The sequence below is a fragment of the Furipterus horrens genome, unplaced genomic scaffold (assembly GCF_987537825.1).
Source record: "Furipterus horrens unplaced genomic scaffold, mFurHor1.1.pri manual_scaffold_2, whole genome shotgun sequence".
Lineage (NCBI taxonomy): Eukaryota > Metazoa > Chordata > Mammalia > Chiroptera > Furipteridae > Furipterus > Furipterus horrens.
The window spans coordinates 205,530,598-205,674,776 of NW_028327172.1; the positions used below are offsets into that span (position 1 = coordinate 205,530,598).

General features: G+C 39.8%; 1 protein-coding gene across 1 annotated transcript; it reads right to left on the reverse strand.

Annotated features, from left to right (window-relative positions):
* Positions 1-3,464: 3,464 nt before the first annotated feature.
* LOC150020308 (cytosolic beta-glucosidase) lies at positions 3,465-114,694 on the reverse strand. The gene is made up of 5 exons (XM_090268205.1): positions 114,571-114,694; positions 82,464-82,691; positions 69,115-69,911; positions 68,237-68,360; positions 3,465-4,209 (listed from the first exon to the last, which is right to left on the reverse strand). The coding sequence occupies exons 1-5, from the start codon at positions 114,626-114,628 to the stop codon at positions 4,007-4,009; spliced, it is 1,410 nt and encodes a 469-aa protein (XP_090124331.1). The 5' UTR covers positions 114,629-114,694; the 3' UTR covers positions 3,465-4,006.
* Positions 114,695-144,179: the final 29,485 nt, after the last annotated feature.

The following is a 144,179-nucleotide window of genomic DNA, read 5'->3' on the forward strand; positions in this document are numbered from 1 at the left end:
ATGTATCGCACACTTTAGTTTAATAACTATGCACTGATTAGGCTGCCGAAATGTTCAATTCCAATGATTATAAAAATAATAGTGATGCCCCATTCCTCGTCCAATATACTTGTATAAAGGAGTTTGGACGTCATTGCTCCTTTTCAAACAAGAAAAAGCAGAACAAGTGGAAAATTAACAACTCTTCTTAGATCAGTTAGATATTTGATGTCACAGGGTAAAATGGCCGCCACACAAATTGGAGAGAAAGAAAATGGGAGAGACAGTGAATTACAACTTACCAGAGCAGACACCTGTGCACGAACGGAGGCAGAAACAATTTGAACTGTAATTGATGAATTGCTGTCGGGTCACCATGGACAAGTCCAAGAGTTAAAAATAATGGCTCACACTAATCGTGCCCTTGCCGTGTTCCAGGAACTGTTTGAAGCGAATAATGACCATCAGCTTATTTAACTCTCACAGCAGCCTTATGAGGAGCCCATTTCACAGAGAGGAAAAGTGAGGCACAGGGAAGTTTAGTAAATTGCTTACATGTGAGAGCCAAGATTTAAGTCCTGGTGAATTGGCTCCAGAGCCTGCATTCATAATGATTATATTACATTTGCCCTCTACCGGATACCCATAGCCACTCAGGCAAGGTCATATTTAGCCAGTCCTGGGTCAGGTGACACCTGTAGACATCGAGAAAACCTGAGACAACAGGCCGGAGCTACGCCTACAAGCAACACTCATTAACTCCTTTAGCCTTTGGGAATTGCTCTTCCCCATGACCCTAACCCAGAGCTTCTCCACACCATCCCGGCTTCCCTACTGCCATAATTAAGAAGGTTGATTCTCCTTCATGCTGCCATAATTCTAAAGGCCATCATAAAGTGTCTCTGCATCAAAATGTCTTCTAATTTCATTCTTTAAGGCTCATCATGCTTTGCGCTCAGTACTATATCCCTCCCAGGACAACTGTAGCCTAAAATATTGTGATCAGTGATGAATATGCATTCTCCGGGTAAGGTGTATTGCTAGTAATTAAACAGTATTAATTCCATCAGCTTTGATTTATTCTGCTCTCTCAGTAATGAAGCTCAGTATTTTATTTTCTTTCTGCTTAGCACTGAGCCATAGAATTGGTGTTTAAGGATTATCATATAAATCTACTTTTTGGTCAGTCAGTGTTGGGGAATTTTTTCAATATATTACAAATGTATTCATTATTCCCTCGTTCATAAAAATAATTAAAAGCTACAGGCCAAACACAAATTCCCTGAGCACAAAAGCCTGACTGGAACTCCACTGCCAAATACCAAGGTTGCCAGCTTCTTAGTTTATGGGTTTCTTAATGAGAACTCATGGCTTCTCATTCACTAAAGGGCTTATGTGGACATTTTCTGATGGTGTTTGCAGGAATTATAAAACTAAAGCCCTACACATCAAAATGAAAATGGGCTCCTGTTATCTTCAGCAATTCCAAAGGGACTGGACCCAAAATTCAAAAAAAAACATAAACTATTTAAAAGTGATCCACAGATGTTAATGACATGTGTTTATGTTCCCTTTAAAAAAAAAAAAAAAGCAAGAAAGAAAGGTAGAGCGAAAGAAATACTAGGAGACCCAATCCATCACTGTGATATCCAAGTTTCTCCTTAGATAAAACAGACATAAAACATGTGTTTTACAAGCCTCGGATGACCTTCATGCCATCTCAGCACAGTATCTACGGATTTTTAAGTATAATTAACAACTCCTGTTTTTCCATTTAAAGAATCCAAGTTCTGTTTCCCTGGCAGGCAAAAGCCAATCAATCTCGTTTTCAAATGGTAATATAAGCAATTAAAAATAACATGAATTAAGAACTCTACAGGAGCTGTTAGGTCTGGGGCTGGTGGGTTTTGTTCTGTCCTTCTGCTTAACCTCATGGCAGTCCCAATTTACAAAACTAATTAGGGAAGCACCGTTGGTTTGCTCCAGCTCTGGGACGAAGGCTGACTTTTAGAAGCCGGCCCAGAGCTGCAGAAGGCCACCGGGCTGTGAGGAAGCTTGGGAGGGGCAGCTGCAGTGTTTATTCTACCTGGCGGACCCAGTGTGACAGATCCTTTCATGTACAGGGCAAATATTAATTTTCTGATTTTGGTATCCAGAATACAGTGCTCATTTGTATTGTTGTAAAACTTGTAAATATGCCCTGTAGGATCAGTAATATTCAAAGCAACGTCCTCGTTAACAGGAAAACTCAGTTATCTTGCAAGATAATATAAGAGGGCACATAAATTATAAATAAGATACATGGTAAAAGTGAAAAAGACAGGCTGGATAGGAGAGGAATGAAATAAGATCTGGAAATGTGCTTTTTAAATGAACACAAATTGTGAGATAATGTCTCATTGGACAATAAAAATAACAAACCAGTGTAAAAGATGTCATAGAATTTCCTATGTATACCATTTTAATCTTCATAGAATTTTCCCCAATGCATCCACGTTCATTGAACTCCTATGACATCGCTCTCTCACTCTGTCCAAAGTTACTGAGACAGTGTTCTTTGCTATAAATAATCCCCCGATTATGAACATGGAAACAATCCAGAAAAACACAGGTGTTAAAAAAAAAAAAAAGAGTGACATAGCATCTGCTGAGGGCCAAAAGCCTCGTGAGCAGTTTCTTGGAGCAAGCAGAATGAGAATTCAGAAAACCACAGTACCTGCCCATCTCCCCCCTGCAGGGGATAACTCTACCCGTTTGCTTCTTTATTTTTTTCTCTATTCAAAAGATGCAGAGCAGACTTCCACAGTACCCAACCCACGGTGTACGGGGCAGAGAGCAGCGCTAATGCAAAGAAGCTCTGGGTCCGGTGAACACGCACTAACGTGACTTCAGGAAGGTGCCCATCAGGGCATCATCCATTTCTCAGCCTGCAAAATGGGCTGAGAATAATTCCCTCTTGGTTTTAAGCCTGATATCCAAATGAATGTTTAGGATATTATTTATGTAAGGATGTGAGAGTCCCAATCCCACGTATGCGAAAGGTTTGCTGGAGTGGACACATGAAGTCCAGAGGAGCCCTACATTTATTACTGCAGAAGCTCAGAAAAACTCCAGCGCCACTCAACCCCACAGACATCTCAGACATTTCAGCTCCCACTGCAATGAAGAGTCCGCCCCTCTGCTTACGCTCCTGGTCAAGCAATTCGTGCATGTGATCATGGGTGTCATCAATGTTTGTTTGGATCTTAAATTTTGTTTAAATACTCAAAAGGAAAGACCATGCCCTGGCCATTTTGGTTTTCTCCTGGTGTCACTAGGGAGTAGGAATCCAGTTTCTGCTAAATTTCAACACTCAAATATTATTTCTGGCATTCATAGTCTAATTTGTTTTATTAATATATCATTTGCCAAAGTTCATCAGGGAAAAGAAAGATGCACTTGTTTATACATAGACAAAAATATGCCAAATTCATCAATATGTCCATTTTATTAAATAGGTTATCAATTAATCCCTTTGGTGAATAGAGTGCCTAACTATATATTGTGACTAACTTCTAATTTTGATTTTTTACATTAAATTAAATAGTATAAAAATTATGGATCTAAAAGCAAAAACATAGCTTACTAACCAGGGGGAAAAAAAGGCTTACAAACAATTATTCTTATAATAAATGGTCTGCTATTAGAGTTGCAAATCATAATAAATTTTGCATTACTTTTTCTAGAAAGATTTAAGAGTTTAAATAGAAGTCTCTAAGTCTATTTGATTTCTTAATATAAAAATCAATTTCAGTGGTTTTCTATTCTATTTTTTTTAAAGCCTCATGGATCTAAATGCACATGGAGGAGAGGCCGTCATTAACCACCTCCCAGGCATTGCATATTCAGATGTCACAATCACGGGTCAGCTGGGAGGACCTGTTGATTCCAAAGGTCACTTGAGGTGGTCTGAAGGAGCACCAAAGCAGATTTCCTTTCCAAACACAGAGGCCTCTTCTCCAGGTGATACTGCCCAGCGATTTTTTTTCTATAGATGTCCCTCTAAGCCATTGTTTCGAATGACCTTGGCATACTCCTTGGCTGACGTGTAAGGGGTTCTGTGTCTAGCCGGATCTTCAAAATCCACGTGGAAGAGACCGAACTGCATGCTGTACCCCTGGTTCCACTCAAAGTTATCCAGAAGAGACCATGCACAGTATAGTTTAAGATTGACTTTATCCAGTTGGATAGCTGAAATTTAAAAAAAAAAAGGACAGGAACAATGACCATTGCTGGGAAGGTTTAATGAGAACACACACAAAATCACTGATGACCAGTGTGGGACTCTTCCTCTGGCAGGAGATCACAATGGGAACAGGAAATCCTCTCAATCCCCTTTTCCAATTTTCTGTTTTAATCATGCAAGGGTTTCATTGAAAAAGTTAAATGACATATTATTGTAATTATTTGGTTATTTATTCATTAAGACACTTGTTGTATTCACTCATTAATTTACTCAATACATGTCTTTTCAATATACTACTTTTCAGATAGAAAGAAAACAGAGTTCCTTCCTAGTGCCTAGCATTACATTCAGTAAAGGCACTGCCCAGCATTGGATAATCCAGAAAGCCCACTGGTAAACTGAAAGAGATGATAATAACATGACTGAGGAAGCCCCAGCACTTACCTTGGCTCCCCATGACCAAATGGAGACATGTCTTATAATTCTGGAAACAGAATCTCCACAATGAAAAGAGCATAAAGCGTTGGCTGTGTCTATAGCCCAGACTGAGTGGGCACGAAAATGCTGTGGCATCTCCTTTTCCCCACATCTAAACTCAGCGGTGCTTAAATCCCTTTAAAGGAGCTAAAGCAATGGATCACCCCCCAAATATACATACGCACAACCACAACATTTTAAGTAATGTCATTCATAGATGCCCCAAAATCTATCTATGGACTCCATGTTAAAACACCAAAATGTAGAGAATTTTCTAACTAAGTTTTACATTGAGTCTATCACTCTGGTCACAGAACTGGGCTTATGTTTTTATTATTATTTTAAGTTTGGCAAAAATCTGAGGTTGTATAGATCTTTGAATTATTTTCTTTTTTAAAACAAAAATAAAAAGAAATCCCAGTCTATAGGATGCACTGATATCCATTTCTCAATTCAAAAACTAAATTTCAAATGAGGGTTCACTTTATAAGATAGACATATTCTAAAATAAGTTGGGTGAAAAATGCACACTCATTAAGAAGTCAGATTTTAATTTTGCTGGGGATTGCTTTCCACCAGAGTGATTCTTCTAGCTTCAGCAAAGTAAGATCCACCCTCCAATTTTTTCTTTCCTGTAAATTTATATTTTTTAAGGTCTCTTGTAAGCACTACATTCATATGCAACTACATATGTTTTGGTCTCCAGATTTTCTTGGAATTTTTTAAACTGCGGATACTCTATAGACAAAACGTCCCTGGGAGGTTAATGGATGCATAACCCCTCCACCTTTGTGCAGGGAGGCATGAAAAGTGCTTACCTTAGAAAGGGCCTTATGAATGGCCTCAGGGCAGAAATTAAGCCAAGCTGTATTGGCTCTTTTAAAATCAAGCATTGTTGGAAAATGAAATATGTAACATGCAAGCACATCGAGCTTTGCAGGAATTAAAACATATACTAGATATTCTGTCTTCTTCTACTTGTCCCCGTTGCCATGTAGGAGGCCCTCTCTGTCACCCATAATCTGCAAAATACCAGTTTTTACAAATAATTTTTAAAAATATCTAACAAGTTCTGGATGGCATATCTCTAAGAATTCAAACAACCAAAAGCAAATATCAGGCCAGAAACAACTACCTCCTTTGACGGCCTTGTATTTCAATCTGGGGGCACGTGAGAATCATATATTTTCTTTCTCGTTTGCAGCACTGCTGCCCAACAAGCATGCCTGCCAGGTATAAAGCCAGACCGTTTCTGAAAACATGCGCAGTCCCACTGACCATGTACAAAAGGATTGATTCGTGTGCTAAACCAGGGGGAAAAACGATGCCCTGCCAGCTTGAAAGGGGACAAAGAGGAAATCTCGACAATTTCATTGTTAACTGCCAGGAGTTCCGCAGCAGGTACTAAACTGCCCAAGTGACACCGGTGGATGTCTCTGCGTTTTCAGTGCGGGAACAATTCCAGTAGGGAATTACTTAGTCGTGGCTCAAGAGCTGGTCTGCTGGATTCCTTCACACGGTGCCCCCACTGGGAAAAATTACAAAACCGTGCTGGGACCGGCATGCCTCTCCTCTTCCAATCTCAAGAACAGAAAGAGACCGTCATCACATTTCTCGTCACCGTGATTTATGAGGTGCTAACTCTTAGGAGGGAAAAGCCACTTCTGTGGGTTCACTTTCTTTCTTTAACCAGAGTTGGAGGTGGAAGGAAACACAGACTTCCAGGAACTGCAGATGGACCCAAAGCACTCTGGGGTGAAAACGGTACTCAGCACAGCGTCAGAGGTGGTTTGGGACTAAAAGGCCATGGGAAGGGTCTCACAGCAGGTTGAATAAAAAGATGCAAAGATAAAAGTATCTAAGCCTTGCTCCTATGTTATAGCCATAGTCAGGCTGGTTTAATAATAAGAACTCTATGGCAGTGTTATAGTACACACACACATGTGTATGCACACATGTGCACATATACATACTGCCTGGTGTTAACCAAATTGAAAAGGTAGAGGGCACAGTTCTCTACGATACTGCCCTATTTCTTGACATGAATTGCAATTCAAAGGGTTCCCAAAACCACCCTCGATTTCAATAACTTGCTAGAAGGACCCACGGAACTCATGGAAACCTGTTATTCTCACAGTAAAGGCTTATTACAGGGAGGGATACAGATAAACAATAACCAGAGAAAGAGGCACACAGGACAGTGTCTGAGGGGTTCTGAACACAAAGAGTCCATTGTCTTCTCTCCCGGGCATAACTCTAAAGCTCTCAAACAAACCACTAATCCACAGAGCCAAGCCGCCATGACAAGAACAAGTGGGGAGGTTCAGGACCATGGAAAAGACAGCAGGTCTCACAGAAGAGAAATGAGAGGGAAAGCCCCAGGAATGAATGAGAAGAAAAAACAATAGCCTCCATATTTGGGGGTTCAGGTAATGGCAGGCTGCATTATTCAAGAAAACCCTTCTAATGAACACAAGTAACCACGGTGTATAAAATTTTAAAAACAAATCTTCAAAACAGTGGAGAGATGAGAATTTAGTAGGGAATTACCATGCCAAAGAGAAAAGTAGCATTGAGGTTAGTAGATCTGGCAGTTACTTTTGCCTGATGGAATTTTCTAATCTTAGGAAATCAGAATCCTTTTCTATTTTCTGGGGTAAGGATAGGGGTCAAAAGCACAGAGGCAGACCATGTCATGTCAAAACCTAGTATGAGACCTCACACACAGAAAATGAAGATCCCCAAAGACTAAACTATCAGGATAAGGGTGAGTCAAAAGCAAACCAGTCATCGGAAAGTCTCGAGTCTCCTGGTGATACAGAAACCAATAAATGCAGGATTTGGATTGAGGTGATCCCAGACAAGTAGTACCCCAAGTGCCAGAAAGATGCATATTTAAATTATTTATGAAGGGATATACCTGTATTCTAAACCTCTGATTGTTATTACAAATTTTTGAGTGTAGTTATCAGCATATAATCAAATATAGCCAGACAGGGAAAAATTATGACATTAAAAAATCACCAGAATGAACAGACAACAGAAACAAACCCACAAAGATCTCAGAATTATCAGAAAGACTATAAAATAACCACGTTCACTATCTGTGAATCACAGAGACAAACTTGAAATATCTTTGAGGTTCAGATACCCTAAAAATGACGGAGTGGATTTGGAAGAATGCTATCTACATGCTTGGGTTTGAATCCCAGTGGCTGCATCTATACGTATGAAAAGGGCCTCTGGTTTCTCTCACGTTGTAAGGTTTAAATGAGAGAGCAGGGACCATGGCACAATAGCTAGCTCATGACGAGCTTCTGCTGCTTTCCTCTCCCACTACCCCTTAGGAGAATGCAGAATCCAAAGGAAAAATATACTCTAACATGTCCTCCCCCCCATGACCCAAGCATTTTAGCAAAGTGCAAATTGGATTTACATGAAAATTTTGGACTGTGTAAAAAAGAAAACGTTCATACACAGAGAGATGAGTTTAAGGATGAAGGGACAGGTATAAACAGACTATGTAAATCTAAAGAAAGGGGTCTTTACATCAGCTGACAGACTTCTTTCTTTTCAATAGAGTGACATCTTCAAGTCATGATCTGGCTTCCCACCTCCCTGAGTCCTGAGGAGCATTCCCAAGACCCCTAAAAACACTGAGTCTCAGGTGGTCAAGCTTTCAAACCCATGTGATGTTAGCTGAGCAGGTGCATTGTGGGGGTGAGTACTTGAGCAGCAAATCCTGCCCCAGGTATGGAAGAAACTAGTAGAATGGATGTGAGTCAAAATCCATAAATAGTGTGTCTAAGTCATTGTCATAACAAGTCCAAAAGTTGAAAACAACCTCAGATTCAAAGTCATTGAAATAGAAAGGCAATATCTGAGACAAAGACACTGGAGTTTACAAGAGGTTTTGGGGAATGATTGCAAAGGGTCATGGAGTAACTTCTATTTGCATTAATTTATTGCTAATATGTGGTGTGGAAGAATCACGATGATATGAAGACATGGAGTCAAAGCAATGTCAAGAACATTTCAAAGTGTAGCCTCTGACCACCTAAACCAGTTGCAATTACCTGGGACGTAGTTTAAAAACTTCATTGGCCCCACTGTACTAAAATCAGAATCTCTTGTGTTATATTATGGGCTAAATTTGTATTTTGAAGCACCAGCCTCCAGTACCTTGGAACAGAAAATGTTCAAAGAGAGGATTAAATTAAAATGAGGTCATCAGGGTGGGCCCTAACCCAATATGACTGGTGTCCTTCTAACAAAAGAGAGAGAGAGACACCAGAGGTGTATTTTCACAAGGAAAGACCAGTGAGGACACAGCCAGAAGGTGGTTATCTGAAAGGCAAAAGGAGAGACCTCAGAAGAAATCAAAGCTGCTGCTACCTTGGTCTTGCACTTCCAGTTCCCAGAATTGTAAGAAAATTAATTTCTGTTGTTTAAGCCACCTAGTCTGTGCCATTATTGGTAGAGCAGCCCTAGTAAACTAATACAGTTGAGACCTAAGAATTCCTAAGTATAATAAACTCCCTGGGTGATTTTTATGCTTAATCCAGTCTGAGATTCATAAGTCTAGAATAAGCTCTGATAGGCTACTACAATTTCTTGAACACAGGTTCTAACCCCAGAGGCTTACATATCCAGACTTATAAATATTGGAGAACTTCCCTCAGCCCCTCTCCCTAAGAGTCGTAGCCAGAGCAGCTCTGGGCAAAGAGACACAGCTATGTGCAAGCCAGGTCAAACTACCTTCCAGAATGGGTGGATACGAAGAGCCTCAGATGGAGATGTTAAATGCTCAGGAAAAACAGGGACATACAGAATGCCTTTTCATCCTATTGCTTAGTCAAAGCCTAGCCTTCTTCCAGGGATCACAAGAAATCCTCTCAACTCATCATGTGTAATGGGTTGATTAAGTGACCACACAAAAGATTTGTCCATGCCAAGCCTGTGCATGTATCCTTATTTGAAAAAAGGGCCTTTGCAAATGTGATTAAGTTAAGGATTTCAAGGTGAGATCATTGCTGTTAATGGTGAGTCCTAAACCCAGTGACAAGTGTCTTATAAAAGAAGAAAAGGGAAGAAGGCAATGCAGAGGCAGAGATTGGAGTGATATGTCTACAAGCCAAGGGACTCCAAGGCAGCCACCAGAAGCCCACAGAGTGGCAAAGAACAGACTTTCCCTCAGTTTCCAGAAGGAATCAATCCCATGAATGCTTGAATTTCTGACTTCTGACTTCCAGAACTTTGAGGGAATACACTTCTGTTGTTTTAAACCCCCAAGTTTGTAGTAATGTGTTAAGGTGGCCATAGGAAACAAACATACCAGCAGTTGCCAACTAGACTTTGAGTCCCCAGCCATCCACCTGATTCTGCCGAGGGCTGATGAGGATCTCTCTCAAGGCCTGCCAAAGCCAGAGAGAGAAGGACTCCCCTGGGCACAGTCTGAAGCAGAGTTCCTGGCAACCGCCCCACACGGGGACTTCTAAAATGTGTTCCTGAGTTTGGTGAAAACACACAGGAGCACTAGCACTGGAGGACAGCTTTAGCCGAGCAACACTCACTGCCTGCAAGAGAACCGGCACACCAACTGTTTCCCCTTTCTTTGGAGGAAGATAAAATAAAACAACATCAGGAAGATCTAAACATAGAAAATGCACAATAAGCGCCACCCCCCAACTCCCCATGAATATCAGTGGCAGGACAGCATCTGTGAAAATGCCCAAATAATCCCAATGCAGGAAGCCTCACCTGCACATGGGAACTCTTAGTAGCGAGAACTATGACTCTGTGAAAAGAGTTTCTTTGAGAAACAAAGGCGAATTTTTAAATATTTTATAGGAAAATGCCAATTAACCAGAAACAAGTGGTACAGGTTTCTTAATTATCGGTATTGTCCCTATTACTTTAGACTTTGGGGGAAAGAAGCTGCAAATAGCAAGCAGTTGAAAGAGATCATGTAAAAATATATGAATAATAAAGTTAATCTGAGGATAGATAACATATTCAGTGTCATATTTCTCCATCGATATTACTTTTACAATTATTTCTGCTGCAGGGAAGAAGTCCTTATGGAAACTAAATTTCTCAGCAAAGGAAGCTCTCTTCCACCGGGAAAGCTTCCATCCTTTCCCCTTTTTCTTCCTTTCTCCCCCTTTTTTCCTTCCTTTCTTTCTTTTTTATTTTTCCCCTGGGACTTACTTTCCCCTTCTATAAAATGAGGGTCTTAGTATCTTCCCCCTAGGATTGCAGTGAGTATTAAATAAATTAATATGTATAAAGCTCAATGAGTAATGCCTAGTTTATAGTGAGCACTAGATATACACCACTTGCTGGTACGTTGTTGCTATTTCTCTCCAAGTCTGGGAGGCCAATGAATGAACCCTGTTTTATCTCCTCCTCCCATCTGGCTTCCAACAGCTTTCAGAGGGTGTAGAGTCAGCATAAAATGCGCAGTGCTGAGAACCAGAGAAATCAGGGTGTCAGGGGAAAGTAGAGCATCTGGGGCAGGGTTTGTGCTCTGTGGGAATGGGTCAGTTGTGGGTCATGAGAAATAAATCATTCCGGAAAAGGAACGTAGGGTGAAGTTGCCAGGAACTCAGGCCCTGCTGAAGCGCCTCAGCTCAGAGTGCTCAGTGGTGGGGACAGCATCTCCCCAGGTTTCTGACATCCTACGTAACACCCACCCTGTGTTTATCAAACAAGTCTGTATTGTGCAAGGAACTGGGAATATAATGGTGGGAAAACTAAAGAGCCCCCGTTTTATAGAGCTTAATAGCCAATGTTAAAGATATATCTTCAGCAAATGACCATCCCGTGAGCCTTTAATGACAATCTGTGCAAGGTATAATGAAAGAAAAGAAGTGGGAACTGGGAGAGAGAACATACTCATTAACATTCATTGAGCATTTGGGCACCACTTGAAGGGTTTCATGTCTGCACTCATTCATTTGATCTTGACAGCAAATCTGTGAGTTAGATAAAGGGTATCATTGTCCCCATTTTACAGAAAAGGGAATTGATGCACAGAGAGGTGAAGTAACCTTGACAAAATTCATCTGTCAAGTATGTAGAAGAGTTGAGAGGTTGGAACCCAGGCAGGTTTACAAGAGAGGCCGCAGGCCAAGCCGCACGCTGCTGAGTCTTGACAATATGCTATAGAGGAAAATGCATCCTAATCAGCAATGGCGGGAGATGGGGTGAATGGAGCAGTATCCTAGGTGAACTAGAGCTGAGAGCTCAAGAATTAGTTGGAATTCTCTACACATACCAGCCAGAGTTTTTTCTTAGTTGGAAGTAACAGAAGCTGACCTTGGCTGATGAAGCATAGAAGGGGCCAGGCTGAAGAACAGGCTCAAACAAAGCTTTTAGGAACTGTGCCCAAAAGTGCACCACAGAACTGGTGGGTGGAAGAAACGACCTTAACTGATAAAAGCCCCAATGAGCACTAGGTCCTGTAGTTCATGGTGCTGTCAACATGCACCTTTCCTGCAACCAGAGAAGCCACCAGCATCTTGGTTTCTTCTGCACCAGAAACTAGACTTTGCAACCACTATCATTTTCAAAAGCTGGATGCTCGGCCGGCCACCATGCTCACCAGCCCAATAGGTTCTGCTTTTCTCGGGCTGCTCACTTTCAGATTAAATCTTCACATGGTTAAGTCTGATTGGCAGAGATTAGCTCCCACGTCTGTATTCTTGCTCCAAAGAAACCTGGGGAAGGCCATCCTTTACCTTGCCTAGACAAATTCCTAAGTCCAGGCATTCCTCAAATGCAGCAAGTATATTCAACAAGTGCCAGACAGCTGGAAAATATGACAGATTTTTTTTTTAACCAGATGAAAAAGGGCAAGAGGATTCCAAGAAAAAGAATAGCATGTGTGAAAGATCAGACATGGAAAAGTTCAGAGCACATGTAAGGAGCTTAGAGAAGATAGTTCAATGGATCACAAAGAATTATCTGGAATCTGTGGAAACAGAGAGTAGAGTGGTGGTTACCAAGGCCTGAGGGTGGGGGACATATAGGGAGATGTTCCTCAAAGAGTGCAAACTTTCAGCTTCAGGACGAATACGTTCGGGGAAATCTAGGTGCGGGATGGTGATTATAGTTAACAATTCTGTATTATAAACGTGGGAATGGCTAAGAGACTAGGTCTTAAATGTTCTCACCATAAGAAATAAATGGTAATTATGTGAGGGGATGGAGGGTGTTAGCTAATGCTATGGTGGGAATCATTTCTCAATATGTAAGTATATCAAATCAACATATTGTACACCTTAAACTTACACAATGCTTTTTTTTATTTAGTTTTTTATTTTTATGTTTTACAGTTGTTGTTTTAATCATTTCTCCCTTTGCCCCTCCCACCCCCACCCCCACTTGTTTGAAAGAATGTGAAGGGATTAGTCAAAAAGCATATAATGAAGAACCCATGGACATGGACATGGGGTGGGGATTGCCTGTGGAATTTACACGATGCTATATGTCAATTATATCTCAAAAAATCTGGAGGAGAAAAAAATTATCAGGAGAAAGCTGCAAAGAAGGGGCTGAGACTGTAGATCCTTCTAAAAATTTTAAGGATTTTGATCTTGATCTTACCAGCAATGAAATGTCATTGAAGGAATTTAAGCAAGAGAGTGACTTTAGCTCATTTGCATTTTTTCAAGATTACTGTGACCTCTGTGGAGAATAGATTTGAGTGTAGCAAGAATGGAATCTGAGAGCACATTGAGGAGCAATTGCAGTAAATCACAAAGGAGAGGATAGGGGTTCATCTGGGGTGGCATAAGTGAAGACAAAGAGAATCAGATGGATTCAACAGATACACATAAAATCAACAGGATTGAACATTTCACTGGCAACCAGTGGTGAAGGATGATAAGGTAGCACATTTAACACAATTTAATGGACAATCCATCAGTCTCTGAGGTAGAAAACGGCATAGACAGGTTTGGGGGGAAAGGCAGGGAAGATAATAAATCAGGCTTTGGCTGTGATGATTTTTAGGCACCATTTTTGACCCCCAAATGAAGAGGTGAACAGATAGTTGAATCAATATGTAAAGAGCGCAGACTATACTCTGAGATGGAAATGTAAATTTTGGAGTTATCATGTAGAGATGGTCATTGAAATCATACTTGTTGAATAAAATTTATAGAAAACAAGCCTTTGTGTAAGTCTTAGGGTGTTCCATCATTTAAAGATAAGCTGAAAAGAGATAGTGAGGAGGAGGGACAGAAATGTTCCATGTCCTTGGCCTGATACAATCATAGGTGACTCTTTCTATGGATGTAATCTGACCAAAGTCACACACTGACAGGGGATAATAGTATTTGGAAATGACTCTTATGTCTACCTGACTCCAAAATTCATAATCTTTATATCAGAATACCATGGCAAGACTGCAAACCTAGGACTGAGCGTGACATCAAAGGGTCAAAGCCACTCTGGAAAGCACATAGCCAGACCACATGGAGGGCATAAAGTGAGCAGAGGTGAGGAAAGCACCAGTCACATCAACCCCCTAAGGCAAAATCTGGGCATTGTAATGAAGGGAAAATTCTCAAGGCTTCTCCTCGCCTTCTCTAATCCCCTTATATCCCCCCAGGAAAAATTCAGGATCAAAACCAGCAACTTGTCCCCCATGAGAAACAGTAGCACTGAATGAGAGGACAGTAATTACACCAAGTTTTTCTGGGGTGATCATTTTAAATGGGGTCAGATTATACAGTTGTAGCCTGCAGGAGTTGGGGTCTCTCTTTTAGGCAGTCCTGAGTCAGTGATAAGATGGCAGAGATTCTCTCCCCCTTGGAGCACACTAGGCCGATGCTCATACTTTGTTTAAAGTCTCTCCTTTCCTTATTTGGCAACAGACCCAAGGCCTCTTGATTTGCTTCGGCCTAGAACAGAGGCAGGCTGAGGGGGCTGCTATCTGCTGTTCTGGTTTCATTTGCTAGGACTTGATCTAGTGTTGTGGCTTTTTATTTTATTTTTAGAAAGATAAGCTCAGAGCTTCCTAAGATGAATTTAGGGGAAACTATGGCCTTTCCAGTCTGTTTTAACTCTGGGCATCAGGCTAATTCTAGCTTTCCTCTAATCTAGGCAAAATAAATAAATAAATAAAAATACAAATACCATATGGTTTAGACTAGCCCACTAAACTTCTGGAGACCATTAGGGACCAAAGGCCCAATAAATAATAAAGTTCTACTTAACTTTTTCTTTTTTTTCTGTTTGTCTAGTGTCTATATCTCCACTGGAGGGGCAGGCGGTGGAGGGGTGGGGGCGTGGGCAGGGATGTGGCTCAGCTATAGCAAAATTTGGGTCATGGGTTTTCTAGTCAAATACTCTATGATGACTCCAAAATATGGATCTTCAGTCCTGGCATTTCTCTAACCTACAGGAATCTACAAATATCTGACTATTTGACTTCTCTTTTGGGATCTAAATGACATTGAAACCTTAACATGCATATTTATATACTAATGTTCAATGCAGCATTATTCACAATTGCCAAAAGATGGCAATGACCCACAGGTCCCTCATTGGGTGAATGGAAAAACAAAATGAGGTGTATACAGAGGCAGATTTAATGGCGGGCACCCCAGGTGCATGCCCTGGGCCCCAACTTCTGAAGGGCCCCACAAAACCCCAACTTTATACTTTTTCTAGTGACACCAAGTTTGGTTTCATTATTATGCTGTATAAAATATGGTTAACATGTATTTTTATTTTCACTGTCTCTCTCTCTCTTTTTTTTTTTTTAAGGGGCTCAATATTTTCTTCTGTGCCTGGGGCCTCAACCAAACTTAATCCACCTCTGGGTGTATAGCTATAATAGAATACTTTTCAGTATTAAGGAAGAATAAAATTTTGATCATTTTAAAACATAGGTGAACCTTGAAGACATTACGCTAAGTGGAATAAGCCAAACAACATAAAAAACATTATATGGTTCCACTTATTTGCATTACCTAGAATGTCGAATTCACAGGAACAGAAAGTAGAATAATTGTTTGCAGGGATGGAGGGGGAGTGGAATGGGTACCAAGTTTCAGTCTAGGGCAGATGAAAAAGTTCTGGCTGTGGATAGGGTTTATGGCTATATCACAAGGTGAATGAACTTACGGCCACTAACTTGTACACTTGAAAATGGTTAAAATGGTAGAGTTTAAATATTTTAAAATGCATTTAAATTTTGAAATTTAAAAAATTAAATATAACACAATTTTATTTAAAAAATTTAAAATAAGTAAGTAAAATCTGTGTATAAAACAGAACTCTTGATTTTCAACCCAGTTCTCGAACCTGCCCCCATGCCAGCTTTTCTCACCCCAATAAATGGCACCATTGATTCAGCTCTTCAGGACAAATACTACAAGGCAGGCAAGGTTGATCCTCCCCTTTTCTTCTCCTGTCCCCTGCCCGCCTGTAGCGGGCTTCACCTCTATCCACTGCTCTAGCCCTCTGAGAGAGTGCAACGGCTTCCTTACGGGTCCCTCGGCCACAGCCTTTGCACACAGTGTAGCGAGAAAATGTATACCATTGAAAAACCATTTTAGCTATGCTCTTTCCCCTGTGTACCTCCCCCACTCAATGGTTTCCTGTTTCACTTCAGGCAAAGTTTAAAATCCTTGTATGACCTTTACCAGCCTATGTGATAAGGTGTCAGCCTAACTTTCTTGTCACCCACTTGCACACTGGGCTTCTTTCGCTTCTTGAATTGTTCCCTTTGATTCCCATCTGGGTATTAGAAACTTAGTAGCTCCAAGCTGAACAACCAAGATTTCAATAGTCATCAATTCCAAGTTCCCACCCAGGACATGATTCCCTGTTACTGCATTTCTGGGCTGCCCCCATTCGATGGAAAACCGGCCTCTGCTTCCAGTCCTGACCTGAGTACTCCAACTCCCCTCCCACTGAGATCTCACATTCCCCATCCCTTTCTGCTGGCCTCCCACTGTCTGACACTTCCCAAAAGCTTCTCCAGGGTCTCAGTTGCTGCTACCACTCCTTACCTCTGATTTTTGATATATCTCAAAGAACCTGTACTTGGGTCTTGGCTGTTTTTCTAGGGGAGTCCTCTTGAGTGTTAGTTACCCCTTTCCCGTGAACTCCGGAAGCTCTCAATACTATTGAGCCATGTCACTCCACTCTCCTGGACATAGTCCTAAGCTTGATCCCTTAGTCCCAAAAGTCCCTTAGCTACTACAGTATAGCTCCAGAAGAAAAACATTCCTTCATATAGCCTTATCCCTAGGTCTGAGGTACACATTTTAGAAAAGCTATCATTTTTAATGCCATAAGGATATTAATCCACTTGTATCTAGAAATAGCCAATCTCTAGCAACAATAGCCCCCTAAGAATAACCCTCAAAGAAAGTAGCTGGTGCCCCAGATGGAAATATCGGAGTCCTATATTTCTACAGGCAAAAGGCTAAGTTCTAGGTTCTATGGCTCTATCAGTGGAAACATGTGGACCATGGATGAATAAAAATTGGCATAACTACATGTGAGGGCAAAGGAAAATGTGTAGTTTTCCTCTAAGGCTTAAGAATAGTAATTAAACTAGATCCTTAACCCTTTGAGTGCCATGTGTAATTCGAAGTTTGGATCAACATGAGAAAAAATTACATCAACATGTAACCTGAGGTACAGGAAAAGAGAACAAAACATAAAATACAAATTATTGCATTATTATTTGCATTTATAGCTATCGATAAAAGAGTTGCTGGGAGCAACGCTGGCACTTTTGGGAAAATTTGTTAGCGTCACTCACAGCGATGTTGGCACTCAAAGGGTTAAATAAATGGACTATTATTACCACTTTCTTCTTAGCTTCTTTCTTTCATTCCTCCTTACAACTACAAAATACTTTATTAAGTATCTACTATACACAAGTTATTGTTTTAGGCAGAGTAATTCCCATATGGGGAGGGGATATCTAATGTAGACCTTGCCCTCAAGGTCAAGAGTCAAGTAGAAGAGCAAGGTTCCCTGTTATGTGCCTTAATCAATACCCTTCACTTTCCTTTTGTAAGATGAATAAGATGTGGAATTAACTATTTGTTCAGTGGCTGCCTTGTACTTCAGACTCTAAGCTTCATGGGGGCAAGAATCACATGATCTTATATTCCCAAAGCTTAGCATAGTGGCTGATAAAGAACAGATATTTAATGAATATTGCTTAAATAAATGAATAACTACAAATAATACAAGAAACTGAACATAATGTTAGCAATGTAAGAACAGGCACCATGGATGAAAAAATAGAGAAAGGCAGTTCTAAAGAAGGCAAGATTATTTTCTTTACCAAGCTGACAAAATTCAACTCCAAATTTCACCTTGTCCAAATAAAGAGAAAGAAATATCTTCTGCCAATCTGATCAACACATGGCTCATTTTGTATGCTAGAATATTTTTCCAGGATCAGTTGACTCCAAGATCATGTCCCTTGTCAGTTACTGATATTCCTATACATATACAATAAATGGTGAATAAATTATATTAAATGCTCCTTTAAAAGCCATTCTCAGAGGAGTCAATGACACCTTTTGTTAATGACAAAGGGAGACGAAGCAAGCATTAGCATTATCCTCACCACAATAACACCACACACACACACAAAAAAAAAAAACTTCAAATGCTTGTACACAGCAGCCACTGTAACTGCAGAGAGTCAAAAGATAGAAGAAATTGAATAATAGAGAGCTGAGAAGAAAGAACAATGACACATCTTTAAAATGCTACCGTGTAAGTTTTCATATTGCTGGCACCAAGTTCAAGCCCAAGTGGGTACACTTCACCCAGACTGCCTGTCCTGGCCTATTGTACAAGTCTCACTAGTCTGCTCTTTAAGGACAAGGAAGGACACTGCTTGGTGATATGGCCACAAGCTGTTCAGGGAAGAGACTTTGCTCAGCACATTTCAGCTACTGAGCAAGGCTGGGTTCATTTCAGAGAGCCACATAAAATAAATAATCATGCAAAAGCAGATTTGTTCTGATAGGGCTCTGACAGCTGCTCCGAGAGGTGGGTCCTTGCAAGCCCATCTTTCAACAGTGAACTGACCCAAAGATCCAGGAAAGCTCCAGACAGGACCATATGGCCTGGAATAAAAACATATTTCAAACTCTGTTTATTATGCATATCTTTCAAAGGTTCACTACTCTGTGATGAAACATTGCACCTGCAAGGCTTTAATAAGCTTCCCAAGCAAGTACAATTATAAAATTGCAGGCACCTGAAGAATTTGTCGTCTCTAACACTTAGCCATGCACTGTCCACCAATGACTGGTCTCATTCTTTTTAATTACACAGGTTTGCAGTATTTTGTAAGCTACGATCAATACTTATTCAGATAATAAAATTCCTTCTAGACCTCAGAGTGAGGGCCATGAAATATCTCTCCTCCTAAACTTTGGGGACTCCAACATTATGGCATAAAGAAAAGCAGCCATTCAATCATGCGGCTCTGCAAAGACAGGAGAGCATTTGACACGAATTTCAGATGAGCTTTATCCCTCAGCAATGGCAGAGGAGGAGGGGCATGAAATTTCCCGCTCCAAGTGAGCTCTGTGACTGCACATCCAGTTCCAGTAATTGAGAAGAAGAGTTTATTCATTATTCACTCAACAAATATCCACTAAGCAACTATTATGTGCCAGACTCCAGGTTAGGTGTGGTGCTTCACAGGTAAATAGCATGCAGTTTCTGCCCTCAGGAGCTGACTGTCTCACTAAAAAGGCAGACCCAAAAAGCACTTCTGGGGGGAAAATAAAAAGACATTGAGGGGGGTTATTTAGCTCCCCTGGGAAGTTCAAGGACAGCTTTCCAGAGGAACAGACATTTGAATCAAAACTTAAAAGATAACTAAGAGTTCACTAGCTAGTCAAGTAAAAGAAGATATGAGCCATGACAGGGTTAGAACTTTGTCCCTGTGTCAGTTTGAATGGTGTTTCCCAAGGCCATGAGCAGGGTGATTCAGTCTGAGGCTGAGTCCTATTTCTATCTCTACTTCTAATTAGCTTATGCATGAACCAGACATGTGTGTCTGAAGTTGCTCATATGATCCAATGATTGGTAAAAATGCGTGATCTTCTAGGTCTACTGGTGTTAGAATCTCTCTAGGATTCTTCCCAAACTAAGAATCTACATGAAATTTGGAACTCTTTTATTTCTGCACCCCAAAACAGTGCACAGTGGTACATCTTGGGATTTTAGAAACATACTTTGTGTAACGTGGCTTAGCTGAATCATTATACAGAGTGATGAAGTGGCTGAGTTTTGACTAATAAGATCCTATCTTATTCCTCTTGGGCCTATGGTCCCACATCAAAGAGCCACTGAATTGTGCCACGGAAGGATTATATCATACTCAACCTTCAAAATGAAGAAGGTAGAACGACCAAATGAAATAAATATTTTTACTATGAAGTTACATGATAGACCTGGAGACATGTAAAAGAAGTAACTGTGGCTTCCTACAGGTACTGATGATGCCATCAATAATATGTTAGAAGATGAGTTTCTTTGACCAGGGGTTTTTACTTGATAAGTGCATGAAGGCACAAAAGAAAGGAAGGGTATAAGGGAGGGAGAGAGATAAAAGGAAGGAAATAAAAAAGAACAGAGGCAAAGAGGAAGAGAGGAGGAAGGAGGAAATAAGACAGGGAGAAACATCTACCTGCTATAATCAATAGTATCTCTAAACTGTGTTTACCTCTAGGTTCTCAACAATGACTCACAAATATGTAGCCAGAGCATCTTTCAAGTCTTTTCAGGCTCAAGGAGAATAGCAGAGATGTCACCGAAAAATGGCACATGATACTTCCCAGGTACATAAAAAAAAAAAAAAAAAAAAAAAAAACAGCTATAAATCATTGATAAAAAATCATGTTGTTCACAACAACCCTTAAAGATTGATGGTATTATATCCATTATATGGACACAGAAAATGAAGTTCAGAGGAAGTAAATGTGTTCAAAGAGATTTTAAAATAAATAAAACAGGTAACAGAAAGAACTGAAACCCAGATGTGTGTCCCCAAAGTCCATATTCTTTTCAAGACCCTCTCATGCCCTTTCCCTGATTCGTCTGCATGAGAGTTCACACCCCTGCTTAGGAGGTAAAGAATAGCCATTTTTCTCCACTGTGTTTATCCTTTGAAAGAGCATTGATCACAGCTGGGTAGGTGGCCACGGCAGATGAGTGTCAGAGAAATTGTGGACAAGTGCCTGACACTGAGCATGTGACTGACGGGGGCATATCCAACCAGTGTCTCTTTTTATTTGACTGTGTTATCTCTCATAGAACAGTTAATATTTTCTGGTTTTGAGTATTAAAAAAACAAAAATATTTCTAAGAGGCATCCACAGAGGGAAATAGAGTAGAGAATTGCGTGGGAGTTGAAAACCTTATATTTTACTGTGAACTTGGTCAGAGAAAAACATCAAAGGTTTTTGTTTTTTTTGGCTTATGCCAGGTATACAAGTTTTAGAATTCTATTTTTTTTTTCTTGATAAATATTGGTTTTGTTAGGATTTTCATAAATCCACTTTTTATGAGCTACCTCACTGAAGTTAAGGAAACTTATGGACTACCTCCCCACTCAGTCTTTCATTGACCACCTCCAAAAGCAATGCTCCTGAAGAAAGGCCGGGGTGAATTCACTCCCATTTTGGAGCTAATAAGAGAAGACTAACTCACATTCACTGAATGTTTACTGGATACCAAGCAGTGTTTTAAGAGTTTTGTATTAATATTTCATTTGCTTTTTCTAACAATCCTATAAGGGGAAAACTCTTATTATTGACATTGTACAAGGTAAGAAAAATGAGACCTAGGGAGACTATGTCATATGCCAAGGTCATGTATTGCATATACATCTCAAGCTCAGTCTCTTCTGTAAGCCTCTTGTAGAGTGGAATGGATTAGCAACTTGGAGGTGATACTTGAAGTACGACAACATTACCTTACTTTCATTGAGTATATTTATTCTCTTATTCAATCAATATGCATTGTTTTTGTTTTAAAACACTGGGAATACAGACACAAGGAGAATATGATTCTAATCCTCAAAGGTTCCTCTGTCGTATAAGGAAGAGAGACCCACAAAAGAGTAGTTATGATACAATGTGATCAGGGCAAACACTGGGTGTCATGGGCCATAGAGGAAGACTCCAACTCAGTGAATTCTTAGGGAAAGAGGATGTCAGACAAGGCTTCTTTACATGTAGGTGATGCTAAAATAATCTTGAAGGGCAGGTAGAAGATAATGAGGAGTAAAAGGCCAGAAAGCACAGAAAAAGACAAGGACATGTTCTGGGAACTACATCTAATTTGGTGTGACACAGGCATCGATGAAGGCAAAAGGGCAAGAAAGACCCTGGGGAGGCACGTAAAAAGTGTGTAAAAAGCCATGTCATGTGAAGACCTTGCTTGTCATGCTAAGAAATTGGAATTTTATGCTGAAGGCAATGAAAACCACTAGGGACATTTAAGGAGAGGAATGAGAAGATTGAATTTGCACTTTAGAAGCATCATTCTGTCGGCTGCTTCAGACACTGGAGGCGAGGAGGCCAGTTAGGAGGCTGCTGAGGCCTGATATTTAAGGCGATTGCAGTAAGAGAGGAAGGAGGGGCCAGATACTAAAAATATTAAGTAGAAGAATCAAATCTTACAGGCCACTAATTGGAGGAGTTTATGATTATCTCAGTTTTATAGCTCTATTGACTGGTTTAATAAGAAAGAGAATTTAAGAGAAGGATCAGGTTTGAGAAATTCATGATGATCATGAACATGAGGTTTTAAAGATTATCAATGAAGTTGAAAGACATTGTTTTATTATTTCTTTAAACAACCTTATGAAGTTGGTGTTATCCTCATCTCACGTGAGACCCCTGAATAGAGAGATTCAGGGACTTTTTCAAGCCTCAAAAGTAAGAGCGGGAAGAACTTGAAGTTGAACCTGTTCTAAATCTCATTTCATTTCCACTACACAATCTGACACACATAATAAGAGCAGCAAAATAATAATAATGATGGTGAATGTGTGTTGAATGACCATGCCCTGTTTCAAGAACTTTATATTATCAATTCCATTCTCACAACACCCCTACACAGTAGATATTATTATCTCCATCTGATACCTGAGACAAATGTGCACAGAGGTGCCAGCAATACGCTCTACCAGCTGGGACAACACATGGAGCTGTCGCCGTTTCTGCTGTGGGGAGGGTCTTGTGTCATGGCAAACAGAAACACATCTCTGTGTTGGTTACCAGAGCCACATTTCTATCAGAGCTGGTGGGATAAGGAAAGAGGCAGACACAGACCCCCATTGCTTTCACCCATATATGAAAGATGGGAGCTGTTCCCCCCGCCTCACCCCAGTTCCTTCGGTGTGGAGGGTAAGTTGCTGGGGTTGCCTTCTGAAAGCCGGTGCCAGGCTCCGTTCTCCGGTTTGAGTTTCTAGTAAGGACACGTTTTCCAGCAGCCTTAGTGTGCTGGGCTGTGTCATCCCGGAGCAGGATAAACAACCACGGGCTTGACTGCCCAATGTGCCAGGCTGCGGAAACGGCCCTCCAGAGGACACTACTCAGCAACAGCCCATTAGCCAATTACTCAGGGCCCGTTTAGTAAATGAGCTCTCTGTGTACTAATTGGAGCGCTGGAAAAGGAAACGTGCAGTGAGGAGCCGGCTCTCCCCGGCCAGATGCTTTTCTCTGCGGCATCTCCGAACCGGGCGTGCCGGAAAAGGCAGGTGGGGCAGTGCGCTGGGCCTGGGCTGCCTGCATTCAGATCCCGGCCCTGGTACTTAGCAGCCATGTGGCCTCCAGCAGGTTATTCCGTCCTCGTCGGCAAAAGGAGGATCATAGGACTTGGGGGTCTCAATTAGCACATAGAAACTGTTCAATAATATTGGTTACTATTATTTACCTCCCCTGCCTATTTAGGTGCAACAAATCACCTTAGTCCAAGAATTTGATATAAAGAAAGTCCGAGGAGGGAGATTAAATTTACTCAGGTTTGAATAAACAAATGTACCCGAGGCATCTGTGATATCCACTATTCCCCTCATGTGGCAACTAATAGGTACTTTATTATTAGTTTGTATTACTGTGTTGCTAAGTGACTTATCATATACCCAAATACCAATTATATCATCAATTTAATTTTATGCTTCTTCTTTTCCTCATTAACAGAGGTTTTTGTTTGTTTGTTTTTGCCTTTTTTTAAAATTGTTGTTCTTTTATAGTTGTCCCAATTTTTCCCCTCCAAACACTCAATAGACACTTGTTTTTGGACTGATGTCCTTGAAAAAATTTCTGTCGTTTTTAATTTTATGAGGTATCACTGCACTGCTTTCCACAGTGACTGCATCAGTCTGCATTCCCACCAACAGTGCAGAAGGGTTCCCCTTTCCCCACATCCTCGCCTGCACTTGGTTGTTGATTTATTCATGATGGCCATTCTGACAGGTGTGAGATGGTACCTCATTGTGGTTTCAGTTTGCATTTCTCTGATGACTAGTGACATTGAGCATCTTTTCTTATGCCTATTGGCTATTGGTACATTCTTTTTAGAGAAATGTCTATTCAAACTATTTGCCCATTATTTAATTGAATTTTTTGTTTTATTGGTGTTAAGTTTTATATGTTCTTAGTAATTTCTGGATATTATCCTCTTATCAGATGTATCAGTGAATATGTTCTCCCATTCTGTGGGTTTTTTATTTTTTTATTTTGTTGATGTTTTCCCTTACTGTTTAAGAACTTTTTAGTTTAATGTAGTCCCATTTGTTTACCTTTTTTTTTTTGTTTGTTTGCTTGTTTGTCTCCTTTGCCTGGGGGGATATATCTGATAAAAATTTTCTACAAGCAATATCCGAGATTTTGCTGCCTATGTTTTCTTCTAGGATTTTTATGGTTTCCAGTCTAACATTTAAGTCTTTGATCCACTTAGAATTTATTCTTTTATATGGTATAAGAAGGTGATCTAGTTTCATTTTTGGTATGTATCTGTCCAATTTTCCCAACACCATTTATTAAATAAACTATCTTTAGCCCATTGTATGTGCCTGCTTTCTCTGTTAAATATTAATTGACTGCAAAGGTGTGGGTTTATTTCCGTGCTCTATATTCTGTTCCCTTGATCTCTATGTCTGTTTTTATGTCAGTACTAGGCTATTTTGATTACTATGGCCTTGTAGTATAATTTGATATTAGGTAGCATGATTCCTCCAACTTTGTTCTTCTTTCTCAGGATTGCTGTTGCTATGTGGGGCCTTTTGTGGTTCCATCTAAATTTTTGAAATATTTGTTCTAGTACTGTAAAATACATCTTGGAGTCTTGATAAGAATTGCACTGAATCTATAGATTGCTTTGGGTAGTATGGACATTTTAACGATGTTAATTCTTTCTATCCATGAATGTGGTATGTGCTCTCACTTATTTGTATCTTCAATTTCTTTCTTCAGTGTCTTATACTTTTCCATGTATGGGTCTTTTACATCCTTGGCTAGGTATATTCCTAGGTATTTTATTCTTTTGGAAGTAATTGGGAATGGAATTATTTTCTTAATTTCCCTTTTTGTTAGTTTGTTATTGGCATGTAAAAATACAACTGACTTCCGGATATTAATTTTGTATCCTGCTACATTGCTGAATTCATTTATCAGTTCTAATAGTTTCTTGGTGGAATCTTTGGGGTTCTCTATGTACAGTATCAAGTTATCTGCAAGTAAAGACAGCTTTAATTCTTCCTTTCCAATTTGGATGCCTTTTATTTCTTCTTCTTATCAGATTGCTTTGGCTGGAACTTGCAGTACAATGTTGAACAAGAGAGGTGAAAGTGGACATCCCTGTCTTGTTTCTCATCTTAAGGGGAATGCTTGTAGTTTTTGCCTGTTGAATATCATGCTGGCAGTGGGTTTGTCATTACATGGCCTTTATTATGTTGAGGTATGTTCCTTCTCTTTTCACTTTGCTGGAGGTTTTTATCATAAAAGGGTGCTGGATTTTATCAAAAGCTTTTTCTGTATCTATTGATAAGATCATATGGTTTTTATCCTTCATTTTGTTTATGTGCTCAATCACATTTATTGATTTGTGAATGTTGTACCAAACTTGCAGATCTGGAATAAATCCCACTTGATCATGTTGTATGATCTTTTTGATGCATTGCTGTTTTCAGTTTGCTAATATTTTGTTGAGGATTTTAGCATCTATGTTCATCAGGGATATTGGCCTATAATTTTCTTTCTTTGTAGGGTCTTTATCTGGTTTTGGAATTAGGATAATGCTGGCCTCATAAAATGAGTTTGGAAGCCTTTTCTTCTCTTGAATTTTATGAAATAGTTTGAGAAGGAGAGGTGTTAGTTCTTCTTGGAATGCTTGGTAAAGTTCACCTGTGAAGCCATCTGGCCTAGGGCATTTGTTTGTTGGGAGTTTTTTGATTACTGCTTCAATTTTATTAGGTTTCCATCCTCTTGAATTTCATGAAATAATTTCAGAAGGAGGGGTTTTAGTTCTTCTCAGAATGTTTGGTAAAATTCACCTGTGAGGCCATCTGGTCCAGAGCATTTGTTTGTTGGGAGTTTTTTTTTTTATTACTACTTCAATTTCATTAGGTGTAATCTGTCTATTCAGATTCTCTGATTTTTCCTGATTTATATTTGGAAGTTTGGATGTTTCTAGGAATTTATTCATTTCATCCAGGTTGTCCAGTTTGTTGGCATATAATTTTTCATAATACTTTCTTACAATCCTTTGTATTTCTTTGGTGTCAGTTGTTATTTCTCCTCCTTCATTTCTGATTATATTTATTTGGGTCCTTTCTCCTTTTTTCTTGATGAGTCTGGTTAAAGGTTTGACGATTTTGATTATCTTTTCAAAGAACCTGCTCTTGGAGTCATTCATCTTTTGTACTGTTTTTTTTTTAGACTCTATTTCATTTATTTCTGCTCTGATCTTTATTATTTTTTTTCTCCTACTCATCTTGGCTTTGTTTGTCGTTCTTTTTCAAGTCTCTTAAGTACAAAGTTAGATTGTTTATTTGGTTTTTTGTTTGTCTATCTGTTTGTTGTTGTTGCTATTGTTTTAGATAGGCCTGTAACGCTATGAATTTCCCTCATAGGACTGCTTTCCCAGTGTCCCACAGATTGTGGATTGTTGTGTCCTGATTTTCATTTGTTTCAAGGTATCTTTTGAGTTCTTCTTTGATCATGTGGTTGAGCTATTCATTGGTTAATAACATGTTATTTAGCTTCCATGTCTTTGCATATTTTTAATTGTCCTCTTGTGATTGATTCCTAGTTTCATAGCATTGTGGTCAGAGAAGATGCTTGATATAATTTCAAACTTTTTAAGTTTATTGAGACTTGTTTTGCGTCCTAACATGTGGTCTATCCTAGAAAATGTTCCATGTGCACTTGAAAAGTATGTATATTCTGCTGCTTTAGGTGAAATGCTCTGAAGATATCGATTAAATCCATTTGATCCAGTGTGTCATTTAAGGATGCTATCTCCTTGTTGGTTTTCTGTCTCAAAGATCTATCCACTGATGTCAATGGGGTGTTAAAATCCCCAGCTATGACTATTTTCTGTCCATCTCTCCTTTTATGTCCATCAAGGTTTGCTTTACATATTTAGGTACTCCTACATTGGGCGCATAACTGCTTACTAGGGTAATAGTCTCTTGTTGGATTGTTCCCTTTTATCATTATGTAGTGTCCTTCTTTGTCTCTTGCTATTTTGTCAGATATAAGTACTGCTACCTCAGCTTTTATTTTTCTTTTCCACTTGCATGAAATATCTTTTTCCAATCCTATATTTTTAGTCTGTGTGTATTTTTTGATCTTAGATGGGTCTCTTGGAGGCAGTATACCTATGGCTCTTCTTGTCTTTCCCATTCAGCTACCCTTTGTCTTTTGGTTGGAACATTTAAGCCATTTATATTTAAACTGATTATTGATAAATATGTATGTAGTGACATTTTACTGTTAGGCTGTTTTCCTATGTTTTTATTTTTCTTTCTCTTTTTCTTTTTCTTAAAGCAAGCCCTTTAACATTTGTTGCAGTACTGGTTTGGTGTTAACAAGCTCCTTTAGCTTTTTCTCGTCTGGGAAGCTCCTTATCGCTCCTTTGATTTAAATGCTAATGTCACTGGGTAAAGTAGCCTTGGGCCTTGGTTGTAGGTCCTTGCTTTTGGCCTAAAATGTTTCTGTTGATATAATCAGATGCCAAGTAATTGTTGCTCCCTTGTAGGTAATTACCTGCTTTTCTCTTGTGGCTTTTAGGATTCTCTGCTTGTCTTTAAGTCTTGTCATTTTAATTATGACAAATCTCAGCATAGGCCTCTTTGAGTTCAACTTGTTTAGGACTCTCTGAGCCTCCTTGACTCGTGTGACTTTTCCCTTTACTAGATTAGGGAAGTTTTTGGTCATTATTTCCTCAAATAGAGTCTCGATCCCTTGCTTACTCTTTTCTCCTTCTGGTATTCACATGAGGTGATGCTGTTACATTTCATGTTGCCCAAATTGTTTCTTAAGCTCTCCTCATTTTATTAAATTATTTTTTCTTTTTGCTGCTCTGCTTGTGTGTTTTTTCTACCTTGTCTCCCAAAATACTGAGTCAGTCCTCTGCTTCATCTAACCTACTATTTATTCCTTCCAGTATATTATTTATCTCAGATACTATATTTTTTATTTTCCCCTGGCTGGTTTGGCTCAGTGGATTGAGCGTCGGCCTGCGAGCTAAGTGTCGCTGGTTCGATCTTCCAGTCAGGGCACATCAGAGAAGGAAAACTCTGACTCCAAAAAACCTCCGCTGCCTTGCGGCATACCTCTTCAGGGGAAAGGCTAAGGGAGTAAACCCCGACAGAAAATCCGGAGCCGGAGTCCCTAAGGCGGTTTGACGTTGTAGTCAACACCGGCAACTCCTGCGGCGCACCTGAGGCCAAGCTGTATTGACTCCGTCTTTCCCTTGGACCCTTCAGCTGCGAAGAGAGGGGGGGTCTGCTGCATGGGCAACAGCAGACCCTCCATATCACCCTGCCCAGGCTCTGTAGCTTCAGCTCCACTGGAGAGGACACTCCAGCGTCATCGCAAGATGTCGATTCAACACGGGAGGAGACAGATACCGTGTCACTCCCGAGTCGGACTGCACAGCCATTCTCGGCGGTGCAGATAGACTCTTAAGAAGCTACACCATCGTCTCTCGAGACGGACGGCTGCCGACGATATTTTTTATTTATATGTGGTCCCTTTTTTATGGTTTCTATGTCTTTTTTCATGTTGTTGAGTATTTTTATAATCATTACTTTCAACTTCTTTCTGATAAATTACTTGCATCCATTTCATCTAGTTCGTCTGGAGAATTCTCTTGTTCTTTCATTTGGGTTTTTTTTTTTTTTCTTCGTCTTCCTATTTTGGCTGCTTCTTTGTATTTTCTGCCTTAAATGGTAAACTAATCAGCCATTAAAGCGATCAGTTATTAATCTAATCAAGCTATAATCAGCATAGAGTAGGGCAGAGTAATTTCTGCAGGGAGGGCTATCCCTCCCTCTCAGGCTGATGCCCCTTGGAGGGGGCTGTTCTACCTGAGCAAGGTGGCTCCTGCAGTATGGAGAATGACTCAGTACAGGGATCCTGGCAGCTGCTCCCTCAGTTCTTCCCCCAGAGCCACCAGCCCCAGACTTTCCTCAAGTGTCTGTAGTCCACTCTGCCCTCCCTCTGTCGGAGCCCAGGGTAGTGGCTGCAAATTAAATTTTGTGCAGTGGCCCTTTAAGACGCTTTCTGCACCTCCATCTGTCTCTGGTGGACAGAAACCCTGCTGGATGTTATCTGGGGTTCTTTCTGGCTCTGGGGCTGTAGGCAGGAGACCCCCACACTTCTCAGGGGAAACACCTGGCCACTGAAATATCAGCAGTCAGCTGTGGGAACTTAGGCTGTCATCCACGGGAGCCCAGCCAGCCCCCTCGCATCTCCGCCACACTCCCTACCAGTCACGTTGTGCTGAGGTGGTTCCTTCCATCTGACTTTCTTAAGTGTGATATTTTTCCTGATAACACAAGCAGAAGCAAATGCAATGTGACTAGCTAATTGCCAGTTACATAAAGATTTAAATCCATGTCTGAACATGGGACAATCATATTATATAGTAACACAGTAGCCAGAAATAAAACCAACACATCAGTGTGGTTTATTCAACATAATTAACACAAATAAAATTTATACCGATGGTGCTACTCATTAAAATAACGTCTCCCAAATTCAAATGGTAGTATTTTTCTATGGCAATCAAATTAAACCACCAGAAACACACAAAAAGAAATCAATTCTGTAACAAATCTTCGAAAATTATAACATTTATCATGTTCAAAACAGGTTAATTACAGTTTTAAACAAACTTTATTCTTCCAAGTAGAGACATTTTTTTCTGTTCTGCGCCTGAGAATTACTCAACACAAACATTCTGTCAATCAAGCTACTAAATCCTTTTCTTCCAACCTACATAAATTAAAAGGAGGAAGAAACAAAAGCAAACCAGATATAAATATAAGAAGAGAGTTAAAAGTATAGATAGATACTTAGTAAGTCCTACTTAACGTTCATATAGGTTCTCCAACTTTAAGCAAAATGACACACAATGAAACCAATTTTACCATAGGCAAATTCATATAAACAAAAGGTAAGTCCCTATGGCACTTCATCAACATTATAACAAAACATTATTCAAGGGCCTGTTGTGTGTGTGTCCACAAATAATCCTAGTGAGAAAAAAAATTTAACAATATTGATTTTAGGCAAAAGTGCACTAAGTCCTATACCAAGAAAGAGAGTCTAAAACTGCTCTGAGAAATGTTTATTTAAAAAGTCTTACATACAATCTTTCAAACATGAATCATAAATAAAGAGAAAATCTATATAGACCAAATACAAGTAAGGGAATAAAATCAGTAATGAAAAACGTCACAAGAAATTTCCCAAAACTCCAGAGCCAGACAGCTTCACTGGTCACTTCTACCAAACATTCAAAGAAATCTTAATACCTATACTTCTTAAATGTTTCCAAAACTAAATAAACAAATAAATGGAAAGGTATTCCATACTTATAAATAGGAATAACTAATATTGTTAAAATGTCTATATTACTCAAAGCAATCTACAGATTCAATGCAATTTCTATCACAACTCCAATGGCATTTTTCAAAGAAATATAATGAACATTCCTAAAATTTGTATGAAACCACAAAAGACCTCAAATAGAAAAACCAACCTAAGAAGCAACAAAGCTGGAAGCATTATGCATCTTGATTTCAAACTATATTTCAAAGATATAGTGATTAAAACAGTATGGTATCGACATAAAAATAAACACATAAATCAATGGAACATAATAGAAACCAGAATTAAACACACACATATATGGTCAATTAATTTATGACAAAGAAATCAAGACTATATAACGGGGAAATAAGAGTCTCTTCAATAAATAGTGCTCAAATACCTGGATAACCACATGCAAAAGAATGAAACTGGACTATTATCTTACACCATATACAAAAAATTAACTCAAAGTGAATTAAATGCTTGAGTGTAAAACCTGAAGCCATGAAACTCCTAGAAGAAAACACAGGTGGTGATCTCCTTGACATCAGTCTTGGTGATGATTTCATGAATCTGACTCCAAAATCAAAAGCAACAGTAGCAAACAAAACAAAACAAAACAAATGGGACTACATCAGACTATAAAGCTTCTTCACAGCCAAGAAAATCATCAGAAAAATGCAAAGGCAACCTAGTGAATATGAGAAAATATTTGCAAATCATATATCTGATAAGGAGTTTCAAAAGGAACACATACAGATAGCTAACAGGCGCGTGGAAAGATGCTCAACATCACTAATCATTGGGAAATGCTAATCAAAACCTCACACCTAATGATACCAGGTGATATCACCTCACATCTATTAGAATGGCTGTTATCAGAAAGGACAAGAAATAAGTTGTGGAGGATGTAGTGAAAAGGGAATCCTCATGCACTGTTGGTGGAAATATAAATTGGTGCAGCCATTATGGAAAACAGCATGGAGGTTCCTCAAAAAATTAAAGAACAGGACTACCATATGACCCAGCAATTCAACTTCTTGGTATTAACTCAAAAAAATGTTAATTTAAAAAGATATATGCACCACTATGTTTACTGCAGCATTATTTATATGAACCAACATAGGGAAACAACCTAAGTGTCCACTGATATATGAAATGGACAAGGAAGACATTATGTGTGTGTATATATATATGTATATATACTTATATATACATATATATATACACATATATGTGTATGTATGTATATATATAAAACTCAGCCATGAAAAAGAAAATTCTTGCCATTTATGAGAACATGAATAGACCTTGAGAGTATTATGGTAAGTGAAATAAATTGGACAAAGAAAGATAAATCTTGTATGATCTCACCTATATGGAATCACATCAAACAAACCCCCCAAAAAACTAAGCTCATAGATACAAAAAAAAGAATGGTGGTTGCCAGAGGGGGAGGGGGCTGGGGGGGTGCAAAATGAGTAAATGGGGGTCAAGAGGTACAAACTACCAGTTATAAAGCAAATAGGTCTTGGGGATAGTGTTTTAAAAAAAGTAAAAAGTAAAAGAAGGATCCCTATTCAATTGTTCCCTGTCAAGAGCTTCAGAGACTTGCTGTAAAATCACCTCAGCAAATCTACTTAACTAAAGAGGGAGAAGCCATTTTTAATGGCCTTGTGAGCCTGAAACTTCACATTGCTCTCAAGATGAAAACAGCCCCAAGGAGAGCCCAAGTCTGAAAAACTGCATTACCCACTCTACCTGAGTCATATTCCCAAGTTAGCGGCCTCTGCACCCACCATTAGCTCAGATTTGAAAGACATGGTCAAGGCCAGTCTTCCAAAGTGTGTACCAAAGTAGCCTCATCTGCAAGTTATAAGCAGACGAACAATACAGATGCGGCAACAAGGACCGATGCCTGCTCTAAAGTGCGTACACAGTGAAATGGAAAGAAAAAATGTGTACTGTATTCCATTTAGGGCAAAAAGAGATTTTACCAGTTCTGTAGTCTGGTCTTCTGGCTGCCATCCCATGAGAGTGTGGGAATAAAATGTGGAAGGTAGAACTTTCCCCACTGGCAAAGAAGAGATGAATGTACAGTGCCAAATGCCCATGGGGCTTCTCAGCATTTGTGCAGGTACCTGGGTATTCTTCACAAAAATAGAAACGGTCAAAACTGTTGTGTCAAAATGAAGAGAGGAGTTGGCTTTTCTGCTGGGAATTTGAAATTTGCATTCTGTTAAAACCAGTGAACTAAAACTTCAAAGTAACTTTCTTTCTTTTGTCTCAAATTTACCATATATATCCTAATTAATGCATCACTCATTCACTTATTAAGTCAACAAATATTTACTAAGAGCTACCACCCAGGCACTGCCCTGGATGCAGGGTTATAGCAATGAGCCAAGCAGAGGAAGTCCCTGAGAGGGAGTGTTGATAAACAAATACAGACATGTATATATCAGGTGGTGATAGATGATACAACAAAAAAGAAATCAGAGTGAGTTGAGATTGTCAGAAGATGCTATTTTATATAGAATTGTCAAGGAAAGCCTCACTGATAAAGTGACATTTGAGACAAGATTTACAAAAGAAAGGGATAAAATCCTGAGAATGCACAATAAGACTGTTCTAGGCAGAGGATACAGCAATGCAAAGGCTCTCCATTGAAAGCATTCTGACATGTCCAAGGAACAAGATGTCCAGGCTAGGTCTGGAACGGAAGAAGAAGAGGGTTGGAGCATGAGTGAGGGGGATGTGGGGCCAGATCAGGTAGGGGGTCTTACAGACCATAGCAAGAACTTAGATCTTATTCTGAATGATATGGAAAACTATTAGAGTGTTTTGAGCAAAGAGGTGATATTTTCCGATGTGGCTGATATGAGAAGGATGTACTACCAGGAAGCAAATGCAGTTTAGAGAACAGCCAGCATCAGAGGCAGCCACTTTCCTGCAGAGCTTGCTTCAGTCAAGTTTAACATCCACCACCATGATCACTATCAACACCTCCATCCAACCCAGCATATATGAGTGGAACCAGGAGCAGAGAAAGGGCACTTCATGATAGCTGGAAGAGCAACAAGCATCCCCTTCTGTAATACTGAGGAGACTCAATATCCTTTTCCCGTCTCCTAAGTCAGGGGCTGGTGATCATTTCTTTTCTGAAGGGATGAGTAATAGGATCCTCAGAATGCTCACTGTTGCAAAGATGTGGGATAAAGGGCAGCAGCCAGAGGGCAGAGCTAAGATGGGCAGTGGTTTGGGGAGCTGCCTGCCCTCATGCAGATCACCATGGTAAGGATATAGGTGTCTCCTATGGGTCTACCAGATGTCAAAAGATAGGTGGAGTAAAGCACTTCCACAAGAGTCACTCAATAGTGAGGGGCCCTGCAGCAAGAGGCCATGGGGTCACTGGCCTGCCCATGGTCTGGATGGAAGCTGGCAGAAAGAGGTCAAGACTGAGCCAGATCTCGTGGGCCAGCAGACTGTAGTGAAAATGTGAAGAGGGCTCTCCCAAGGGCACTCATGCTGGTAACCCTTTGGGAACCTGCCACATGGAGGAGTGACACCCAATCAGTAAAAGAAAGCGGGCTGAAGCACTGTGAAAAGGCCTGAAAAGCCCCTTACCCTAACCCTAACGTGTTCATGTAAAAATAGTGTAAGTCTAGTAATATTACATTGAGGAATTTGCAAAGATGGCTTTCCATGAATAGAATTTAAATTGTGAAGAAAATACCCTAGTGAAAATTTTATACATAAAAGTCATCATAAGAGACTAATTAAATAGAGCTTATATATTCTCCTTTTATAGAATTAAATTCAAAATAATTCTACAGAGAAAGTTTTAATAGTTCTCTCATAAAGTCATATTCACTTGCTCTTGGGGGCTTTCCAAATTTTTGAAACTGTGCTAAAATATCACTTTAAAAATTGACTATTTTAAAAATGCTATACACTATTAACCTAAGAAATGTCTTAGTCTGAAGGAAGGGCATTTGAATGGGGTCAGGCTGGCTCTACATTTTAAACTGTGATTCTATGGACAAGGCATCTCATTTTTTCAGAGACTATCTCTTCATGAAGGAGTTCCTACAAAGCGTTCCTAATCTGTCTATATTTACAGTCCTCTGGGAGGGTTCCTCCTAATATCTTCTACCTCCCATTCTGTTACAACTGCAAAGTATCTGGGAATCTACTTGTGAACTTCTCATAGGCATCTGTTAGTTTTACCAACCGTATTTCTATTTCTCACCAAACACTTGTAAAAATAGCTCAGTTTTTCTGGAGAAACTGTACTGCCCACACTCAGTGCATATGATTTAGATAGGACTGGCCCTATTCCCTGAATCCAAGTATGGGCACGAGACCTATGTCTTACCAATCAATATTTTCCAAAATTGAAGTCACAGTATTTTGTCCAAGGATGAACTCCTGACCCAGTCTAATCAGAACTAAACCAAGCATGGTGAACATCGTTCTCTTTCCCCTGATCTTGAACCTCAAGGATATAAGCCTGGATCTGAGAGAAACCATCCCAAGGATTAAGTCTTGGAGTTCAAGACAATCCACAGAAAACAAAGTAAAGAGATAGAGAAGTAGATCTCTTTGAGTCTTTGAGTCCAGTTTGTGTAAGGAATTTGGAACTTTCAGTCCCTTAAACAAATAATTTCCCTTATTTTTACATTTTTTTTGTAACTGAAACCAGATCTGTAAGATTTTTATAACTAAGAAAAATGTGTTTGGTATACATAATCTATAAACTGAATAATTTATTCAATCTAATAGAGATATGAAAATATTTTATGATACATTGATAATGTGCCAAATAAAATATAAATCAGTGTAAAAGTTTTCTAACCACTTTTACTAGGAATTCCATCAATCAATATAGAGTGGAGGTACGATTAGAAAATTGTGGCTCTGACCAGGTCACTCAGTTGGCTAGAGCGTCATTCCCATGTGTCCATGTTGTGTGTTCTATCCTTGGGCAGGGCACATACACGAAGCAACTAATGAAGGCATAAATAAGTGGAACAACAATCGGATAGTTCTTTCTCTCTCTCCTCCCTCCTCTAAAAGTCATTAAATAAGAAAATAAGTTTTTAGAAAATTTTGGCAGTCCCTTCAAGTTCTAAAACCTTAGGATGTTTAAGAGCTCTTGCATTATATAAATCAAGGTATAAATCTCTGCCTAAAATGGCACAGGGGGCACTTGTCCTCAGAGATTAATCAGTCAGCAGCTGTGTACCCTCACTTGCCATTGCGGAGCACAATAACTTTGAGACAATGGTGTTCTACTGTGGCTTTTGCAGATTATAGACATAGAAAGAAGGCTGTGAATTCCGAATGAAACCAAAATACATTTAAAATACAAAAGATGCCTTTTGTTTTGATCCTTCTTTTCTGGTGCCAGTGAAAAGTTCACAGTGGGGAATATAAATCACCAACATGCTAATTAAGCCATGTCTCTTATTTTAAGGCCTGTTGGTGTTTTGCTCAGAGTGATAACAAATGGAGCATCATCATTTTCCTTCGATCTGAGATCACAAAATGTCCACAGCAATATATAGTTGTAGGGATACAATAGCCAACAAGAAATAAGGCTTTCACTATCACCCACCACAAAACTTGGAATATAAAATGTGAAATTTGCAGAGGTATGACTAATGGAGTGATTTCTATTTTTCCAGCAACTGAATATCCAGTCCACGAACTGAGCACATATAATACTTAGAAAACAGTCTTAGAGAAAACTGACAGATATATAGGGCATTTTATCTTGCATTATGTGATTTGTAGAAGTAATCTCAACTGGAAGTACTTCAAAGGAAGGCGTTAAACAAGTGTAAAATAACTAATCTACAAAGTATTTATTAAGTCTTTGCTATGTCGCCGGCCAAGTCCAAGGTGACTGAGGAGGAAATAAGAAAGTGAAATCTGAGGAACCCTTTATACAAATGTGGTAATGAATTTTTAGAAGAGATTAGGCAACACAGCAAATGACGGAATTCAAATCTTCTCCCCAAAATCTCCATCTCCACTACTCCATGCTAATGTTAACCATCTGGCTGTGGGTTATATGGGTATTTCCTAAGTGTGCATCTAGGATGAGGTCGGAGGTAAGAATGCAATATAACTTAGGGTCTTCTCAAAGAGGTATTTATTAGAGTTTGAATGTATATTTGTGTATAGGGTCTGGTGGACATATGCTTTAGAGGATTCACTCCTTGTGGTGTGGGCTAACCTCTTCCATGGCCTGTAGGTCGTGAGCTGAGGGATTCTACAGAGCCTGCCACAATGCCATTGCCAAATACAAACTTTTGAGTTATCGCTTTGCTATATTCCAGGAAAGCTTTAAAGATTACAAAAGAGTCTCTTCCATAATGCTTCCTTTGGAGACTGACAAAGACCCAGGCCTAAACAATAAAAGCTTATAGAGCTAGGTAATTAATAGTCTAGAAACATAGTGGCTAAAGGTAAGGTCTGATCCAGCAGCTCAGATGATCTCACCGAGGATCCAGGTGGTCTCCATCTGTCTGTTTTGACTTCCAGGACACCTGCTTCAGTTTCAGCAGTTCCTCAGAGCCCCCAAAGCTCCTGGTTCTCCCCTTGTGAACATAACACAGTGGCCAGAGCTGCAGACTTCCCTGTCTCACACCACAGGAAGAAGACCAAGAGGTCCCTTTAGTATCTCCAATGGCAGAGGGGGAAACCATCTCTGTAGAAACAACAACAAACATCTTCTTGCACCCCTTTATCTCTTACTGGCTTACATCCTGTCCATGCTCCAATCAGCGTCTCAGGAATGAGTCTCCGACTTGAACTAATTAGAGTTTTTCTCTAAAGCTAAGGGTGAAGTCATTCTTGCAAAAATTTGGTGGCTGAAATGAGGACCAAATGAATTGCTCAAAAGAAATGTGGAACAATGCTCCCAGATACAGTATATGTCCATTAGGAAAGGGTAAGGTGTAAAACCATTTCAGGCTGTTAATTCTTTATCTGGATATTGGTATGTACACTGATTGCCTATGACAGCACCTCACCGAGGCAATGAGAAGAACGGTGTGTGGAGAATGTAAATCTGGGTGGGTGTTGGGGTGGGGGAATATTTCATCTGCTGGAGTGAGAAATGGGTGTAGCAGGCAAATGCAAGAACTGGGACAACCCGCGAGGACTAAGTGCCTCAGGTCACCCGTAAGTATCAGAAGGTATGAGGCAAAGCAAGAAAAGGAAGACAGAAAGGTACAGGAAAGAGAAATTGCCTACTTGACAATTTCGTCTTGTCTGTGAAGCATGAGCCAGAGGACAAGCAGGCTACAAAATGAGAAGAGATAGACTCTGCAAAAACAAGCATACATTATAGAAATTCTCAGGTGGGATGATCCTCCCGAGAATTTTGTTATGTCCTAGCTAATTAGCCGAGTAGATGATTCATTTTACTCTTGAGATTCCTGGTTTCCCTGAGGGGGGGAAATATTCAAGGTCTGCAAAAAGAGAGTCTCAGATTACTGTAAGTGTTACTAAATACCAAACATCCACCCTCTAGGGTCTGAGCCCAACAAGGACAAAGCAAAGACAAATTATCTGCTTTGGAAGTAGCCACTCCCCTTCCACTTCTCTTCATCCCCTTCCAACTAATTTTCCTGTCCCTTTCCCTAGCACTTGGGCCTGGAGCTATCCCATGCCATGGGAATGCAGAGCTTGGAGAGAATTCCTTTTGCTACTGCCAACCTATCCAGCAGGGAGAATCAAGCAGGATGATGCAGGTGGAACACCAGAGGCATGCCCAGTGCTCAGTGAGTTAGAAGAGCATCACGGTGTTAACAGTGGGTGGGAGCAGACAGCTGCAGACCTGCTCTGAAGCAACAGTTTCTCCCCAGTACAGAACAGGGCTGATGAGGGCTCAGAGGAAGGTGTGGTTATGCCTAAAAATAAGATGCAACAACATAAACAACAACAAAAATTCAGCCATGAAAACAGTTGCCAATATATGTCCACCACATGCAGAGAGACTGAATGTCCTGAGTAACTAGTATAAATTTTTTCCCCATGTAGCAATAACGTTACCATTGAGATGGAAACATCAAGCTAAAAGACGATACTGTTAGTTCTTCTTGTGCCATGGCCATGAAGCCAGTTTTGAAGCTCTTCTTCTGTTTCATATATAGCTTTCTTCCAGAAAGAGAATGTGTCAACTAATTGACACAAATATCTTATGTCCTAGACAGTGTATTTCAAATCATAAATTAATAGACATTTGAGTTTACATATCAGTGTCTTGTAAGTTACTTAGATGAGTGTATTCCATAAGAAATATATGTACTCTGGGAATGTTCCCAGTGTATATCCATGAATATTATCACTGGCCTGATAACATCTTCCAAAGGGCCTTGCCCAACTGTCTAGGTGGATTTCTAGGTATTGTCCCTTTTGCTCATGCCCTTCCTACTATAACATCAACACAGAATCATCAGCAAGGCCAACCTCAGTGCAGAAGATTAACCTCCACTCTAATTATAAAAGAGGTCTTTGTATGTTGACATTTTGTGACCACTTTATTCAAAGTAGCCAAAAGTCAAAACATCGTACATAATTTAAAAACTGTTAGTGAGTCCTCATTTCACAAGTGATGGCAGAGTCACAAATTAGTCAAATGAGTTGTTGATGGTGACATATTTTTGGCAAAAACAGATCCCCAGGATTTTTGTTTTAAGTCAAAGTATTTTTCACTGCCACACAACTGTTCCTAGAGGCCATCAAAGTTATCACCCTTGCCACAAAAGGCATGTTTTCACAACATCTTTTGCATTCACAATTATTCTTAAGTGAATTAAATTTGAAAGTACAGCCAACCCCATTTGTTTGTCATCCCTCCAACAAGAATGTAGAATTTTTTATTATATAAAGGTGAAATGTTCTAATTTGTAATCAAATTATAAATGCTTCATGGGTCCTCCATTTCCTTACTATAAGGATCCTAAGATTTCATATAAAATTTCAATATAGATTTTGTGAAATCTTAATCTTAATGAGTTTCCAACTCAATGTGATTTCTTTCTTATTTTTACACGGCACACAGTAAGTTATTGATAAAGTCACAGTCAAGTATGTATATATAAAAATGTGTATATATGTATCTATATACACATATGTGTATATACATATCTGTGTGTGTGTGTGTGTGTGTGTGTGTATTTGATAGCAGGAGTTATACTGTTTTTTCTCTTGGAGAACCAGCATGAATCTTTTTATTACATAAAGAAAAGTATGCAACTCACAGTATTTTCCTTTTTGTCTTGGCTGATAGGTGACTCAGCAGTGAACAAGCACAGGAATTGTGCTAACCTAGTGTTTTGGTATCCACACCCTTCATTCTGTGCTGGCCGTGCTGGGCTCCAGCCATGTTCAGAAAGAGCTGCCCAAAAAGAAACTATGTAGGACAATGAAGAATAGAGAGTCTGGCAATAGGTCAGCTATGTTACATCTGGGATGAGCTAACTAAGAGATGAAAACCCAGGTAATTAGTACAAAGAGTGAATCAGAGTGGAGAGAGAAACTACAGACAATAAAATAGAAGTAAAGCCCATGTTGGTTAGAGATCATGGAATCTAAAGAAAGGGGCCAGCCAGGAGGAAAATCTGCTGAATTCAGCACGAGCACTCTGCCATCTTTCTTTTGAGTATATTGATGGGTTTCCCAGCTCAGCTTAGATTCCTCGGGTTATCGTCCCTTAGTTTTGCATTTTTGTTACTAATCTGTCTAATTGTATATGCTAATTTTTGTTTTAACAAGAAAAAATAAATCAGACGTTCTAAATTAAATTATAGCAGGCAGAATGAAAAAAAGTCAGAGCAGTTAGCCTCTTAACAGATGGGGGCAGCTGACAAAGGACCACTCACATTCCTGAATGTACGTTGGAGCTTTGAACCAACCTCCAGGCATCTACCAGCCCTCCATGAGATGGGCCACCGCATTCTGTTTATGCATGAACTTCTAGGAGTGTTGCTTGGAACCAATCAAAAGTTGGAAATATTTCTTCCTTACAGACTGTGTTCCTATCATAGAACTGCCCCCACTCCACCTCTTCCACCCCCTTATCAGTAGCCAATGTAAATTTTTCCAAAAAAGCCTTTCTTCCCTCTATTTGATGTATCAAAAAGCACATCAACTCCAGGATGGCACACATGTGGCCTTTTTCCCCCAATGTTGTTGCTGGTGGTTTGGACTTCAATCCCCAGGACCTGGTCCTTTACATCCCAATAAGCCCTTTGTTTCAAAAAGCCTTTCAACCATGGAAGTTAAGTTTTTGTTTAAGAGTTTTAAGCCCCCCCTACTCCTCTATGAAAGCAAGTAGACAGAGTATAAAATACTCATTTAAGGATATTTACATGATATTTGTAGGGGCTAATGTGTAAATGCATCAACTATATGTGGATGGGCTTACAACACCTGTCTTTAAAAATGTGACTTTAAGCCTCACTCCAGGACTGGAGTATTGAGGAAGAGCAAGAAGGCAAGTGTGGCCGGAGAAGGATGATGCAGAGGAAATAACTGGAGATTAGGGCCAAGATTTGAATAAGAAGGTGACCATGTAGAACCCTGTTGATCAACTAAGGGTTCTCACTCTTACTCTGTGTGAAATGGAAAGCCACTGAAGAGCTCTAAGCAGAGTATTTATAGGATTTTTTTAACGTTTTTTAAATTTTTATTTATCGATTTGAGAGAGAGAGAGAGAGAAATAGTGATTTCCATTGTTCCACTTATTTATGTATTCATTGGTTGATTCTTAAATGAGTCCTGACTGGGATCAAACCCGCCACCTTGGCATATTGGGGTGATGCTCTAACCAACTAAGCTACCTGATCAGAGCTGATTTGTATTATGTTTTAAGGGCATAAGTGGCTGATGTAACAGGAAGAAATGAGAATCCAGTTAAGATGCTCTTCCATTACTGTAGGAAAAAATGATGGTGACTTGAACCTAGGTGTTTGGAGATTAATTTGCTGAGAAAGCACAAAAGAAAGAGAGGAGATAAAAATGACTCCATAATTTTGGACTCAAGTCATTGGAAGCTTGCAGTTGCCACTGAAGGAGCTGAGGGCATATAGAGAAAAACAGGACCCTGTGGCTCTGATAACCCACAGCCTAGGAAAGGAGATAGAGAAGAAGAAAAAAGTCAACAAAAGCAAGTTCTGTTTCTTAGACACTGAGTTTGTACCAGGCACTGAACTCAACATTTTACAAATAAAACACAATTCAGTCCTCGTAATTACTTCATGTGGTTGATGCAAATAGCCCTATTTTACAGATGAAGAAAAAAATGAAGCTTAGCAGAGTAGCGTGACTTGCCCAAGATCTAATCACTGAAAGGCAGAATTGGTTTGAACTCATAACTGCCTAACCTCAAACGAATGCTCTTAACTACTGCACTTTAGTCTAACTCTGGCTCAACTTGATTTGAGGAAATCAGGTAGGCAGGATAAATAAAGCTGGCCCATGAGTGTGGGAGCAGTTTACCCAGGACAGGATGATTGCCTGATCACCTTTAATCCATAAAACAAGAAGGATGGGCTCAATGATTTCCCTGGTTCCTCTCAGCTCTAAAAGCCTATAATTTTAAAACATGGTGATGCTTCTTTTCAATAAAGTGAAGTCATTTTTATTCCTAAAGATTGAAGATCATATAACACAATCCTCTTATTTATACAAAGCTATTCCAAGCCAGGCTGAAGGGAGCCTCAAAGCTTAGTGTTTGCCTATTTTGAAATAGAAGGAATGTTAAGGGTAAAAGAATATCAGGGAACAGAGAAGCCTGAATGAGGGAAAGGGAAAAAGGCAAATCAGGGAAATTAAAATGAGGTTTAAAAAGTGTCTTTTTCCAGAAAACTGAAGAATTACTACCTCTTTTATACGGAGGCATCTTGACTGTTGACTACAAATTCAGTGACAACTAAAAAAGTATTACACACGTTTACAAAAACTTTTATTTTTGTAGCCTTTGTTGTTTCAGATAGTGACAGTAATATCACACCTTCGATTTATCACAGTAGCAAAATCATATGAAAATATTTTTACTCAGACAGGATCATATATTACCAGAAAAAGACAATGCCGTGTATTTATATTTGTCTTGGATTTGGAATCCGTCAGTGAGATTGAAGTGAAATTTGGCCTAGATTTAAAAAATCATAAAAGCAAGTTTGGGTTTAATTAGGAGGGTCCAAGCAGCATGTTTTTCTTCATCATCATCACCAAATTCATAATGGGCATCCATACTGTATGTATGTGCCTCTTCTATAGTAGGCAGCTATGGGGATTTGCTGCCATTGAAGGTAAATAAAGTTACAGCGTAATGATATCAAAGTGTTTTATTACTGAAAAAGGAACGCTCTAAACTGGTGTTTGAACTGTTCCTCATGGAACGAGAGTGTCGTAGTGCAGAGAGAAGAGCTCCCCGCCTCTCTCCTTTCTCCCCTTCTCTGTCTCCCTCTCCCCCTCCCTCACTTTATCCTCTTTTGGATACCTTCATATTATGTGATATATATAATGACCCCTTAAAATCTTAAGCTTTAAAAATATGTAAAACTGCAACTAAGATTATAATGAATGGATTCAATGTTTAAAAATAAAAATAAGATTGAAGACTTCACCCCATATATTAAAATCATCACTCCCATGTCCATGCCTGTAGGTATGGACAATAGTGTAGTGTTGGCTCGGAGGAAGGGGTTTGAGGGGACTAAATGGCAATGGGGAAAAACACAATCAAGAGGAAAAAATCATCATTGTCTTTATATACATTCTGAGGGTTGCTGGGGAAAATGACATTTAGTTATTATAATGGCTATTATTTTCTTAAAACACATGCTAGACAGAAAAACCATAATAGAATGTTCAGAGGACATGAGAGACAACTAACATAAGAAACCCAAGTACCAAATAAATAAAACATCCAGTCTTCTCTGAAATTAAAATAAATGCAAATGAAAAGCAACAAAAACATATGTGCAAAGGTTTATGTCATATTAAATTAGCAAACTCTATGTAGTGTGTATGTGTGTGTTTTAATGATAATACTCGGTATTAGTGAAGATGTGGTAAAATAGGTATCATAAAAAGTGTTAAGGAAAAGAAATTGTTTCCAGAAATCAATTTGAAAATATATATCTAAATGTTTTAAAAAGTGCATAATTTTTGACTCGGTCATTTTTCATCTAGAACTCTTATATCTCAAGGACATCAACAGAAGCTGGGTCAGAAAATATTTTCCGATGATTTATATAAGCTGTTAATGTGAGCAAAAGCATCTAACTCTCCCAATTTCCCTATTCCTATAAACATTTCAAAATAGACAGTAGGCTAAACCTGCATTAAGTCTGGAAGCCATAAAGGATCAGCTCCCTTCACGAAAAAATGTAAGGTTTCTGGTTTTTCTGCTGGAGGGAGAAGGCAGGTGGCAACAGACTGAAGAAAGAACAGAGGGGAGATCAGTGTGGTCAGGAAGTAGAGAGCGCCCCTGTGGAAGGTAGACACCATCAGCAGGAAGACCACAGCCTGGAGTCCTCCCACATGAAGAGAAGAACAATGAGACTCCTGGAAAGGTATTGCCTGTCATGAGAAAAGGCTCCTAAAAACTGGAGAAAATGCTTCACAGCGAAAGAAACTTATTGCAAGGAAAGTATGAATGTTTAGAAAATGTGTCCTTTTGCCTCAAAACTATGTGAGCATTTCTTGTATTTATGAAACTAAAGTAAGCAATCTTGAGATCACATAGAAGGAACACATGGAAAAAATAAATTGCTGAATCGAAAACCATCATGGCAGTAGAGATCAGATAATTGGGCACAGCTGAAAGTCAAATTAGTAAAATGAAAGACACGATTGGAAATCTGTCCAAATCTCACAGATAGGCACAAGGGTTTAACTATAAAAGAGAAAAAAAAAAAGACATAAAGAACAGATTTAGAAAAGCCAAGACTCTAGATGTAAAAATAAGAGTTTCATTTAGAGGCCATGGTAGAGATACAATAGCACAAAATTTTCCTGAGCTTAAGACAAACCTGAAACTATTGTCACAAATGGCTAATGGCAGGCTTGATTCCCTACAAAGAAGCACACATCAGTCTACAAACATTGCTTCCACAGCACCGAGATCCAAAAGAAAACGGGTCAAACCCTTAATTCAAAAAAGAACAGGAGAAGGAGGAGAGTCTTAGACACAGACCCGACTGATATTCATGTGCAAGGGCAACAGAAATGCACTCTCCAACAGTACATCTCAGAAATGCTTTGCAAATATTACACCTGCATAAAACTCTTTCTGAAGTATTTTTTTAAAAGATTCTACCATGTCATGATTGTTCAACACTAATGCGAACAATGGCCTGAAGTATCTCTTAGAAACTAGGTCTTTTTCTATTCTCAGTCCAGACAGTCAATGTTTTATGCAAATGATGCTCCACAAGTAATAAGATGAAAAATTTTAGATTTCTCTTTAATATTAGAAGATCAAGGCCCTTAAACCAGTGAGTCACAGCATTATCTGCAATATAGAATCTCCTGGGGAACTTGTAAAATCCCTAATGCCCAGCCCAAACCCCCAACAGTTAAATTAGAATCTGTTTATACACTCCCACTTTTATGAAAGCATTATTCACAATGGACAAGAAAGGAAATGACCTAAATCTGCCTACAGATGAATAGATGCAGAATACATGAGGTAATAGATAGATGACAGGTAGGTAATGGACACAGTGGGGTAGTACTCACCCATGAGAAAGAAGGAAATCCTGCCATTTGCCACAACATGAATGGAACTTGAGAGTATTATACTAAGTCAAATAAGTCAGATAGAGAAGAACAAATATTGTAAGATATCACTTATATGTGAAATAAAAAAATAAAAATAAAGGCAAACATAGAAACAGAGAATAAATTGAGGCTGCAGGTAGGAGAAATAGAAAGCTATTAGTCAAAAGGTGCAAACTTCCAGTTAGAAGATAAATAAATTCTGGGAACAGAATGTGCAACATGATGACTATAGTTAACAATACTGTCTTCTATACATGAAAGTTGCTAAGAGAGTAGATCTTAAATGTTCTTATCCCAAAGAAAAAAAAGATAATTGTGTGAGAAGATGGAGGTGTTAACTAACCCTATTTTAATAATCATTTCACAATGTGTACATATAATTAAGCATCACCTGTACACCTATGTCAATTATATCTCATTAAAGCTGGAAAAAACTACCATCACCAGGGGTAGAACCCAGTATTTTTTAAATCTCTCCAGTTTATTCCAATGTATATAGTCAAGATTCAGAAGCTCGATATAGAATAAAGCATTAAGTACTAAAAAGGAGTAATGTAGGGGTACTGTTTTCTTTCCTAGTCAGAGTGTGCAAACTTCCCTTTTAATATTTTTAATTTCCCAAAAGTATTGCTTTGTCAGCTAAGATCCTGCTAAAATATTTGCATGACATGCTATATGGACACTGTAGGCCTTGGTCTCTGATCACTCTTCATGATTCCAAAGCTATGCCTAGGGAAACTGTCTCTGTCATATGCTTCCTTTGTACTGTATTTCTTACTCTGAACAGATGAATCTGAACTGTATGTGGACCACATAATTTTAAACGGAATTAATTTCAAGGTCAACAAATGGAAAGGAGATACATACAAAGAGACTTCAGCCAGTAGAGAAAATAACTCGGCCCTCAGACTATATGAAAAAGGAATGTTTTTAATGACTGCTCAAATATCTTGTATATTTACTAATACTATAATACAATAACCATCTGGGGCTATAATCTACTCAAGGTCAAAATGGTTCCCAATGTTATACTGAGCAGCCTAAGGAACCATATTAATTTCAGGTCACTGTGACAGAAGGTGGATCAGTGACTGCAGAAAATATTACATATATTAATGAGATTGTAACACACTTGTTTCTGAAGTGTGTGAAAGACAGAGAGGTCATATCCATGAGAGAGTCAAGGCCATGTCTTTAGCATATATCAGAGGATTCAGAGCAAAATGTTACGTTTAGAATCCGATATCCGAACCTCACCCCAAAAACTTTACAAAGATATTTATTTATTAATGTCCTCTACTACACTGAAAGATGTTTCCAAGTCACATTGTAATTGATTGGCATAGATGTAACTTTAAAGAATTAAGTATGCTTACTTATAATTCCATAAATTCTCTACTTTATAATTCATGTTTTTGTCATCAATGAGAATCACAGAGAACCAATTCTATAAAAAATATTTATTTCAACAGAGCTTAATTAAATAAAGCCAACAACACACATCATCCTGAGTTCAGCATTCACATTAAGTTTCAAGACCAGGAGAGAAGTAAACCAAAGAAATGACTAACTTTCTATATGTTATAATCTTCCATGTCGCAAAAGCAAAGTCACTAAATCTTAATTATTCCGACAACTAAAAAGAAATGATAAGTATGTGACATGATAGAGGTACTAATTATTACTACAATGGCAATCATATTACAACATGTATATGTACCAAATCAACATGTTCTGTACCTTAAATTTATAAAGTTTTACATATCAAATATACTTCAATTTTTTAAAAAAGCTAAAAAGCAAAGCCAAAGCTTACATAGGAGGACAAAAGCAGGACTTGGCTATGAAGTGGTATTCCATGCCATGTGCTTCCCACTGGGCATAAGGTTAAGTATTATACTGGTAGGTTGGCAGTGTTTTGAGACAGATCTAATATGGAACGTGTGAGAATTACATCAGAGCCTTGGTTAAAACTCCCTGAGAGCCACGGAATTTAGGACTAGAAGTTGATCATGTCCAGACAGCAGCTGTGCCTTATATATCTCTGTGTTCCCCCCAAGAAGCAAGAGCGCCGTGGGTACTCAATATATATTAGGTGGTTGCCCATACTTGTGAATGACCCTCCCACATGGGGCAGACACTCTCCCAACAGTGTCTTTGACAGATGAGCATCTGGCATCTGTTTCCATGCCGTCTATTGACAGGTACCTAATGATCTCCTGAGGACATTCATTCTCTGACTCAGGCCCACTAATTGTTAGAAAACTTTGTCTCAGGTTGAACTGAAACTTGCTTTCATGTAATGGGCCCCCACTGGCCTGAGTTCTGCCCTCTCCAACAACACAAAATGAGTTTCTAATCTTCTGACAGTTCTTTAACCGTTTTAACAAAATGAATACGGCTATCCCTATATGAGCTCATCCTAGACATTCTTCTCTGGGTTCAATTTAAATTGCTAATAGTATTGTTAATACTCAATGGTTCCATGAATGGAAGGTAATATTCCAGATATAAACTGAGAATGATGCTTTACATCTCATAATCAGATTTGCCACTGAAGGCAGGCATGGCAAATTCTTAAATGACTACACAGACATGTGTGCCTCCATGAAGCATATTCAACAATGGCTACCAGGCATCTAGTCTTGACTCCTTCCAAGTTTCATTTCTAAACCAGGGATCTGACTGTGTCAGTTCCTTATCTAATATTCCCCAATGATTCCCACAATTTTCTTTCAATCAACAAGAATTTAGTAAGCTCCTGTTATGTGCCAGGAATATTCTATGTCCTGGCGTTCCAGAAATGAGCAGGGAAGTGTGGTCCCTTCTCTCATCAAGCTTTTAGTCTGTGGAGATATGTCAGGAAATGAGTAAGCAACTATGGTTAAAAATTGGGGTTAACATCTAAGGGTTAACACTAAGATCATCAACTAAAAATACAAGTAAGCAACTGGGGTTAAAAATACAAGTTAAGAAAAAAATGGTAAAAACTAATCAGAAATGGAGGCCACATGTTAGATCCTCAGTGAAAGCATCAGTGAGAAGGGGAAATTTAAGCTAAGACCTACATGATGAAAATGAACAAACCATCACAATGCAGCAGCAAGCGTGGTTTTGCTCTCTCCTAATGAGATTTTTGTCATCTGCAAATTTGAAATGTATTCTATCAACTTTTCACCCAAATCAGTGATTAAAATGTTGCCTGTGATAGGGTCAAGAAGAAAGAAACTATAGGTACCTAGAGAGTTCCCCAATAGACTGTCTTGTGTGACATCTCATTACAAGGGCATTGCAAAAGCAAACATTATGCTTTTAAGATTTCCAGACCAGGGCAGAATTTCTCCCTTATTAAACTCCCATAAACAATAGAGGGTGCATTGCCTCCAGGCAAAGTCACCTAGGGAGGACGAAAGGAACTTTAGATGAATGCATTTCAATGTATTGATACTTGTAGCACCAGCTCCAGTGGGAGGCTCACAGCTTGGTACCCCAACTCAATACAATTCCAACTTTCTTTCCCAGAGCAAGGGCACAAGTTGCCCTTCCTTAGTAGCATGCTGTTGAGTTAGATGAGGCCTAGTAGAAATCTACACTATATATGTGTGTACATAGAAAGGGGCTTGAGGGCAGTGTTCTGGAAAGGGGAAAACTGATGGATAACACCTCCTTACTCTTCACTTGGCCCTGCCAACCTGAACAATTATCTAGAAAAGCCTCATGTAAATACTAAGCACACATATTTTATTTAGATTCCAGCTGCTAATCTATGAAGCATAATTCACCCAAACTCTATACATGCTGCGGGTCTTCAAACTGATAGAACCCCCTACATCCAGGATGGCTACTTATGACTATGCAGGTTTTCTTTCACACAACTCTGGAGGACACTCTTGACATGAGGTCACTGTAGATTTACTTAGTTCTTTGTGACTGATTTCCAGAAAATATAAAGTGTTTTCAGGAATGAAAGCCTCATTCTAAATGGTACAAAAATATCATGTGGGTTATCTATAGGGCTGCTTTATAAACTCCCATGTATAAAATGCCTTTCAAACATAGGAGCTACTCAAGGTTATTCAATGCAGCACTGTTTGTAAAAGTAAAAAAAAATGTCCATCATTTGGACCCTATATGTCCATTATCAGGACAATAGATAAATAAATGTGATCTGTTCATATATCAAAATACCATAGATCCATTAAAAAGAGTGACTTAAAGCTAAAAGTATCAACATAGATAAATCTTGAAGAATGTAATGCTGAAAATGGATATGCATAGTGTGACATCATTCATATAAATAGTAAAATGCACAATAAATATACAAATACTTGATGTGTACATTCATTTGTATCAAGATATAAATCTAGTGCTCAGTAGATGTTCGTCAGCTCCAGGATCATGGTTCTCCAGGGGAGGAAGAGAAGATGGGCATTTGCGAAGGGTACAAAGGGGTTTCACCTGGATCTGTAGTATTTTATTTCTTTTTTTTAAATGTAAAATATATGTGACAAAATATTAACATTTGTTAAATCTGAGTCACAAGTATATGGGCACCTATGTTTTTCTGTATGTTGAGATACCATTTTTTTTTAAGTAAAAGAGAAAAGAAGTTAAGCTTCATTTCCCTCAAAGGAGCTACTATGTTTCTTCCCTTCCAATAATGAGATCCCTATTATTCGGTGCCTTTCCGAATTTTTTTCTTTAGCAGCAGAGTTTTCATTTCAAATGAATACTTTTATGGGTTCCTAATATATACAACCAATAAAAGCTGAGGTGCTCTGGAGCCCTGGTTTCTCACCTTCTCTCTATGCAACCTAACAGTGTCCCCAAAGATATCGCCATGGAACCCAATGCTTCACAGAGCACAGTTACCAAACCACTGATGTGACTAATGCTGAGGCCCTTTTGACCTGAATGGCAGGAAGTGACCAGTTTTCAAGGTTTATGTCAACTTCTGTAGTCCGGTCATTTGCTTTCTCCCTTCACCTCCTGTGTGTGGCTAGTATACTACCTGATAACTCTTTTTATCAAGAACCTGAAGGTAATCAAATGGCCCATCTTCAATTATTGACAAAAATTAACAACTTTCAAGAAATGAAAACTGGCAATTGTTAACTGTCCTCCTTACCGTTATTCTGAACAACAGGTTTAACACTGCTTGTGCCACCCCCCAAATATTTTTAAAAAGGAAGTACAAAAGGAAGATCATTTTTTAAATAAGAAAATGTTTCTTAAATAAAAGGAAGGTAATAAATGACTTAGAGTGAATGCAAGTACATGTATTTAAAAGATAATCCAACATTAGAAATGTCAAAGTTGAAAAAGAACTTAGACTAATGGTGATCATTTCACAATATATACAAATATCAAATCATTAAAAATAAGAAAGATCATATAACCTTCCTTTGACTACTGACGAACAGATATTCAGTGCAACATTTCTGTGACCAATAATGTATTGGTACAGAGAACCAGTGAAAATATTTTGATGTTCATTTTGTGAACGTTCTTAAATTTTATCACTTTATATTAACAGAAATTCATTTGTTCTGCCAGGTGAGCTGATGCTATATTAATTGAAATGTCATATTTGTTAAAGAAGACTATTTGACATTGCAATTGACCATTCTAATCTACCAAAATTCAAAATTATGGTTCCCAGAAGATTCAAGAGTCATATAACAGAAATATGGTTTGTTAAATGTGAAAAGTGTTTATAATAGTTAAATAGGTATAGGTTTGCGGTAGCTATATAAGGAGTGATATTGATACCATTGAGTTGCTGGCTTTTAATGTTCATCTCTTTGAGAAAAAAATCTCTTTGGGGAGAAATTACACACAACAGCAGTAACAGGCAACTTACCTCACCAACTGAAGGACAGCTACTTAGTGAGCTGAGTCTTAGATAAATCACAGAATTAGAGTAGAATGCTAATTTTTGTTTTCTGGCTACACACCCAAGCTCCCTGTCCTCACCTAGCACCCACCCAGACATCACCAAAGAAGACCTCTACATTGTGACCAGAGCGCCCTAGCCAACTCAACCTCCATACCAGAGTCAAGTGCTGCCGTGGTGTGGAAAGCAAAATCAACTTCACCAGCTCCTTAGCTGTCCTTTCAAAGGAAACAAGCATCCTCCTTCTGCTGTCACCATTGCACTACCTATACTGGGGATGTCAGCTGGCATGTAAAGGACATTATGGAAGAGGAGACTATTGGGCTGAAAGGAAGGATTTTTCAGGGCTAAGCAGAGATTTAAGAGAAGGCAGAATGAGGCTGAACCAAAAAAAAAAAAAAAAAAGGACCAATGAATGCTATGTCCTAGGATGATCAATTAAACCACTAAAGTCCATCTGCTTGTCTAAGAACATACCTACTGAGATCACAAAAAGACAGTAATGCTGATAAGTTTGGGGGGGGGGCTTTATTTTTAACACAAGTCAGTTGAATATAGGGGAGTGGGGCAAAGAAGAAGGAGAAAAAATGTGCTAAGTGAAAAGAAGAATCACAAAAATGATAAAATGCATGGCGAAGTTTTCATCACAAAGGTTATATAGCCTAAAAAGCCCAGTGAAAATAAGTCTAAAACATGACTGGTCAAGAGTAAAGGCTGATGCAACAGCAAGACAGATTGATTACCAATGTCATTTGAGATGACCATCTCTAGAACTCCATTAAGAAAAAAAATGACAACCTTAAAGGCTCTAGAATTTAGTTACTCTTCTGCACAAAATCAGATGGATGACCAGCATTATGGCCTTGTGAATTAAAATATGCAAGGAGGACCTTGTGTAGACTAAGACTATTTTCTCAGGATATTTAATGATTCATTGTAGAGTTTTCAAGAGGCAGTAAGTCAATACATTGGCTCTAAGAATGGAAGTAGAACTGGTGTGAAATCAACCCATCCAGCAAATGCCCAATTTATTCATAGGGCAGAATTGGGGGTTCAACACTATATGATATACTCTTTATTAGTCAGATAGTCAGGAAGTGAAGTGCTCCAGCTAATCAAATATATTTTGTTAATTGTTACCACATGCAGAAGGATTACAAATTTTTAAAGAATGAGAATATATTAAAATATACTTAACACTGAAACTAAACTGATTATAATTTAATCTTTCTCTAATTATTCAGAATGCATTTCAAGGTCATCAAGAGAAGCATAAATTATCAGTGCTTGATGACTATGCAGGAAGTCACAGTTTTTCTAAAATCCTGTTTAATAGATGCTTGGTAACAAAGAATTCATTGCACTAGTAATCATTTAGGGGATTTATGTGCTAGGCATTTTGCTAGGATATGAAGTATATCATTAATCCTCACCAAAAATAAAATTTTGCAGATGATAAACTGATATTCATAGAGTTAGAATAACTTGTCCAATGTTACACAACATGAAAGGGTGTCAGAGCCAGGTTTTGAATGTAGAGCTGTCTTTAGAGAATATTCTCTCTCACTACGTCAAACAAGCAAGTCCTTGTTGTGTAAAAATATTCATAAAATTCGCTGGCTCTCTGTACAAAACTTAGGCACACGCAGTGGGTCATGTTGCTTGTTTTCCTGCTGAGGTTTTTTCTGGGTCATTCTTCATTGCTACCATGTATTCATGAGGGCAGCAAACTTTGGCCATAAACTATTTTTGAAGTTTTTTTTTTTTTTTTTTTTTAAATGACAGGCCAACAGCTCATTCAAAGAATCAAGAACATAGCCTCGACATCTTCGGAATAAAAATGTTTTAAGAGACTAAACGAGGAGAGCCTTGGCCACATGACAAAATGATCTACCAATAAATGTATACAATTAACATGCACTCATTTATTCATTTTTATGCCATGATCTAATTTTTGTGTCTTCCCACTTATCTTTAACTATAAAACATATTTGATTTGACTATTACTTAGAAATGACCCTGGTCATTTACAATTATTGAAAAGTTTAGGCTGGGCTTAAATCTATTTTAAAAACATATTCCATTTAATTAAGAGGAGAAGAAGTTATTTTATCAGCTGAGGTGAGACAGTCCTGTCTCATCATCTGCTTTATAATCCCAAACTCCTTAATGGTTTCTTTTATTTTTATTCTTTGTGGAGATTTTTTTTCTTTAGTGAAAAACTTAAGAGTTGGGCACATCAAATAAAACTGATTTCTGGGGGAATAAAATCAAAACCCACAATAGAAAAAAAAAAAGTTAACACTGTCTGGGTCACAGAAGAACCCAGAGAATATGCTTTTTTATTGAAAAATTCTTGGTGCCAAGAAAATAGCTGCCCAGAAGGTGGGCGCTGTTGCTGATACTACCCTCTTCGGCAAGGAAAAACCAGACTCCTGGATGTTTTCACGTGAAACATTTATGGCTTCTTGTCCATCTTCACCTTCACTCACAAGTGCCCATTAAAATTCTTCAAGGTTCACATGCCTTTTTTTCCTCCACCCATAATTATTTCACTTAGCTCCAAAGAAGGCGGTGATTCCTATAATGGAATTTCACAAACAAGAGGCAGAATGGCACAAAATAACCTCAGACCATGATACTGTTTCATTAGCTAATCTCATTCACACACAGGAGCCTTTGCTGTGACTGAGGTGACCCTATTCAAAGAGACAGGCCTCGCTCCCCCTCTTCTGTACATAGCATTTTCAGATAAGCCATAAGAATCTTTCTATTCCAAAAGAAACTATTTTCATCTCTAGCACCAGGCTAGTATTTTTATTGTATTGAAGAAAAAGCAACCTAAACAGTAACTTGGGGTAAAAGGAGTCGTGACTAGAGTAAGGTCCTTGCTCCAAAGTTCAGAACAGAAAACAGATTGCCCATATATGAAGTCTTTACACAAAATAATGGCAGGAAGGTCATTGTGAACATGCTACAGTTTGACCCCCCCTTCTAATGCAGGATCTCACTCACAGACAGAAGTTTCATGCTTAAGTGAAATTTCAAGAAAGTTAAAATTACTGACTGCCTAATTAAATGAAATTATGCATTTATGGCAAAGCTTGAAACTCATACTTAACTGTCCTAAAACTTGATAGATTAGGTGGTGCTTGGCAAGATCATGTTTTGACAGGTGACTTCACTGCTTCTGATTGTAACTGCCTGGAGTTCTTCAGCTGGAGATTTTACTCCAATGCTTTGGACTGATTTGTTCATTCAATTTCCTCTGGGAGATTTTATGCTCTCTATAGTAACTTTGTTAAAGTTGAATCCAAGATGGCCTTTCTGTCTCTGAACTCTAAGGGATAACTTTCTCAGAGGAAGGAAAGTGAGATTCATTTTCAATATGAGTGGATAGCAGAGAAAATATCAAGATTGAAGGTCAAGAAGATGTCACCTGGAACCTGAATCAATATCAATAGAAATAGTTCATGAAAGATCAAGGTCTAACTTTATGTCCAGGTAAGAAAGGTGTTCTCATATAAAACTAAGTAGCAAGGTGAGAAGAATGTTGAAAGTTAAAATAAGACTATTAATTATAATTTCTTAGATTTAATTTTGTAGCCTAAGAAATTATGAAAACTTCTAATAAAATGTGACTCTTGACATACATGCCTAAAAAGATACTTAGAGGGTCACATAATTCTTAAACTCTAAGGATCCTAAAAGAATAGCTAGTTCAAGACTTTTATTTTTCAAATAAAGAAAATGAGGCACAGAAAAGTTAACTGTATTTATATAAAGCTGAAAAACTTTAGCTTATACTTTATTGTCACAACAAACCCAAGTTTAATATCAAAAGGGTATAATTAGCATGCATGCATAATCTCAATGCATGACAAGTGTTCTCATAATAGTAAAAGCAATCTATTGTACTATTTTCTTAAAAATTAAAAAAAGCAAATTGGTAGAATAAATCTAATATTTCATTAGAATTCCCAGGAGTAGTTCAGCTTTCCTGCTAATCTAGACTCAATCTCCTAGTCACTCCTTAAACATTTACTGAGCACTTACTGAATGTTAAGTATATAGCTCAAGACTTGAAAATTTTATTCTAGTTGGAATTTTGTCTTTAAAAAATAGTGAATAAAATCTTTATGGACACTGTTCTTACCTATGAGTACTTATACCATTTAATAACTTCCGTTTTCTCCTAAAATGATTCTTCCCTTTCTTTCAAGGATTATAATAGCTATTACCTTTAATAATCAAAATGTCTCTCAAGTTCCAGCTATTCAATTGTCTTATTAACAAGTACTTAATTGTGATAGGGCTATGGTCGTGCAAGAGCGCCATGAATCAGTTTTGGACCAGTTTTTAACATTTCTAAATTTGTAATATTGCTGATTTTCTCCTACAAAGTGTTGCAATCTTTATTGGAAAAATAATATAGGACGTGATTGCAGTAATTCATGCAATCATGGGTCTAGGAAGGCTGGCAGAAACAATATTTAAGTCACTGCAGAGTGACTGATCAGCGTAGAGAAAGTTGAAGTAATAAACAGGTAAGATGAGAAGACCTGGAGAGGAAGGCTATAGAATGGGTGAGATTCACACCGCTCAAAGTCTGACTGTCAATACTACAAACCCAGAAACATATTTCTTTAGTGCAGCTGAAGCTAATCCTCACTGATGAATGTGCAAGACATCAATTTACAAAACATAATGTCTATTATTAATTTATAATGGAGAATATCCAAGTGTTGGAAAACTTGTTTCCTGAGTATGAATGGCTCACACCTGGCCATCCACTCCTCCCTATTCTCTCCACGACCCCACTGCAGTCCAACGGAATCCTGCCTAACACAGTTATCCAGGCAACCTCTGCCGCTCACAGTGAGACAAATTCCATTAGCCTTGTTCCCGGACAGTGCTTGTTTCCTCTCAAGGTGACTAAGAGGCCAGGTAGTAATCAGGTTATTTTGGACATCAGGAAATAAGAGATAATGTAGGCAGATGCTTGAGGACCACTTCACTGGGGCCCTGGGAAAAACCTGGGAAGTTCACCTTCTCTCAATTCCAATAGCCCTCTCATCACCTGAATAATTCCCCCATTGCTCTCTCCCAGAACAGGTTTAAAAACATCATGATCTTTTCAAATTCCTATTTTCATTTCCTTTGAATATATACCCAGAAGTGGAATTGTTGCATCAGATATAAGATTTATTTTTCATTTTTTTGAGGAACTTCGATACTTTTCCCATAGTGGTTGAACCAATATACATGCCTACCAACAGTGCACAAGGGTTCCCTTTCTCCACATCTTGCCAACACTGATCTTGATGAGAACTAAGACATATATGCACTCCTATATTTATTGCAGCATTACTCACAATAACCAAGATGTGAAAACAATCTAAGTATCCATGAACAAATGAATGAAGAAGGTGTCTATATCTATATCCACCTGTATCTATAGATAGATAGATAGATAGATAGATAGATAGATAGATAGATAGATAGACAGATGATAGATAGATAGACAGATAGATAGACATACATACACAACGGAATATTATTCTTCTAGGAGAAAAAGGGAAATCCTTCCATTTTGACATCATGTATGGACATTTAGGTTATAATGCTAAGTGAAATAAATCAGGCAGAGAAAGGCAAACACTGTATGATGATATCACTATATGGAACCACTTTTTCAAAAAAAAGCCAAACTCATAGCCCAGAGAGTAAAATGGCAGTTCCCAGGGGCTGGGGTGAGGGGATTAAGGATATATTATTTAAGGGTACAAACTGGGAATTAATAGATCAATATATACAGGAGAGCTAATGCACACCATAGGGATGTAGTCAACAATTCTGTATTATAAAATTCAAAGTTGCTAAGAGACTAAGATCTTAATTGCTCCCACTACAAAAAAAAGAAATGATAATTATGTAGTGTAATAGAAGTGCTCACTGACAGTAGGGTTATAATCATATTGCAATATATAAATGTACCAAATAAACATGCATACCTTAAACTTGCAAAATGTTACATATTAATTATATTTAATTTAAAAAGTCATTATCGGAGAAACAAGATGGCGGAGGAGTAAGTGGAAGCTACACTAACTTCCTCCTAGAACTAGTCTGGATTTACAATGTAATTTTGGAGAAATCATCTGGAATAACGAACCGAACACCAGCTGGAGAGAAGTCTTATAACCACGGAGAGACAGAAAAGGCCGCTACATCACAACGTGACCGGTAGGGAGTGCGGAGACGTGGAAGGGCTGGCTGGGCTCCCACGGGTGGCAGCTGAAGGGGCTGAGAAACAGCTCAGCAGCCGGGGATTCCCCCTGAGAAGGGCAGGGTCCAAACCCCCAGCTGGGCTTCCCAGCCTACAGCGACAGAGTGGAAAGTAAAATAGTATCAGCTGTGAAAAGCGAAAAGCCACAGGCTTTCTTGCTAGCCGGAGAGAAACAGCAGGAGAAAAAGAGCTCTTAAGTGGATCACATACGAAAATATTTTGGCCACCACTTACCCTGGACTCAAGCAGAGGGAAGGCAGAGAGGACTGGAGACACTTGGGGAGAACTTGGCACGGTGGCTTTGAGGGGAGAACTGGAGGAGCAGCTGACTGGGTCCCAGTGCTGACTCATCCCCAGTACTGCGGGTAGACCATTCCCCTCCAAGTGGCGTCAGCCTGAGGGGAAGCAAAAGCCCTGCCTACAGGAATTAAGCTGCCACACCCACAGTCCTTAAGCCTGACAGCTAATCACAGATTGAATAGATTAACAATCAAAGAAGACAGACAACAGCAGTAGATCCCTGGAAGTCTCCAACAGGCTGCCTAGGGCCAGACTGGTACATGATCTGACGCCACCAGAGGCAGATCCAGGAAGTGCAGATCATTCCAAGAAGCACCAACAAACAATAGGAGTCAAAAAAATGGGGAGACAGAGAAACAACCTCCCATCAAAAGGAAAGGTAGAATCCCCAGAAAGAGTGCTAAATGAAATAGAGGGGAGCGAACTATCAGATATGGAATTCAAAACATGGATTATGGAGAAGCTGAATGAGCTCAGCGGAAACTTCAAAGAACTCCAGAAAAACTACAAGGAACTCACAGAAAATTACGTGAGCATGAAAAAGGACATAGAAGCTATCAATAAGAGCCAGGAGGAAATGAAAAATACGATCTCTGAATTGAAGAACACAGTAGAAGGAATTAAAAGCAGGCTAGAGGAAGCAGAAGATCAGATCAGCGAGCTGGAGGACAACCTACACAAAAACTCCCAGACAATGCAACAAAATGAAAAAAGATTGAACAAGACTGAAGAGGTTCTAAGACAGCTGCAGGACAACATGAAACGTAATAATATCCGTATCATAGGAATTCCAGAAGGAGAAGAAGAAGAGCAAGGGATAGAAAACCTCTTTGAAAAACTAATGACAGAAAACTTCCCTAACATGACGAGAGAAAGAGTCACGCAAGTCCAGGAAGCACAGAGGGTCCCAATGAAGATGAACCCCAACAGGCCCACTTCAAGACACATCATAATTAAAATGCCAACATTCAAAGACAAAGAGAGAATCCTAAAAGCAGCAAGAGAGAAACAACTAATAACATACAAGGGAGCTCCAATAAGGCTATCATCAGATTTCTCAGCAGAAACACTACAAGCCAGAAGGGAATGGCAAAAAATATTCCAAGCAATGAAAAACAAAGGCCTACAACCAAGAATACTCTACCCAGCAAGGCTTTCATTCAAAATGGAAGGTGAAATAAGGAGTTTCCAAGACAAAAGAAGGCTAAAAGAATACATCTCCACCAAACCAGCATTGCAAGAGATGCTAAAGGGTCTGCTTTAAGAAGATGAAGAAACAGAGAGACAGAGAGGAACACGAGTACAAAGGGGGAAAATGACAATGAATAAGTACTGAAAGAAAGAAGGAACTTCTACCATTTGCAACAACATGATTGGAACTAGAGAGAATTATGCTTAGCGAAATAAGCCAGGCAACAAAAGAAAATTACCTTATGCTGTCACCTGTTACAGGAAACTAATGAACAACACAAACAAATGAGCAAAATTGAACCAGAGGTATGTAAACAAGGAATAAACTAACAGTAACAAAGGGGGAGATGGGAGGGAGAGAAGGGGTAAGAAGGGGAAGGGTCTAGTCAAAGAACATGTATGAATGACCCATGGACATGGACAACTGGGTGGGGACTGACTGTGGGGGGGGGCAGGGTGCAGGGAAGCAAGAGGGGGAAAAAAAGTGAGACAACTGTAGTGGAAAAACAAACAAACAGAAAATTTTTTAGTGGGGGGGGGAATAAAAATATATAGAATAGAAATGCAAGTTCAGTGAATATTAGAAGGACAAGGATTTTCCTTCCGATAAGACAGTCCTACAGATTTAGAGACTTGTATGTGGGTTATGTTACATAAATTAACATGTGTTTTCTGTTTTCAAAGGGCATAAGCCTACAATCTCATTACCTGAGTGATTATCTGTATGCATAGGCCTCACTTAATCCTGTCTGCATTGCTGCCTCCTGAGACTCAATGGTTTGGCTGAACTAAGTGGCTGGGTTGGTGAAGAACGGGGTGGTCTGTGGGCTTCACTTTAAAACTGGTTTCTCTTTTCTATCCTAATGGCTTGGACAGAAAAAGCCCAGAGGCCTGAGATGGGGGAAACCTAAAATATTTCCCTCAGTCCAAAATAAGTATAATGGGCAAAAGGGTTTTGGACAGGTGAGATGTACCTGGCACACCTTCCTCCAAAGAAGCCCTTCTTTTCCCTAATGTGGGACATTGAAAAATTAATACCTGTCTTTTGTCATCTAGTGGTTACGGATTAAATGATGTCCTTTAACCCTGTTGCCCCCAGAATACAACAAGGATGCCAGCCTGTCAAACCAAGCATGCCGTTGTCCAGAGACAGCCAACCAACCTGGAGTCTGCACGATCCTTCCCCTTGTGGGAAGGCCACCCTCCCCTCCACATCCCCACTCTTATTAGGGATTTCTTGACCCACGGGTAGGTAGGACGACGACCATGTCCAGCTTGAAGCAGCTAGAGGAGCTCGAGACCTTCATCCATTGTCCTTTATAAGATTGTAAAGGGTCTTAAGTCTGAGAGGGAGGAATTGTTATTTTTTATTGTTAAAATATTTAACTAATTAATTAATTAATTTTAAAAAAAGAAGAAGAAGAATATATGAAAGGGTGAGGCGGGAGAGCTTGTATGTACGACCCATGGGCATGGACTTGGAGAGGGGATTGTTGGGGAAGGGGGGTGCTGGGCGGAGGGGAGCAAAGGGGAAAAAAAATTGGAACTATTGTAACAATATAATCAATAAAATATACTTAAAAAAAAAAATAAAAAGTCATTATCAAATTCTTCTTTTTCCCTTTTTTTTTTTTTTACAAGATTCCATTGAATCTACTCTTCATATTGGGAAAGTAGATTTTCTTCTGATAAATTACACTTCATATTATTTTATGTATTTTTTTAAGTTATAAAAATTAAACTGAGCTTCTGTTTGCTGCTACATCACACAAAAACTACTGGACAGATTGCCATTAAAAATGGAATGTATATTTGGAATGGTCTGAATTTTTTTCAGACCAATTCACTGGGCTTGGTATGGTGGGGGACCTTAAGTAATAATCCCCTCACAAAAGTTGGAATTGAATAAAAAGAAGCCCAAGGGAATGCCCCTCGAAAGGGGCACAGCTTACGTATTTAAGTGCTATGTAAAGAGAAGATAAAGAGTGGTTTCCAATCAGAGAGCACACGGGCAGATTCTCTGATGGGTGATACAGCGGTTTCTCCCATAAAACCTGTTCCCAGGCAGCCGAGGCTCCAGCTTCTATGTCTCCAAGGTGGTCTGCCTGCTAAATGGTATATGTGCCTCACCTGGAAGCCTGGTGAAGCAGCTCAACAACAACATGTGTGTGTGTGTGTGTGTGTGTGTGTGTGCGCATGCATGTTTCTGAGCTTTAACAAGTGCTGCACCAGTCCTCTGGTCATAGTACATGCCCCCTAAGCCCCCTAAATCGATCACACTGTTAGAACGATTGAGAAATGTGCAGAAGAGAATACAGAATCTGAGACTTGCAGATGGTGAAAGAATAATGAACACCAATTCCTTCCCTTTGGGACAACACTGAGGTCCAGGTAATGTATTCTGGCCAGAGAGAAAATACTTAAATTGTAAAGGAAATATATCAAATATAAAAATAACCTTTAACATTTTAAGGTGTTCGGAGCACACATAGCCAGAAATTACCTTGTATTTTCATAACTGACTTTGGGTTAGGTAGAATAGCAATCAGCATTAGTCCCATTGAACAGGTGAGGAAGTTGGCCTTCAGGGAGCCCTAATACTAAGTTATGCAAAGGCACACCCCTAGAACACAGACTGAGTCCCTGGGTTCACTCTCCAAACCCTGCAGACTTTCTACTCCGCCACGCTTCATATGGGCAACGGAAGGCAAAGGTAACTATGCCACTGAATGGAAGTAGAGGAGAAGAATTAAGGGAAGGTCATCTGGCACATCCATTCAAGGTGAACTCCGTAATCTCTGGCTGGCTGCCTTTCTGTGCGGTGTGAGTATATAGGCTGAAGAAACACAAATATATTGGAAATTGTTTTCTTCATAACTTTAAATTCCACGAGTCTGTAAACTAGCACCCAGTAATAATCATTGTTCATAGCCTTTGAATCTCATCCTTCCTTCTCTGCTCCGATATTGACTCCTCTTGGCTAGCTGTCATCCGGTCCCGCCAGGGACAACGTACCAAGGAAGGCCAGCATCCCCCTCCTCAGGTACTATCTGTGAGCTATTAGATGAACCGCTGCTTCACAGAGGCTAAGCTGACAGGGATTCACTTTGAGAAGGAGTAAAACTAAGTACAGAGTAGGCATCAAGATTCAGGTACTTGGGTCTCTATCCTGAGTTTGCAATGGATTTTTAATTGGTTAGTTTTTCTAAAAGGTCAGCGTATTAACCTTTGAGATCCTCCCTTAATTCTTAGAATTTTTAAGTGCACATTTAGAAAAACACAGGTGCTTAACACATTTTGTCCAGTTAAATGGGCCTCTGTGATCTGAAATTGACCGAGGCAGGTGGCTGCCAGTTCTGCACTGCGTGGGAAATGGATGTATTTCTCCTTTACGCGCTCTCCCGGGGAAGGGAAAGCGGAAGCAGAGGAGGACGCTGACAGACAGCAGCAGGGTGAGTCTGTGCACAGCATCCTGTCCTGGTGGTATACCCACGCTGCAAGATTTATAACATCCTTGTTACAATGCATCAGCTTCAACACTTTCAGTGAAGTCTTCAATAACTTTGATGACATCTTGCTGAGGGGTTTTGTCATTAAAAGCCGAAAGCTGGTCATTAACAAACCTTCTCTGCAATCATCTACCGCTGTGCTAACTCAGGCATAGATCTGCCTGGAAAGTTGGGCTTGCTCAGAAACTTTCCAGTAGACTGCTTTTTTTTTTTTTTTTTTTCCCCTGTGTGGGCTATATTTCTTTAGGGAAAAAAATACAGTTCCCAATCATTTAATCATTTATTTCTCATTATCTATTGACTAACTCTTCTCTGATAGACACAACCAAATTCAACAAACGTGTGTAGAGCACCTAGTGTATGGCAGCAATGATGCCCGGGGCTGAAGACATCACTATGAGAAAGCACAGCTCCAGCTCTGAGAGCGTGTACAGGGACCCTCCAAAAAAATTATTTGTCATTTACAAAATCTTTCCTCATGTGCCAGACTCCATGTTCAGCCTTTATAAGCACTATCTTATATATATTGATATTTTACCACTCTTTAGAATATAAATGTTCTTCTTACACCAGTTTAAAGATCAGATGGCTGACGTGTTGTCTGAGAATTTCCCTAAAGTATTGAGCTTGGAAGAGGCAGAGCCAGGTTTCAAACTCAGGTCTTGTCTGACTTGAAGCAAGTTCATGGGCTCCAAACAACAGGACTGGGCCACGCAGAAGACAAAGACTGCGGCATTCCAGGATGCGGAAAGATTGAGAGCCAAGTGAAAAGTCAGGTGAATGCAGGGTAGGTATGAGAAACAGGCTGAACATGGGCTAGAATTCCCTTTGGGGAGGACTCGGCCAGATCAGAGTAGTGCCCACTGGGGTTAACCTTCCCACACTTCTTGTCTCTCCAAGAACATTATGATTATTGAGGTGTCCATTTGTGTGTGTGCACATATGGCCTTAAACTTGCCTGCTGGCTCTGCAGCAGCAAGGACTGGTGTGCATTATAAGGGCAGAATAGAGATTTGTATGACGTGAGAAAAGGTTAACTCTTTGAAGATCACGGCTTCCTGGACATCTACAAAAATGTGTGTGGCTGAGCAATCCACCTACCCGGTTGCTTGACAGTTGTTTCTGCTGCCAGTGATTTGATTTTTCACTTAATCTGGCAGCCTCTCTGATGGAAATAATGCATGAAGGGAGGTGGTCGCTGCTTTCTCCTCCACAGGAGTCAACCATCAACGTTACAACACTCATTCAGAGCTTCCCCAGAAAAAGTAATAGAGAAACATGCCAACATGAGGTATATTCTGCTATAATTTAAGAGACTTGAGGGGAGGGAGAGGATTAAAAAGATTCTTAGGATGACATTTTAAAAATAACAATGAAAATAACTTGAGGTGGTAAATATATTCTTAAGAGTAAACATTTCGTAAAAATAATAATTATTATTGCCATTGGTTGAAGGCCTACTATGTTCCAGGCAATTGCTAGTGGGGGGTTACACAAGAGCTCATTAAATGAAATCTTTACAACTACCATACCAGGGAAATTGTTATCCCATTTTTATAAACAAACTAGGTACGATTTTGGGAGGTTGAACAATTTGCCAAGTGCTCCTCACTGAGTATTTAGCATAGATGGAGTGCAAACCTAGTATATGTTATTTCAAGTTTTCGGTTTCTTCACTGTGTTGCTTTATTCTTATCCATATTTACATTAATTAAAATACAACCTATTTAAAGACATTTAAATAATGCAACAATTACAAAGACATTAGCTGATTTCTTTCTTTCTTTTTTTTTTTTTTTCCTGAAATGACATTTTCCTCTTTTTTTTTTTTTTTTTCTTTACCCAAAAGGAGACAAAAACATGAGCTTACGGTTTACTCCTCAATTAATGCTGTGGGATTTTACCTGAAAAGATCAGTAAGACCTCTAAGCAGACGCCATTGATCCAACTATAGTGTCGTTATGGGCCTGTCCATATGTGTGCTGTGGGAGGGAAGGATTTGCTCCTGGGAATCACAAAGCTATCATCCATCTGACTCCCCGGGTTCTGGCATGCTCTCACCTGCAGCACTTTCCAAGAATGTCTTCCTTGGCCTATTATTATTTTTAATTGCTAATGGCGTACTCTTTACTAAGAAAGCACTGTGCAATCAAGATCATCAGTGCTACCTCGGAGGAAACTCAGGAATTTGATTAGTAAGTACACCTCTACTCCTCTGACAACAAGCAGGATAGGAGATATCTGAGCATTGTCCAAGGTCATAGGACCTGGCAGCTTCTGCAGGGGAAGCACGAAGCACTTTCAAAGAATCCATGCAAGCCCTGGCTGGGTTGCTCAGTTGGTTAGAGCATCGCCCCAATACACCAAGATTGCGGGTTCGATCCCTGGTCAGGGCACGTACAGGAAGCAACTAATGAATGTATAAATAAGTGGGACAACAAATTGATGTTTCTCTCTCTCCCCCACCCTCCCCCTCTCATCAATAAAAAAAAAAGAATTTTTAACAAACAAAAAGAAAAACACGAAAAAACAAAGAATCTGTGTAAGCTTAGAGTACCAAAGGTAAGGAAAAGTTCTTTGTTATAGCCCAAGCAAGCACTCTGAGTCAGAAAGCCCTGGATTCACAGAACTAATCAAACACCTAAATAGTAGTAGTAGTAGTAGTAGTAGTAGTAGTAGTAGCAGTAGTAAACACATTTTACATTGTTCCAGCAGATACTACTTAGTAACTTTGTGATCTAGAGAAAATGACCTAGCCTTTTTGTAACTCAGTTTTCTCCTCTGTAAAGTAGGAGCAATTACTTCATGTTACTGTTTTGAAAATGAAATGAGATGGTCTCAATTAAGATTCTCTTTGTTCCAAATGATAGAAACCCAGTCAGAATCAAGTAAAGCAGAAAGAACAATTAATTTAAAGTAATGTCTTCAAGAACACCCACACAGCTGAGTCTGAAGAAACACTAGAACTAGAGGCCCGAGTGTCATCCAGACTCTCTCTCCATTTCCCGTCACCACTTCTCCTGATGCACCTGCAGTGGCCCTTCTCACTGCTTAAGTTGACATGGCAGGACACAGTCACCAATGTCTCCAGACCCAGGCTAAGAGACAAACTTATTGGTTCAAGTTCTAAAACCCTGGGAAGAACTGGGATTGGCCCAGCTCATGTCACATGCCTACATCTAGACCAGTCAATTATCTGTTGACAAGAAGCAGCATTTTATTCTCCCTACATGGCTGTCCCTGTGGTAAGCCTAAGGATAGCAGGATGTGGGTATTTTGTAGAAGAAAGGGGGTAAATTACTGAAAAGAGAATTTCACCGCAGATGAAATAACTGTGTCCAATGCAACAATATATAAAAATTAGTTATCACTACACCCAGGCCAGAATAGATACACATACATGTGGGGTTTTTTTGGTCGATATGTAGATTTCTGCACATTGTGACATGCGATATTTTAAAAAAAGAAAATAAATACAGTATTATGTTTTAATTACTATAAATATAGAACATCTAACGTTAAAAATCATAAGAGACATAGACTCTGTGAACAATTCATGTTTTAGGTGCATAGTACTTTCTCCATCGATTTAAAGACAATAGAAAATCAACAAGTTTGAAGTCAGGATATTGTTTTCTTACCCTATCCTCTTTTCCTGTCCCTCAGAAACTCAAATATTCTCACTTTTTCACTCTTGCCTTCAGTTACTTTTTGGCCTTTAGTTGTTTTAATTTGGGGGGTCCATCACTGAGATTTTATCATTAAAGGTCTAAAGGACCATGTAACATACAGGAAACTATTTCAAAGAACAATTGAATGACCTTGTAGAGTTAACACTAAACACAGCTCCAAGTTGGAGATGAAAAAGCCAATACCTATTTTTCCCTTTTTCCCCAAAACACACAGAACAATTTTGGACAAGTCATTTGTGGACCCTACATCATTATAAATCTGCCAGGTGGTAACTAGCCTGCTTGTTTCTCAGAGTGAATCCAGGAACATCAGTGGATTGAGTATACATAGGCCCATTAACAGGGAGAAGAGAAAGAAACAGAACACAAGAGACTTCCCTTTCTTCTCAGAATGTGAATTTCCACCCAGAGGAAGAATATGTTTTATTTTTGTGTGTGTAAGAAGACAAAGGATTTATTTTGCTTGGACTAACTTATAGGAATCCAATTGCACTCTGACAATAAATTCCAGGTATGAATAAGGGATCAAGTCAACATATTTTAGGTTTTAGAAATAAATCACATTATGCTGCTTCCCAGAATTTCCTCTGACTGATTCCATATATTACTAACTAATTTTTAAGAAAATAATTTCAGGACCTTTCAAACAAAATGATGAGAGAGAAGTGTGCCTACCATATTAAAAGAAATAGAAGCCATTGAAAGTCCATCTTGTATTGAAATTTGTTGCTATATGATTCCTCTGTAGGGAGGAGAAACTGAATTTATACAGCAATCGTGTCCCAAGTGGCAGCTAAAAGGGAAGAGTTCGCTGGTTTAGAAATGTATGTTACCAGTTAAAGACGGCTTCCCATTTGTGTTCAAATACGGAAAGAATTCCATGAGGGAAAGAAGTGACCAGGAGAAGGGAGGTGGACAATGTGGAAGGAAGGGGAAGGGACTAGCCAAAGGACATGTATGAATGACCCACAGACATATTTACTAAAAAAAAAAGGAGATAAGAAGAAGAAGAATATATGAAAGGGTGAAGCGGGAAAGCTTGTATGTACGGACCATGGGTATGGACTTGGGGGGGGATTGCTGGGGGAGGGAGATGCTGGGTGGAGGGGAGTAAAGGGGAGAAAATTGGAACTATTGTAACAATATAATCAATAAAATACATTAAAATAAATAAATAAATAAATAAACGTGCCTGAGGCAGCCTTTTAAAAATATACTGTCTTAAAACAAATTTTACAAAATCCACAAGACAAAAAAAAAATGTTCCTAACTGTGCTGCTTAGTTACAGCTTAAAGGAAACGTACCTTGATTGAAGACTTACACCACTTAAAGTTTATTACACAAGGGCTTAATTTTTGTCCTTTAAAAATTCTATCAATTCATTTCTTAGTAGTTAGGATATTAAAATATGCAAATAAGTATGCTATAGTTGATCAGTGCTAATCTTTTGGCAATAACTAATGTTCTCTCTCAATAGCCACCACTTCTCCTATTCATGTCACCTTCACCCAGGAGTCACAAAATGCTGAAGACAGTCGCTTTTTACTTGATTAAATTTTAGGGGGTTGAAGCTAGGCCAAAACCCTCACCCTACTCTTTCCTAAATACTTTTTCTCCTCTCTCTTAATTACATGGCTTTATACTGATTTGCATGAGTTTCAGTTTTCAAAATCATTGGTCTTTGCTGAATGCAAATAGGCACATAAGTTTGCACAATTGATCTTTCATCATTCCAAATGGTACCTTTGAACAGTTCCTGAAACGTCTGTCTGAAATACTCCCAGCGCTGAGTGTCATCAAGAGACGTGGGGTCACCCTGGGGAAACCCATTCTCAGTGATGTAAATTACAGGGTTATTATACGTATCCTGGAACAAGAGAGCAGAAGTTTTATTCCAAACAGATGTAAAAAAAAAAAAAAAAAGAAGAAAAGGCTCATAAAATCAGGTGCATTATCCTCTCTGTTCTCTAAGCTACAGCCCAAAACTACTTTTCATCGAATTGCACTGACCCTATTAACTTAATTTTCCACACGCTAATCTTTTATGACTAACAATGGAAAAGCAAAACTGTGCAAACGGGCATGAAGAGAGTCAAATGACTCTTCTTCTAATGGGAAGACAGAAATATCTTTCTTCCGTCAGTGTCGGCTGATTGTCGTTGCTCCTTAACCCTTTTGTGCTACTAGCAGCTACAGTCCTCACCCCCCACCCCCGCCCCACACACAGAAGGGGTCCTGAAAACCGATAACTTAAAATTTTCACTTCAGCTACCTGGATGTCATCCAGAATAACAGAGACCCCAAAAGGACCCAGCAACTTCAACCCTTAATACGCCTTTTAATAATCACAGTGATGACACCAGCCTGAAAAATATAGCCAAGCTTTTCCTATGGCCATAGCTGACTTTAACAATGAGTCCTAACTTTGACCATGGTTTTGAAGCCCTTTATCAGCTAGTTCCCCTTCACCAACTTATATCCTAATATTCTCTTCCCAGGCCAACAGATGCATATGCTGTTGCCTAAAATCACTCTTTTTTCAGGTTCGTATACACATACACACAGGCCTGTCTTCCTTTCTGCACATATTTGGCTGTACATGGACACAAATGTGCATTTACCTTAATGTATTTCAGTAGTTTACGTATGCCCCATGGCACCACATAGACCCAATCCAAACTTATCCAAGATGGGTCTGGAAAAATTTCAATCTCCGCATCCTGGAGAATACCCAGATCTCCCTTATTGTTCTCCTGGTACTTGACCAGGCGAGTCGAATAATATTGCACAGCAAAGAAATCAGCAGTGCCTTTGATCATTCTCTTCTCTTCTTCTGTAAATTCTGGAAGCCTTGATGATGGGTAGCCTTGTTTTTGACTCATGGAGGCAATCTGGGTCTTGACAACTTCTGGATAATCACCATCAATAAATATGGGTTTAGCGAAGAAATCCAAATGGAAAGCCAAGGCTCTTTTAGCAGCTTCCTGATCAGACACTGAGTTGGGATCTGCTGGTTCCACCCAGCCAGAAAAAAATGATAGGGACACCATACCCTTCTGTTCTTTTCGGAATAAGGAATCATAGCTGTGCCAGGCTCTCGCATGGGCCTTAATCAAATTATGAGCTGCCTGATAGCCTCCAGTTCCCAGGCGTGGAACACCAGGAGGAAACACACCAAGATCATATGCCAGCAGGGTAAATATGTTAGGCTCATTGATGGTGATCCACTGCTTGACCCGATCCCCAAATGTACGGAAGCAAAGCCGGGCGTATTCATCAAAGAATTCAATGGTTGCCTCGGACAACCAACCTCCCTGGTCTTCTAAGGCCTGAGGCAAGTCAAAGTGGTAGAGTGTCACTATGGGCATAACCCGATTTGCCAGCAAGTCGTTGATGATCTTGTTGTAATAGTCAACTCCTAGGAAAAAGAAAAGGAAGATATTTAAGAAGAAATGTTATTTTTAGCATGTTGGCAATAACTTTCAAGAGGGAGAGGACTGGGGATTATTTTCTAAATAATGTTTATTCAAAGTAAGGTTTATTACTTCCTATGTATAATAGATTAAAGGCTGAGAGGAAACATAAACTTCCAAGGAAGACTGACTGATCAGGGTGGGAGAGGGAGGGGGTGACATGTTTGTGGGAGAAAGGAATACATCTGGGCACATTGCTATCATATAACTTTGTGTTATTGCTATGCACTGAGGTTAACTTAGTTATTCGTTTGTATGCAAGACTTGCCTATTACCAGCACTAGAATACAAAACCCATAATAGTGAAAGCTTTGTCTATCTATTTTACTTCTGGACTTTCCAAATCCTGGCACAGTACCGGAAATGTGATAGATACTCAATGCAGATTTGTCGAGTGAATGAATAAATCTCAGCGGTATTGAATATAAGGTAAAAGAATGGAACCAGATAGCTGCCTTAGTGTTTCTCCAGAGCCTTCAGTCTCAAAAGTCTAGGGAACAAGATGCACTGAGCAAGAACAAGAGCTCAGCATCTGTCCCAGAATGTGGGACACAGGCCAGTTAGGACAATAAAGAATATCAGGCTAGGAACTCCTACCTTTCATGACAACATGGATAGAACTGGAGAATATTATGCGTAATGAAATAAGCCAGGCAGCGAAAAACAAATATCATACAATCTCACCTATCAGAGGAAACTAAGGGACAAAACAAAGGAGCAAAATAGAACCAAAGGCGTGGAAACAAGGAATAGACTGACAGTGACCAGAGGGGAAGGGAGAGGGTGGAGAATGAGGATAAAAAGGAAAAGGGTCTAGTCAAGGAATTAGTGTAAATGACCCATGGACGTGGACAATGGGGGTGGGGGCGGGGATTGACTGTGGGAGTGGGAAGGGTGGGCGGGGCAGGGGAGAGCAATGGGGGTAAATTGAGACGACTGTAATAGAACATCTAAAAAAGAAATTAAAAAAAGGAATACCAGGTAGAGGAGCCTGTTCTAAGATTCTGACATTGTCCTTGGGAACACAGGCTCCCCTCCCCCCAGGCTCTGGCTCTCAGTTGATTCTCTAGCAGTGCATGTGGAGAGAGAGAGCACTCGGGACTGTGGCAGAGTTCAGAAAAATGTTATTAAGTTAGAGATGCTCTGCCTCATGAACCAGTGCCCAGGAGATGTTGGGTCCAAACTAATGATGACTCAGCTTGGAAGAGGCTTTTGAGGAGAGGCTGATGTTAGTACTTTGTGTGATCTTAATTATTTTATTGATTTGAGAGAGAGAAAGAAAAAGAAACACTGACTGGTTGCTCCACTCATTTATGGATTTATTGGTTGATTCTTTTATGTGCCCTGACCAGAGACTGAACCTGCAACCTTGATGTATTGGGATGACACTCTAACCAACTGGTCTATCTCACCAGGGCTGCTTTGTGGAATTTTAGTCTGAGTCTGGAGGCACCCTAAGCTTAGAAGAGATAAGCTGTCTTCTTCTGAAAGGTCGTTTCTTGGATAATAATTATAATTTCATATTGGCATTGTGTTTCATTCAAAGTTTGCATAGAAATAGGATCCCTTTCTCTCTTTTTTTTAACTTACTATCCTCCAATTTAAAAAGATGAGAATCCTGATTTTTTTGTGCCTCTTTTAGTCACTCATTCATCTATTCATTTTTTAAATGCACATTTATAGAGAAGCTACTGTATGTTGCACTTACAAACAGATTTAAGATAAACACTTGCCCTCATCCTCAGGGGGCTTAAAATTTAGTAGAGCCTTGATAAATTCACAAACAATTCAATTACAATAGAGTATTATTAGCAAAGATAAAGTACAGAATGCTATTTAAGCTTATGATAAAGAATAACATCCCAAACTGAGGGCATTCGAAATTTATTCTGAAAGCAATGTGTCATGACAGTCTCAAAAGTGAACAAGGATGCCAAGTTACATCAATTCAATGCCAACTCCACTACTATCTCAGTGACCTTGGGCAAGTGACTTTATCTTTCTGAATTATCCTTCCCTTTCTGTAATATGTAAACAATAATAGAAACCCACTTCAATAATTGTTATGAGAGTTTAATGAGTTGAGAAACTGAACATGCTTAGCATAGTTTTTGGTATAAGATAAGAGCCTAGTAGTGTAAGTTAGCTATCATTCTAATAATAATTATTATTGTTATTATTGGCATTAGTGACATCTGAGCTGATACTCAAAAGATGATGGTAAATTACCCACACAAAGCGAAGAGGAAGAGTGATCCAGGAAGAGGAAAAGGGAAAACAAATGTTGAAAGACTGAAGGAGGTGTGGATGTAAAAAAATAAAATAAAAGCACCCGAATGTGAACAGAGTTTGCTATAGCAGGAGAATCCGCCATGATCACTTCCATTTGGTAGATACTCAAAGGCTGTCAGGGCAGAGGGAGAGGGGGACCTTTGTGTACGTGGTGATTGGAGGTTGTCGGCACAGGGCAGAAGTGGGGCATCTTGGTTTGGAGAGCATAGCTGGCTTTCTCTGGATGATCCTGAGTTGAAAGCAGGGGTCAGCAGGACCTAAAAAGAGAGACTCTGGCAGTTGTTGAGCAAGTTCTGGCTATCCGGGGTGACTGCTGCAGAGGCTCGACTTTGCCTTCCTGGGCTTCTTATGTGGATCAGAATTTTATCAGCACATATGGCCTGGCCATTGTTCCTTTGTGTATTTATTCCCTTAAAATAGTACGTGTTTTTCTGGGAACAAAACATTCAATATAAGGAGAGTATATAGCTCAGCAGAGGAGAAATAAGAATGGTGAGGTCAGGTAAGCAGGGTAAGCAGAAGCCAAATTATGCAAGGTCCTTTGTTGTCTTCCTGTCCGTCTATAAACGTGGATATTTTTAACAATGGCTCGCTTATCTTTCCAACTAGAACATAATGTGACTCACCTATAACAACTCCATATTTGGAAGACCCACTCGAATGCCATTACTCATTCAGTAAACAGAAGAAGCCCCCCACCCCACCCGCAAAGATGCCTATGCCCTAATCCATGGAGCATGTGAATATGTTACTTTATACAGCAAAAGGGACTTTGCAAATGTGAGTAAGGTTGAGGATCTTGCGATGGAATTATTTCTCTAGATTGTTCAGTTGGGCCCAGTCTAACCATACGAGTCCTCAGAAGTGCAAGTGGATGGCAGAAGAGTGGCTCAGAAAGATGTAACAGGAGAAGAGACAGGAGGAAAGACAGTGTGAGGAGGGCCTGGCCCGTTATTGTTGACTTTGAAGACGGAGGAAGGGGGAGCCAGGACCCAAGAATTACAGGTGACCTCTGGTTTGGAAAATGGTCCTCAGCTGACAACCATCAAGGAAATGAAGGCTTCAGTACTGTGACCACAAGAAACGGAATCTTCCTAACAACCTAAATGAGCCAAGAAACAGACTCTCCTTTAGATCCTTCAGAAAGAAATGCAGCCCTGCAGTCACCTTGGTGAGACCTGTGTCTGACATCTGACCAATAGAGTTCTAAAGTAATATACATTGTAAAGAGCTAAGCTTGCAGTAATTTGTTACAGCATCAATAGAAAACAACTACACTCACCAAAATGTATAAAACTTTTCTCTCTCAGTGAAAAGGCAGTCCACCATCCTATCTCCGTACCTCTGTACACTCACAGATCCTCCTTGTAAAATGGGATATTCAAAGATGGTATAATGGAGTCATTTTGGAATTGGTATATGTTAAGGTTCACATAGCCATTCCTTCCACTGGCTTTGCATATTAAAATATCAACTTTTATTTATTGCATTCATGCTTAAGCTCAAGAGGTGGGTATTTTTATCCTCAATAAACATAAGAGAAAATGGAGATTCAGAGAGGATTAGAACTGGACTTAAAGTGCCAACATTTAAACCCAGTTTATCTCACTGCAGAGACTGACTGTTCCCACTACAACATGCCATTCTCTTATTTCTAGTGTTTCAAAACCAGAAGTGTGGTGACTTTATTTTACCAGCCTTAATAATCACATACTTTGGAGCTGACTCATAACATCAGATATTTTTCTTTTTCTTTCTTTCTTTTGTTCTTTCTTTTGTTCTTTCTTTCTTTCTTTCTTTCTTTCTTTCTTTCTTTCTTTCTTTCTTTCTTTCTTTCTTTCTTTCTTTCTCTCTCTCTCTCTCTCTCTTTATCTCTCTCTCTTTCTTTCTTTCTCTCTCTCTCTTTCTCTCTCTTTCTCTCTCTTTCTCCTTTTCTTTCTTTCTTTGTTTCTTTCTTTGTTTCTTTCTTTCTCTCTTTCTCTCTCTCTTTCTTTCTTTCTTTCTTTCTTTCTTTCTTTCTTTCTTTCTTTCTTTCTTTCTTTCTATTTGAGGAATTGATGATTTATCTCCTGTAGGCATCATTAGATATGGCAAAATCATTAATGATGGTAACTATTGTAATTCAAACAACATGATAATCTTCAGTTGAATTGAAGATAAAAAAATTAAGTAATTTTTTCCTCACTTATCAGCATGGCAAAGCAACAAAGCACTGCATAATTAATATCTAACATACAAGGATGAAGCATTTTATTTCTGGTTTGTACAGTTTAGTTGTTGTGAAGAAACCTTCCCATGATGCCATGGAGTGAGGTTTTTAAGAGCGGAGCTCCAGAGTCAGACAGTTCAGTCAGAAGTGATGAACAAATCATATGGCCTCTCTACAGCCCAGTTTCTTCATCTGTAAAAGAGGAATAATAACAGTGCCACCCCATGAGTGCTGGAAGTATTGAATGAGGAAAAATCATCAGAGGGTCCTTTAACTCTACCAATATGGTACAAGTCTCAGCATAAATGTGTATTTTTAAATGATCATCTGCTGCCAATCTAGGGATCTTGAAATTTTAGCTGTCACGTGGACTTTGTTCTGTCCCTGGATATTAGTAGAGGACTGGTTATTTTAAGTATTGAAACTTTCATAGCCTTCTTACATTGTTACTACCAGGTTCTTTGTTTTAATTAAAACTATTTCTTTTTATTTGATCTTTGAAAACATGAAATATATTTGAGTTAAAGGTCTTTTGGATATAAAAAGATAAAACCCATTCACTTAAATCAAATACAGTATTCCCTCACTTATCACAGGTATTACATTCTAGACACCCCCCCCGCGATAGGTGAAAATCCGCGAAGTAGGAACCTTACATTTGTTTTTGTGTTTATATATATTTTAAGGCTTTATAAGCCCTTCCCACACACTTATAAACTATTCCCAGTCCCTTATTAACCTTTTCCACTCCCTTATTAACCTTTTCCACACTTTTATAAACACTACTTATGTTCTTAAACATATTCTACACTCTTAAACCTACGTAACTTTAATAACATACGTATACAGTACCACGGCATCCTGTGATATAGCGAAAACTCTGTGATAAATAATTAAGTATAATATTTGTTAAATCCCGCAATACACTGAGGCCACGATAAGTGAACCGCAATAGAGAGAGAGACTACTGTACAAAGGTAGCATAGAGACCAGTAGCTGATTGGTATGGGATACAGTAAGCATTCTTTGAAATGATCTAGAAATATCATATACCCAATAACAGAAAATGATTATAAGTGGAACTCAAGGAATTTGAAGCTGGAAGCTGAGAAAATTTTTGCATCTCAGGAAATTCTGATCTCTCTCATCCCAGCTTTCCTTGATACACCTATTACATGCCTTTCTCACAGAACCAGTTTTCTTTATGCATCCAATTTGCCATGATCTCAAAATGGTCAACCCATGTGCCAAAGCCAACCACCAATCAACTCAGCCTCTTGGCTCCTTAATTCCAAACATCCCTGAGAAAAGAAAGCATCAGGGCAAGATGATCTTTTTCGCTAAAGTTACACCAATGAAATATCCCAAATAAGTCTTTCCCTCCTACAGTCAGGTGTGGCCAGAAGTGGAGAAGGATTGTGTAGAACAAAGAAACTGGGAAAATTCCTGGGGAAAACCAATGTGACTGGAACTTACAAAAATGATGTCTTAATATAGAAAATAACTGGAATTGTCCTAGGCAAATTATAAATGTATGAGTGTATAATTAATCATGACAGAAAGACTACCATGTGTCAAACATCTAAGTCTCTAAGTCCACTCCTCTCTAGACTCATGCCACCAATTTTGTGCACTGCCCTTGGTTCCTTTGGCACGCCACCTGTATTCTTCTCCTACTGCTGCTGTAAAAAATCACCGCAAACCCAGCAGCCTAAAACAACATGAATGTGTTCTCTCACGGTGCTGGGCATCAGATACCCCAAGTGGCTCCCTCTGAGCTAAAATCAAGATGTTAGCAGGACTGCATCCCTGCTGAAGGCTATAAAGGAGAATTCACTTGCTTGCCTTTCGAGCCCCTAGAGGCCGCTTCCTGAATCTGCAAAGCCAGGATTGTAACATTTCTCTTTTTTCTGAACTCTGCTTCAGCTCTTGCATCTTCACTCTTCACCTGATCCTCTTGCCTCCCTCTTGTAAGGATTCATGTGATTATGTTGGAACCACTCAGGTAATCCAGGACGATCTACCCATTACAAGATCCTTAATTTAAGCGTGTCTGTAAAGTCCTTTTTACCAGATAAGATAACATAGTCACAGTTTCTAAGAATTAGGAGGTGGACAGATTTGGGGTAAGGAGTGACCACACTGCCCAACATAGAGTAAGAGATTAACAAGATTTCCATTGTTAATTTATTTAGTAAAGATTTCTGCTAAGAGTACTCAGATTTTAAATCTCAAAGTGAACCAGAAATTCTACTTAAGCATTCCTTTTTCTTTCATTTCCAATACCTGAGTCCCCTCTTCATCAACTGAAACTTGGATGCGTGGCAGATATGAAAATGCATTTGAACACTTGAGAATATGGAAATATGTGATTTCATTTGCCAGCTCAATCTCTTCTTCTTAAACCTCAAAAAACTTGACATTTGAAAGAGAAAGACTGTGTAACAATTCCATTTTGTAAAATACTCTTCCAATTTAGCAACATAGGATTTTTTAAGTTTCCAAATATCTTCAAATCAAGCTCTTACATGGAAAGTCAAACACACACACAGAGAAGAGGGTTCCGTGGAAAGAACAGTGACAAGGGATTTCCAGTTCTTTATCTACTCTTTGAGGGAATATTTAAACAGAACAAAAAAAAAAAAAAAAAAAAAAGACACCAAATGATGGCCTTTCTGAGTTAAAATGATTCCAATTGCTTCAACAGATCACTGCACAAGCATGAGCGACTGCTTATTGAAAGTCTGCCTCCTGGAAGGACCTCCAGTGCCCTCGTGTTCATGGCAAAGTCTAAGATATTAATCAGCTATGGTTTTACAAAAGCTGGGCAAACACAGAAAGCTCAGGGCTGGGGACATGTTATGCCCATGTGAGATCTGCGTGAGTGATTTCCCCACGTTGTTCAGGTGTTCCCTGTGACCCCAGTCCCCACACCGCCCCTTCCAGCTCTTCTGCTTCCTGCTCTTGGACTGCTGAGCTGCCGTGTGTTCTGTGAGCTTCTGGCACCCTTCAGCTCATTTTAAATAGTTTGATATGTTGACATTGGTACAGATGCCGAATCCTTTATCTGATAGTCTGGGTGGTCAATATGTTCAAAATGTTTGGATTTTAGAAAGGAAAGAGCATATATTAAGTTTAACTCCCCTTGTGGTGTCTGAGTCAGAACCCCTTAATATTTCTGCTATAAAATGTATAAATATCTTCATCAAGCAGAATAAACTGAGGTGATAAAAATCTTTCCCATCAATTTAGGTCACTGTTTGCTGCCAAATTAGTTTTAGAACTAAACTCGCTAAAAAGGATTTAGTATTCAGAGACTTTTAGATTGTAGAATTTCAGATAAGGAATTACAGGCTTATGAGCTGGTGGGTTATGTTTTTATTCTGTTTTAAATTGTTTTGTTTTTTACCAATCAAATGGAAGTTCAGTGAAAACTGTAAACTCCTAGAATCATGGGCTAGAGCAGTGGACAGCGTTGTAGCAATGAAGTGTTTTCCATTTCATTTTACCAACAGGAAAACTGTAGCACAAGGAATACAGGTTATTTGGTGAGGTTATAAGTGAGTCTAAATTAGATTCTAGGTTTTTTGACATCAGACAGACATAGGTTGAATCAGCCCCATCAAAACCTGCCTGTCATCTTAGTAAATTTATGCCCAGATTTACACCCAGTGATGGCCTCTGTTTAGAGAACCCCCTAACTCATGGGCTATTAGGAGAATTATATATTCAAAAGCAGGTATAGTATGGTCGTGGTGAGCTGCTTATAGTCGTCGGCGGCGGCAGCCGTCCGTCTCGAGAGACGATGGTGTAGCTTCTTAAGAGTCCATCTGCACCGCCGAGAATGGCTGTGCAGTCCGACTCGGGAGTGACACGGTATCTGTCTCCTCCCGTGTTGAATCGACATCTTGCGATGACGCTGGAGTGTCCTCTCCAGTGAAGCTGAAGCTACAGAGCCTGGGCAGGGTGATATGGAGGGTCTGCTGTTGCCCATGCAGCAGACCCCCCCTCTCTTCGCAGCTGAAGGGTCCAAGGGAAAGACGAAGTCAATACAGCTTGGCTTCAGGTGCGCCGCAGGAGTTGCCGGTGTTGACTACAACGTCAAACCGCCTTAGGGACTCCGGCTCCGGATTTTCTGTCGGGGTTTACTCCCTTAGCCTTTCCCCTGAAGAGGTATGCCGCAAGGCAGCGGAGGTTTTTTGGAGTCAGAGTTTTCCTTCTCTGATGTGCCCTGACTGGAAGATCGAACCAGCGACACTTAGCTCGCAGGCCGACGCTCAATCCACTGAGCCAAACCAGCCTGCTTATAGTACAGGCTCTATAAAAGGCAACCATTCCTACCTTTAGAGTAAATTTTATGATCGTTACTGGCCAAATTCAGTTAAACTCAGTAAATGTTTCCTGAATTCCTACCTGCAAGGCACTGGACCAGGTAACAGTGGTGAAAAGGCAGAATTATCTCCCATTATACCATAAGCAATTTGAGACACTGTCTTAGATCTCTGTTATGAACACACAGCACACTTAACACACAAACACAGTACATGTTTGTTGAACTGAATTCAACTCATGTGTTTACCGTCTAACAGGGGACACAATAACACTAGAAGCGAAGAATGTAAGAGATACCCTAACAGTTTTACAAAGTGCTATGAAAATAGAAAACAAGATTCTGTCTTAGAATAGGGGAAGTTTTTTTTTAAAGAGGAAACATGTATGCTAGGTTTTAACAGAAGGATGCACATTCCAGGGGTATAGTTGGGAGTTAAGGGAAGGCCAATCCAGACCAAAGAGAGAGCTTAAGAAAATCCTGACACAGGTGGAAAATCACAGAGTATATTTAATAAGTGGTGTGTCATGTGCTCAGGGAATTGCATGGGTCATATGCACGGTGGGATTTCAGCTTGGAATGAGTCAGAGGTGCGTTACAGCTTCATACACCATTCTGGTTATAGGAAGGAGTGTAGAGTGTCCATCGGGGCTTGGGGTAACTATATGGTTTTTTTCTTTTTTGGTTTTTTTTTTTAATTGCCTTTTTTTTTTTTTAAATAGAGATTACATAAATGATGTAAGCCAAATGACTTGGGCCAAGCTTTAGGAAAATTGCTGTGGTAGCATTTTGTATAAAGAATTAAAAGATAAAGAAAGAGAATTGAAGTACAGCAGAACCTTGGTTCCTGAACTTAATTCATTCCAGAAGGCCGTTCAAGAAGTGATTTGTTCAAAAAACCAAGTACATTTTTCCCGTTAGAAATAATATAAATTGAACTAATCTTGTCCAGACCCCCAAATGATTCCCTGTTTTAACCTTTCTTATAAACAATACACATCTAATGTGCTGTATAATCTATAAACAAACACTTTAAGAACAAAGAGGAGGTGAAATGTAAATGAACATTTAACAAAAAGGAAATGAACTGTACAGTAAAAAATGAAAGCTTACGTATGCACTAGAACTTACCTTTAATGTTGACAGCTATTGATGTCTGAATAAGGAGAGGTGGGATGGAGGGATCAAGGGATGTTATTGGTTGAAAGGGGTGTCCTCTTCCATTAACACGTTGAGTACCGGGGAATATAAATGCCTTTTAGAAACAACGAGAATTCTCGCCACCCTTACGCAATGTGTTAAAATGTCAGCTGTTCTTCTTGGGTTCTTTCTCTTTTTGTCTCTTTGCTCCACTAGAACTTGCCTCAGGCTCACTCTGCCTCACTACAAAGCTATCCAATGATGTTTGTTTTTCCCTGAGTTTTAACACTTGCCTGAAGTGAGAAACTGCCTTGTCATTGAACAAGTTTATTGCATGGTTTGCTACTTCTGTGTCAGGGTGATCTTTCTCACTAAACCTTTGCATTTCTCCCCATTTCCCAAGCATTTCCTTGATCAGTGGAGTAGGAATACCCTCCTTTCCCTCTTTTTTTATCTCTTCAATTGCAAATTGAACAAATTAAGTTTGAGAACCGAGATTCCACTGGATCAGCATGAAAGGGTTGTCAGCTCGAGAGCCGAAGTTTTGTTCGACAACCAAGACATTTTTTTCAGTGAACAACTTCGTCAAGAACTGAATTGTTCCAGATGGGAGACGTTTGAGAGCTGAGGTTTGACTGTGAATAGACTTATCACGGGTGTATCAAAAAGTCCTTGATGAGAATGATAAACTCCTAAACCAGGGAAGGGGCAGAGAAGATGGCTAAGTGCAGAGAAGTTAAAGAGAGATAAGGAGAATGGATCATATTTGGCAACCAATTAGTTGAAGAAAGCATAAAAAAGATTCTCTTGGTTGTTAGTCCTTGGGAGTGTGGTGGTGCCAGAGAGGAGAGAAGGTACAAATGATGGACTAGGAAGGCAGAAAAGTACGAGTTCATTTTAAAACTGAACAACAAATTAACTTTTGTTCAAACTCAAAATATAAAACTGGCCAGTGCTGTCAAGAAAGCAGACGTTCAACCAACAGCTGTTAGTCATGGGGCTAAACCTTTAGAATTAAGCAAGGAACCTGCTAATCTTGTGTTGTCCCACTGGTGGAGACTATGCTAAGGCCGCAGGTGACACATGAGTCTGTGATTTCTGGTTCCATGTCACAAGGTGGAGATCCCACCTGACGTAAAATGAGCATCACAAGTGCACCAGTTTATCTAGAAATTGTTATCATATGTCATTCTTAATACATGTGAAATCAGATCACTTACTCAAAACAGAACCCCTTAGTGTCAATGGGGGCTCTTTAGGCTGGAAGTGTGCTGAAGCAAGCAGGTGCCTTCACTCGGGCTCCTGCAAGTGACCGTCTTGCACTTGTGAGACCCTGACAGTGAATGACTGACCCTTTAACTTTGCAACTCAGGCGCCTCCCTTGCCTCACCTAGTCCCAACCCTAGGAATAGCATAAAATCTTTTCCAAGGCAATGTAGAAATAAAGGTTCTTTATTAAGAAGCCATCATTTTGTGGTGCAGGGGCCATAAAACTTTCCTGCAAAGAACTCGATAATACATATTTTAGGTTTTGTAGGCTATACGGTCTGAGACCTAGCTAGTCCATTCTGTCATTGTAGCGGGGAAACTGCCACAGACCACACGTCGTGATTGGGCATGACTGTTCTGCCACACAATGTTGCTGACAAGAAGAGGTGGGAGGCCGAATATGGCCCTCGGGTCATCGTTGGCCACGCTTGTTATGTGGAAGGAGACAGCCAGACCTTAGATTTAACTTCCACACCCACCACTTACAAAACATCTGCATTTGGGCATGTACCTCTATAAAATATGATAATGCTACTTTTTCAAAAGTGTATGTAAAATGTCTCATAAATAACAGTCTTTCAAATAGGGTGAGATCTTTTGAATTATAAGGCATAATACAAATAATAGTTAATGCTTATTGAATGATTTTATGATCTACCAGCAAGTGTAAAGACTGCAAAGATTATTTTATTTAATCTTCCAACAACTCTCTGAAAAAGGAACTATTATAGTAACCCTTTCTACTTGTAGGGAAATTGAGACACCAAGTGATGCTTATATAGATAAGAAGTGATGTAGCTGTCACTTAACCCCAAATAAGTGGACTCCAGATTCCTTGGTGCTAGTTAATTAGCTCCATTAATTCAGGTCCTATTGAAATGCTCAGAATCACCTCAAGTTCTCCAGGGCTTTTCATAACTCATCCCAGGGTAACACAACTGAAAATAATTTATACACAACTTTGGAAAATTCACCTTCAGGTTAATACTCAAATAATACCATAAATAAAACATCTATTCCAACCCTCTTCCTGCCAATCTAGTTTCCCCCTCCCAACAAAGATCCGCAGTTAAGGGAAAACAGAATATTATTGCAAAAGCTAATGCGAGCCCATTTCAAACAGTGTATCCCATAATCACTCCCAAAACTTGCAATTTCAAAGCTACACTGCAGAATAGCCTCGTGGATTAATTATGCCAGGCTGCAGCAATAACCTTGAATTAAAGCTGCAGCCTTCTATTTTTAAGAAACACTTGCCTTTCTGGTTGATGAAACCTGTCGTCCCATCAGGTAACAGACGTGACCAGGAAAGAGAGAAGCGGTAATGAGTCAGTCCAAGCTGTTTGATACATTTCAAATCTTCCTCCCACAGCCTGTAGCTGCCACAAGCTACATCGCCAGTCTGGTTCTTGAAAACTCTCTCTCCTCCCTGGTGGGTGAATGTGTCCCAGACACTAGGGCCTTTTCCATCTGCATCCCAGCCTCCTGAGAAAAAGAAGAAACCCAAACAGTTACACTCTTGACACAAAGAAGCTTATGTGGAATGTAAACATTTGTCACCAAAAGAAAATAGCTCATTAACTCAATGTACCATATTTATAACTTTAACATATGCCTTTAAAATAATATGCATGAGTGGGTTATGTGTTCTGCTGCCCTTGATCCCTGAAACTGACTGGTGGTAAATGAAAAATTATTGCACAGTGCTGCCGCATAGCAGGTTTTCATGCTTCATTATCTGAAGATCTCTCTCTTGGCTGGTCAACAGAGGCAAGCTCTAGCTTACAAGATCTGAGCGGAAAACACCTCCCTGTGAACATTTCTCCTGGCCATGAAATGACACGCCTTGTCCTTGATGTGCATGACCAAGTCCCAAGCTCTTATCTTTGGCCCTCTCCACTTGAGGCCTATTCTCCTGTTATTTAACAAAGGAGTCTGTGACGGCCCAGTCACTTATTTGTGTGTAAGATGCTGGTTTCCATGGTTGCTGATAGAGTATCGATACCCTACATTCATTCATTCATATAGTGTTATGTGTCAGGCACTATACTGAGCACAGGGGACATGGAGGGACTGTGATGTGTCTCCTGTCTGCAGGGTATTTAGCTATGGGCAATGGTGAAATGGCCAACCGAAAGGCCTTTGCAAGGTAGCCAGGGAGCGGTATTAATCCAGAGGTGAGCTCCAGCCAGAAGTCCCTTAAAGCAGCGACTTCTAGACTGAAACGTAAAGGAAAAGTTAGATCAGCAAGGTGAATTGTTGGGAGGTGGGCTGGGGCAAAAAGAGAGAAAAGAGTTAGGATTTGATTAAGCTCAGAGGTAAGAGAACGTTGCACGTTAGAAGAACAGAAAGTAAAATATATGTTATAGTCGGAATATCTGTTCATATAGAAATTTTGTGGAAAGAAGTAGCTAGAATCCATTTTATGATATAAAGGATTAATTTTTAAAGTCTCATGACCCTCTAATTCCACTTCAAGGTGCATACCCTGCACATACACTCATATCTTCCACAAAGAGATTATGCGAGGCAGAGAAGCCTGTAACATATTAAGGCAGAAAAGTCTATAGTAGCAAAACCCTGGAAACAACTTACATCCTATCGACAGCAGAACAGATCATTAATTTCAGGTGTATTAATAGAGAGGAAACACTGACCAAGAGTGAAAATGAAGGAATCAGAGATCACCCTCTGCTAGCGTCTGTAGGACTTCACCCCCTAACATTTGTGCGCTGAAATCCTAATGCCCGATGTGATAGGATCTAGGGGGCAGGTCTTTGGGAAGTCATTAGGTCCTGACAGGAGAGGCCTCACAGATAGCATCCACGCTTTTACAAGAGAGACCCTGCAGAGCTCCCGAGCTCCTGCTGCCATGCCAGGAAACGAGCCTGTCTGTGAAAGGAGGCCCTCACCCAGCCACTCTGGCAATCTGATCTTGAACTTCCAGCCTGTACAACTGTGAGAAATAAATGTTTGTTGTATAGAAGCCACCCAGCCTGTGGTGTTTCATTACAGCAGCCCAAGTGGACTAAGAATACCCTCAAAAATGATAATGTTGAAGAACAACAATAGCAAAAAAAAAAAAAAAATCAAGATTCAGAAGAACGTATAAGGAATGAGTAAGTGAAGTAGAGAAGTTTTCAGGGCAACGAGACTTTTCTGTATGATACTGCAAGGATGGATACCTGTCGTAATACACTTGTCAAAACCATAAATGTGAACTTTAGGCAATAATGTATCAACATTCTTTCACTGGTTGCAACAAATGCCCCACACTAATTCAAAATGTTAATAGTCAGATAAAGGGGAATGGATTATATGGTAACTCTCTGTACGTTCTACTCAATGTTTCTATAAACCTAAACTTGCTCTAAGGTAAGAGACTTTAGTCTATAATCATAAAAAGGATAAATATATTATATGTTTATTATTTTTGTATATTTAAAAATATATAAGACAAACCACAGTTTTTTTAACATATATGCAAGGTAACCCTACAGCAACATGCCTGGGAATTACAAAATTAGGCTAGTGGTGGCATTTGATTTCCAGAGCCCACACTCTTAACCATTATGCTACATGGGAAAAACTAAATAAATCAAAAAGAGAAAAAGAAAATCAGAAAAAAATAACATAAATTGTAAGAAAAATAAAAGTATAAAGTCAGATGATCACTTATAACAATAAAAGTCAATGGAGAAAACTCCCCAGATAAAAGAGAAATATGGTCAGACTATATGCTTTTAATTCAATAACAGTTGTTTACCAATTCACCTAAGACATAAGAATACAGACAACTGAAAGTCAAAATATGGATAAAAGGCATCTCTGCTCCTCTCTGCCAAAAGCAAACGACTTCAAGGAGGAAACCATTAATGAAGACAATGTGGTCACTATGTAATGACAACACTTTTAAATGCATATGCACCTAGAATCTGGTTTCAAAATATGTGACACAAGTGAAAAGGAACACTGACAAACCCACCTCGTAATGGGAGGTTTTAATTAATGAGAGTTTTACCGAACATTTAAAAAACAAAACAAAAATCTTTACCCTTGCACAAATTATTCCAGAAAATAAAAAAAGGAAGAATCCCTGAACTCCCTTTATGTAGCTAGAATAACCTTGATACAAAAACCTCTCTTGGTAACTGAGAAAAGACAGAATAAGGATGGCAGATATTAACAAGCTTGGCCTAATTGATATAAATGACACTGCACAATAATGAACACCACAGTTGAAGAACATACTCCATTCTTGTCAAGCAGACAAAACCATTATGAAAGTTGAGCACAAACTGATCTATAAATAAAGACTCCGTAAGTATCAAAAGATTGGAGAAATGCATATGACAATCTAATAAATTGTGTTCGAGTTTCATATTTAAAGAGCATTAGGAACCCCCAAAGTTCAGAACCTAAAAGGGTACATTTGAATAACTTAAGAGTTAAAGAAGGCATCATGTTAAATATTAAGAATTAACAAAAAGGCAATACTAAAAGATTGAGGCATCTGGTTTAAGATAGAAAGCTCTAATGCACATATTAGGACAGAAGCAAGCCTGAGCTAATGAGCCAAGTATCTCCCTTAAGACTTTAAAGGAGAAGGAGAAAGAGGGAAAAGAGGAAAAGGAGGAATGGAGGAGGGGAAAGAGGAGGAGGAAGGGGAGGAGGAAACAGAAGGAGGCACAAAGAGGAGAAAAATGTAAGGTGAGGTCAGAAGCAATAAAAGAGAGCGCGAACCAGGGTAGGGAGGGCTACCAGCAGCAAAAGGTAGTTTTTAGAAAATCTGACAAAATAGAAAGAGATGCTGCAAAATAAAAATTTTAAATGAGAGAAAAAATATTTTAAGTATTAGTAATGCAGAAAGAAATATAGCTACAGAAACTGCAGCAATTATACGGATGAAAAGGTATAGTGTTTTTAAGCTTTATATAAACAAATGGAAATCACAAATTCTAGGAAATTCAAACATCAAAACAGATTCAAAAAAGTTATAAAAAGAACTTGAAAGATCTTTTAAATTATTTAACAAGTAGTTAAAATGTTCCATTAAAAAAAAAAAAAAAAGCCATGCAGATTGGTTCTATAACTGGTTCTGTTAAACATGTTTAATAGAACTCTTACAATTAGTCTGAAAAGAGAAAAGAAAAAATTCTCAACTCATTATATGTGATTAGAATGTCCTTGATTCCAAAACCAAGAAAATGGTCCTACCAAAAAAAAAAAGGAGTTATAAGCCAGTCTCACTCATAAACATAGATGCCAAAGTAATTAGAGACATGGAGGATCTTTTTAAAATAAAAGATCTAAACTGAAATTCAAGAGATAACACCTACAATACCAGAGATAAAAAATGCACCAGATGGACTTAATAGTAAATTAAATATTACAGAAGAAAAGATTAGTGTCCTTGAAAACAGCAATAGAAACACTTGAAAATCAAACAAAGGGACTAAATATATATAAGTAGAGGACTGGTGATCTATGGGACACCCACGGTCAGCTTAATAAATATATAACCGGAATCTCCAAAGGAAAAGAAAGGGTACAAAAAAATATTTGAAGAAATAATGGCTGAAATTGTATTTAATGTGATGAATACTATAAACCCATAAATTCAAAATTCTTGAGCCCCCCAGCATAAAACAAATGAAGGAAAAAAATGTATGCCAAAGCACACTATAAAGGGCAACTGGCTCAACACCAGTGACGAAGAGAAAAAGCTTACAAGCCACCGGAGGAAAAGGACGTAATATGTAGAGGAACAAAGATACAAATACAGTAGATTTGTTATAAAAAAAAATGCAAGCTAGGAAACAGTGGTATAACATCTTTAACATAATGAAAGGGGAAAAAATCTGTCCAACTAGAATTTTAAACTCAGTAAAAGTATGTTTCAAATATAAAGGCTAAATAGTTTTTCATACATACAAAAATTCAAAGAAGTCATCACCTGCAAACCCACTCTATAATAACTTTTTAAAAAGTCCCTCAGGAGAAGGAACATGTATAAATGACCCATGGACATAGGCAACAGGGTGGGGATTGACTGTGGGATGGGGGAGGGCTGGGCAGGGCAGGGGCGAGCAAAGGGGGGAAGTTGGGACAACTAAGAGAACAACAATTTTAAAAAGGCAAAGAAAAAGAAATGTAATAAAGTAAATTCAAAATAAAAATAATAAATAAATAAATAAATAAATAAATAAATAAATAAATAAATAAAAAGTCCTTCAGGCAGAGATACCAGATGGAAGTATGGATCTACATGAAGAAAAGAAGAGCACAAGAAATAGTAACTACATGTGTAAACATGTAAGGGTTTTTGTTTGTTTGTTTTTTGTTTTTGTTTAAATATCTGTGATAGGGAATTGATTATTTAAAGGAAACTAATAACAATGTAGCAGTGTTGATAACATGTAAGCGGAAAATGTATGGCAGCAGTAGGAAAAGGCCCAGGGGAGAGAAATGCAACTGTGCTGTGATGAGTCTCTGATTACACCAAAGGACAGTAATAGAGTGTTTAAAATAATGTCTTGGATTACACATGAAATGGTATAATATCATTTGAATGTTGACTTTAACAAGTTAAAGATGTATACTATAAATCCTACAGAGAACACTAAAAGAAGAGTTGTAGCTAAGAAGTCCCCAAAATATATGATTGGATTATAAAAATAATTACCCTAAAAAAGAAAAGGAAGGAAAATGGATCAACTAGAAAACACATAGCAAGATGGTAGATGTAAACATAACCATACCCATAATTTCATTAAATGTAAATGAGTCTAAACAACCCAATTCAAAGAGATCATCAGATGGCATGAAAACACTAAACTCAGCTATACACTACTTACAAGAAACTCACTTTAAATATAAAGACAAAAGGTTAAAAGTGACAGTTTGAAAAAGATGTACCCTGATAACACTAGTCAAAGCAGACCGGAGTAGCTCTGTTAGAACCAGCACGCTTTTCAGAGCAAGACTATTACCAGGTGTAAGAAAAGTTATTTTATAATCTTAAAGGGGTCACCTTATCAAGAGGACTACACTTTTAAATGTCTATGTACCTAATAACAGACATTCAAAATACACGAAGCAATTGGGGGAAATGGGGCAACTGTAACAGAAAAACAATAAAAAAAAAAAAAAATACATGAAGCAAAAGTGGAAAGAAACTGCAAAAAAAAAAAAAAAAAATAGACAAGTCCACAATTATATACAGATATTTAATTAAGAAGACCAATGACACTATAGAAAAATGGACCAAAGATGTGGATAATTCTTTCACAGGAGAAACACATAGCTAGCAAACATTTTTTTAAATGTAAGAGATCATTAAAAACCTGGGAAATGCAAATAAAAAATATGAGATACCATTCTACACCCACACAGTTGGCACACATTTAAAAGTTGGGCAATATGAGGCATCAGAGAGATGACGGCACGGCAGGCATGTTTATACACCATCCAAAGGAGCGCAACATGGAGATGGCTAGTAAAGACGAGAGAGCACATACACCCAAACCCAGTGGTTCACGTCCCACCACATAACCTGCTCCTGCAGTGCAGACCCAGAGACATGTGTATCCATGATAAACAACAAAGCCCACACTGGAAACTGCCACAATTACCTTTGTTGGGACAATGAATCAATGAAAGTATAAATAAGCTATGGAATAGTCACGTAATAAAAAACTATACAAAAGCAAGAATGAACGAACATCTATCCTGATCAACATGGATAAATCTCCCAAATACAATGCAGGTGGGGAGCAAGTTGCAAAGAATACACATCATGTATTTCCACTTATACCATGTCCAAAAGATGTAGAATTAAATAAGAGATTGTTCAGCTATACATTTTCATGCGCTAAAATTATAACAAAAAGCAAGGAATTAATAAATGCAAAATCCATACATTTGGGAAGAGGGATAATGAGAAAATACTAGAGAGGGGTCCTAGAAAATGGTGAGTAGGTGGATATTATTTTTATTTTTTATACTATATACATAAATTCTAATTGTTTTTAATCTATTTTATAATACATTTCATTGTTTGTATTAAGCACAATTTATTGAGTCTTAGCTCTCTGTCAGTACTATACCAAAAACTTACATCAACTACCTTATTCTTTCCCTACAATAACCCTAAAGAAGATGTATTTTATTATTACAAGTAAAAACAAAATGAAGCTAAGACTCATAAAAATTAACTTTCCCAAGATCACATATCATATAGCTAATAACTGTGAATACCAAAATGTGAGACACAGCCCTACCCTTATTGACACCAGCAGACTAAACTCTATGAAATCTATTAATTATAGCTTAGGTGATTCTTGGACTAACTGAAAACTTTCTTTGTGATTTAATGTTTAGTCCACATTTATACATTTCATAAATAATTATTGCATATACACTTTCCTTTGAGGATCTCACAATCTAGTTAATGTCAGATGAATATAGCCTTAGATCACATTAAGATGAGTTATATTAAGAGCCTGTAAAAATACTTTAGGTGACTCAAGAAGCAAGCATTCAAGAGTTACCCTGTCATTGGAAGTCAGATAGACTTGCCCAGGAGAAAACATTGTAAGGCAAGTATTGAAAGATGAGTAAGAATTGTCACAGTGAACCCAAAAAGGGGAAAAGCAAACATGTCACTCAGTGGCAATGCTGAGGGTCAGTTGCAGAAAGCAGGCATTAAGGGTGCAAAGACTTTAGCAGTATTTTCCGAATCCCTACAACAATCATGCCCTCCTTGGTGCACCCAATATACAAATAACACAAGGTGGTAGAGTCATCTTTTAAAACATCTTGGAGCTCTGTCAAGGCATGGTCCACCTTGTTCTCATTTATCTGTCTTTCCAGTAGCAAGACTGGTATATGGAAACGGTCTGTGCTGACTAAAATCTTTTGAGTGGTGTGCTTAACATAAAACAGGAATCATAGTGTTTGCTATCTCATTGCCTCCCAGAGATATGAGAGTTATCTTTGTGCTTGTAAGTTACTGCACATTATTTTAAAGATGAAATGTGGATAAAAATTCAACTAATAGCCATTTGCAAGCTATGACCTGGTGTGTTTTCAGACAAAAGTACTAATTTTTATCATAACAGTCATTAAGTGTATTAGACATGGCTATTCTTTGCAAAAACTTGAGGTCATGGTGAGCAAAGGTCCCCTGATCTAAAAGCAGTCCTCTGTACCTGATGCTAGTTCAAAAGGGACAAGAAACCCCAAAGTGACAAGAAAAACCACCAAACTTCATGGAAATGCATTTCACTATTGTGTCACAGGAAGACGGTGGGTTCCAGAAGGAACGTCTCCAAACGGGAAGAAACTGATTAGTATCTGATGTGTTTGAACACATCAAGAAGCCATTTACATTTCTGGCAGACGGTGTGGGGAAGAATTACTGAAAGAATCATACAAGGGGAGCCGAAACAACAGACAAGTATTAACTTTCAGGCAAAACAAAATCACGAAATCGTTAGTTAGCTCAGTTGTGCACAGTATTTACATAAAACAGTGACGTAAAAACTGAATGATGATTTTAAACAAAACTTGTTAAATAACCAAACTAGAAAAATATAAAGAAGAAAGTTTGTTTTGTGAGTATAATGCTGTAAGCAAGCTTTTAAAATCTCATCTTGCATATGGGAAGTCAGTATGGCATATTTTCAACTAGAACATCAAATAATAGCTGTAAATCCATGCTATTTAGAAACACAGAAGTAAGTACTAGAAAAAGATAGTGAAAAGACTCAAAAGCATTGTCTCTGGGGAAAATAAACAAAGAGTAGAGTGGAGTGACCCAACCTTACTTTGTTGTCAGGTATTATATAAGGTTGGTGCAAAAATAATGTCCAATTTCAAGTCTATTTTAAAAATGAAAAAGCCCATGGTTATGAAAATATTTATTCATTAACATAACCTCCTTTGCTTTCTAGAATCTCATTCCATCTGTCAACTAGCTTATAAATGCCATGCTTGTAAAATTCTTTAGGTTTTGAAGCAAAATACGAATCCAGCTCATTTTCAACCTTTTCTCTTGATGTCAACCTGAGACCATCAAAATGGTTCTATGGTCCCCGAAACAAGTGATAATCAGAAGGAGCAAGGTCAGGAGAACATGGAGGATGAAGCAATATTTCCCAACCAAGCTCTTTCAAGAAATTTTTGGTGAGTCGAGCTGTGTGAGGACGAGCATTACTGTGATGGAAGGTGACACTCTTTCTGTTGGCTAAGGAGGGTTGCTTTTGGTTCAAAGCTGCTTTCAAACGACAAAGTTATTCACAGTAAAGATTAGCAGCAATTGTTTGATTGTTGTCTAACAGTTCGTAATGGACAACTCCTTCCATATCCCACCATACACTCAACGTGATCTTCTTCAGACGAAGTCCTCCTCTTGGTTGTTGAACTCTTCTTCCTCCTCGACTGATCCACAATCAGTGACATTTAACATTATGGTAAAGGATCCACTTCTCAGCACCTGTAACAAGCCGACCTAAAAATGGTGCCTGAAGGTGTCGCGAAAGCAATGACTCACAACAAGCAACACGCTGTTGCAGGTTCTCTGGAGACAGTTCGTGTGTGATCCATTTTCCAACTACTGAAACCTTTCTGATCTTTTACAGTTGGCGTAGCACGGTTGCATGGACTACGTTACATTGTTCTGCAGGTTCCCTAGAGGTAATGTTGGGGTTTTCTGTGACAACACTTTGGAATCAAGTTCTTTTGGATGACCTTTTTTTGGCTCATTTTTCAAACTGAAATCCCCACTTTGGAAATGGGAAAACCACCTCCCACAACTTCTTTCCATCATCGCATTGTCCCCATAAGTGCTCTGAATAGACTTGCTGCTGTACTTGCATTGGCACCTTTATGAAACTCATAGAGTAAAACATTTCTAATGAGGTCTTTAGATGGGATGAACACGGGTGCAAATATTACGGACAATTATGAACAATACTTAAATAATCTGAAAAAATAAGGTATAAATTAGTCACTGTGACATTCAAAAATTATAAGAGGCACCAACTTAATAAATACTATCTAAAACTTTCTTTTAAAAAAGTCGGACATTACTTTTGCACCAACCTGAGTTTTTAAGCTATGCACATATGTCATTAAGATAAAATCTAATATAAAATTAGAAAAACAAAGATAACCACCAGAGAGGAGAAACTGTAGACCTAAGTCCCAAACTATTATAGTCAGTTCTGGGTCAAGGTCGGGAGTGGTATGATGCCTGAAGGAGGGTGCAGAACGGCAAGTATGCTATGCTTGTCCCATGACTGGGGCACTATAGATATTTAGTGGCAGGGCCAACAGTGAGGGCCTGCCAAGTATAGACACAACCAAGAAATGGTCAGACCAAATGCCAGCAGCACCCACACTGGGCAACACTGTGTTAGATGGGAAAAAGAGTGAAGAAATATATAATGGGGGTGGGGAGGTAAAAGAGTTGGGGAACAAAATGAAACTACTGCATTAAAAATAAAAAATAACGACATGGTAGATTAAACTTAAAAAATTAGTGCTCATGAAAATCATAAATCTATTACATAGTTCTGTTGAAGCAAAAGTAAGGGTTAAGAGGAAAAATATTTATCATGTAAATACTGATAAAAATAGTCCATTTAGCACTATTGATGTTACATAAAAATGAATACAAAGAAAAGGCATTAAATGGAACAAAGTAAAAATTTTATATTAATAAAAGTTACAGCTCACCAATACTATATAGTAATCATGAACTTTTGTGAATTTAACAACACAGTTTTAAAGTGTACAAGAAAAAAAAAACCTGCCATGAATGCAGAGATATATTGAAAACTCCACTAACACAAGGGGAGGCTCTCTCTAAAACTGACAAAGAAAGAGAGAATTTGATTAACATTGTTTCATAATCTTTTTCTCTTATCAACATATATGCATGTATGACTTCATACACATAGGTATATGTGTATGTATGTGTATAGCTACATACAGTATACACATATATGAAAAAGAAAGAAATTGTTACCCATCAACAGAATATTAGTTTCAAACATCTTGAAATATTTGCACACATTAGAATTCATGCAGGCTCCATTCTCTGACAATTAAACAAAAAAGAGGAAAGAACAGAAGAAGAAAGGAAAGGAAAGGAGAGAAGGAAGGAGAGGAGAGAAGGAAGAAGGGAGATTAACAATAAAATAAGTCAATCTAACCACTTGATTTTTCTAACTAAGTCTTGGTGTAAACAGAAAATAATAACAGCATGCCTTTAAGGAAGAATGTATTATTAAAATTATCTTAAGAAAAAGGCATAAGCCTGCAGACAAACATCTTTAATGCAGCTAAGTGCTTGGAAATGAACTTCTCCCCACCAGATGGAGGCTGGGGTCAATGGCTAGAGAGAGGAAGTGATCAGCTGGACGAGACAACCTACCATGCACCTAGGACAGTAGGACACCATTCAGCCGTGGGGAGGTCTCTGAAGAAGCCTCAGACATGTCACTGAGAAAAAGAACCAGCTCTAAATGTCTGCCAAACTTAGATGTTGTGAAACCACTCTAAGAACTTTTCATTACCTCACCTTCAACCAGGTGGATGAGGTTCAACCAGATCAGAAGCCTTGCTAAAAAAGGGGAACTGAGAAAAGCAGGGAGAGAAAGATGACCCACATCCTCTCTTTCAATAGAGCCAAAAAAGAGCCTGAACCCTGAATCTGATTTGGAGTTTAACTGTTTCATAGATTAATTATTCTAAATACCAAAAATGAGACTGTGCTTTGCAGCTAGAAGAAGCCATATGTGTCAGCCAGGGTCCCAGCAGGGAACAGATGGTACTCACCCTGGGTAACTGAAGAGACGTTCATCACAGGACTGTTTACAATGGTGTAAGTAGGGTTTGGGGATGGCAACAAGGGATGATGCAGGACCTCAGGACTTGCAGCAGCAGGAAGCCATTAGCACCCACCAAGGGGCCAGGGGCAGAATCTTCCCAAAACCTGTGCCCAGCAGTGGCTTGCTGAGATCTGCCTGGTGGGAGCGGAGCCGTCCATGGGGGACACAGCCAAACCACTACAATCCAGCAGGGTACGAACCAGAAGAACAAACACTTTGGCGTCTCTCTCCTCCCCACACCTGACCATACTGTCTCTGGCTAATGCTTCCCATTGATCAAGTCCAAACCAAAGCCACCCGCAAAGGTTGGCCGCCCAGAGCCAAGAGATGGGAAAGGTGAAGAGTGGATCTGGATGGGAAAATATAAAATATCCAGTACACAATGAGACTTAAGACCAACACAGAAACAGAGGTTCACTGTGTTTTCTGAAGGACAGGGAAGAGCTGACCCCGCTAAGTAAAAGGTAAACAAAAACAAAGTGCCTGCATGCTCTACTTGTGCACTGTCATGATATATAGCAGAGGGTGATGGTCATTTAAATACTGTGTAGTAATTCAGAGAAGTGGTAACTTCTTTTAGGAATAAAGGGTGAGAGCAAATATTTCAATCTGGGTTCTGGGACTCAACCTCCTGGACACCAACCAGGTACTTGTGTCATTTGTTTTCTGATGACCATAATGTCTTTGGCTACAAAGGCTTCTCAGGGTCCTTCTGCATGGACTTACGTCCTATTTAACATCTGTGGCTTTTTGTCCTAACTGCTTTTGCCTTTGCTGTTCTGCTGTAATTACTTCTGTCTTTCAATTAAGTCTTTTGGCATGCAGCTATTAATGCACAAGATCACTCTCTCTAGTGAAAGACACTTTTCTCAGTCTTTGAAGAAGAACCTCTCCTATTCTTTTCATCCATCAGAACATTGCATGAATTTAAGCGAGCTTCAGCTTCTGATTGCCACTATGCTTATTTGTGCCTCATTTAAAAGGATGGAACCATATGCTGGAAAAAGCATCATGATAGTAATAATAGCTATTATTGATTAAGCCCTTAAAAGCACTTTATATGTGTAAGGAAGAAAAAAGTTTTCCTTGGCCCTCATAGGGGTCCTAGCTGGGTCTGCAGGTCAAACCAACAGAGAGTAACAGAAGAAAAGCATTCAATGTATTTAATATGAAGAAATGAAGACCCAAAGAAACAGACCTGTGTACTTTATGCCAGGGGTGATGAAGAGTGGGCAGTTACAGAGGAATAAAACAGGTTAAGGAGCACGAGGTAAGTGTACTAAATTGGGGGCAAACTTAGTAAGGCCTCTTTGTTGAGATTCTCTTCAGTGTCCCTCCCTGTGTTTCAGAGCTAAGGATGCTCCTTTCCCTCAGGGATACAGGAGATACCTCTCACATAATTGTTTTATCACCTGTTTTGAGGGAGAAGGGTGGGGTGCAGATCACAGTGACCTTTCTGCTACTGTTGTTATCTCAAACTCTTTCAGCTTCCAAGATGCCACATTTTGGGGTACCATGTCCTGAACCCCATTACACATTTTATTCCTATTGATATCACTTGCTTATATATACAAAGGAATCTGAGTTTTCCTTGAGTTTAAGGATTTGGAAAAACTCATAGAACTGGGAACTAATGAAGCTAAAATTATAAGCTACTGTGATGGAACTAAGACCATGCTCTTGACTATATCCTATGACCTTTCTTACATATTAACTTATCTCTGCACCTGACTATATTTGTGACCTTCAGAAATTTACTCAATCTCTCTGTGTCTCGGTTTCTTCATCTGCAAAATGAAAAAGATACTAACACCTAGGTTTCCCTACTTTGCAGAGTTGTGGAGAAAAGTTATTGGGTGCATTACTGCAGATGATGCATTTAAAATTGACTTGACTTCTAGTCAAGATGGAGGCATAGGTAGACATGCTGTGTCTCCCTCCACAACTAAGAAGAATTACAACTATTTCAAAACTAGAGACAACCAGAAGTTCCAGAAAACTGAGTTGCATGTAAGTCCAACAAACGAAAATATAAAGACAAAGTACTCATCCAGACCGGAGGGGGCAGAGAGGGGGGGAGTAGAGCCAGGGTGAAGAGGAAGTGGTGTGGCACCCAGAGTAGTGGAGGCAGCAGGAGTGGCAGGCCAGCAGAAAGCATGATAACACATTTAAAAAGTCAGGAGAACACCTGGCAATCACTCCCAGCACCAGACCAGACTTCACAGCTCACAGTCCTAGTGCCAGGAAAAATCAAGCCTCATTGCTTCTGACTGTGAGAACCAGTGGGGGCTGGGGTGGAGGAAGAAACTGCCAGTCTCTCAGCAGAATCCATTTGTTTAAAGGGCCCTCATGGTCCTAGAACATCCACAGACCCAACCACTCTGGGAATGACAGCCAAGGGCCACAGCTAGAGAGGTGCCAGACCCATACAGAAGTGGGATAAGTGCCTGGAAAAGGGGCGAGTGCTGAGCAAGCAGCATTATTCCCTCTCAGACCTCTCCCCCATATACACTGCCACAATGTCGTGAAATGGGTCACCCCACACTGACGAATACCTAACGCTCCACCCCTTACAACATAATAGGTGTGACAGTTCTACCTAAGACACAAAGGCAAACACAGGAGCCTGTCAAGTTGAGGAGACAGAGAAGTATGGCCCCCAAGAAGGAATAGATCAAGGTTCCAGTGGGAGAACTAAGTGATGAGGAGATAGCCAACCTAACAGATAAGGAGCTAGCCAACCTAACAGGTGCAGAGTTAAAAACACTGGTGATAAAGATGCTCATAGACTTGACATATATCCTTAAGTATGGCAAATGCAGAAGGGAAGAAGTGAAGGCTAAAGTGAAACAAGGGAAAGTCCACACAAAACCAATAGTGAAGGGAAGGAAACCAGGGTTCAAATCAATGTTTTGGAACATAAGGAAGAAATAAACAGTCAACTAGTGCAGAATGAGGAAACAAGAATTGAAAACAGTGAGGAGAGGCTTGGGAAACTCTGGGACAACTTTAAACATGCCAACATCCAAATCATAGGGGTGCCAGAGGGAGAAGAGGAAGAGCAAGAAATTGAAAACTTATATGAAAAAACAGTGAAGGAAAACTTTCCAAATTTAGTAAAGGAAATAGACATACAAGGCCAGGAAACACAGAGCCCCATGTGAGCTACAGGCAATGAGGACCATACCAAGACACATCATAATTAAAATGTCAAAGGCTAAAGATAAAGAGAGAATCTTAAAAGCAGCAAGGGAAAAGCAGAAAGTTACCTACAAAGGGGTTCCTATAAGACTGTCAGCTGATTTCTCAAAAGAAACTTTGCAGGCAAGAAGGGACTGGCAAGAAGTATTCAAAGTGATGAAAAGCAAGAACTTACAACCAAGATTACTCTATCCAGCAAAACTATCATTTAGAATGAAAGGGCAGATAAAGTGCTTCCCAGAGAAGGTAAAGCTAAAGGAACTCATCATCATCAAGCCATTATTATATGAAATGTTAAAGGGACTTATTTAAGAAAAAGAAGATCAAAACTATAAACATTAAAATGACAACAAACTCACAACCATCAACAACAGAATCTAAAAAAATATAAACAAAAACAAACTCAGCAAACAACCAGAATAGGAACAGAATCATAGGTATAGGGATCATTTGGAGGGTTATCAGCTGGGAGGGGGAAGGGGGAGAAATGGGGAAATGGTGCAAGGATTAAGAAGCATAACTGGTTGGCAAAAAAATAGACAGGGGAATATTAAAAATAATATAGGAAAAGGTGAAGTCATTCACGACCCATGGAATGAACTAAGTAGGGGTGGGATTGCTTGTGGGAAGGGGAGTACTGGGTGGAGGGGAGCAAAGGGAAAAGAAATTGGAACAACTGTAACAGCATAATCAATAAAATAAACTTTAAAAATTAAAAATAAAGCTGACTTGCTAGGAGGCAGTATATAATATTGTCGGTCATAAACATTTTTTGTTCCTACTCCTCTAAGCAGTACTGTCTCCCCTAAGAAGAGATATGAGAGGAGTTAGTCTTTTTAGAAACACACTCGGCCTTCCTGGCCTTCCTGAGGACTGCGGTCCTCATTCTCGTTTCTGGGCCAGCTGGCTACATTGGGTCTCGGGGCCAGGGACCACCTGATCCATTGGATGGGCCCACAAAAAGCTGCCACCCCCAGTGATGCAGTTCCTCTGATGCCTGCATCCAGCAGTCACTCTGGCGTCACCATACCTGGAGGGGGGCATTCATCCCAGTCCAGAGCCTTGGGGCAGGAACAAATGGCTCCGGGACAAAATGTCCTGTAAAAGCTGTCCCCCAGATGCACGTACTTTTTTCAGTGGCCTTTTGTCTGTTTCCCTTTGAAAATAATAACAGCTTTCTCTTATACCTATAGGACAAGAGATCAAACATCAGTCCTTAAAATGCAAAAGATGCCCTGCGCTCAGACTGCCCTTGCCAGAAGAGACACCCTCTGCAACATTTAAATCCTTTAATTCTTCCCTCCCTCTGCTACATGAAAATTACAAGAGCACCATGCAATTAATGTTATTTCCCAGTGACATCACGTGAGACATAAAATACTCCAAAAAACCATGACTCTTAGGAACTTGTCTGGCCTGATTCCAGAGGCAAATCAACCCAAAAATTTTATAAACACTAATTTGATTTTCATTTTTGTCCTATCAACCAAAAATCACAGATTTTTACTGTATTATAACATAACTAAGCCAAAAAAAAAAAAAAAAAAAAAAGATCTCCCTAGATCTATTCTATGAATTGGGCCAGGTAAATCAATTTTGCTTGTCAGTGAAATTCAAATATCTTACTTTAATGAATTCCATCTTGATATGTTGCCTAGAATGCCTATCTAAACTTGGCATTCATGAAAATGAGCTAATGACATCCTTTTTTTGACAAATGAAAATCACAGCCTTCAGAGTCAGCTAGATCTTTCTTTTATCATCCCAACCATATTTAGGGATCACACACGTTGCAGATCCTGAGACATGACTCTGGGGTTTGAACCTTTGTCCCCATTTCCCAAGAGACATGAGGCTATCTGGGGGTGCATAGTCCTGGAGGACTTGACCTGAAGAGAGGTGGACCATATCCAGATATTCACACCTCAAGAATTCTGAACCCATCCACAAATTCCTGACAACTTGCCTAGTCAGGAATGTGGCTTTTTTTTTCTTTTTTTTCTGTAACTAAAACTAGAACTCCCACAGAAGAAGTCATCCTGGACAATGTCACATCTTTGCATCTGTGTTCTCATCTGTAAAAATTGAGTCATTATGTAGGAAGTGGGTGAAATGTCTGGCATGGGGGTAAATAGCAGTTGTTTGTACTTATCATTGTTATTGCTATTCTTTTCATTCCCATGACAACAGGCTTTTCCTACCCATAATTCTTGTTTTCAAATACCTCTTGAGACTTGCTAAGGTATATTTGGATTCCTGTAATATATCCAAATGCACTTAATGACAGGTTATGTGATAAGGCCACTCTGCTATAGTCTTTGTCTTTTAGGAAAATGCTGTTCAGAACCAATGTATCACAGAAATTAAAAGCCCAGCTTGACGTACTATTGAGTCATAGTCCAGCCGAAGGACAGCAGAACCCTCCATGCCCTGGAGAGAGGTCTCCAGTTGGTACCGATGGATCTTGCATATCTGTATGTGTTCTATGTTTCGTTATACTTGAAACGGTTCATTTAGAAGAGGTAGGAGACTCTGAAATGTCACAGCAAGTTTCTTTTGGTCCACTGTCACATTTCATAAATTCTCATGCTGAACCCATTTGGATTAAGCAGTGACCCAAGCCAAACAAATAGCTTCTGTGCCTCTCATCTCCCATCCCCTGTTTACGTCCCAATACATCTGCACTGGGGGCTCGGTAAGATCCATTAAGCCCTTGGGCGGTGTTACGGCTAATGTTTCCTTTTTTTAATTATTTCTTTGAGGCTCAGCTTTCTCACAATAAAGTTATAGAAAACTATTGTGCAATGAGTAAAAGACTTTTAAAAAATAGTGGAGAAAACAAAAAGCATAGGAAACATGATTTCAATCTGAGAATTCTGAGACCAACCCCGTAGATGAGAGACAGCATCTTGGAGCTTTTAGGTAAAGATACAATTTACATTGATTTGCAGACACCAAACTCAAAGAAAACATTACTTGCTGTCAATGCCTTTGGTGTTAAAAATATGTTTAAGATTGAAATAGTTGCCTGGAGGCAGACATTTTATTTCAATGCCATAGGTCAGGCACATTGGCTAACTCCCCAGATAATATTGATGTAACTTCGAAATTTAAAATAATGTTTATAGAATGTATTTATTCATTCATATATAGAGCACCCTTCCTGAAGTATCTGGGACACTGAACAAGGTTTACATAAATCTGACTGTTTTTTTTTTTTTCCTCTGGGCCATTTGGCTCAGTCTGGTAGACCATAAATATTCAATAACACTTTACAATGACAAAGCATCTTTTATGCAAACATCTCTAAGTACATTATTCACCAATATTGCAATCTCCTTTTTAACCTACTGGTAAAGTCACAGAAACTAATTGACTTTCTTCAAGGTCCCATGACAAATTGTTTATTTTGTAGATTAGAGTGCAGGTGCCCTGATCTGAGCTATAACTAAAGGGACAAACAAACACACACACACATTTTTGGGGTGCTTATGATGAGGACCTACACTAAATATTTCCAAATTGAATCTATTAGGCAAAATGTCCTCCTTAAAGTTGTTAAATGTGATGCATCCCATTGAATTTTATAACTTTTTACCAATTTGCCCAAGGCTAGTTACCATTTTCAGAGCCCCAAGAATGACCTATTTTAATTGAATTCTGTTACAAACACTTAAACTTTTACTCTTTAATCAAATCAATTTTCTAAATAGAAATTAAAGTTAGATCAGAAAGAGGAAACTTTTCATGGCAGTAATAGCAGAGCTGTACCAACATTTTTAAGCAAAGTGACAAGCTAGGTCAAGTCTCAAGCAGTGCAGGTTATTCAAGCAAAAGAATATATTATGAATTCTCTATTTTACCTCTTTTCCCCAAATGTTGAAGGAATGCGGGGTAAATATAGAAAATCAATAAAATACAAAAAAATGAGAAGATTTTTAAAATCACTCATCACTGTGACATATTTAAGAATACATGTCGCAAACCCCCAGCTCCAAGGAGCATAACTGACTGATGGCCTCAACCGCAGAGCCCTGAAATGCACGCCATGTGCCGGGGTTTGCACGGAGGCCACACTTCCCCAGACTGTCCAGAGCCAATGCCCACCAGTACCGCAAAGCTGCTGGGACAAGCCAGCCCCTGGGAGCAGGGGGGCTCTTCTGACAGGCAACTTTGGAGCTAGGATTCCTCAAACACCTTGTGAACTTTCCTTTGCACTGTCCCTCAGTCTGAATGCTTCACTCCAACTTCCTTTTCCCTTTCCTCCCTCCTTCACTCATCCTGTCTGCACCCCAACCCTTCCTGGCTCCCACTCCAGTTCCTTTCATGGGCATTTCCCCTAAGAAATGTGCATGTTCAATACCAGCCTGACATCAGCTCCTTGGAGGACCCAGACAAACACACCAGCGGACGGTGATGATGGTGAGGATGGTGATGATGACAGTGGTGGGGATGAAGACAATAAAGGCTAATATTAACTGAGTTCTTTAAAAAAAAAAATACCAGGCCCTCTGCTGAGAGATGATCTAAATTACTTTGTGTACTACTCCCAACAACCTCCGTAAGGTGGAGGGAAGTAAGTCATAAAGAGGTTAAGTAACAGAACCAAGACCAATTGCTTGTGAAATTCAAGTTAGAAGTCTTGCTTCTCTCAGCCAATAGTTGTTAGTAGGTGCCAATAACCACTAACTTATATTACCACTCTGTATTAATATTTTAGAGCATAAAATCCCAGTCCTTTTTCTGAATGGTTATTATATAGTTATAATTACACTTAACATAATAAATATCATAAGCTAAGCCTTTTAAAAAATAAATTGTTACTTAAACTTTTTGATTCCTCTAAAATTTGCAATTATCTATTTCACTTGGTTTACATCAGTCTGGTCCAATCATTCAAATATTGTTAGTTAACTTATTCAAATCTTTTCCATATTTTTATCACATATATGAAGAGCAGCTATATAAGCTCTGTGTAGTTGGGGAAATTTTCCAAGCCATTGAAACAAACAAAGGTCAAGCAAGACAAAGCCAAGTAACTCAGACAATTGGGACCATTAAAACATCCCAAACAACAATACCGAGTCTCCAATTTTAGAATTTATTGACACTATTAAATAGGCCACTTAATAACAACCTATTGGGCTTTTTTTCTAAACAAAACAATTGGTACAATGAAATGCACTTAGAAAGATTTATATCCCATAAGTATCTTTCTAAGAAAGAGCATCAGCTTGGAACTTGCAGCCGCTTGCTAATTCAAGAGCAGAACTTTCTGATAACAGCAAATGTTGAACAGTTTGAGGTCCCTTTAATTCATAAATGAATTGACTTTCCTCAAGGTCCCCCAAGAATCACTGGGTCTGTCTTCAGTCTTGGTAGATTTCTGCTGATGTCTCAAAACAACTCCCTAAATACAGTTTTCTGGACTTTTCATGTTAAAGAACGACTGATAGCTATCCATAGTTTCTACTGTATGCCCACTGGCAGCATAGATGGGTGTTCCATCAACCCCCTCCCCCAAAACAGCTTTCTTAAATAAATATGCATTCTAATAAGAAGAGCATGCTTGCTTTGCTAACATAACTTGAAGACAAGTTACCAAGACATTGCCTCCCAAACAAGTTGTCCCTCCATAAGTCCCTCCTGCATGGAAAGGAAAGCTGCTCTGTCCTTCACGCTGAGTCTTCTGCTTACCTGATCTTTAATGTACCCCTTCTGGAATGTGGATGGGGTTTGAGCAATAATGCAGATGTCATGCATGTGACAACAGCCCCTACTTTGTAGAAGCTGGAATGACCCACTTCCTTTCCCCAACCCAGCATAAACCTTTAGCTCTGACTTTTAGATGGACAAGAAACTGAGTCCTTCAATGTCCTCTTAGCTGCTACAATTAAGCCCCCCTGCCACCCCTTCTTTGAATGTCACTATTCAGAATTAACTCCTCCCCTGGAAGCATTTTTGGCTGTAGGTTCTACATTGTCTTTTGTTGCTTTGTTTCTTGTGAGCCTTTTCACACCATGTGGCCCCCTTGTCACTAATAAGTTGTGTGATGTTGGTTCCATCAATCCTCTCTCTGGCCTCTACAAAATAAGGAATGCATGTCAATGGTGTAAAACCATGTTTCCTGGAGAGGAAGTGAGCAATTGCCATGTGCAGAAGAAGCAATAGAGAGGGAAATGCTGGGCAGGGGGGTGGGGGTGGGGGGCACAAGTTCTCCACTCCAATCAGAGAAGCTCCATCTGGAGTTCTTTTGTTAGACACCTGAGTTAGATTTTCCTTGAAAACCTAGATCTGCTTCATTAAAAATTGTTTTCAAATCACTGGACAGAAAGGTTTCTAAAGTTCTTAGTCATTTCAGCATTTTGAAAGAAAGTTGGTGTCACGTGATTTTCTTCTGAGTTTTGAATTACTATCATCATTTAGCCCAGAGTTTGCAACTTTTGCTCCTCTTTTTGTATACCTTCAGGACCCTAGTTCAAGTACTCTTTTCCATTATCACTTCAACTATCAGCTATAAACTGGGCACTACCAGCAAATCCAACCAGAAATGGAGCTGTGAATTTCCAAACACCTCCAGGCACTTCCACTTCAATACCCTAAGGGAATTGCAAACCAAATTGAACTTAACCACACAAATTCTGAACCTGCTTCATCTCCAGGGTATTTGATTTCTGTTCACAGCACCATCAGCCAGCCTACCTAAATTATAATCGCAAGAGTAACCATAGTTTCCCCATTTCCTTCATACCCTACATTGCTTCCATGAACACATCCTGGTTCTCCCCCAGTGATATCTCTTTAGGCCTTTTCTCCATTCTGTCCCCTCCATCCAAATGCAGACCTTCATCTTTGTACACCTCAGCTATTGCAATTGTCTAATAACAGGTCCCTAGCCTCCCCGTCTCCATCCTTCAGTCCAGCCTCCACACTGCAGGCAAATGCTTTCTAATATACAGAATTGATCATAGTATTTTCTTTGCTTAAAAATATCTTATGGCTTTGGCCTGCAAACCAAGTGTCGCTGGTTTGATTCCCAGTCAGGGTACATGATTAGGTTGTACGTCAGGTCCCCAGTTGGGGGGGTGAGTGAGAGGCAACCACACAGTGATGTTTCTCTCCCTCTCTTTCTCCTTTCCCCTCTCTCTAAAAACAAACAAACAAATAAATGAATTATTTTTAAAAAATATTTTATGGCTATTAAGAACTTATTGCAAGCCCTGGCTGCTGTGACTCAGTGGATTGAGTGTCGGCCTGCGAGCCAAGTGTCACTGGTTCGATTCCCAGTCGGGGCACATGAGTAGGTTGCACGTCAGGTCCCCAGTTCGGGGCATGAGTGAGAGGCAGCCACACAGTGATGTTTCTCTCCCTCTCTTTCTCCTTTCCCCTCTCTATAAATAAATAAATAAACAAATAAACAAATAAAATAAAATTATTTAAAAAAAAGAACTTATTGCACATCTTCCTAATACCATCTTCTTAGCCTGGTTGGTACCTTATTTACATCACAACTTAGGCCTATTCTATCTTCCCAGCTTCAAATCCTGCCAGTCACCCTGTCATCAGGAAGCATGGCCTGTGGCAGGCTCTCTCAGAGCAAGAGCCATCTACAGCACAACCACACAGAGCACTTGTAAAAGAAATGTAAGTCCCTGGGTCCCATCTGTGAATACAGCTAGTAAATAACCTCGTATGACACCCCTCAAAGCTATAGTTGAACAAGAACTCCGGACGATTCTAATACATTTTGAAATACTGGAATCCTAAACCATTTACCTGGAGGTGACCATACCGTTCTGCAAATACAGCGTAAGTATTCATGCTTTTGTGCCTTGGTTCAAAATATTTCCTCTGCTTATATGGTCTTCCTTGTGTCTTTCCTTGGGAAGAAAACAAGGCAAACTTCCTGAAAGCCTAACTTTGATGCCCATAGAATCTCCCCAATGTAATTCTTATATCCTCACCCCTCCCGCCTATTCTCCAATAGCATTCTGGCTGTCTATTGTCAGAATTGTTACATTATATCATAGTCTCCCACCCGACAATGTTGGATTCCAATGATCATTTTATTTACTTTTTATACCACCAGGCTTTATTATCCACAGTAAATAAATATCTAATGAGGATGAGCTACATAGTAGTAATTCAAATAGTTATTCATTTAATTTAATTATTAACTCATGCCAGAGAACCCAGGCCTTCCAGTAGGACGTGGAGACAGACTTTTTCTGACTCTTGCATGATTTCTCTCCAAGTAAGAGAAAAATCATCACCAATAGCAAGCCAACCATTTCATAGTTTTAGTATGGTTGTACATGTCTTTTTTTGAGCCAAAGAGAATATACTGAAATGACTATAAGATTCTTCAGCCTCAGCTGTATAGTGTCTATGGTGAGAACCAACCCCTCAGTTCTTGCTTCATCAAAGCAGCTGGGTGACAAGAATTTATCGTGTACCTACATTTGCCAAGTTCTGGGCATTGTAGGGACCCAGAGGATACATCAGAGGCCCCGTCACCTCCACCTCCTTATCTTGATCTTTACACAAAACAATAGGCAATGCCCAAGCCCCTTTGGAAGCTTTCATCCTGTGATAGAGCCTTAGTCTACCACACTCCATTACAGAGTGGCCGATGTTCATCCCCCACTGTGCCTGCAATCTAGGCCTGGATAATAATTTATGAGATAGACAAAGTAATAGAGCATCACGAGAAACCGTTACTCTCTCAAAGATCCCCAAGTAAGCATCTGTATGATAGACTGCAAAGGCTCCAAAGAAGATTATTGTCTTTAGAGTAAATAATGTACTTTTTTCCCCAAGTCTCAAGACCTGTATTTAAATGATTATTCATGGGTGTTGGGGGAGACTTTAAGCCTTAGCTTGGTAATTCCCAATATAAAAATGGATAATGTTTCAAAAACCTTGTTTCTGAGTCAACTGCCCACAAACTCACCCTTGCATCTTACTATTATGTTCCAATTCCCCAAGCCAGCTCCCAAATTGATTGATCTCATTATACACCTGAAAGATACTCAGTGAAGCCTACTCTTATTTACAAGATTGTCCCTTAGAGAAAATGTTCTCTAAATTCCCAGTCAAGTGGCATGTAAATACATTTCTCCCTGCATTCAGGGATACATGGAGAAAGATGAGAGGATGAAAATGAGAAGTGAAGGAGATCAGATATTCCCAGGAATCAGAATCCTGTTAATCATATACATACATTCAAAAAAATGCCCTTCTCTACATGATGATTGCTCATTAGGGGCAAAGATTTATAGCCTCCATTATCAAGAGAGAAATTTTGAGAATTTGAAGTGACTCCTTCCCTCTCCTGCTAACCTAGTTGGAACATAAGAAGATTTGACATTGAATGTGAAACTGGCCAACCTTTTGTCTGTATTTTAAATTTTCCCCTTACCTCTATTAAGTACTTATTGTAATCAGCATACATTTTAAATAGGTTGCAAATGGTTGCATCATAAAAAATATATTCCTACTTTGAATCAACTTAAAACTAAACAAATTTACAGTTTCAAAATGTAAAATGGGCTTCTTAGATTAAAAAAAAAAAAGAAGTAAACAAGGCTGGAGATTTTTCTATTATTAAAATGTAAAGGATTTTTAAAATCTCATTTATTTTCTCAATTGGTTCTGCTTAACATTCTTCAGCCCAGTCCACCCTCAATTATCCATGCTAAGGAAGGGGGATCAGTGGCCTGGATAATCTAAAGCAGCAGACAATTTGAAAAGCCCTTCTGTTTGGCCCAGGCATACTTTACAATCAAACTCTGATTATTCACACTAATGAAAGGAAGGGCAGGCACCTTGAGAAAGATCCAAAGCCAGCATAGACCTGCTCAGCTGGTTTAGGGCCTCTCAAGGCAGAGGCCCATGTAGCACAGCAGAAGGAAAACAAGACAGCCCCAGCTGCAGCCCATGGTGACCACCCATGACATCCAAAATACCAACACTCGGCAACAATATCCATATACGTACCTTTCATGATATTAATCATCTTTAGAAGCATGGAGTTACCTCCAAATGCCCTGAGGTAAAAAGCCATGTTATCCATTTTGTTCCAAAGAGTTAAGGTAAGAATAGATTGTCCACATGTACTGAATGCTTCTTTGGGGGTTCCCTTGGCCCCACCTCTCCTCCAGCTCCTCGTACCTCTACCAGGCTCACAGGCACACACTCGGAAGAGTAGCATAAAGGAAGGATATGAAAGAGGTAGTGTGCTGAACTAGGAGAAGCTCCAGCGTGGAAGTTAGGAGGCCTGGATCTCTGTCCCCTGTTGGTCTTTGCTCATGCCAACAGCCAGGTGTGCAATCAGGCATGTGTGACAGTACCTGAAGGTCACAGCACATTGAAAGAACCACGTGTACTTTGTTTTGGTCAAAGAACAAATGAAGAAGCAAGAGATAAAACTGGGATGCAGTCAGAGTAAAAGACAGAGGCCTTCCTTTATGCCAGGCAGGAAGACAATTTTTTTTTTTAATAATTATTAAAATTTATTGAACACATATAGTTCACCTGGCACTGCTCTAAGCATTTAATGTTCATAAACACATTTCATATTTACAACAACCCTGAGAGATAGGCACTATTACTACTCTCATTTTACAAATGAGAAAACTGAGGCATGTGAAGCTTAGATAGCTCCCTGGATCACACAACTGGTGAGAAGAGGAGTCAGAATTCAAACTTAGTGTGTTTGATTTCAAGGTTCATTCTATCTCTCAAAAGAGGGATGTGGTCAGAATTTTTAAAGACCATGCTAGAAGCAATGCACCAGAAAACCTGGAGCAGAGTGGAGTGGAGTGAAGCAGACTTTAAGAACACAGGAATGGTGAGTTTCAGAACTAAAGGGCAAATAATAGTAATGAGGGAGAGGGATATCATCAAGAGTTTTAGAGAATATAGAATAAAAGCGTTGGTTAAGTAAAGGAGAGAATAAGAGGAAAATTAGCCAGATTCCATATTTCTGGCTTAGGCATCGTGCGATGGCCTAATAATTTTTAAAGAATCACTCAACCTTGTGCACCAGTGAGCTTACCTGGAAAACAACCCTAGCAGATGGGCAGGCCCAGGAAGGAACAGCACAAGCAATGCCTTTTGTTTCCCAGTATGATGTTGCCCCATAGCCAAATAAACAAACGTCCTGTCATAACCGATGAAATTAGTAGTGACGAAAAAAGTTATGTACAAATTTGTAGGGCGATATTTAGAACCTACTCTCCAAACAAATTATCGAGAGATGGGAGATTTTTTTTCTTGTTTTGTAAGGTTAAATATACTGACTCACATTTAGCTTTTCACGTTACATCCATGTGCAATTACAGAGAGACAGGTAAGGGAGAATGGGCACTAGAAAAGTAAAAACTGAGGTAGACATGTTAGAGCTTATCAGGAAGTTTATACATATCTTAAAGAAACAAAGACCATTTATAGGATGTGCCTATTAGGGTAAAAATAAATAAAAGGGTATGTGTGCCTGAAAGTCTGTGAATGGATAGAAAAAAGGCTGGACGTACATACTCAAAACTTGAAAATACCTCTCTGGCTAATTTTTAAATTGTATTTCTTCCTTGTTTATATGTTTTTAATGTTCTAAAGTTATGAATTTTATAATACACACATTTTGTTTGTTTCTAAACATATATGGTTAATATTCATTTTGTATTTAGAACCTTGGCAATACAAAGAACACACAGCAGGGGAGACCCTGACTGATAAATAACCCACATAGGATGATAGTGATGGCAGGAGACACCTTTCAGCACTGCCCTTGAAGCCATCTGAGATACTGGAACATTTGGTACATGGAGAATCTGTGTGTTGAAAATTAGGGGAGGTAAGAAATGAATGAAAGGTGCAGGTGGCATAGAGCAGCTGACCTCAGAAGCGAGTGTCTGTACACGCCATCTTTCTTGCTCATAGCAGCCTTCCTCCGCTGTGGCTTTCCTCTCATCATCTGAATATCTCACTTTCTCTTATTATATTGTCAGAAATTCATGTTATCTATGCCCTTCTAAAAGCACAGGACTAGAAAATTCAGATCTCGCATCCAGAGATTGGACAGGGTAAAGATGACAAAGAGGATGATAATGGTAAGAAGAAGAGGGGGGAGGATTCATTTGTTAACTTTCAATAATACATCATGGTTCATGAGGCACTTCCATATATTAACACATGTTAATAAAGACTTCCAGTTCAAGATGGGGCACAAAGAACACATATTTCATTCTCCTCCCTCTCACAAGTTCATTGAAATGGCAGCATTTTTTTCTTTTTTAAAGAATCCACAACAAAATGAAAACAAAAATTTAAGTTCCGGTAGGAGGCATTTACTAAATAATTTCTAAATAACTGAGAGAAAATAAAACCGAATTATCTGAGAAACTAAAACACAGAACTACAACATAAACTCACCCACTGAAGGTGACCGGTGAGAATTAAGAGGTGTTTCCCTAGTGAATCTGTGAGTCAGCCCGTGCAGAGAACAGAGCCGGCCCGGGAACAATCATCACAGTAACTAATGAAAGGATTATCTGTCCTATCATAGGCTGGCCTGACTGGTTCCTCTCCCCCATAAGCAGAGCAGTTGGTGCTGCCTTTACCCCATGTTGTAGCCCTAAGAAATGCTTAATGAAAATGAGCGATGTGACTGGGAAGGATTCCTAAGAAAGGTAGAATGGTACTGAGCTGGTCAATGAAAGTAGAATTCTAGAGCGGAATGTGAACATGAAGGGCAGTGGAAAAAGAAAACATAAGAGGGAAAATCATAAACACCCTTCCTTGAAGTCCTCCTTATCTGGCAGTCACTGAGGTTTAAGCCTTGGCTTCCTCCCTCATACACGTTGTCCTTTCAGGAGAAGACTGAGTGCCCGTGGGTTTCCAGAGTGAGCCCTGTTTCAGTTCAGTAGAATGATCTAACTTCAAAGGGAGCCTAACTCAGTTACGAATAGCAATAAACATATTCTTTCATTCATAAACATGAACAGGTACTCAAGGATGGCCATCCTTTTGACAAAAACAAATAGCCTGAAAGATAAAGACCCAAATAAACAAATAACCCAAAGATCTCAAAGAAATACCATTAGGTCTGCGAGCCAAGTGTCGCTGGTTCAATTCCCAGTCAGGGCACATGACTAGGTTGCACGTCAGGTCCCCAGTTGGGGGCGTGAGTGAGAGGCAACCACACAGTGATGTTTCTCTCCCTCTCTTTCTCCTTTCCCCTCTCTCTAAAAATAAACAAACAAATAAAGTAAAGCTCATGGGAATTAAAAAAAAAAAAAAAAAGAAATACCATTAAAAAATTACAAAAGAAAGAAAACTTATTATTAAACTAACATTTTAAAAAATATTTGAGGGGTGACTACATCCAGAAAGCAAAACATGGCTTCTTCAAAATGAAGCAATCAAGAATAAGAATGACTTCCTAAAACTTAAAATTATGATTGTCACAGTTAAATATTCAATAGACTGGTTGAAAAATAAAATGAATGACTCTAAAGTCCAAATTAGTAACCTTGAATAGAAAGTTGAGGAAGTCAAATTTTCAAAGAAGCACGAAATGTAAGATAAAGTTCTCTGATATTCACTCAGTGACATTTCAAAAAAAAAAAGAAAGAGAGAGAGAGAGAGAGAGAGAGAGAGAGAGAGAGAGAGAGAGAGAGAGAGAGAGAGAGAAACATCAGGATTAGGAACTTTGCAGGTAAGAAATCTGAGGCTTAGACAAGTCGCTTAACTCTTTAGTGGTTCACAAACAGGGTCGGGATATTCCAGCTGTGTTCCACTCAAAAGCCCAAGGTTGAAATTCAATCAGCACATGGAAGTGTGGCCCCAATGGCCGTTCAGAGCTGGCACCCACATTGATAAGTTAGTATGGGTGCCAGCCTGGTTCATAACAGCTATTTGCAGCCGGCCTCTCCTCTGAATGGCCAAGGAAGACACTACCCCGTCCCATATTGATTGTTCACAGAGCATATCCACTCTCATTAATCAATGCAGGTGTCCATCTACTCTACACCTGTTGTTTACAGTTGGCATCTGATTGGTAATTGTATCAGCTGCCAAATATTAAATATCATCCCTGCATTAGCCCATTCTCTTTCAGTGATACCACATAATTTCACTGTACAATCAGAAAAGGGGGCAATATTTGAGATTTTTTGTGAATCTTAAACTTGAAGGTGAAGGAAAGAAATGAGGGTGGTTTCTATCATAGCAACTTTAGAGCTACAAGTTTTACGGAAAAACATTGGCCTCTCTTCTTTCTTTTTCCCTACCCACCATGCTGGTAGTCTGTTTCCCCTCCTTTCTTAGGTGGTTCAGACAAAGAATAGGTGGGCCCTGTTCTAGAAGCCTACCAAAGGTAGCCAGAAGATCAATTCCCCAGCTGGAATGTCTAATCGGAGGGCTTAGCAGAATATAGGAACCAAGATGCATAGCTAACAATGTTTGAATGGAAAAAGGAAACAGGGAGCAGTCTAATGAAATATGAGATGAATGAAATGGGCCTCCAGCTTAGAATTGTGGGGACCAACTGAGTGTCGAAAAGGTACCAGAGAAGAAACAGCCTCGATAGAATCACCACGAACTGGCCCTAAAACCAACTATTTTGACTGCCCTATTTCTTCCCCCATTTTTTTCATGCAAAATTTACCCCCAATTTCTGAACTATAGAATCTCATCTTTGACACACCAAGACTGATAATGGCCAAAGATGGAGGTCAGCGCCAATTTCTGCCAACACAAAGTCAAAGTCAAAGTTAAGTCAAAATCCAAACATTATATTCGTATCCAGTGCAGCATCGAGGTTGATAATGACATTCATAAAACTGAGGGCTTTTGCTTCCTTAGGAACCACAAACCCAGGTCCCACAAGGAAGTGCTGACAGGGTAGTTTAGACATTGTTCGGGATTTGTGGAGATTTGCAGAGCATTTTCACCCTTAGGAACCTTTCCTGACATCACTGGGAGTTATAAGCTAATGACGACTGTAGAATTGGGTCCTAAATGTCATTTTCATAGCTCCCCCAAGGCTTACCAAGGAGAAAGTAAATAAAATGCCATTAAGCTACCTGCTGTTTTGTGCCTCGTATCATCTCCAGCCAGAAACAGAGGTGCAGTCATCTTTGGAAAGGGTTAAAAATCATGGGAATCTTTCTGTACTTTGAAATATTACATAAGACTCACTTCTGTAAAATGATAATTATCCGCACTTTGTCCTCTGTCTCCTAATAAATAACTTTTACAGGTTTTACAATGTTTGTTACAACCCACCTAAAACATATAATTTTCCTCCTGTTTATACCGCTTGTTTAATATTTATTAGATCTATACTGTGCTTTCCTCCAAAAGGCTCAAGGTACCACACAGAAATTTTCTATAATAAACAGTACGTTACACTCATCTTTAAAACCATAAACAGGGAAGTCACCTGAGTGGTGGCAGAAAGGATATGAACGAGGACAGGAAGAAGGAAGAAGAGCCATGGGTCTGGGGAAACACGTGGCCAAATAGTCAGTATATTTAGGAAACACAGCGACCCAAAGGCTCTGTCCCACCTCTTTCTACCAGCCCCGCCTGCAAAGACCCTGACAGCGCCTTCTCTTCCAAATAACAGAACCCAAACAACTCCAGTGCAGCTCAGGGGTGTGGTGTGGGTACACAGGTGAGTGGGGAAGGGGCGGAGTATGCTGGGTATCATTTTGCAAACCAAGATACCTACACAGACAACTATGTTTTGAAAATCAGTGTAAAGAGATGTACAGCAATGTGTTATAACACACTTTTATAACAAATTGCCAAAACGTTAGATTTCTTTTCTTTTTTCCAACAAATACAATTCAGGTTCAGTTCCGCAGTTCTGCTGAGTACCTGGGACCTCCAAAGGCTCTGCAGATTCTCAGAGGCCAAGGCAGCCCAAAAGATCAAAGATTCTCAGAGATTCTTAGGCCACGTAGATTTGGCAAAGCCACACGTTGGTGTCCTGCGTGTGTGGTCTGTGCGATGGTGGCAGGGTATTTAAACAGCAACTCTCCCAGCAGCTGCTGGTACAATGACCAAGAAAGGAGATATTCTAACTTGTAGTCCAAAGGAGAAATGGGCATTTTCACTAAATAGAGCAGAGAAGTAACTCACCTGCCAGTGCAGACGAGAGAATCTAGCCAGAGAAAAGAACAACAGTACTACCATTACTATGAAGAGTTACAGTAGTTACTAGTGTTAAGAGCAACAGTGTTGTTGTTGGTACCTGGTTACTATGTGCCAGGCGCTCTTGTGCTCCCATGACATGTGCTAACTGGTGCCGTCTCCTGAACAAACCTACAAAGTGGCCATGACCGTTACCCTAATTTTACAAATAAGGAAACTGAGACGAGTTGTTGGCCCAAAGTCACTCAGCTAGGAGAGGCCTGCACTGGGATTGAGACCCAGCCCAAAAGGGTAGGTAAGAGGCAGCAACGAGCAAATGGATAGGCGTCACTGCGTGAGTTCACGAAGACAGCAGGCACGTGGGCTCACGGCCCCTCCCTAAAAGCTGCTGACGACAGTAAACAGCACAAGAGCCGGTTTGAGGTGACCAATAGATGTTTTTCTCACATTGATTTCTCGATCTCTCTTTCTCTCCCTCAAATCAATGAACATATCCTTGGGTGAGAATTAAAATGAAACAAAAAGAGAGAGCAAGACCCCACACCTAGGGGGTCTGGCTCCAGAGCCCACTGTCACAGTCGCCATGCTATGCTGCTTCTAGATCCTGGTTCTTTCCCCTTCATTCCAGGTATCTCTCTCCATCTCTCTGTGACCCACTCTGACCTGCCTGACCTCTTCCCAGCTTCTGTCTCTCGTTTTCATTCCTAGAGCGCCAGCCTCTTTCATTACCCAATATTTTCCCAGCCAGTAGGAAAAGTTGTTTTCAGGGGCGTCGGGGCAAATGCGTTGAGGAAACCGAGGACCAATGCCCAGAGCAGCTGAGGAACGTAAACGGGTGTCTGGGGAAAGCTTGGACTGAACGGAAAACACAGCAGCAGCTTAGCGTTCAACTGTCACCTCCGCCACCACCCTGGGACCTCAGCAAGGGATCGTGGCCTGTGAGCCTCATCCGTGTGAAAAGGGACTCAGTTTCATTTACACAGTTAGGGGCTCCGCAACCCCCTTCTTTCTTCTCCTCGCCCCACCCTCCCCCCGAGACATGCGGAAGCCTCCAGAAAGAACTCATCCCAGCCCTGCAAAGGGAAAGGGGCTTCTCCTACCTTCCACCTGATACGCTGCGGTGGCCGCCCCCCAGCCAAACCCCTCTGGGAAAGCCATGGTGCAGGGCGCACAGCGGGCCACCTTCGAGACTCAGCCAGCAGGAGCCCTGCGCCCTTCGGTCCGCACAGCCCAGGCACTGTGCAAGCAGAAGGTGAACTCTCAGCACCACAGGGGCACAGCATGCAGCTGTGTATGCAAATGAGAAAGGGCCAGATTCAGGGCTCCCACTTGACTGGCCACCGCCTTGATAAGGTGAAAACACTTTGGACCTGGCGAGCAGGCAAGCCAAAGCCATGTCCTTTCCCCCCAGGTGCCACTCCCTGCTCGGAACAGAGCCAGCGACTGGGACCGTCTGGCTTCAGCAGGTTACCTGTTCATCTGACCTTTTGCCTTTTAATGAAATACATGGACATTGTTCTTTAAAGCCACACAACTTTGCTAGAATTTTCCTTTAAACAATGTCTCCCAAATCCTAATCCCTGCTCCTTAGTGGTAACTATTTCCAACTATTTTTTCTGTTCCAGTACCCCTGCCTCCTCCTCCCCACCTGACCTTATTTGAGGGAGATTCATTCCAAGACACCCCGTGGATGTCTGAAACCTCTATACATCATATTTATTGGTTCTTACACACACATATACCTATGATAGAGTTTAATGTATAAATTAGACACAGTGAGGTACTAACGACAATAACTAATAATGAAATAGAACACTTTTAACAATATGCTGTCGTAACAGTATGGAAAGAGGTCTGTCTCAAACTATTACTGAGCTGCCCTCACCTCTCTCCTTGTGATGCTGTGGGATGATACAAAGTCTGTGTGACGAGCGGAGGTGACTGTTGTGGGCACTGTGACACAGCACTAAGCTACTGTTGCCTTTGGGGCCATTTTTAAGTAAAGTAAGAGCTGCTGGAACACAAGCATTGCGCTACCAGCATGGTCAACCTGATAACCTCCTAACAGAGTGTGTCTACAGCGGGGAGACGCTGGACAAGGGAATGAGTCAGGTCTTGGGCAAGACACAGCCTGATGTTTCAAGATTTCTTCATGCTACTCAGAAAGGCGTGCAACCTAAAACTTACAAATTGTTACTCCTGGAAGTTTTGTACTTAATATTTCAAGGCCACAGGTGACCACAGCTCACAAACCTCATCAAATGCAACTGCAGATAAGGAGAGAATACTGTGTTCCCTTCAGAGTGGTTTAAATAATAGGCTCATGCTGGTGTTTCTTGATTTGTTTTTAGATTTTTAGATAATGGTTACTGACTTCTAGATATAGGTGTAGAAAATCCTAGTTTGTTCTCTCCTCTCTCTCCCTCTCTCTCTCCCCCATCCACTGGACAGGATAAGATTACCCTTTCTGTTTAAGTAAATATTTGATATTTATGTTCAGCCATGTATAAAAAGTTGCTTACCTGCAACTTTTTACATTCTCCGGGGTTAAGCAGCCATCTGGTTTTTATATTTAATTTTTCTATACCTATAACTAATTCATCCCCAAACACTCTGACTGGATTATAAACCAGCAGGTTGTTCAAACACCTCTGTTTTCCTGCCGCATTCTGCACTGTTTGCTTGTAGGCAGCCACTGAGCTAGCTCTATAATCTCTCTCCTTCCCTGTCTCCTGGGCTTTCTCCCTCTTGCTTCTTCCTTTTTAGAGAAGCAGAACCTCACATAGCTTTCTGATAAAAGGGGCATGAAAGGTATGCTTTTTGAAGTCCTGTCGTTCCAGGGTTGTCTTTATTCTAAGCAACACACTTGATATGTATTTATGTATTATAGCCTTGGACGATGGACATCATTTTCACTTGAATATTTGAAAACAGGGATGCATGGCTTTCTAGCTTCTGATGCAACAATTGCGAAGATGGATGACAATCCAAGTCCCGACCTCTGTTGCGGGACTTCTCATCCAGGTGCTCAGTGTGTGCCCCGTACGGGTGCGGAATGCTGACCACAGGGGAGGCTGGGTGAGGGCTGTGTGGAAATTCACTGCACTGTCTTTGCCACTTTTCTGTATCTCTGGAACAGATCCACAAGTAAAAGTTCATTTTTTAAAACGCCCATGAGGAGAGGAGTTAGGCAAAATCAAAGTGAGAAAAGTTGCTTTTTCCGCTCCCTCAAGTCCACATTAAATTAGTTGACACTGTAATGACAGGAACACAAGATTGGAATGAGGTGTAACGAGGCTGAAACCTCACCCTCTCTGGCTATCCCAACCCCAAGAGGAAAGATGGTAATATAAAAGGAAATGAAGGAAGGCATTTAAAGATATGTGTTTGGTGACATAAACATCAAAAATACAGGGCATACTACGAAACTGAGTCCCTACAGTCATTCAGTCCAGAAGCAATCATCGTAACTTCAATGAAAAACATATATATATATATAAATTTATTTTCCTGTGGACCACTAGATGGCAGCATTGCAACTTTTTTAGGTTTACAAGTGGCTGAATGGAGTGTTACTAAATTTCAGTTATCCCACCCGGGGCCACACGTACCCCAGCAACCCCTAGCTAATTGCTGCTGCTCTTCTACTGAATTTCCCCAGAAAGAACACTCTGCCTTCTCAGCATTCCACATGCTCTGAAGTGATTGGACCACAATTGGCAGACTGTAATTTTTCTCAGTTCTGATGGGATTCTCTAGCATAGGATTGTCAAGAGTTTTGGTGTAAGGACATCTTTATACTCTTAAAAGTAATTGAGGCCCTTAGAGATATTTTTAAAGTGTGAGTTACATTTTTAAAATATTTTATTGATTTATTGGTTTATTTATTTACTTAGAGGGGAAGGTAGGGAGGAACAGAGGAAGAGAAACATGGATGTGAGAGAGAAATATTGATCGGTTGCCTCATCCATGCACCCCCAACCAAGGACCAGGCCTGCCGCCAGGCACTCGCCCTGACCGGGAATTGAACCAGAGACCTTTCACTTTGTTAAATGAGGCCCAACCAGCTGAGCCACATCAGCCAGGATGAAATGTGGGTTATATTTATCAATATTTACTCTATTCAAAACTAGAACTGAGATTTAAAAATATTATGTACTGATGCCTCCTTTTTAAATAGCATTAGAAGCATGTGAACATACATAACATAATTTATAAAAAAATAGTCATATACTCCAAAACAAAAAATTCCTGGTGAGAAGATAGTTTTGCAATTTTGCAAATGTCCTTTGTGCCTGGTTTAGGAGACAGGTGGTGTCTCTATCTGCTTCTCATTTGATGTGTTGCTTTTGGAAAACTCCTCTGCATACTCACTGAATAAGAGATGGGAGTGAAAAAGGCAAATCATGTCTCAGTATCATGACAAAAAGAGTCTTGACCTTGTGGGCACTCAGAAAGGTCTCAAGAACCCCAGGGGAACCTTACCTGTCCTGACACTCTCTCCAGGACCTCCTGTTGCTACCCACAATCCCTCTGTATCTTCTCTCTTCTAGAGATCTTGTTCCACTAACATTCCCTGCATGAAAGCCTTTATGGCTGTAAGACATGAATTTGCTGCCACTCACTTGGGTAAGGAAAAATTATTTTATTGATTGTTTTTCTACAAAAAGATTTCTGATATCGTGGTTCTATCCAGCCATACAGGCTGGTAATTGGATATGTCACTATTTCAGTCCCCTTCGTTCCATTTTAGGGCCATACAAGAAGACACAGGTCTTATGAAGACCACATATAAGAAAAGATGCCTGATGGCCCCATTCTCTCACCTCGCAGCATTGGTCCATACCGGTTAGTGCCAAGACACCCACTCTCCAGTCTCCATGTCTGCCATGGTCCCTTCAAGTCCACTGACTCTCTGCTTTGAGGCACAGGGGTCCTCTAAGGGTGCAAATTTGAGGCATTAGATTCAGCTCATTCCCCAAAACTACAGAGTAATCTATCTGAGGTCCTGCCACCTTTCCAGGGCACTGACTGGGAACAGCACACCAAACACTGCCATTCATGACAGACACTACCATCCACTGTCCCAGCTGGAGGGACATACAAGTGACTTGCATTGTAGTTTTGGCTACAGGTGTGCTTTCTTTAGAAGTCCTAGGAGTGGTAAGAGACTATAAATACACATACACACACACATATATATATGTATATAATATATAACAGGAATTTTTCTTTGTTAACCGCAAAACAAGTTGTTATTCAAAAAGAATTCAGCCCTATTAGTCATAACTTTGACCCTTCCAATTTGAAATGCCGAGAGTCAAAAATCCTGGCATTCAAAATGTTCCCATGTACCTGCGTCAGGAGAAAAGTACAGTTCTAAAGAAGCATTCTTCTGTCTCCAGCAAAGACAGCAGAGAGCCACGTCCTAACTCCTTTTCCATCTGGGACCTCAGTGAGACCACATCTGTCAGCCCCCTGTGGTTAGATGTGGCCATAGGGTATGACTGAGCCCTGGCCCCTAGAATGTGGGCGGAAATAGCACACACCACTTCCAGGCTAGGTCACTGGAGTCTGCCCGCACGGTCCCCTCAGTCCCCTCTCATCCACTGGCTGGAAAACAGAGGTCCCAGGCACTCCTTAGATGGAAGGAGCCTGTTTTCCATATCACCGCGTGGAACGGTGCCCACTACCGACCCCACAAGCAACCCACCTCGGACCACGGTCTGAATGTTTACTTTGCCAAAGCGCGGAGTTGCTGAAAAAGACACTGTGGGAATCGTGACTACTTTTTTTTAAAGGCCACAGAAAAAGCTTCATAAATTCAAAGCACTTTTCTCTGGTAGGGGAGCCTCTTTGGTGACATCATGTCACTGGAGGAGAAAGAAAGGAAAAGGGGAAGGGAAGGAGGGCCAGGTGGGGTGAGACATGCCAAAGGGCAGATCCCCCCGCGGTTGGTTATGCAATGGCTTATTCGTTTTGACTTTCTCGGCTTGCCTACAAGATCTAGTCGGATCTCAACCGCGGATGCACAGTCATAAAGTGCTTTCCAAACAGGGCCCTTGACTCTTGAGAGTCATCAAGCTGTTTTTAATATTTCAATAATTCTAATTGCAATTATAAATTTGCTTCCTATCAGCTCTCCCAGGCTATCTAAAACGTCTGTTTTATTGCTTTAGACTAAATTATACAAACTCATTTTGCTAATACCAGCTTCTCATGCATGGAAATGCAGAAATGAATTAGTTATAACAATGCTCTCGGTTTCTTAGTAGAGAGAATCTGTCAAAACCTGAAGTCCAGCGAGTAAACCAGTTATAAAAGAAATATTTGCTTGTGAAAATCCGGACAACCAAGGTGTATTGCATGAATGTACTAGGGGAGAACCAGGGGTCAGAGGCACATATTAATCTGGGCCTCCTGGGACTCAGCCAACTCTCGGGGTTCTCTGAATAATACTCTGCTTTCCTTTGGGTGTCTGCCTTTTTCCTCTGCAGCTTACAGGGTTCTGGAGAGGCTGACGCTGCACCCCACCCAATAATCCACCATCCCCCATGGATTAATTCAAGGCCATCTTCACATCTCATCCATTTCTTACGGGATTGGATTAGAGGTGGCCTTGAAACCCAGTCAAGTAATTCGACAAGAGAAAAATGTACATCCGTTTCTGAGATAGCAGCTTTCACCCTCTTCCATGGACGCTACCTAAAAAGGTATACCCTTCCCACCACGCAGGGGAGGTTTGGGGCAGCCACTTCATAAACAGCTCTGGGATACAAAGGAAAGATGGAAGGAGCTGAACCTTGGAGAACCAATAAATTTCCTTCATGGTTTAGGCCTGTTTGGGTTGCTTTTCCTGTTACTTGCAACCAAAAAATTTATATACAGTATATATTCAGGATCTGTGTGAATATCTATATTTTTATCTATATCTATCTATCTATCTATCTATCTATCTATCTATATGCACACACATGCATGTATATATGTATCTGTATAAGGTATATGTTATTTCTATTTATTTATACATGTGGCTTGATGTAGACAAATGACTATAGACATAGACATATATGAAAGTGATGTTTGTTATACGAATATACATGAGTCACATGTGTGTCTACATATCATAAACCCTGTCCAAATAAAGGAAGTTTGCTGAATATTTTTGTAGCTAACTTGAATGTTGTCCCATAGCAGCAGCCCAGAAATGAAGATATATGTAAGCTAATTAATGGCAGGCTCAAGTGGATTCAATTACATTATTTGCATTAATTTATTAAAGACCATCCGCCCCATAAGATTTATCATGAGAGCAATATAAAACAGCACCAGTGCATCAGTCAATATTTTAAAAAGCCATACTGTTATACAATTAAGGATTTACTACTGAGTAATTTTCAAAACAAACCCAAATATGCTCTCCCTTCAAAGTGTTGACAGGTTGGTACAAACAATGGCCTACAAGCAGTCACAAAAACCACTCAATACCACTCCAAGCTCTCAGAATAAAATGCAGTCAGTAGAGACGGAGCCCTCAGAATGCCTTTTTGGAGCCTCCAAGCAAATACCCACCATGCGGTGTCAGATTCCAGGGGTAACACATTTCGGGACACTCTCCATAGTGCCGCTGCCAATGATTCTGTGCACCTCATTTAACCAATCAGAGTATCTCTATCAATACAACCTACAGTCCCCTGTTTTTCTGTGGATTATTTGGAGAAGTGTTTAACTGAGCTGGAATTAGGTTGCAGTAAGTGAGGCTCATAGGGCACAAAATTCAAGAAGGTGCTCTGACTCAGTCTTGCCTCCTGATGTTAATGACCATAAAGAGCACCCTCAAGTTCAAAGGCCTGGCTATAAACCGCAAACTAGTTTTACATCTAAATGTCTGTGTGAACGCACAGGTGTGTCATGTGCCTCAGGACTAGTCTGTAGCTAATCCACCTAAGTCTGTAAGTGTTTGCACATTTAAAACTATTTTTGATTGTTAATCTCACTTCAGAGATTGGGTCTGGAACTTCAAAAGCATTTTCTCCCCACAGTGAATAAAGCAAGGCACTGGAGGCCCACAATCTGGAAAGAAAGCATAAAAGAGTGGCATGGAGCCAAATAAAATATAAAACCAAAGTGAAAAAAATAAAACAATTTTAGTGATAATAACATTCTTGTAGATGAGCTGTATGGGGCCAGCAAGCATGGCTTTCTGTATAGCATGTGACAATCTAGGAGAAGTTGCCCTGACCTTTCTCTTTTGGGTCTTCAATCAAAGACCACTGACTACATACCATGGACACCCCTCTGAACCCTGCTCTTGTTCCCCTTCTGCTTCCTGCCACATGCAGCCCATCTGCAAGCACTGTTGACTCTAAAGCCTGCACATGTCACCTATGTCGAGTCACCTTCATCCCTGTGGCCTCTTCTCTATGCAAAGTAATAGAAATCCTCTCAATACTGGAAAGTTCCAACCGGATTCCCAACTTTCAGATTTGTTTTTTTTTTTTTTTTTCTCCATCCAATAGATTTCACGGAACAGAACTTGTTCAGAGATTGTCCCCGACCCTCAAGTTCAAACTTCTTCATCTATACAAAGCCCACATGACCTGGATCCCACCTCCGTCTGTTTATATTCAGACCAGTATTCCTTTCATAAGCCCTTCGAACTTTTTTCAGTTTTTCAAATTGACCATGCTCCATACTCTTTCTCAACGCTGCTTCCTGACAAATGATGCTTCCTCTGCCTAAAAAGTTCTCTCCCTTTTTCTGAGCTATTTTCCTTATCATTCATAGGCCAACTTAAGGTGACTTTCTGAAAGACACATTCCCCAGGACAAGTTAAGTATTTTTGTGTGTCCCTTATCATAACAATGATGACATTATATTTTTAAATGTGTTTCATTGTCTGACTTCCCCTTCAACTTATAACTTTTCTGAGAGCAGGGATTACTTTTACAAATACATTTTTGATTAAGAAAAGATGAGCCAAATAAAGTAAGGAGTAATGCAGGTATTAGAAAGCTCTAGCAAAATCAAAAGGTATATTCAGATGTCCGAGATTTAAGACACTATGTCTTAGGCTATTTTCACCCATTTTAAACCCAGGCCCCAATCAATAATTCCCTTGTATCTCACACACATGCCAACGGGAAGGATGATGGTCACTTCCATTGGGAAGGCAATTGGAACATTGAGGGGTTTCAAACTGCAGGTGACACCTCTCTTCTGAAACAAGGAGTGGAAGAGGCAGGTGGCTGGTGTCAACAGGCAGGGCCCAGGTGAGGCGTACCTGGGCTGTCTCCTGCATACGTGAGTGTGGACACACTTCTGACATCTCTGCATGAGGGTTTTCTCACCTGTATACTAGTGGGCACGACTCTTAGTTCTCTGCCTGTTGTCAGGATTAAACAAGATGATAGGTGGGAAGAACGGAGACAAGTGCCAGGCCCACAGGTGATAGGTCATCAGTCAGTCACAGGTAAGACATTGTTGTCTATGCAAAGCTGTTTGACTTTCAGAGATCTCTAAAGACAGTGATAGGCTGGATAGGGCAGGGATGCTTTTCTGCAGAATATAACAAATATCTGAAAGAAGCTAGTTCCCCAAGTCAACTTAATTGGCAGTGGGAGGGAGCCGAGTGGGCTCCTCTCCAGTCTTAGAGTGTTCGAGCTCAGCATTCTGACGTGTGTCAGAGCAACGTTCTCCTATGGCTCACACAGCTACGTGGCTGCCCTCATTAGACACTGCCTCTCTGAGGTGGGTTCTCCCAGTTCTCCAGGTACCTGCTTGTTGGTACATGTCTGACCAAGGAAATGGGCCAGAAGTCATGTGTATCTATGGACACAGTCCCCGCTAATTCTTTCCCATGGACAGTGTGGGTCATCAGGTGCACCCTTTTTTCCTGGACTTATGGCCTTTTACCATTTGCTATTCCAATCAGGTCCCAGGGCAGTCCAACAAAAACTATGAAAATAAGTATCTCGGTTGTCTAGAAAAAACGTACCGTGTTCCTTGACTCATACTCACAAATACTCACAATATTTCTGACACCAGGTGTGTGGGGGTTCCCCCACACTGACCCATTCTCCGACACCAGCTGGGGGTCCTACAGTTTGATTCCATTCTGACCCAACCTACAGTTAGTCTCAGCTCCCACCAGTTAAGGTCTCAGTCCAACAAGGCTGCCCTCCACTTGAGAAGCCAGTCTCAAGCCCCAGATTCTCACCTGTACTTCTGACCACCTAACTATAAATTGGAATTCCCTCCACACCCTCCTTGTTTGATCATCTGTTTGAACAGCTGACAGGACTCCAAGAAACACTTAGTTCTATTTACAACTTTACCATACTATAAAAGGCAAGAGAAAGGATACAGAGGGACAGCCAGATGAAGAGATTACACAGAGTCCAGAAGGGTCTCCAATGCAGGACTTCTGTCTCAGGGAGTTGGGGTGTGCCTCTCTCCCAGCTTGGATGTGTTCACCAACTTGGAAGCTCTCTGAACCCTGTACTTTGGGGATTTTTATAGAGGCTTCATCATGTAGGCATGATCCATTTTCAACCTCTCTTTCAGCCCCTCTCACTTGTCCAGAAAATGGGGGGTGGGGCTAACAGTTCCAAGCTTCTAATCATGTCTTTGTCTTTCTGGTGACCAGTTCTCACCCAGGCGCCCACCAAAAGTCACCTCATTGGAACAAAACGTGCTTCTGCCACTCAGGAGATTATAAGGGTCTGAGGAACTCCGTGTCAGGAACTGGGGATATATATTCACACCAGCGTAACCTTAAAAAAATATTGAATCTTTGGGCTCATTCATTTCCATATTCCAAGCAACATTTGCTACACTTGCCACAATTAAATTTCAGTCCAGTAATACAGTTTGAGAAGTCCTTTGTGTAGCTTTCTCATGGAGTTGGCCTTAAATGCTTTAGTGTTGCAATCAAAAGCTATAAAAATGAGGAGAAATGGGGAATATTAAGGATGAGATCTGGTCCCTCCTATTTTAGTGCATTTGGCTATTACTTCGGTTAGGATGAATGCCAGCGTGCATCACCCCATCCATTTCTGAAATACATTCCCCATCTTGTAGCTTATGTGTTACCTCTGTCCCTGTTATTTAGAAGCCTGGAGACGTCAGCTAAAAATAAGGCCTTTATTTTATGACATAACAGTTAATGCACAAGGCAAACGTTTAGTCTGGATTGGGTTTTTCCCTCAAAGTAATTGACCTCTTAATCAATAACTGTTCTTTTTTTTAAATAGGATCGCCAATGATTAAATGGCAAACATTGTTAAATTCCCCCAAACTGCCCTTATTTCACTACAATGTTAATCTATTCCTTTTTGCCTCTTCTCTATTGAGCTGTGCCTATCCTATTTTTTTTTTTCCTTATTTTCTCATGTGGTGCTTTTTTCTCTTCCTCTCACGTATATAGACCTAAGCTTCCAAAATCTCCAGTGACTGGAATTTTGTGGCAATAAAAAGCAGGATACTTACTAAAGATCTTTTTTCCATCTACATCCCCACTAAGAATAATAATAACTTTAAAAAACACCCATTTAAAGAAAGCGTGATTCTTTATTTTACCTTTTTTTTTTTTAATGCCTTAAGCATAATTGTCAGTTTTGCAGGCTTTGGAAGAAAATATTTTTACTCACAGTAATTTCCACAAATGTGCTATGTATGGCTCTTATAGTTAAAAACGCATCATCTCCTCCAAGTGCAAATATTTTCTTGGGATAAGAAATCCTCTAAAACCACAGGCCCCTGGCCTTTGTGGTTGGTATAAACAAGCGCTGTGTTCACAGCTTTCAGTCTCAAGATGTGACAGCCTCAGTTTTCTTTTAAAGGTTATTCTTAGCATTTTTTTAGAAAGTGTTTGCAAGATTTATTCATATGTGGTTCAATGTTTCCACATCTCTGAAGTCACCTGCTAGGGTCAGCCCCTCTTTACATACGGGAAATCATTTATGGGACGTGAACAATATTTTCTTTGTATCTACCACAGCTGGCTCAGCCTCACCTTCACAATTAACTGTTTCCAACATTATTTTCTTGGCATGCACTGTGATTCTTTTCTTCTCTCAGCCACAGAGGACAGAATTGCCTTATCCTAAGTCCTTGCTTTAGCTTTTGAATGTCAGCAATGCTTGTACACGTCTGAAATGTTCAGCGGGGCCCCTGAGGTTGTGGGGTACCCTGCACAGAATGCGGACTTGTTGCAAAGGTTGCTTAACTTCTCCAGGTCTCTTTCCACAGGCACATGCATATATGGCTTACCACCCATGCCACTTTGGCTTCTTATTAGCATATTTCTTAGATGTTTTATTTGAAATATGTGGTCATGTGTTAGTGTTGAGGTTTTGGTATTTATCTCCACTTTCTTTGGTATTTTTACAGATGTTTGACAATAGTTGTTATATATCAGAAGGAGGAAAGTGCTTTTCTTAAAATGAGACCACACGAAGAATGGATAATTTCTACCTAGCATGACCAGACCCTGATTCTAACCACTAAGATTCTTCAAAGCAGGTTGCATGTAAATTCCACTCTACCATGCTAGAAGAGAGGAAGACTAGAGCCACACAGGCCTACTGTTCTCTCTCGAACACTTTCAACTCTGTTTTGAATGGCAACATAGATGCATCAAGTAATAATGTCACAACTGGCTGCCAATCATTGAGGGCTAAATAAAGCTAACATTCCAGAGGCTCTTGATCTTCCATTACTTGGCCTTTCTTTGTCCACTTCAGCACATCATTTTAGGGGAAGAAATGCTTGTAGAACAGCTGTCATATGGAGAAGAAGTTAACTAGCCACAGCCCCTCCCCAGACCCCTTTTTTCCCTTTCTACAATGGTCAAGTGGAAGCAAGACCTTCGTTCATAAATTATAAAACATAGAACTAAAAGACCTTATTCATGGAGTTTGGAGAGGAAACTTTAGTGAAGATCATAGAGTCTTGTGAGCTAAAAATGATGTCGGGGTCACTTAGTAAGGTGCGATCATTTATGAAAAAGAAAAGGGCCAGAGAATTGACTGGAAAAGCACTGTTACCAGTCAGCAAAGCCAGAACTCAAGTCCAAGCTTTCCTATTCCAAGGCTTGTCTTTCTTCCCAGCATTTTTATTCCATTTGAAGATACAAGCTGTTATTATTCTAAAAGGCTGGCTACAGTTCTTTCCTCATGCCTATGAAAGAGTGTTACCCAAATTTTCTTTGATTTTTTTTGGCTTGCTAGGACATCAGAGAATTCTATATTCCTTTTCACAGGCACTTATTGTTATGTGGTAGTTCCACTTTTCAACACGCCTATAGCTAACAATGCCCCAAAGGATCATGAATATTCCACTCCAGGCCAAAGTTCCTTGGCTCTGTGCCTTTTTCTTTCTTTCTTTTTTAAATGACTTCCTCTACTCTTTCCCTCTCTCTGCCTTGTAGAAAAGTAAAAACGGCAAAGGGAGAAGCAAATCTGGAAATATGTGTTGATATGGGCTTGGCACTGGGTTTCTTTCACAGTACAACAACAGAGGAAACTGAGCATATCATGGCACACAAAATGAATTCATAGTACATAGACTAGAACACAGTGAACCAGGCCTCCAAACCAAGACGAAGATTTCAAGGAGTCAGCATATTTTGAACAGATAGCTTCTGCCAGGATCAACATAAAGCCAGAATACTGCCACTCCATTTTTGTTGGAATGACACTATACATAAAAAAATGTGTTTTTTTTTTAATTAATTTTCAAGACTGCCATCATCTTATTAAAAAAAAAGACAAAGAACTTACCTGGGTTAATTTATGAAAATTAAAATAGTATTTGCCTTTGACAGGGAGGAAGATGTCATGTTTCCCTGAATGAGATTAGCTTAGCTCTAGCCCTTCAATTTTCCACTACAGCTTGGACCTCATTTTCCAAAACACAGCCTGATTCTAGAAAACCATACTATAAGATCAGGTTTGAATAAGAGAACATGCTGGCTTTCTCAAGCAAAGAGGTGACTGAAGAGCTTTAGAACAGGTCTCCCCAAGATGTGCTCCTTTGGCATGTGGATAATTTTGAGCTGTAGGAATCAAGACCCTGTAGGTTCAGGAGAAACTCCTGCTTCTCCTTTAACTACACAGAAGAATCTAAATTGGGGGACTTTCCCATAATAAGAGTTATTATCAGAAATAACTTTTTCACTTCCAGACATGATGGAGGCCTAGACAGACACACTGCATCTCCCTCCACAACTAAGAAGGAATACAAGTACCTCAAAACTAGAGGCAACCAGAAGTTCCAGAAAACCAAGCTGCATGGAAGTCCAATGAACAATGAAATGAAGAAGAAATACTCATCGAGACAGGTAGGAGGGGTGGAGCCAGGGTGGAGAGAATGCGGTGTGGTGGTAGCAGAAGTGGTGGCAGTGGGTCGGCCTGTGGAAAGAGTGGTCACACATTTTAAAAACTAAGAAGGGACACCTGGGGAGCACTCCCAGCACCAGACCAGACCACACAGCTCACAGTCCCAGCACCAGGGAAAATAAAGCCTCATTGCTTGCGACTGTGAAAACCAGTAAGGGTTGGGGGTGGGGGAAGAAACTGCTGGTCTCTCATCAGAGTCCACTTGTTTAGAGAGTCCCCACAGTCTTAGAATGTCCACAGACCCACCCACTCTGGGAACCATGGCTAGGGTGAGAGATAGAGAGGCGCTAGTCCTATAGGGAAGTGGGAGAAGCACCTCAAAAAGAGATGAGTGCTGAGAAAGTGGCATTGTTCCCTCTCGGACCTCTCCTCCACATAAAGCACCACAATGTGGTGAAACAAGTCACCTGTTACTGATAAATACCTAAGGCTCCGCCCCTTACAATGTAACAGATGCAACAGCTCTACATAAGACACAGAGGCAAACAAACACAGGAGCCTGTCAAGATGAGGAGACAGAGAAGTATGGCCCAAAAGGAGGAATGGATCAAGGTTCCGATGGGAGAGCTAAGCGACAAGGAGACAGCCAACCTAACAGATATAGAGTTCAAAACACTGGTAATAAAGATAGGCACAGGCTTAACAGATATGCTTAAGTATGGCAAGGGCATAAAGGAAGAAGTGAAGTCTATGCTAAATGAAACAAAGGAAAATTCGCACAGAACCAATGATGAAGAGAAGGAAACTGGGATTCGAATCAATGATTTGGATCATAAAGAAGAAAAAATCAATCAACCAGTACAGAATGAGGAAACAAGAATTGGAAAAAAAAATGAGGAGAGGCTTAGGAACCTCTGGGACAACTTTAAACATGCCAACATCTGAATCATAGGAGTGACAGAAGGGGAAGAGGAAGAGCAAGAAATTGAAAGCTTATGTGAAAAAATAATGAAGGAAAAGTTCCCAAATTTGGCAAAGGAAATAGACATAAAAGTCCAGGAAGCACAGAGAGTCCCAAACAAGCTAGATCCAAGGAGGACCACACCAAGATATATCACAATTAAAATGCCAAAGATTCAAGATAAAGAGAGAATCTTAAGAGCAGCAAGAGAAAAGCAGAGAGTTACTTACAAAGTGGTGCCTATAAGACTACCAGCTGATTTCTCGAAAGAAACTTTACAGGCAAGAAGGGACTGGCAAGAAGTATTCAAGGTGATGAAAAGCAAGGACTCATAACCAAGATTACTCTATCTAGCAAAGCTATCACTTAGACTGGAAGGGCAGATGAAGTGCTTCCCAGACAAAATAAAGCTAAAGGAGTTCATCATCACCAAGCCATTATTATATGAAATGTCAAAGGGACTTACTTAAGAAAAAGATAAAAATTCTGAACATTAAAATGACAACAAACTCACAACTATCAACAACTGAATCTAAAAAATGAAAACAAAGTCCAACTAAGCAAACCAGAACAGGAACAGAATCATAGGTATGGGGATCATTTGGAGGGTTTTCAGCTGGGAGGGAGGAGGGGGAGATATAGGGAAATGGTGCAGGGATTAAGAAGCATAATGGGTTGGTACAAAATAGACATAGGGAAGTTAAGAATAATGTAGGAAAGGGTGAAGCCAAAGAACTTATATGCATGACCCATGGACGTGAACTAAGGGGGGGTGGGATTTCTGGAGGGAAGGGGGATACTGGGCAGAGGTGAGCAAAGGGGAAAAAAATTGAGACTACTGTAACAACATAATAAAATATACTTTAAAAAAAGAAATAAGTTTTCATGACCTATCTATATGGCAAGGCAAGCATCTAATTACTGAACATCTGTTCTTTTTATTGACTTGCAAATGACCTTCCTCCTTTCTGAAGCCCCAGGTGCCTTATCTCATCCTTAGCTCATAATGTGAGATATACCTCATTTTAATTTTCTGCCTCTGAACCTCTCATGTGTGGGGGGCCTTTGCCTGTCTCATCAATGCAGGGTTCCCATACATACATATGTAATTAAATTTATTTATTTCCTCTTGTTAATCTGTTTCATGTAGACTTAACAATTAGACCAGCCAAACAAACTGTGAAGAGTAGAGTAAGATGTCTTCCTTCCAGGCTTGAACCTTTACTTTTCTTCTCCTTTCTCTCTTTATAAATTCCTAATGCAGAGGCAAATGGTCCATAGATGTACTACACATGTTTTGGGGGAAGGGAGAGAGATCAGAATAATAGACATGTTACCCTTTCAATGACTGTTGGTAATATGTATGGGAATTGTGTTCACATCACTGATAACTTTAAACACTTCAGTTTGGTTTAAAGATTTTCCCATTCTTCATAGTGAAACTGGGTACCCAAGAGGGAGGGAAAAGGAAATCAACAAGTGTAGACCAAGGATCATCCTATCCGCTTAGCCATGCAGACTTAGTTCACAAAAATACTGAAGGTCAAGAAGTCTTATTCCCTTTTTAAGGATTTAGAAATGGAGGGCGATCAAGGTTGAGCTACTTTGCTTAATTCAAACTTAGAGGCGATTTATGGCAATTTATTTAACAGTAATGCCTAATAGCTTTGTCCCAAATCATGACACTCAACACTTATCGTCCCTGTGTGAAGAGCATGTGAACACTTGAACACTTCACTCCTAGGCAGGAAGACACGCCTTGAGGCCACATGAATTCTGCCTTTCCATGAATCTGAACCCTAAAATAACACCATTTTTCATTTAGACAGAAGCCACTCTTCTAAACAAATGGTGGCTGGCAAGGAGGCTTAGACCCTGGAGTGGAATTGTGTGTTCATGTGGATATGTGGGCAAAGAAAAGCCATGTGGGTGCGGGGACTCTGCCTGACTCACAAGGCAGGGTCACAGGTGGCAAAAGCCCAGGAAGGTCCTCTGCCCCTTTTATTGAAAATCATCTCTGCTTGGAGGTTGGACTTCTGACTTCCTGGGCAATTAACATCTTCATTTTAAAAACTCTGTTTTCCAGACTGCTTCCTTTGTGTAACGGAGGCTTGCCCTCTCTTTTCAGAGGTAGATTTTAAACTCCTTGAGTACACTGGCCCTGTCTCAAGTATTTTGACACCTGAAAAGAACATGAACTTGCACTCTTGTAGTTTTCTTGAATAAGGCAAGGAAAGGAGGGAGGATTGGAGAAAAAGTGATAAGGTTTTTCTAATGGGAAAAAAAAAAAAAAAAAAAAAAGCTGCTACTTTCCCAGCCATTCCAGCTCTGCCACATTTTTCCAACTCCATTCCCATGAATCACCTTGGTCATTCTCTTTCTCATCTTGATGCTTCCCTTTATCTTTTTTAAACCATGAATTAGCTAGACCATCACTCACATATTGCTCAAATGTATTTCATCGGCAAAAATGCACTTTCTATTGGTTGACAAGCCCAGACCCTAAAACCTCATGATTTGTGACCCGTGCATGATGTATGTAAGTCATTCCAGGAAAGCAGCCCAACAAGCTGAATCTGATGCCCACGGCAAGTATCACATCCGTGGGTGGATGTATCTACTGATATAATGATGGGAAGGGAAAGCAAAGCGGGAGAGAATGCTGATTGTTCTTATATATGATGAGAAAGCTTCTTAGAAGTCATTTCCGCTTGCCCTATTTTATGAGTGAGGAACTTAAGACACTTGCTGGAGCCGCTAAGACCAATGGCAGTCAATCCTGAAACTCATTACCTTCGACCCGCTCTCCCTGCTCACAGCTCTAGGTCAGCTCCAGGTACCCATCGAAGGATCAGAACAGCACGGACGTCATCTTAACAGCCACTGGGAAACCTATGAATGTGAACTGTTACTTTAAAATAAATCACTGTATAAACCCTGGCTGCTGTGGCTCAGTGGATTGAGCATCGGCCTGCAAACCAAGTGTCACTGGTTCGATTCCCAGTCAGGGCACATAACTAGGTTGCATGTCAGGCCCCCAGTTGGGGGCGCGAGTGAGAGACAACCACACAGTGATATTTCTCTCCCTCTCTTTCTCCTTTCTTCTCTCTCTATAAATAAACAAATAAGTCATTTAAAAAAAATCACTGTATAGATTTATATACTGTGACTGCCATTACGAAGCATTGTTATGGGCATGCAGATAAGCCCAGAAATATTTCCGTTGTCTTGAAAATGCTTCTTACTTTGCATTTATAGCAACCAAACCCCTCCAAAAACTCTTGCTGTTAAAAAAATAGTACGGTGTGGTGATTATAAGGTTACATGCATGTGCCCTGTTCTAAGAGTTCAAATGCAGGCTCTGTCACTTAATAGCTCAAGTACATGGGGAAAACTATGCTTTAATCTCCTTATGTATAAAATGGAAATAGTACCTATTTTGGATAGTTGTTATGATTAATATCTTATTCATGGGGAACATTTAGAACTGTGCCAAATATATAATAATCATTAATGTTAGCTATTACCATTTATGCTAATGAGACATCTCAGACTTTTATCCATTTCTTCGTGGGAAGAAAACCAAGATGGATGCTTTAAAGAAGAAAACAAAGAACTGTAAAATGCCAGGACCTACCATGAGGGGACTCAGAAAATCGTGAGCCTGCAGTCAAAAGATTTGGAGACACCCTGTAAGAACAGGGTGGGCTGGGGAATGTCACCTAAAAACCTCTGTTTCTCAAGGTTCTTCTCAGGGGCCTGCATCCATGATTAAAGATCAAACAAACTCTGAGCCGGAACTTGTTACAACCTGAGAAACATGACACAAAAAATTCAGTTTGGTTATTTGTGTTCGTATTTATTTTTACCAAAAATATTCTGGAAATAATTCTTAATCAATTCTGTTATAACTGAATTCTCTGTCTCCTTCCAACTTCTTAAGGCACAGTTTTGATCAGGTCTTTTCATTGGTGGTTCCGTTAAGCAACATAAAATTTTTTCACAATCTGAATATTTACTTCTTCCTTTTCTAATGTAATATCTGCCCCGTGGAATGCTTTTCTCTCTCCATCTCCCTCTGTCCAAACGTAGTCATCCTTCCAGGTCCAAATGTCCCACCTATGAGATCTTCTCTAATTTCCCCAGAGTCAACGTTATTTTCTTCCTTCTCGGAACTCAGTCAGTGCTTTATTTATAATGTCATGGGAAATCAAAGCTCATCTCGCATGCGAATGCATGTCACAGCTATGGCACCGACTCTGCCTCTGTCTCCTGGGAAGCCTTGTACATCCGGGCTCTACAATTTGCGATGCCCTCCCTCCTCTCGTTCACTTTGTGGACTTCCAACCCTACATGCCTTAGTCCAAGTGCTAGCTTGTCAGCCAGGATTCCCCCAGGCATCTCATAGCACCTATCACTCTGAGCACTTCAAGAGCAACAGAAGGCATAGTTTTTGAACCTTGGAACCCTGTGTTTGAATCCTAGTTCAGTCACTTATCACTGAGAATTTTGATTAACTCAGTTAAACTTACTTTAAACTCCAGTCTTCTCCACCATACACTGAGAAGAAGATTGAGAGAGAATAATTATGTTAGGGAGAAACTATTTCAATAGCTTACAACGTCTTGAGAATTTGCAGCATTGTGAATAAAGTACATGGCACATTTAGTAGAAGTCAAATATTTTCAGATAAGTCCATGTTAGCTCCTACTATAATATATCACAATTTTTTAACTGGTGTTCTCTCATGAACCTCTGGAAAATAGGGTCACTGACAAAATCCCTTATCTTTTTCAAAATTTATTTATTTTACTGTTGTTCTATTACAGTTGTCCCAATTTTCCCTCATTGCTCTCCACTGCCCCTGCCCCAGACAATCCCCACCCTATTGTCCATGCCCATGGGCCATTTATATATGTTCTTTAATTAGACCCATTCCCTCCTTTCACCCCTTCTTCACCTCTCCCCTCCCCTCTGGTCACTGTCAGTCTGTTCCTTGTTTACATGCCTCTGGTTCAATTTTGCTCATTTCTTTGTTTTGTTCATTAGTTTCTTGTATTATGTGAGATCAAATGATGTTTGTCTTTAGCTGCCTGGCTTATTTTACTTAGCATAATACTCTCCAGTTATATATCCATGCTGTCGCAAAAGGTAGGAGTTCCTTCTTTCTTTCTGCTGCATAGTATTCCATTGAGTAAAGGTACCACAGTTTTTTGATCCACTCATTTATTGATGGGCACTTGGACTGTTCCCAGCACTTGGCTACTGGAAATAATGCTGCTATAAACATGGGGTGCATAAGTTCTTTTAAATTGGTGTTTCAGGATTCTTAAGGCATAATCCCAGTAGTGGGATTACTGGATCAAAAGGCAGTTCCATTTTTAAATTTTTGAGGAAATCCCATACTTTTTTCCACAGTGGCTGCACCAGTCTGCATTCCCACCAACAGTGCACCAAGGTTCCCTTTTCTCCACATCCTCGCCAGCACTTGTTTGTAGATTTGTTGGTGATGGCTATTCTGTCCGGTGTGAAGTGGTATCTCATTGTGGTTTTTATTTGCATCTCTCATGGCTAGTGATGTTGAGCATCCTTTCATGTACATATGGGCCTTCTATATGTCCTCCTTGGAGAAGTGTCTGTTTAGGTCCTTTGCTCACTTTTTAAAAAAAGGTTTTACTTATCTCTATTTTTAGACAGGGGAAGGGAGAGAGAAAGAGAGGGAACATCAATGTGTGGTTGTCTCTCACATGCCCCCAACTGGGTATCTGGCCCACAACCCAGGCATGTGCCCTGACTGGGAATCAAACCAGCGACCCTTTGGCCCATGATCAGCACTCAGTCCACTGAATCCACACCAGCCAAGGGCCCTTTGCCCATTTTTTAATTGGATTGTTTGTCTTCCTGGTGTTGAGTCATACAAGTTCTTTATATACATCAGCCTCACTACCCGTACATGCAGGTAACATTAGCTGTGTGAGAGGGTTGCTGTGAGGGTCTGGTGAATATAAATAAGAGCCTCAGAAGAAAATGCAGGACATAGTAATTTCTCAAAATATGACATTTATTTGTAATACCAGTAGCCAAATATAGAACAGAGTCAATACTAAATAAATGTCTTGAATAAAGAAATGAGAAGACTATAAAATACTGTATTGATATCAATATGATGACTATTGAGTTAGTAAGATTATTTCAGCCCTAAATCCAGTTCTCAGCTTTGTTGGGCAAGAAATTTGATTTCATCATTTACTCCAGTCCCAGTGAATTGAGCTCCAGGATACAGATAAAGGACATTCAATCTTTTTTTTTTTTTTTTTTTTTTAAGTGTACTAGAAAATATACCTGGACCAGTAGATACAATTTATTTGTATGCAATGATATAACTTACCTACTTATCTATGAGCGGGCTCCCCATGGGTCAAAACAAAGAATGTTGCATCTTACTTTCTTCTGGCAATTTTTTTTTTTTTTTCTGTAAGCACCCTTTTTCATCCCTACAATCAACCAAGATTTTTGTTGAGGGCCTAAAGCTTGGCATTTGTAAAGCAAGAGCTTTAGCGTAACTTTTTTTAAAAAATTGTATTGAATTTATTGAGATGACATTGGTTAATCACATTACATAGGGTTCAGGTATACAATTCTATAATACATCATCTGTATACTGTATCATCTGTGTAGTCTTTGCAGCCATTCCATATTTATTATTGTATTGTGCATTCACCACCCCAAGTCAAGTCTCCTTCCATCATCATTTATCTCCCCTTTACCCTCTTCTACATCCCCCACCCCTCTTCTCTCTGGTAAGCATGATACTGTTGTCTGTGTCTATGAGTTTTTTCTTTGCTTAATTCCTACACTTTTTTACCCAGCCCCCGAACCCCCAACCCGTCTGACAGCTGTCAGTCTGTTCTCTGTAACTATAAGTTTGTTCCTATTTTGTTTGTTTACTTTGTTCATTAGATTCCACATATGGTAAAAGTACTTGTCTTTCTCTGAGGCTTATTTCACTTAACATAGTACTCTCCAGGTCCATCCATGCTGTTGCAAAACGTAAGATCTCCTTCTTTTTTCCTGGCTGAGTAGTATTCCTTTGTGTAAATGTATCAACAGTCTTTAAGATTCTTTCTGGGACATTCAGGTGCTGAGCACCTTGCTGGGATCCCTGGAGAGATGACAGAGTATGAGGCCTGTTCCCTTCCTTTGAAGTGCTACTATTTTAAAATAAAATACAGATTAAAGAGAAGCAACTGGTTAGAAGCAGGGCCCACTGGTTTTTGGTTTAAGGCTAACAACATGGCCTATTCTTACTCCCGATTCCCAGTAGTCTAAGCATTGCAATATCACCAATACATTTTCCACATCAAGTTTTACAGGAGAGACATTTTCAGTGGACCATCTCCCGACTGCTCCTTGCTTGTCTCCTGTATGTTGCTGACAGCCTAACAGGGTGCCACCTTTCTAACATGGTTCACTTTCTACGGATTCTACTGTCTTTCTCAGCATCCACATTATCTTGGCCATTTGTCTGTTCCCTTCAGATATGGCAGCATTAGAGCGGACAGTGAGTTTTGGTGTGAACAATAGGCAAACAAAGCACTATATTATTATTTTTTACTTTCATTGGAAGAGCTTTTAAGACACTTCATTTAGTTTTAAATTTTTGAACTGTAAGTGTTACCGGTGTTGTATGATTTAGGCTACTGTGTACCTTCCTTAAAATTTTCTTAAATAACTGATTTTTTATAATCATCTCATATTTATTATTTTCCACTTGTATAATTTAATTTTATGCTAATGATTTAATTTTATGTTTACTATTTGTATCTTTTTCCTATTTCCCCTTGACAACAGCCATTATTTCTAAGTGCTTAATATGTATCAGACACTGTTCTATGTCATTTAGTCCATACAACCACCATATAATAAAGGTGTTATTATTATTAACCCATCTTACAGCTGAGAGAGAGTTTTATTAAGGGTAGATAATTTCCCCAAGAGCCTACAGCCAGGAAGTAGAAAAACAAGATTGGAAGAGTTTTTCTGACTCCAAATCCTGAATCTTCAGTGACTATGTCTTGGCAGCTCCCAGACCACGTAGGATGTTTCTTTAGAACAGAAAGGGTGTATTTCTCTGATTTCTGTATCTCTTCCTAATTCCTAGCACTAAGCCTTTTTCCTAGTAGCTTCTCAATAATATTTGTGAAGAAGAGAAGAGGGGAAAGAGAGGGGGGGGGATGGGCTTGGCAAGAAGGGGGGAAGAGTCAATAATTCCAAGAATGGGGTAGCGACTGCACTAAGGTTTCTTCTTTCTTAAAGGCACCCACAAATGCTTCTCTCAAAACCTTGGGCCCCAGCCAGCCGTGCCACTCAGAGGGTGGGGGTGAGGATGGGCGGTGGGCAGGCAATGCTTTTCTAATTTTCTGCATGGATGCCTTAGTTACTATTAAGATATTGTCAAAGGGAAGTAATTTCAAAGAGGAGAAACTAGCCTGATTAAGAAGATCGATTAAAATTGACTTTTGAGAGAATATTAAAAGCACAAAGGAAAAAGAAAAGATTACCATTAGGAGGCATTGACGGGAGCCTTCAGACATCGAAATGACAGAAGACAGCTGCTCATTGGCACAGCAGAACCTTCCTACAGACACCGCCTCTCGTGACGGCAATCCCAGCCCAAGTGTGCATGGCCAGCCCATTGGCGGCCTCGCAGGCCTACCTGTGGGAGCTGCGGGTCTAATAAGGCCTCCTGGCTTACATTTCTTGTTGAGCAGATCAGGGCTTAGACCCTAATTGCAGCACACGAAATTTCACTTAGTCCCACTCCTTAGATTCTGTGAATAAATTTTTTTCTCTTCTTAGAGATTTGCTGAAAGCCAAGTTACCATGCCAATCAACTCTCATTTGAGCAACTGATTTATTACTTTTACACAAGAGTATTACCATATGTCAACCGCCTCGCTTGCAGAGTCCCTGGCACACTGACCGGATTCCTCTAAACATCCTTCCCTCCTGGCCCGGGCTGCCCCATGGTGGATGTCCTGGCACTGGGCCTCACGAGTGCAGCCAAGAAAGGACATCGGTGATGAGACTCTAGGGGATCTCCGAGCCGGGTCCTCTCGGGACAGCTGACATAGAGATCCATACTCCTTGACTCTCTGTGCATCGTACCAGTTTCCATGTCTGGGTTTTATATTTTTAGCAGCATTTGAAAGCTGTCACTCAAAACAGACTCTGGCCACTCATGCTATGGTCAGGCCAAATGTACTCTAATTAAGTGCTCTTAACGCAAACCAGTAAGGAGGAAGCTGTCAGGGTGGGCACTATGGGAACCGTAGCTGGTAGCGAGCACCTAGAAACTCCATTACAATGAAAACACTGAGCACCCCTGGGAGGGACCGGGGCTAGGAAATTGGACTTCCCAGGAAACTAGAGGGTTTTTTATTTATTTTATTTTTTATTTTTAAGTATATTTTATTATGTTTTTACAGTACTCCCATTTTTTTCCCCTTTGCTCACCTCTGCCCAGTCCCCTCCCTTCCCTCCAGTAATCCCATCCCCCTTAGTTCATGTCATATAAGTTCTTTGGCTTCATCCTTTCCTATATTATTCATAACTCCCCCCTGTCTATTTTGTACCAGCCAATTATGCTTCTTAATCCCTGAACCATTTCCCCATTTCTCCCCCTTCCCCCTGCCAGCTGATAACCCTCCAAATGATCCCAATACCTATGATTCTGTTCCTATTCTGGTTTGCTTAGTTGGATTTTGTTTTCATTTTTTAGCTTCAGGTGTTGATAGTTGTGAGTTTGTTGTCATTTTAATGTTCACAATTTTGATCTTCTTTTTCTTAAGTAAGCCCCTTTGACATTTCTTATAACAATAGTTTGGTGATGATGAGTTCCTTAAGCTTTACTTTTTCTGGGAAGCACTTTATCTGCTCTTCCATTCTAAATGATGGTTTTGCTGGATAGAGTAATCTTAGCTATAAGTCCTTGCTTTTCATCACCTTGAATACTTCTTGCCAGTCCCTTCTTTCCTGCAAAGTTTCTTTTGAAAAATCAGCTGGTAGTCTTATAGGCACCACTTTGTAAGTAATTCTCTGCTTTTCTCTTGCTGCTTTTAAGATTCTCTCTTTATTTTTAATCTTTCACATTTTAATTATGAAGTGTCTTGGTGTGGCCCTTTTTGGTTTTAGCTTGTTTGGGACTCTCTGTGCTTCCTGGACTTCTATGTCTATTTCCTTAACCAAATTTGAGGAGTTTTCCTTCATTATTTTCTCACATAAGTTTTCAATTTCTTGCTCTTCATCTTCTCTTTCTGGTACCCCTATGGTTTGGATGTTGGCATGTTTAAAGTTATCCCAGAGGTTCTGAAGCCTCTCCTTATTTTTTTCAATTATTGTTTCCTCATTCTGTACTGGTTGGCTGTTTTTGTCATCCTTATGTTCCAAATCATTGAACCCCAGTGTCCTTTCTTTTCACTACTATTTTTGTGTGGATTTTCCTTCATTTCACTTAGCATAGCTTTCACTTCTTCTCTTATGCATTTGCCATACTTAAGGATATCTGTAAAGTCTATGAGCATCTTTATCACCAATGTTTTGAACTCTACATCTGTTAGGTTTTCTATCTCCTCATTTGTTAGGTTGTCTATCTCCTCATCTCTTAGTTCTCCTACTGGAACCTTGTTCTGTTCCCCCTTTTGGGCCATACTTCTCTGTCTCCTCAACTTGACAGGCCCCTGTGTTTGTTTGCCTCTGTGTCTTAGGTAGAGCTGTCGCACCTGTTTTGTTGTAAGGGGTGGAGCCTTAAGTATTTGTCAGTAACAGGTGACCCGTTTCGCCGCGTTGTGGCACTGTATGTGGGGGAGGGGTCTGAGAGGGAACAATGCCAGTTGCTCAGCACTCGCCCCTTTTTCAGGCACTTCTCCCACTTTTGTACGGGACTGGTGCCTCTCTGGCTGTTGCCTTGGCTGTGGTTCTCAGAGTGGATGGGTCTGCAGATGTTCTAGGACCTTGAGGGCACTTTAAACAAGTGGACTCTGCTGAGAGGCCAGCAGTTTCTTCCTCTGCCCCAACCCCCACTGCTTTGCACAGTCAGAAACAATGAGGCTTGATTTTCCCCGGCTGGGACCGTGAGCTGTGTGGTCTGCTGAGGAGCTGGGAACGCTCTCCAGGTGTCCCTCATGACTTTTTAAAACATGTGACTGTGCTTTCTTCCAGCCTGCTGCTGCCACCACTGCTGTCACCACCACACTGTGTCCTCTCCTCCCCAGCTCCGTCCCTCCTACCTGTATGGATGAGTATTTCCTCTTTATATCTTTGTTTGTTGGACTTCCATGCAGCTTGATTTTTTGGAACTTCTGGTTGTTTCCAGTTTTGAGGTAGTTGTATTCCTTCTTAGTTGTGGAGGGAGATGCAGCGTGTCTGTCTAGGCCTCCCTCTTGGCTGGAAGTCCTAGAGGGTCTTTTTAAATTTTAGTGTAAGATGCAAGGCCCTGAGTTTTGAAATCACACATTTTCACAGAGAATGGGATTGGTGGTATAGCCACCCTACAAGTTTGTAATGATAAGTGGACAGTTTTTGTGTTACTGCACATGAGTGTGTGCTCAGCCTTTATGGAGTGGCTCAGCTGATGAGGCCCAGCTTTAAGATCTTCCTCAATTTATCCAGAGAAATGTGAGACTGTAGATGACAAGAGTTTGCAACTTTCCACTTGCCACCACAATCCATGTGATAATATTCTACTTTTAGGAACACAAGGAGTGGGTATGTTTGAGAATGAGGGGGCATGCAAGAAACACACAATGTGCCTGGAAATTAGACCTTAGAATCACGTTCTATTCTAATGTTACATCGGCCTATCTCAACTCTGTGAACCCCCAAATAATTCTAGGTTAATATTTTTTGGATGCTTTGTGTGTGTCAACTTAAAGTAACTTTTACTTTCTTCTTATTCCTAAAAGAAAGAAAGAAAGAAAGAAAGAAAGAAAGAAAGAAAGAAAGAAAGAAAGGAAGAAGGAAAGAAAGAATTATTGTGGATACATTTGAAAGAACAGGGAAGCAAAAATAAGAAGAGATGTCCCACTCACAGAGGTAGCTAAGATTTAACATTGTAGAGTAAATGCATCCTATCAGTCATGTGTTACATTTTGTTAAACATAAGAAGCCCATTTTGTTACATCTTTCCTCACAGTTCTCTTCAGTAAAATAAGAAACGACTGTCTTTAAACCCATTTTAAATATATACAGAGTAGATCTGAGGGAGCAGAAAGATGGAACATAGCATCTGTTTGTATTTTCATGTGCACAGAGAATCAAAGGGAACACTTCAAAACAAAAGGGGACATAAACTTTGGTTTGACCCTGTTAAGCAGTAGGGAAATGATCCTTCTTTTTCCGCAGCTAAAGAATGGCTGCTTATTCTATGAAAACATTCCAGACAAGTGAAATCAAATACTGATAACTGGCTAGAGAGGCTACCGCAAATACCTTGCTTTTTTTTTTCCCCTAAGACCCTGGGACTTATGCACAGGTCTGCTCCCTACATTTGCAGAATGCAAGACAAGAGTAAATTTGAAGGGCCACCTATGATAGGGCAGAATAATAAAAGTTTTTAAAAAATGGTTAATAAACTCTTATATTCAATATGTTCTCCCCTCTCACCTTGAAAAGAGTATTTCTTTGTAACATCAGGAAAGGGCGATGCCAACTCACAAGTCGGAGATGCCTTATCATTCTGTTGCAGGAGGTGAAGATGTAGGGACTAAAGGTCTGGACCCCAGTTCCCAGCTGGCCCCATCCCCTGTGGAAAGGACCTCGTGCTAATGTGTGCAGACCCTGCAGCCCACCCCAGGCCTTCCCCTCAGACCTGAATATTGAGAGACTGACTAGACAGATGGACAACAGCCAGAGCAGACATAAAAATAAAACGCAGACTCAGTACCTGCAGCAAACTGCCCAGGAAACCAACCCTCCGTATCTGCAATAACCCGGGAAGCCAGCCTGCTCTATGTCACACTTGTGGAAGCCAGACGGCTATCTCTAGTGACAATCCAGGAAGTTAAATAAAAACTTCTGTAACAATTGGCCCCTAGTGGCCAAGACAGCTTCCCTAAAGTTTGTTCCTGCCTCTAACGTTACCTGGAGACAATTTTATTGGTAGTGCAGGCCAGTGCCAAGAGTGAAGGCCAGACCGGGACTCGTGAGCAGCTGCAGGGGCCAGGGCTCTCAGCGCTGGGCTGTTGGTGTGCACCGTATGGCTGTCTGGGCTAGCCACAGGCACACACGTGATGACGGGGTCTGGCTGTGGCCACCTGAGCTGGCCTCATGCACACCCATAACTGCAGAGTCTGGCGCTGGCTAGCGGCGGGAGCATGAACACTGGGGTCCGGAGTCTGGGCCACCCAGGACAGCACAGGCTAAGGGAGGTCTGGCAGAGGGTGAGGGTGGACAGGGACTCAGGCAACACATGCCAAAAAGTGTGGAGCCCTCAGGGGAGAAGTCTGCAGGGGTCCATGTGGCATTGCTGGCATCGGTGTCATCAGTGGGGAAAGCTGTTGGAGTCCTCTTCAGAGCAGTCCCCTGGGGTCCTTGACAGAATGCTCAGCTATAACACCTGCAAACGGTCCACAGTATCCACCAGGGCTCCTGAAGTCCTCAGTGGCAAAAGACACTGGTGTCCTCTGCAGAGCAGCCATTAGGACATGAAGTCACTTCCTCCTTGTGACTGATACTGGTAGCTCCTGACTTTCTTCCTTGTTCCTATCTGTCTCTGAATGTCTCAGCTATGCCAATCTCTGGGTGGAGTGACACCAAAAAGGATCCTTTCTGCAGAGCCTGAAGGCTGAGAAAGCTGGAAACTCACGCTGGTAAAAGACAGTCTCTCCAGGGGTCAGTTCCTTCTTGGCACGGAGCAGAGCCAGCCTGGGAGATGGGATGCAGGCAAAATAGAACTTCCATAGTGTGGGGCCAAGCACAGGGCTTGGAGACAGTGAGACCGGGCCAGGGTCTGAATCTAGGCTTCACTACTTATAGCTGTAGGATCTTGTGCAAATTAACTGCCCTTGTTTAAACTGTTTATCCTTATTGATACCATTTCCTCTTGTATAAAATGGAGATATCTGATTGAAGCAATCAATGTTTATATTGGAGCTGGTTGTGTTATGGTGTCTGGCATATATACTGGCTGTTCCGTAAATATTTACTGTGCTGCTGTTACTACTATTGAGGTGATTGTCCATCTTTTTACTCTATGTTCTACTGGTTCTATCTGATTTGGTTAAATGATTAGTTCCTGTCAAATTTTGCTAAACAAGAGTATCAAGTTGTGTATTTACATAGCTAGGAGAGAATTCACACACACACACACACATACGTGCGCGCACACACACACACACACACACACATGCTACATGTCAGAAAACAATCTTTCTTTGACAGGAAGGAGGACAATGATACCCAGTGGGTCTTTTCCATTTCTAATTTCAGTCACTCTATGGTCCTGTGATTACTATAGCCAACTACCAACTAAGTGCAATTATGCACAATTCCAAACATATTATGCAATAATAAGGCCTTTATTTTTTCATTGTGCCATTAATGCTTGTATCATTAAAGATATAAAAACAGAATTTAATTTGAGCCCACTGAATGGAAACTGAAAGGACTGAAAGAGAAAATAAGAAGGCCTATATTTTTTCATTTTTAGCCCTGAAATGTATAAACACCTGCATCAAATTTTAAAAGTGTGGTAATACCCTCCTAGCTGAGAGGTCATATGGGGAAACACATCTTATTCGAGTCAATATTGTATGAATTTTATCCTTAAATTCTGGGAGGACACCTGTAAGTGACAGTAGTCTTTGATGAAATGCAAATAATCAAAAGTGTTCTGCAAAAGTTAACTACATCTGTGCCAAGATCACTGGGACATGTCTTGATTGTCCCACAGACTGGCAAACATGTCGAGTTCCACAGTTTTCTAAGTTAGGACTCTGGAAGCATATTAATGAAGAGCAAGTAAGATCATAGGTTTTTACAAAGTAGTTATAATTCCTGTGGCATATCATTAAATGAAATAACGAATGCCACCCTGTTGTATAATCTATAATATAATGGAGTAAGTCATCATTATTATCTTTAATGATGACACCTAATAAAATTGCCATAATGAGAACAGAACTAAGTTCTGTATCTGATCCAGTATCTTCCATATACAGTCCAGTATATGCTTTGTAGAGAAAACCAAACAAAATAATGTGTACACTTTCAAAATGAAATGAACAGAAAATCCCACAGTGTGGGAATTACTTTAATAATTCTTTCTGCATTGGAAGCTGAAATATGGTGGTACTAAGCTCTATCTCTAAAAATGAACAAAACAATGAATTCTTTTAAATTCTAGATA

Coding starts and splice junctions, on each gene's coding strand:
- LOC150020308 (XM_090268205.1), bottom strand. CDS start 114,628: ATGGCTTTCCCAGAGGGGTTTGGCTGGGGGGCGGCCACCGCAGCGTAT. Junction 82,692..114,570: donor CGCAGCGTATCAGGTGGAAG/GTAGGAGAAGCC, acceptor TCTTTTTCTCAG/GAGGCTGGGATGCAGATGGA. Junction 4,210..68,236: donor GTTTCAGGAACTGTTCAAAG/GTACCATTTGGA, acceptor TTTAAATTTCAG/CTATCCAACTGGATAAAGTC.